We start from the raw sequence: 121,896 nt of genomic DNA, 5'->3' as shown, positions 1-121,896 counted from the left end.
GTGCGCGCGCACGCAAGTGTACGTACGCGCAAAGCATTCATTGTGCAAGTGTGTGTTGGGAAATTTGACTTGTATTGAGATAGTTACCGTTTTTATTTTATACCATAGTGCTACATTGCATTGTCCAGCAATGTTGGGGTAACTCATTACAAAAGTAACATATTACATGTAATATATTACATTTAGCAGTAACTCAGTAATATAACTTATTACCAATGGAATTTCAGTAATATTATACCAGTTACTTTGTCAAGTAACAAGTTACAAGACAGCTTGCTGCAAGGGAGCTGGAAGTGGGGTGCTGAGGGTGCTGCAGCACCCCCTACCTAAAAGTACTTCCAGCGCCACTGGTGCTGCAGCACCCCCTACCTAAAAGTACTTCCAGCGCCACTGTTGCCTCCCCAATCTTTATGGCACTGTCTACATTGACAGTTGGTAGGGTGATCTTGATGTTCATGATGCTTTCCCCTGGATGTTCATTGGGATCCAATGGATGGAGGCAGGTTTCCAGTTTCTGACAAAGTCTTTGGCATGTCCTTAACCCATGGCTTTAGCCTCCTCCTTGTGATAGAGATGAACCTATCTGTCTTATCCTCTTCCATCTCCTTCATGTCTGACTCAATCTTGCAGCATATATGGTGGCTCAGGGCCCAGATCTTCAGTGCCTATGGCTTCACGGTAATCCAATTATCCCTCCATCACTGTGGCCGTACCTCATGAAAGTGGACTCTGTGAACTGGTTGCTCCACAGGCCATTCCATATTCCAGTAATGTGTCGCATCACATGCTGCCCCTGGAGAAAATTGCTTTGTGGAGGAAGCTTCTCCATGGAATGAAGATAGTAGAGGCCATACCTGACATGGTTGACATGGCCAGCTGCAAAGTAGTAGGTAAGCATCTTCTGGAATATGGTCAGATGGAGAAGCCAGTCACCCTCACGTTCAGCCCAGATGTATGACATCATCAGCATCATTGGTTTCACCAAGACCTAAACCCAAAGTCTGGCTGTTCTGGTCTGACTCGCAATCTGATCCAAGGCTCTCATCAGGTCATCTGCTTTCTGGAAATTTCTTACCGGAACTCCAGAGAGCCCACTATCAGCCATCAGTGAACATATAGCCCCAACAAAACTCTGGTTTAATGATAACCATGATAAAATTCCTTACGATAACCGTACCGTTTAACATTTTCATTATCATTAAAACCGTGGTACCGTGATACCGTGATTACAGTGCTTTGAAAAACATGGTAAATACTGTCCATCATCAACCAAAGTTGGCAACCGTCTCCCAGGTGCAAACATGCAGCCTTGGAGAAATGATTTCAGTGAGTGTATCAATCCTTTTTGGATCGGAGTTTTCAATATAAAATGTTGTAAAATGATTTCAGTGAGTCTCTCAGTACTTTTTGAACATTTTCAGCATTTCTTTGCGAATACAGTGATAATACAATAATCGTGATAATTTTGGTCACGGTAATCGTGATGTGAAATTTTCATACCGTTACATCTCTACCCCCAAGACGTTATATAGACATCCTATAAGTGATGTGTGTCTGTTTGAGGCGAGATGTGAGGCGAGATGTCTGTGAGGTGAGATGCAGTGTCCCAGCCATTTTGACTGGGGTGGCCCAAGTGCACAGACTCAAGCAAGGGTAGCACTGATTGTGGCATTTAGGAAGGATGTAGAAAGTACAAAAAAAGTACAAGGAATTGAGAGTAGAGACAGAAAGTGTTATAGCTCAAAGCCGGTGAAACATGCACACACGCGCGCGCAGTCACGCTCACGCACATGCACACACACACACACACACACACACACACACACACACACACACACACAGTGCCAGAGAGAGGGGTGTGGGGGAGAAGGGTCTGACTTGTGCAAACATGCACCGCTTCAACACCCGGGAGTGATTTATCAGACTAAAAGTCCTCTGCTTATTTCATGTTTTTATTGGGGGTTGGGGGGCACATGGTGGGTTAATCAAATGGGCTACATTATACATGACACCCTTGCTCCTTTATGAATAAACATTGGAGAAAGCAAATTTGATGCATTTGATGAGTATTTTGCATGAAATCTCATAAATCCAGATTTTTATGTGATTTTGGCACTTAAATCATTCACCGCCAATGACGTCTTTGACGTGTTATCAGAAATAGCCCTCCCCGCCAATGACGTGTTTTTGTTTTTATTGATGCAGCGCCTGCAGCAAACACTTGCCCAGCCTGTGACACAGACACAGGTCCCTGCCTTCAAAGGGTAGCCGACAGCACGCGATCAAACACATACCGCAGCTGTTGTTTTGAAATTGAGCAAGAGGAAAAGTAGAAAACGGGTAACGCTTCCTTGTGCAGACAGGAGAAACGCCATTGAAACGCCCTCGGCGCGCTGCACGAGCTGGAGTCGCCTTCCTCTGTGCCAGCCAGGAGAAAACGGGAGAAAGTAATCAAGAGATGTGTTTGATCATCGGAGGAATGAGGAAATGATCGATCAGTTTGCGAGGGCGGTGAGGACGTGTTGAATAGCCGAGGGGAAAACGGGAACGATCAAAGCAGAGAGGATATGACAGGGAGACATGGACGAGGACGGGTGTACCAGAACAAATCAAAATAAACACAGGAACAGCTAGGCAGCAGCGGGCAGAAGGCAGTCACAGCAGCCCGCTGTCCTTCTCAAGAGCTCTTCAGTTGGTTCATGAAATCGCTGGGCTGCGTGCCCTCCAGTGTTGCTCCTGGCCAATCCCAGCGCCACAGGGCGTGGTTATTGCTTATCCTATGTGGGGTTAGAAATCTAAAAGGGGGATCGTGTGTGTGTGTGTGTGTGTGTGTGTGTGTGTGTGTCTGTCTGTCTGTCTGTCTGTCTGTCTGTCTGTCTGTCTGTCTGTCGGTCTGTCTGTCTGTCTGTCTGTCTGTCTGCACACTCACACCGAGTAAACTGTATTGTTGAATGTAAAAAAAAAAGCACTTCATGTGTATATATATATATATATATATATTTTTTTTTTGTCATTTGTGTCCTAACGAATAATATTTACATGTCTGATGTCAATACAGTTCAAAATAAAAGAATTGAGAGTGAGTTATGCCTGAGATTGTGCCCTTTTACAAAAATTGCCTTTTCTCCTGTTTATTTTCTCTGGGAGACCTTCTGGGGGAAAACAGGGTGTATATAAATGGCTATAAGTAGAGTACAGAACATGCTAAAAGCTCACTTTTTTTCCCCTGGTGAACCCAGAGACGTACATCTTCATTTTGAGGTATTGCAAATCACTCTGGTGCTAATAGATAATTTACTGTGGGTCTTGAAAGATGACCAACAATTATGAAAATCTTTGGCCTGTGCTAAATATTGGCAGTCCTAAACTGGCCCTGAATGAGTTAAGGGGTTAATATCTAAAAATGCTCAAGGGTGCTCACCGGGCACCCTCCTGTATTTTGAATAGGTACCCATAAACTACAAGAATCAGCAGAGAAAAAAACTTTATCAGACGAAACAAGGTTCATCAAAAAAACAGCCTTTGGCTCCCGGACTAATAAACAGATATGGGAAAAGTACACACATTCTTTATTTTAGTAAAAGTACAGTTACTTGTACAAAATAAGTATTTCTACCGGCTGTTTCTGCGCAAAGCTAATAGAATCTCATTACAACAGTTCAAGAAGCATTGCTCTGCAAGGTCAAGCTGCATGGTTGATTTCAAGATTTATATCAGTGATACCCAACTCGCGGCCCGCGGGCGCCCCCTGTGAGGCCCGCGATGGAATTGCAAAAAAAATGTTCATGTCATTCTGGCCAATACTCCACTTCTATTATAACATTTCAGTCTGGAATATGGAATATCTTTCAATAATCTATGATTTAGCTGCTAAAATGTCAAATACCGCCGTCTGCTCGCTACCCAGGCACTTATGTATGTACTTAACCTAACTAACTTAACCTAACAAACTATCCGGTGTGCACAACATTGTCAGACTAAACTCCGGCTGACACCCCAAAAACCTACAATCCGCTACAGAAAAATGTATATTGTTTGTTTATTAACTGGCCCCTGGCCTTCTATCATTTCACGAATGTGGCCCCCGGGCAAAGCAAGTTGAGTATCCCTGCTGTATATTGTGCAGCCTTACACTGCCTTCGTGTGGGTATAAGTGGTATAGCTTCGTATTCTTGCCTGTTGTAGCCATGCTGCCTCGCTCGTCTGGGTGTCCACTCTCAAAACTCTCTGACTGACTGGGGCTCAAACCCACAACCTCATAACTTTCATGCAGCTGCCAAACTCCATGAGCCACTAAGTCTTACAAGGTCAAGTCATTTTTGTCAGAGCTTTTCAGTCTTCACTTGGGAAGTTCTTCAAAGTCCAAGCTTTCACTGAGGCTCAAACCCAAAACCTCCAAATTGTGGTGTGGCATCAACTTTAACTCAAATCAACTCTCAATAACTGTCAAACTAAATGGACGACTGCAAAACTGTGTATGTATGATCATGTGAAAAATAAATCTGCAAAAGAGAAGCAGTGTTAAAGGAGTAGTAGGCTACTCAGTTGAAACCCTGTTTGTACTTCCGCTAAACACTTTGTAGTCCCCTCTTTCAAACTTTGCCATCTTTTACCACTCTAAAATGTGCATAAAATGTCTCCAAACATTTCACACAAAACTCAAACAATTACACTATGGGTCCAAAAGTCCAATGTTTACATCAATGTCTTCTATTATTGTCCTCACTGTGTATGTCTAACCAGGCATGATACAACCATCACTTTCTAAAATATTATATTGTCATTGAGGAAATTATAGGAGATAATTGGCTAGAAAAACATTTGGATTATGCTGCACAAGCTGTTTGGAGAAATGTCATAGCCATTTCATGCTTTTTTGGAGCTATACAGACTGAAATGAGTGAATTTCCATTTAGGGACAAACCATTTAGCTGCATAGGTTACAGTTGTCTGGTTGATGGATGGAAGCAGGGTAGGGTGGTGAGGCTGTTCTTCAACCACAAGACCTGAATTATGGCCTCGCTGAAGTGTCCTTGAGCAGAGCACTAAATCCCTACCAGCTCCAGGATGCTGTTCTGCAGATGACCCTGACTTGACCTCCCTGTGCAGTGGTGGCAACCTGGATCAATAAAGTGTCCCATACATAACTGTAGTGAATCTCATAAAACATAATCTGAAATAGATTTTTTTTGTATCTTATCTGTCTTATGTTTATTATTATTATTGTGCATTGCCTCAAGCTGAATTTACCGCATGGACAATAAAAAGATCTGAACTGAATATAATCCCACCCTCAGACCCTGACCCATATGGCATATTATGTAATCCTGTTAGGTGGGGACTGGAACAGTCTTGATACAATTTAAGTACCCAGGCCCGAATCTATAGCCTCATAACAATATCATTATCTGCATTAGTCTTTGGTGGAAAAATCACTCTCTCCCTCTGTGTTCTTCAACATCAAATTAAGTAAAAATGGAGAGTCACAATAACTTTTCAATAAATGATACAGAGCTAGCATGGCACTTATTTTATTCAAATCAAATTCATAAATCATTCTGATAATACCTAGACATCACGTAACATTTGCATTATATTAGATTAATCTCCACATGTTGATTAATAAAATGGGCAAGTTGTATTTCCAGCGTTCAGTAGCTGGAAGGTGTTCTTAGAAATCATTTAACAATCACATAAAAGATCAAAGGTCTTACATCTGCAGTTCATGCCAAGCACATTGGCCTGTACAGAAAATATACTTTTAATGCAATGAATCCTCTTTTAGTACCTGGTACTAGCCTGACGAAAACAAAATGCAAGACAAATATTAAGGAGTGCATACAATATAATCAACACATCCATGGTTTCTGAGCCACAATGAAGCTGAAGCATAGTGAGTTATCTTGGTTCTATATTGTTCAGTCTCTGCAGTAACTGCTCCACAGCCTGGTTTCCACTACAGAACTAGACGGTGTTAGCCAGGGTTTAAATATTACTGTACATTTCAATCAGGGAGGAACTCCTTCTGTTTGCAGGCCACAGTGGCACCTTAACTTCAGCTATGGTTTTAATAGAATACGACCTCAAAATGGGAAAGTGGCTGGTAGAGTAGACAAATGTACTAGCCAAAGAGCTAGCAGCATTTAGTGTTTAATCTAGAGTCTTTGTAACAATTTGTGTTGTTTTTCAAATGAATGAATGAATAGTTCTTTCAGTCTCACATTACAAACATGTGGTATTGGCCCTGGCTCCAGCAGGCTCGGGAAGGTCAAATTCATTATTGTTGCAGTCCAACAAATGAAATGAGCAATTACAATCTATTGGCAGTAGCTTGGTTAACCCATATGAAAACAAAACACACAAACATGACCATAGGTTCCCATGTACTTTGGAGATATTTACGAGGGGGAACCAGAACCATGGCACTTCAGTGAATAAAACAAAATAATTGATACAGAAGGCCCTGCTTTGCTAAGAGAGAACCTCACAGCTACAGGCAGCTGGTCAGACTTGCTCTGCCACAAGTCAAAGAAGAGGAGTCATAAGACTCTGTTAGCGTTAAAACACTGCTTGTTTTTTTAGGTGGAATTGTAAAACTTAAAGCTTTACTTTCAACATTTGCATATTTATAAGGACAAAGACGTGCTAAATATGCTAAATATCCATGGAAGAGAACAGCGCGAGTATGCTTAAATGGCTAGACCTTGCCTTTTCTGCCTACTCACTGCTATACAAATAGCCATGCCGTACCATGGTATAAAATCATTTTTCGCGTGAATAAGAGTGGAACAGCGGTGGTACTGACTTTGACCGTAAAAAGTTGCAAATAAATAATGTTCCATTTCTGAGGGGGAAATACATAGTGACATAGCACAACACAACCCAAGGCACGCAACTTTTCCCTTTGTTTACAGAGCAGTGCAAAGGCAGAAACTCAAGATCTATGATAGTATCTACCTAAGGCTTGGTCAGAGAGCATGTACTTGCAGTGTGGGCCACTGCGGCCCATGGAGAGGTTGAGATTGAGATGGGGGGAGGGTCCTGTATCAACTGGCACGACTTAGAAAACACAGCAACTTAGTGTAGGAACCGGATGCTCATTTTCTGTTCCACATCCACCTTCTCCAAGACCTAAGAAAACAAGAAAAACAGTCAATTTAGCTACCAATAATAACTGCATTCTGTTATGTTATGGTCCTGTACTACGCAATGGGTAGAGCATGACAATTTCACCTACAGGGTAAAGGGTTTTCTATGGAGCCCGGCAGCAGCTGTCCAGGAAAGATTTTTTCTTTTTTAACAAAGTATTAAGTCATGTGCACGAGACATAAAATGTGCAATTGAGTAGAAAATGCCTTGATAACGAAATCTGAGTTTTTTCATTTTTACTAAAGTTAAATTTTAAATCAACAATATATGAGTCATTATGTTTATTCCACAAAATATCAGGCCAATTTAACTAAATAAATCAATTCAATCCAGTTAATTAAACCAAAGGGAGTGAAATCAGTATGAAAATTGCTGACAGATGCAAACTGAGCACATGCTTTACAAAATGTGTGCATTTATATTAACGTGGGCAAGACGTTCATTTGTTCACACAAAATTATCAAAGTGTCAACACATATTAACAAAACAAGTGAATGTTATGCATCTTGTGCACTCGTGTTAATAATTAAACAAGGACATGCAATCTATTTTGTGCGTATGCAATACCATGTTATATAATATTAATACCATGTTGTACCCTTGATTTAAAAATCTAAATGTATTTGTTTTTCTTATTCTGCCTCTTCCCAGCTCTGAAGTTCAGGGCCTCTGGTGCTAAAAATAAATACACTCATGGTTCTGGTTATTGTTAAGCCTTCAAAGTACAAACATTCATCAAAAGGCATACCTTTTTGTCGTTAATTAGTTTCACCAGCATAATAAGGCAGCCATATTTCTGTTTAGTATTAAGAGACAGGACTGCTTTGAACATGTTTGTTAACAGATGCTGATGCTACATACCTTGATGAATTCATGAAAAGAAATGGAGTTGTCTCCATTCTGGTCGGCCTCTTGGATGGTCCTGTCAGCAATACTGCCGAGCTGCTCATCTGAAATGTTGACACCAACCATCATCCTCAACACCTGTAAAGAAAGGACACAGAGTTCCTTTGGGCACCAATGAAAAACACTTCCTATCCGAGATGAAATAACATCAAAAGATGCTCCATGAAGTAGACCTACACAAAATAGTGCAGTGTTTTGAAAACAATGCTAATACTACATGTACTTAAGTACGACACAAGATAATTTGTAGTTATTGCAGTTAAATTGCAAGTAAACACGAGACACACTGGACTGTAGGAGTTACACAATAGTATCAATACACTGAACACATATTTAGTGAAAAAAATAAGCATACAAACATGACTAAGGTGTGAACATTCAGGTCATGCAGCACATGAAGCAGGCAAGGCAGAACTGTTTTGCACAAAACAAGAGATCCGTCTGAGTCATTTAACCCCGAGCTTACAGCAATTGCAGGTGACAATGTCACCGAAAGCAAGGTGGCTTCACAGGGGGACAAATAAGATGGAAAGAGCACACAGGAAGACAAAATACAGGATATTAGACTGTCTGGGAGAAATCACCAGGTGATTAAGGTGAGATATTGCATCATTATCAGCAGAAGGGTAAAGTCTTCTCCTCTCTCTGGGAGTACTTAGAGGGAGGCAGTAGTATACACTACACAATGGTATCTGACTGGAGCATGGAACAAAAAGCAAATATTTCAAGTGGCAACAATGCTAGCTCACTTTCTTCCATGACCACAAGGAAAAGGCGTGTGGGGATTGTGTTATTCATCCCCTTTATTTCCTTATTGTGTCACAGTTGTTGTCACAAAATGTATCGTGCAGGGTTGCCACACATTTTCACGACTTCTCCATGACTTTTCAAGGATCTATAATGGAATTTCCATGTAGGCTATGTGAGGCGGTGACTGAATCAATAGCAGAAATGATTACTACACTGGACAAATAGGACACACCTCTTTATGTAAGCCGCTTTGCATAGAGCCCCCTGCAGTTGGGACTTGGGAATCGAACTCGGAACCTCCGGCATGGGAGGAGGCGGCTCTAGCAAGAAGGCTAAAACCTGCTGTTATGTTACTTTTTTCTTTTCTTTATTTAGCACAAAAGGGTAAAGAAGATTTCCATAAAATACACAACAACATGAAATGTATGTGCTAGGAAGACCAGGGAAACCCCAAGGGGCTTATAAAATGTCTCCCTGAAAAACTATTAGTAAATGATACAATATGGTGTTACGAAACCCAAAAAAAGAAGAAAAGAAAAAAGTTAAAAACAAGAAACAGGCAAAAAAACAAGCAAAAACAAAACAGAAAGCAATATAAACAATTCAATAGGCAAAGTAGCCTATACAGTTAAAAGGGGGAGGGGGAGAAGGAAAAAAGTATAATGAATTAATGAGAGAAAGGGGGAAAGGAAACATTTTAAAAAGATTATACATGATTAGGCACATTGATTGAGAAATAAATACTGTTTAACAGCTTTTTTAAACAGGGTGGGTGTGAAATCAAAAAAGTTGGGGGGTAGTTGATTGAAAACTTTAGCTCCTCTGAACTGAAGACTAAATTGAAATATGGATGTTCGAGAACAAGGCAATGAAAGTTGTCTCTTACATCTTGTATTATAACTATGATTTTCCTCGTTTCTTCTGAAGAAGTTATTGAATGTAGGGGGAAGCAAATGATGAGTTGCATTAAAAACAAACTGTGCTGTGTGGAGGAAGTTTACTTGATATATGCTAAGTATTGATAATTCATTAAAGAGGGGTTGCGAATGAGCTAAGTAAGTTGCATGTGAAATGATTCAAACACAGCGTTTTTGAAGAAGGTAAATACAATTCAGCTTGGTAGGATGGGTGCTGGCCCAAATAATATTACAATAATTAATATAAGGATAAATCATAGAATAATACAACATCTGAGTAGTTTTTTTGTCCAAACAATAGCTAATTTTACTTAAAATACCAGTATTTTTGGCAATTTTGGATGGAACTTCTTTAATATGAGGTTTCCAGCATAGCTTGTCATCAATCAACATGCCTAAAAATCTAGAAGATGAAGTTGGTGACATTATGTGGAAGGTTATCCATGGATGATTACTGTAACAATTAATTGCATTACAAACCACAAATCCCATGATTTTTCAAAACTTTCAAGGATTTTAATAAGTCCATGCCTTTTCCAGGCCTGGAAAATGAGCTTTTGAATCTCCATGAGTTTTCCAGGTTTTCCATGACCGCAGCGTCCTAACTCACGACACTCACGCGCAGAGCAAACCTCTCACCTGTAGCAGCTCATCACGAGAGATTTTGTCATCTCTGTCCAGGTCATACAGCTGGAAGGCAACTGAGAAGATCAAAAGAAACAGGTCTTCAGGCTAATGAGAGACATACTGTACGTTCATTTGACAAACAGCTCTGGATGTGCATGAGAGGTCCGGACACACCCATCATGTGACTAAAGCTCCAGACTCACAGTGCAGCTTGTTGCTCATGTGACTCACTAAAGGCTCATTTATGGTTACTCCGGCGAGCCAGGCGCAGGGAAGGAGCGAGGGGCGCGCGCCAAATATGATGTCATTGCGCTGGGAGCGCCTCCACAACCGCATAGCACGTACGTGAAAATATTTCTAACAGCGCGTACCTCCGCAGTTCCCGGGGCGCATTGCGCTTTGCAGGGAGAGAAATGAAAGGAAGAAGTACGTACACTGAGCCGTGTTTTGACCACATTTCCTTACCCATGCGGTAAAACTTTGATTTGTAACTGTTCGCTTTTAGTCATTTCAACAAGTAAATGTGTTGTGTTGAGAGAGATTAAGCAGCACAGAGTAGGCTACCAGGGCTGAGAATTGAAACGCCTATTCAGTAAAAACAAGTTTGGTGATTCTATTCATGTGCTGATATACGGTCGTTTGAGAGTGAAACCAACCTCAGTACTGCACATAATGGCGTTTCATTGTGACTTTTCATGGGCGGTTCTCACTATTATCACTGTACAATGTAACATGATGATCACTTGGCTGCCGCTCTGACTATGAAAGCAACGCTCCCAGTGCAGCCGCGGAGTGCGTGCGCGATCTGCAGAGGTCTGCCTTGTGGAGCCTCGCTCGACTATAACGAGACGGTAAAGCTCCAGACTCACAGAGCAGCTTGTTGGTCATGTGACTAAAGCTCCAGACTCACAGAGCAGCTTGTTGGTCATGTGAGTAAAGCTCCAGACTCGCAGAGCAGCTTGTTGGTCATGTGACTAAAGCTCCAGACTCACAGAGCAGCTTGTTGGTCATGTGAGTAAAGCTCCAGACTCACAGAGCAGCTTGTTGGTCATGTGACTAAAGCTCCAGACTCACAGAGCAGCTTGTTGGTCATGTGACTAAAGCTCCAGACTCACAGAGCAGCTTGTTGGTCATGTGACTAAAGCTCCAGACTCACAGAGCAGCTTGTTGGTCCTGCTGTTGAGCGGCTCGCTGGCGGTGGGGTCCTTGTTCTTCTCATTGTCCTCAATTGGTCTGAAGTGGGCCAAGGTCCGCATGAATCCCCTGAAGTTCACCTGGTCCTCCCTGACCAATAACAGACATGCAATTTAGGACATTTTACAATGGATTTTTTTTTTTACAAAAAAATGTGTTCCATTTTTTGGTTAAGGGATTCGAAACAATCCATCACTGGGTCTTTATCTTAATTAATGAGTCATAAACTTGTCTTGAACTCTGACAAGAATAAATGTATGTTGTTCTCAAGGTCTCCTGAGACGGATCCCTGAGTAGGTATTCATACTCTCAAAGGTGAACAAATTGAAATTGTTAATATTAGTAGAAAGACCATTGTGCAATCTCTAATGTCTGTTTTTGATTATGGTGATGTACTATGCATGCATGCTTCACCTTCCACGCTGAAGTCTCTTGATGCAGTATTTCACAGTGCTCTGCCGTTTATTACTGGCGGTGGGTTTCACACTCATTGTATTTTATATGAAAAAGTGGGTTGGCCTTCTCTTACCGTTTGTAGAGCTCAACATTGTATTTTATTTATTTATAAGGCCTTGTGGGGCAAGCTTCCATTGTACTTGTCTTGGCTTTTAAGTTTCAGAGCTACAGGATATGAGACACACTCGCAGACACATTAGATTGGTCATTCCATGTATGAATACTGAGTCAGGAAAGAGCGCTTTCATCTTTGATGCTCCTGATAGATGGAACAAGCTTCAGGACTCTCTTAAACTGGACCGACTGGTCTCCATAGAGATGTTCAGGGTGCTACTTGAGGATGTATTGCATATGAACTGCACTTTGCGTAGCCCTTTTATTTGTCTGCATCTGTGTTTTTTATGCGGTTTTTTTATTATTTATTTTTGTACTGCAATTTGTAATTGTATTACTGTATGCTGTAATCAGGGCGTCCTTGAAAAACAGAGCTTGCTCTCAATGGTCCTCGCTGGATAAATAAATGTTAAAAAAAGAAAGAAATCTGGCTCAAATTCCTCTAACTCTTTTACTATACATTACACACTGGCTAACAATGAACCCAAATGAGTTGTAATCTAATAGCGTTGAGCAGAGTTTGCATTCTTTGCCTGCAGTAAGGAGTTACCCTGACCCTCGGGCTTTGTTCTCAAGCTGTTCCAAACCACACAAGCCAAAAACCAAAGCAGGCAGAGAAGAGCACATGAAACCATGAAAAGCCATGGCTAAAGTGAAGACGCCTACACATCTGACTTTTTGGGATTATAATGATACCCTGGAAAGGAAACTTCAGGTTTAAAAGAAGTGGTCACGCTTTATCTAAGCTCCAAGTTTGACAAAACAACCATCTTGCCAAAAAACAACCTATACAGGCAAAACTTGCTGTGCTCAAAACGCTGGTTTGATTTTTCTTCAGCAGTGTTGGCAGAGAAAGACCAAGGTTCTGAGGGCTGAACAACCATCACTAAAGAATCACCACTAAAAAGCACGGTGGCATGGTTTGGCTTTGTGGTGATTGTGACTCAAGTCTATAATGTATAGTCTTGTGAAAAACAAGATCACCGCTGAGAGCAGACCAACAACAGCAACGACTCACCCCTCGGGAAAGAAGGCATTGATGATTCTGTCTCCCAGAGGATTGATGGCCAACTCTGGGATCCTCTGGAAATCTTCTCGGCTGCAGGAATGAAGAGACACGATGGAGGAGATATATATTTTAGGGAATAAATGGCAAAAAAATATCTGTGGAGTTGGTTCCAACCTTGACCTTGACACCAAATTATCACAGATCTTAGATAAGTTGACAGATAACTGATTATCACCAGCTATGAAGTACATGCCCTTTTTCAGGGATGCAAAGTCATGTGGAGAGTGAAAACTGTGACAGACCAGGGCAGACAGAAAACCACTCAGAAATACTCCTATTTTCCTGCTTTTTGTACTAAAAATGGTTTAGGCTGGTAAAATAGTTAGTGACCAGTGAATTCTGTAATCCAACAAATTTAGGCCTAAGTACATGTTACCAAGATAAAATACAGTGTAAGAGTGTATATTTTAGGGCTGGGTGATATGAACAACAAATCATATCTCTTGGTATTTTTATGCTGAATGGCGATACACAAAATATATCTCAGTATTTATTTTCTATGAAGTGGGCTAAATGTTTAGTTCATGTTTAGTTCAATTAAAGTTGGTACTTGGTACTTTCACAAAATATTTACACAAGTTTTTTTTTTAATAAATAATCATCGGTATCAGGATATAATGACTAAGTGGGTAAAGTTAAAGAACAGCTAGAACAGTCTGGTAAATTGGGGGGGGGGATCTTTACTGTAATGCACCCTTTAAAACCACACCTTTAAGACAACACTTATGGTATGCCAAATCATATTACGATATCAAATATTGAAGACGATATCGAGTCTTATATCACAATATCAATATATTGCCCAGCCCTAGTATGTTTGCGTCTTTATTGACTGTCAGAGCCACCAATGGGACAGGGTGTCTGCTAGATGAGATATATTTCAAACTTGACTGTTGTGGCAACTGATGAATGATTAAAAAAAAGTCACCTTGGACTCAAAGGAGACAGCGGGCAACTGCATACCATAACTTAGTGCAGGACAAGGGGATCCAACCACTTGTTATGTGTAAACATAAAGTCTTTGAGTACAAAACTACAAACTATTGTTTTCCCTCTTAGTAAAGGACTATGCAGAAGCAGTCAAATTGAATACTTTATAAACTCTGCATCAAGCTTCTTGGCAACATTCAATGATTAGCCATTTTGTCACCTGTTGCTCATTCTGTCTAGATTATGCATAGAGCTAGAGGTTAATCACAAACTTAAGAAATGTCAAACTGAGGTCTCAAATGAATACTCACAACTGGCTGTGCTGTGATAATATGAAAGATAAAAGACTTGACACGCAAGTTGTCAACTTCTATGAAGCCTAATGTAAGACGTGCACCACCTTAATATCTCTCATCAATTACAATTCACAAAGCTGTGTCAGACCATCAATTTTGATTGTTGCCTTGACAATAAAAAATTAGTCCTGGTCTAGAACTTTTACTTTTAGAGTTTTAATTTCACCGGCCACAAAGGCAGGGGTTTTCCTACATTCAGACCCTTTTGCAATAGTTCCAGGTTGGTGACCTGCCAAAGAGGCTGGGAAAGCAGGTAATCTAGTCAGCCTCAGAATAAATTGACCAGCATTTGGCTAGTGCTAATTGTGTTCATTTCCCATCAGTGTTTACGTTATGGTTTACCTGAGGGTGCCATTTTCACCTTTATCCAGACTGGTGAAGCGACTGTAGAGGCGAGTTATCTGACTGTGGGAAACTGCAGGGGGACACGGAGACACAGACCAAAGAGATGTAACCAGCTGACCACAAAACAGGGTTTTTAGAGCATCAGGCAAAAAAAAAAAAAGCTTTTCACCTAAATATGGGGGGGGCATCATTACATTAACAATGGCCTACACATAACGTTGTGGCATCCAAAACTGTCAAGTATCATACTAATAAACTTTTTCATATAGAGGCTGTAAGTATGCAGTGTTTGTGGATACCAGAGTGACAAGTAAGCCATACAAAGCTATGTGGTTAATGCTATTATCCCGAATTATGCTTATTAGTTCATCTGAGGATGTAGACTAGACTAGACTAGAGGAAGGTGAGGATTAAAGCAACTGGCTAGCTACATAGAGAATGGTAACGTATTTAACAGTGAGTGTTTGTTTGTGTCCCCCTCCCCTCCTGCCCAGGAAACAGTCCGAGCTCAACTTACAGCCAGTCTCCTTCTTGATTTCTTCAATCTCCTCTTCTCTGAGTAACGTGGACGCTCGGGATCCCATGATGAAATGCTACAATACAAGTAACGTTACAGAGCAGCCAGCTGTCTGTCGCAACCTAGCTGTACAAGATCTGACACAGAGCACCTCCGACCGAGGCGACACAGCTAACGACAAGTTAGCAAACAAGCTAGCCAGCTAAACTGCTAACGTTACGATTGTTGTGGTTTTTGTCGTAAATGAGCTGGCAATTAGTCCGAAGGCCGAGATAGTTCAATCCAATCCAGCCGTTCCCTGTCTTCTCCGTGAATGGTGCACTGGTGTACTCCGTTTGTTACGAAAGCTTTTCAAAGGTCTGTCGTGTTATCATGCCAGCTGCTAGCTGTCTTCCTGCATTGTGAAGTGGGCGGGGTTTAACGATGACGCGCGTGCACTGCTCTGCCTACAATACTAATTGGATATGATTGCACAAGAGACTGTCTCCGATGATTGGCCGAGTATGCCACAGAGACCCCTAGCAGAGGGAGGGGGGGGGTCTACCCTCTGTGTGTGTGTGTGTGTGTGTGTGTGCGCGCGCGCGCGGGCGCGGGCGCGGGTGGGTGGGGTGGGGGCGTGAAATTCGATTCTGTTTCAAAATTGATTTTCTGCTTCAAATTTCTTTTTTCTTTTTTTTACTGTTTTTCATTCTTCAATTTCGATTTTTGACCATTTTCCAAGTCTCAATTAGAAAGGAAAAATTAATTGTACTTTAGCCCGATTCTGAAAGAAGTTGTGAACTTTGCATAAAAAAGGCTTGTATTTTTTAATATGAACAATAAAGAAAAAAAGAGAGACTCTCTCCTAGCTAGCTCGTCTTGGCTGCGTTTTGGTTTGGTCAAGCTAGCTAGACCTACACGGCTCTGGCTAGACCTAGCCAGAACCAGACCGGAAGTACTGCCATTTTGCCTTCAGCGTAAAAGCATGTCAGTTTTTATTCACAAAACACCACAACGCTGGCGTAGCCTGTGGGCGTGTCGACAAAGCTTTTAGTTTGAAAGTTCGATAGTTGGCTGGCCGTTCTAAAAAAATTATTCTGGCAGGCTTGACACTGGTGCAACTATTATGGTTGCACATTTTGTTGCGTTTTATTTATCTTAAAGGAGGCTTCGATCCTTGTGCTTTACTAATATAGTGACTATATGCCTTATTAGTCGGGATAGGTAACATGATAGACGTGTTTATGCTTTCATAGTAGGCTTTCAGCAACATTTGTCGTCAGGCCTGTTCGGGGTATTATCATCACTGTACCAAGTGTCTATACAGAAATGTCACTGGAGGACTATGAAAGGCATTTCGCCTCGCTAAACTCGGATTTGGGCAGTGAGTCTGTGGCCAGTGGGCGATCAGCGTCGACGGGCACATTTAGTGGCGAAGAGGAAAAGCTGCACTACATTCCTATCCGGATCCTCGGGAGGGGGGCGTTTGGTGAAGCAACTCTGTACAGAAGGACAGAGGTAGGTTTCAAGAGTTCATCAGCACAATTCTCTGTAACACGAGAGAAGTTCATATGTGTATCATACGCTATGCATAATAACGTATATGGCCTTATAAGGTTTGTTCATGTTTGTTAAAAAGTAATAGCCTGGCCCTGAAATAACTAAAACGTGACAGTAAAGCAACGCCCCCCCCCCCGATCATGAACACACACAGGCTGTGTGTGTTACCATCCGTTTTGTGTCATGTCCAAAGAGCAAGTTATACAGTGTAACTTCACTTGGAACAAGCACTATGCATTTAATACATTTTCACAGTGAACACCTTTGTTATTACTGCAGTGCAGGGAGTACAGGTTTTATGTACAACCTTTTTTCGACATGATGGGGCCTTGCAATTGCCTTGCAACAACAATTGTGGTCATCCAGTGATCACAAAATTGGAAATATCTTGATAATAGTGCTTCACCAAGTTCCCCTCCTGCTACATCGTGATTTAATGCCTCTGGCTAACTAAAGTGCCTCACTGTTCCTCAGTTTCCATACCCTTGTGAGAAATTCTTGAGTGAGAGCGAGATAAATGACATTCCCATGCCTTGCTTTCGTCTCTACTGTGAAAGAAGAGTTTACATATTGCAGCGAAGAGGTTCACAAACCCTTCCAGGTCAAGGCTCTCCCCAGATGCATGCACTTTCAACTGCACACCCCTTTTCTAGTGCCCCCCCCCCCCCAACCCCTCAAAATTTTCTCCCCAATTGTACTTGGCCAATTCCCAATTCCCTCTGCTGTCTTGCTCATTGCTCCATCCCCTCTGCCGATCTGGGGAGAGTTGTACACTAGCACATCCTCCGATACATGTGCAGTCACCAGCCACTTCTTTTCACCTGACAGTGAGGAGTTTCACTGGCAGGATGTAGCACGTGGAAGGCTCATGCTATACCCCCCAGTTCCCCTCTCCCAAACAGGCGCTCGCCCACACTCCCATTGATGAAGGTTTTGTTCCCGGGACCCTCCTATCTCAAGAGATTTCTATTGTCTGTCCTGGAGAGGCTCTATTTCAGGGGTGTCAGACTCATATTAGGTAGAGGGCCGGATTTGTTCAACTGAGACCTCATGGGGGCCGGATTTCTTTTTTTACTAAAATCAATTCGACTCATTTACCCATTTACTTCACAAAATAAATACTACTCTTTCCATTTCTCTTGAAACTGCCTGCATTCCGTGTCAACCTTTCTCTTTTTCGACAGCATCTTGTTGATTCCTTTGTTTTTTGGTAGATAGCCAATGCGCGATTCAATTCCAGCGTGGCATCATGGCGGCTTTGTTTACACCTGATGACCTACTGACATACTTCCTTGTAGTGCAGGTTAATTAACTTATGAATGAACTCTTAGCTTGCTTATTAGCCACACGTAGTTCATGATAATGGGGTGCGAATTTAATAATAATAATAATAAAAAAAAATATATATATATATTCCAAAACATCTCGCGGGCCGGATGAAACCTGCCCGCGGGCCGTATCTCTGACATCCCTGCTCTATTTGGAAGAATACTCCTTGTACTTTTTGTACTAGCTTCTAGTGAAGTATGCCTCTTGTTTTGCTAGGGTCCCTGAACCCCACTGCTGTAGTATTATTCCTGAGTGACATAACCCCCTCTGGCGTTCCCAGGACAACTCCCTGGTGGTATGGAAGGAGGTGGACTTAAACTGTCTGTCAGAGAAGGAGCGCCGAGATGTCATGAACGAGATAAGCATCCTGTCCATCCTGGAGCACAACAACATCATAGCCTACTTCAATCACTTCATGGATAAAAACACTCTGCTTATTGAGTTGGAATATTGCAATGGTAAGGAAATACAGTTTGATTGAGATGAGTTTGAATATTGTTGATCAGTGCCTAAATATTACATGGCTGTTATTACAGGGGGAAACCTGTATGATAAAATCAACCAACAGAAGAAGAAACTTTTCAGTGAAAAGGTATGAAACATCACAGGCAATTATTACATACACAAATCATGATACTCCAATATACTATATCCTTTTAATATGTTTTTTCTCAGACGGTCATATGGTACCTGTATCAAATTGCCTCAGCAGTCACCCACATTCACAAGGCTGGGGTTCTTCATAGGTAAGTTTCCTCTCTATTTTGTCACATTACATCTCCCTTTAAGATGTAATTGAATAATATGATAGAAATGAATGTAATGAGCATTGAGCAATGATCAGGTTCTCGGTGCTGGAGCCATTTTTCAGTGACATTGATATTTCTTGCAGAGATATCAAAACGCTGAATATTTTCCTGACTAAGACCGACCTCATCAAGTTGGGTGATTACGGCCTTGCAAAGAAACTCGACTCCCAGTTTGAAATGGCTGAGACTGTAAGTTGTTTCAACATGAAAGTTTTTCCACCATTTCCTGCAACATGTAGTCAACCCGGCATAACTGTAGTCCAGAGTCCACAGAGGCTACAGGCACAGGAGCCCAGAGTGATGAAAGCACACATCACAAATGTCAGCAGTGACAGTGCACAGCTAATTGCCTGCTGCGACCTTGGCCGGTGCTATTCCTGTCTGATGAGTATCCAAATGGGAGAGTTGGGTACACAATACATGAAGTTGTGGGTGTTTGCTAACTGGGAATTGACTTACTTTTTTCTTTTTCTTTTTTTACATTATTTGGATTCATTTTTAGATATTACAACCAAAAAGACAAAAAACAATCCCAAAGACCCAGCAATACACACACACACACACACACACACACACACACACACACACACACACACACACACACACACACACACACACACACACACACACACACACACACACACACACAATCACTCACACATACATCTGGGCGGGGTCCGGAGGCACATAAAAAACAAAAATTAACAGGAACCATCTATATATGAATACAATCAGGTGAGTCCAGAAATTTCAAAAGGGGACCCCAAGATTCTTCCCATTTATGTTGACCTTTTAAATGAAAGAATCTCAGTTTCTCCATATGAATGACTGAAACCAGCTCATGCAGCCAGTTTCTAAAGCACGGCGGAGTTGGTGTCTTCCATTATTTAAGAATAAGCTTTTTAGCTACATTAGTACCATGGTGATGCCCATCAACAGAGCTGTCAAAATATGCGAGGGGATGATTAAAGAGTCCTCCAAGCATCCAAAAAGAGCCAAGTCCCTGTCTGGACAAAGAGTCCTTTGGTAGTCCCTGTCTGGACAAAGAGTCCTTTGGTAGTCCCTGTCTGGACAAAGAGTCCTTTGGTAGACCCCAGAAAAAAAAGAAAAAATACTTGACCAAAATGAATGAATTCGTGGACAGTCCCAAACTAGTGCAACAGTGTACCATCATCTAATTTGCGCTCTTCCTCAGCTGGCCTCCTGACCGTCTCCACCTCCCGCCTCAGTATCATGAGTGCTAGGGCCTTCAGCTGCACCGCATCCAGACTCTGGAACTCCCTGCACCCACACATCCGACACCATCAGTCTGACACCATAACCACATTCAAATCCCACCTCAAAACCCACCTGTTCAAACTGGCCTACTCACTTTAATCATATACAGCACTCAATTTATGTTGTCTGCCCGCCTTGTATCTCCTGTCTTTTCTTTTATCTACGCCCGTCTTATTTGATCTATGCTGGTGTTTGCCATGCTTGTTTTTTATCTGAGTATGATCTTTTACAATGTTATGTCTCTTTTATGCATTGTACAAAATTGATTATGATGATGATGATGATGATGATGATTATTATCAGCTTGTCTTTTTGTACTCTTTTTTTTTTTTTTTTTATCCAGTGTGTGGGGACCCCGTATTACATGTCGCCTGAACTGTGCCAGGGAGTGAAGTACAACTTCAAATCAGACATCTGGGCCATGGGATGTGTCATTTTTGAAGTCTTAACTCTCACCAGAACATTTGATGCAACGGTAGGTTTGCATCAACAACACAGCTTGTTTCAGTTATTTGATTTCATCAGTATGCTGATATGTTTTACAGAATGTATTAACTGTGCTGTTTGTGTCCAACCAGAACCCTCTGAACCTGTGTGTGAAAATAGTCCAAGGCAACTGGACTATGGAAGTGGACTCAAATGTATATTCTTCTCCATTGATCAAGCTGGTGTACGAGTGTCTACATCAAGTGAGTGGATCAAGAGTGTCCTGTTTCAGATTGCTGTGAAACAAATGGTTTGATGTCAGTTATTACATACTGTGATCTATTTGTGTCCCAGGATCCTGCACAGAGGCCCACAGCTGACCAGATTCTGGACCAGCCAATCATCTCCTGCTGCAGACAGTGAGTCGGTTGAGAGATAAATAGTGTTACGTGATTTCTTGAGTGGAAGATGTTGTGTGGATTCTGTAATGAAATAGATGAAATAGAGATACAGGTCATCTTTAAACTGCATTAACATGTGTCTCATTGTGTCCAGACTCCACATATCTTTTAGCTGGATTACATTTACACCTGGTGTTAAAATTAGTCTCATGCATTGGGATCAGATTTCTCTTTCCCCGTCCGTCCGTCCGTCCCGTCCCTGTACATGTCCTAAGCAAGTGCTAAGAAACAGGCATTTTTCAGAACAGTCATGGACAATATCTGTATCATACGTAACGTGACAGTGGAGCATAGGGCTGCTAGTTGACTTTATTTACTTCTGTTACAAGAAATAATAGTTGACTTCCATTTATGTAGTTCCTATATGTAGATTGAACACCCACTGCATTTACACTCATTTGTTAATGTGGTCAGATGTGAATCTGAGCTCTCCCAGAGGTGGTTTGAGTTATTGAATGTCAATGTATCTTCGGACTTCTACAAACGGAGACTGTCATGTCATGTGTAAAACCTCGTTTGGACAATCAGTTTTCTCTGTTAAAGGAGCAAAACTATGGAACAGTCTACCTACTGAGCTTAAAACTCAACACGATTTTTATGTTTTTAACAGGGGTATTAACTCTAACCTGACGCTGCCAGATGGACGGTTTAGCTTCACATTACGTTTCACTAAACCAGGATTACGTTGAGAGAATTTTTTGATCTCGCGAGGTTATCCATCTTGCAAGCAAGGTTATATTAACTCATGGTTAAAAGAGAAACAACTGTGTTCTCACACATAATACCCTTGTAGACCTCTGGTGGTACTCTGTGTATTATGTCTGTATTGTGTGTACATCGTGCATACTGCATTGTATGTATGTACATCCTTGAATATTTGTATGTATAGCTTTGCTCATGTGGTTTTATATTTGATTATGTTTCTTTTTGGGTATGTCCTCTGGGGTGTATTTTAGTGACTTTCTGTAGTGACTTTCTAGTCAATATATTTGTATGTATAGCTTTACTCTCGTGGTTTTTTATATTTGATTTTGCTTCTTTTTGGGTATGTCCTTTTGGGTTGTGTTTTGGTGTAGGAGTCGCCTGTGGACAGGTGTTGAAAATTAGCGTTCCGCTATATACACTTAACACTGTGTATCTGGTTACTGTGCATACATGTATGTTTCATCTCCAATGCTCTGTGATGTCCATATCAAATAAACTTAACCTAACCTAACCTAACCTTAAGTGCATTTACACCTGGATTTATGAGTTTTTGCACTATCCGATCGCAGTCCAATCATCCAGGAAGCATCTTAATGCCAGGTGTAGAGGGGGCTGGTATAAAATGTCATATCTTATGCCCGAGTGCAAGGGCAAGTCTGTGCTAGTTTCTGGCACTCAAAATCTCCCTTTTTTCTTTTAATGACCACTGGCCACTGGGTCAGAACATCAAAGGACTTGTTTCAGTGACCCAGTCGTAATTAAAAGAGAATTTTTTTTTTTGATTTTGAGTGCTAGAAACTAGCAAAGCTTTGCCCTTGCACTTGCACAGTCATGCCCTTGTTCACAACCGTTTGCTCTTTCAGGGAGCTTGAAGACCGAGTTGTCTTGCTAAACTCAGCAATGAAGAAACCAAAGTAAGTTGTTGCCAATTATTTCGTAGTTCTACTAGGACTAGGAGCCTGTTGATTTTGTCCCTTGAGGATGATTCTGATGCGTTGTCCTATCTGTGCTTTAGGCTGAGTACCCCGACAGAGAGCCGTGCTGCCGTGGTGACAACACGCTCCAGGGAGGCGTACTTCTGGGGCGGGGGAAAGTTCACCCCCCAGAAACTGGACACTTTTAAAGGGGGCACCGGTGCCCAACATGTGTGTGCAGGGGAGAATCACTTTGCAGTGGTGACAGTAGAAAAAGAGCTGTATACTTGGGCTGTGAGTATTAATCCACTGTAAGACAGATGCACTTGATTGTAGTGTATATTCTACCAAAGCCAGAGACTCTGGAGGTCCACACTGTGAGCTTTCTCCCCTCTCTTATCAGAATGTCCAAGGTGGGGCCAAGATGGTGGGCCAGCTGGGCCACGGAGACCAGTCCTCGTACCGGCAGCCAAAGAAGGTGGAGGAGCTCCAGGGGAAGGCCATCCGACAGGTGGCATGTGGGGCCGACTTCACGGCTTGTGTCACCGGTGAGTGAGAAAATGTGCAAACGGCTTCTCAACTGCAAAGACAGGAATTTGAGATCAATCTAGTCAAAAAGCCATGCTATTGAATGAGCATGCTGCTGCTTTTTCAGACGAGGACCAGATGTACATGTTTGGGTCGGACTACTATGGCTGCGTCGGAGTGGAGGGTAGGCTGGGCATGGAGGTCCTGAAGCCGGTGCTCCTGGAGTTTTTCGAGGAGCGGCTCGTCTGTCAGGTTTCCTGTGGAGACAACCACGTTGTGGTGCTGACTCAGAGCGGGGACATCTACTCATGGGGCTGCGGAGAGCATGGTACATAGCATGAATGCTGGGAACTGTATGTTGTGTTTAGCTGATTTCATTAGGCCTCTGCCAAGCTCTGTTTCTGCTGTTCCAAATTTAGCCAGCAGGTGGAGACAGCATCCTTTTCAAGAATCACTCAGTTAAAGGAACACTTACAAAATCAGTAGCATATCCAAAAACTGTAAACAGTTTTGCAAGCATTCATTTAGTTTGACAGTTATTGAGAGTTGATTTGAGTTAAGTTGTGGAGCAGTGATGTCATTCATGCACAAATTACATCACTGGTCCACAACTTAACTCAAATCAACTCTCAGTAACAGTCAAACTAAATGAATGGGATATGCTACTGATGTGGTAATGATACAAAGCTGATTAAAAATCGGCAAAGTGGCCCTTTAAGAGTCGTTGCTCTTCAGCTTTTTTTCTTTGATTGATCTCTGATTTCCTGATGCAGGGCGTCTCGGCCTGGAATGTGAGGATGACTTTTCTTCTCCCATGCAAGTAAGACTGTGTTCTTTGTACTGGCATATCCATCACTAAGCCCTAAGTTCACTAAGCCATTTTAAGCAAGCTCATGGAGAAAATATTCATATGTTCAGCTAATACTTTGCAATGTCCTGTCTGTTTGCGGTTTTTCCAGGTGGAGATCCCCAAAGGAGCCACAATCTCCTCTGTATCATGCGGGAGCGACGGAACCTTCTTTTTGACTGAAATGGGGAAGGTCCTGGCATGTGGAAACAATGAATTCAACAGGCTGGGTCTGAACCAGTTGATCTCTGGCCTCAAGAACCACCCAGGAGAGGTTAGTCTGATATACTGGAAGTGCTTAAAACCCAGAAATAGAGATCCTTGAAGACACGGCTGTGTTTGAAAGTGTTCTTCTTTCCTCCACATCAGAGCTACCAGGGGATCCCATACACCACCACACTCACCCTGGTGAAGCAGCTAGCCCGGTTCAAGATCCAGGTTGTAGCTCCAGGGAAGACCCATACAGCTGCTATTGATGGTACTGCAAAAAAAGAGCCTGACGTTTGACATGTGAATTGAAATTGCCACTATTTTGACAAATCATCATTCCCTATGATCTGTGACGTTTTAGAACGCGGCCGCCTGATCACCTTCGGCTGTAACAAATATGGGCAGCTGGGTGTGAAGGACTTCAAGAAACACCAGGGTGTCCAAGTCCTCGTGGGACCGTTTGGGGGGAAGGAAGTGACCAAAGTGTCTTGTGGAGATGGCTTCACCATTGCAGCCACTGAGGGTAAAAACCCATACAGGCTCTGGTGCACCTGTGGAAATGTTCAAAGCAGATATAGCTGGGGAGCTATCAGCCCGCACACTCACCGGATAAAAAAAAGTTTTAGGTGCAAGGCACAAGAGTTTCTATAGAGCAGTAGAGAAGGAGCCAGCACTCAAAGATGTCCTTTTGAGGGTTTTTATTCCTGTTTCAAAGTACAACGTACGCGTTTCAGCGTTGCAACGCTGACGAAGGCTACGTGCTGAAACGCGTACGTTGTACTTTGAAACAGGAATAAAAACCCTCAAAAGGACATCTTTGAGTGCTGGCTCCTTCTCTACTGCACCTGTGGAAATGACATACAGGTCTTTCTGGATATGTGACCAAGATTGTGGGAGTTAAGGTAGCTGTCATAAGCATTTGCATTAGATATTATTTCCCCAAGAAGAAGACTGCCTAGGCTGTTTTGGCCCTGAGGATGTACTAGCCTTGTTCGAAACCATTCCCTATTGCAGAAAATAGTGGACTATGTACGGTAGTATGTTTGCTAGTGTCCGAATTCTCAACACTATAAAACACCCACAATACACTGAAATTGCTAGTGAACAATGAATAATGTACCCTACATTTTCCCCCATATACCATAATGCAATGCAGTCGTTTATACCAGTGGTTCTCAAACTTTTTTCGGCTTCAGTACCCCATTCCCCTGATTTCTGAATCCAAGTACAGGACCCCCTTTACCCAACTACAACATTTTGCCTAGAAAACGGCAAGAGAAAACTATAGCATATGATGCAATGAATGAATGATAACCCACCTTTTGAAGCATATAACATTACAAAATAAGAAATTGAGTGAAAGAGTTGCAATAAGTGCCTCCTGAGCAGATCTACTTTAATGTTTCATTTATTTTCATGATTTATTCTTATATTTTTCCATTTTCTCCTTTCTCTCAAGTACCCCCTGTAGTACCTCCATGTACCCCTAGAGGTATGCGTACCCCAGTTTGCGAACCACTGGTTTATACCGAAGGAGAAGAAGAGTGAGCTAGTGTCTGAAACTCGTTTGATCGTTTCCCATATAGTTCACTATATGATAAACACTACATGGGGAATAGTGAGTGAGTGAATCAGTGAACCATTCTGAACACGGCTATTGTCTTCTGATCAGTGGAACCTACTTCTGTTTCATCCTTGCAGACAATCAGATCTTTGCATGGGGAAATGCAGGAAATGGGCGACTTGGAATGCCTCCTGATAAGGGATTTGGCTCTGAGGTTTGCCCTGCCTTACCAAGGCCCATCTTCGGCTCTCTGCACCATGTGCCAGACCTCTCTTGCCGTGCGTGGCACACCATTCTCATAATGGGTTAGTAATCACCAGATGCTTAACTATAATGCTCACAGCAGCCAGGAGACTGTTAATTAATTAATTTTCCTTGTATTTATTTTCTTCCTTCACAGAGAAAGTCCTCAACTCCAAGACCATTCGCTCTAACAGCAGTGGACTCTCAATCGGTAGTGGTAATAACTGTTCTCTGGTCACTGATTTGTGTATCCCGGCATTTTCTTTACTTGATGAGCAAGATACTAGTTCATATTTGGTGTATGTGTGTCTGTGTGTATCTATAGGACTGGGTCAGGAGGCATCTACAGCCACAGTGGATCTCGAGATGGAGCCAGGTGTAGCGACGGAGGTTCGTGACAGAGGTCTAGGTGGCACAGTGGAGGCTGATACTGAGGGGCGCCTCATGGAGACACCCATGATGTCAGTGGCAAACCAGACTGGGGACAGCTCCTGCCCTCTCTGGCTTCGAAAGGTTTGTTATCCTGAAAGCACTAAGAAATCAGGAAAGCCTGGTTCAGATAATGATGATGTAACATCTTGCTATCTTTGATGATTTTCCCCAACCAGGAGCTCCAGGATGCAGAGTTCATCCCCATGCCGCTGGACTCCCAGACCTCCACACCTGACTGCCTTGCTTCTTACTCTGAGAGCGTCACTCTGCCTTATGAGGAGCTGCAGGAACTGAAGGCTGCGGCTGCAGCGGTTACCACCGAGAAAGGCCTCTCGGTAATATCCCATCTGTTCACACTGTTCTTGACAATATCACTTGTGTTCTCACCTTTGTCCTAAAGGATTTTGTGATTTGCGTTGATATAGTGGTCACGAAAAAATGAGTTTGTTTAGAGTTAACTCTAGTCTAAACCTTAGCTGATAGACACTTCACACAAAAAATAAATATTTAAAGAATTGTACTTTATGTTTTAACATTTTAAAATTATTATATTATATTTTCCTGTTTGGCATTTAAGTTACATCTGGCTGATACACATATACTGGTAACACTTTACAATAAGGGTCACTAAATTAACTAATAAGCATGAACTAACCCTGAGCTAATGTTTATTTACTCTAACCCTAAACTATAAAACAAAAGCATACATTAGTACCTAATTAACATGAACATCATTATTAAATGAATACTAGACACATAAGTTAACTGTTACTTAAGGGTTAGTTAATGGTCACTATTGTGTTACCCATATACACATATTGATGGTGTGTTTACACTCCACTACTCCACAGACTAAACGAATGGGCTGTGATAAAGTCAACGGCTTGGAGGAGGCTGACGTCTGTAAGAAACGAGAATCAGCTGCATGTTGCAAAGCAAGTAGCGAGATCACACAGGTATCAAACCTACATACTCTGCACTGCATCATGAACCAATGAGTACACCCCGTTATCACAGGATCTGACTTAACAGCTTAACGTTACACCTTATTTTGCAGCTGCGAGAGATGGTCGCTCGTCAAGAGGGTAAGATCCAGATGCTGGAGAAGCAGGTGAGATGTTTTTCTCAGAGGCCACCTCAGTGATTTTTTGATCCATGTGAGTGAATGACAGTTGAACGTGTGTTCTTGCTATATATAGTGAATATATAGTGAATGACAGTTGAACGTGTGTTCTTGCTATATATAGGTCAGTGACCAGCTGAAAGAGAACGAGAGGCTCTGGGCCGCAATTAACCGTCTATCGGCAAGAGAAGCCGAATGTGAAAAGAACGGAAACCACCATTCTGATCGTATGCTTGGGGATGGAGGAGGAAGAGGAGGCGGAGTCACAAACCATGGGGGCAGATCTGCAGGAGCTAGTCCATGAGCTTCAACCTGCAGGCGCCCTGATTACGGGAGAAGGGATAAAACTCTTCGCACATATCAAATTAAACAAGCCGGTTTGAGGGCAGTGCTGGCAGTCAGTGCAGGACAAAGTCCACATGTGCAGAGATATTAGAGTTGAGACACAGTGGAGTTCAGTAATCGACAATTACTTACAATTACATCAAGGCAGCCTCATGCCAACTCATGGTGTGTTAACGTCATACATGCTTGATATAGCGCTGCATGATCATTGAATATGTAAGATAATACCTTGCACTCTCATATGCACACATCGCTTCACCTGGGTGCAGTGATCAAGCTTTAGTTTTCCACAGACTGAAATGTTGGCTGGATTCAACATGAAGCATCTGACCTTGACACCTGCAAGGGACAATCTGATCATAGTGTTACTCTGCAATGTGAATATTAAGTCAATGGTTTGGTGGTGTTTTCGCCATCTCAGTGATGTCTGCACTGAGTTTCTAGTCCTATGCCGCAGATGTTTTGTTACCATTTCTCACATAACAGGTTCATACCAGCTCATGATGGTAGCTAGGAAACCTTTTACTAATCCATCCTAATTCATCTTTAATAGTTATTCCAAATAAAGATGGGCAGCGGGTGTAATGTCCAGATTGCTCATGACTCATGTCAATGGCATCTTCCAATGTGAAAATATTACTTTTTAGATAAATTTATTCAGAAATATTTCCAATTAATTTGATATTCTAAAAGGGGGAAATGCCAAATACAGTATAGCCTCTCAAACATTTTTGTATTTATCATAGATAGTGCCTTACCAAAAACATTTTAGTTTTCCCATGCAAATCTTTACTTTTTAAATTTGCATGTCGTATTGCCATATTTACAAAAGGCATTTGTGTGAAACACGGAACTACTGATTCATTTTTAACACCTAGGTTACTTATTGTTGTTGCCTTAATTGATTCTTGAATTTCTATTGGTGTACCAAATATAGGTAAACTTCTTTGTGACATGTATGAACACTTGAATAATTTTCTTAGAATGTAGAAAGCAGTAAGACATATACAAGCCTACATTGCAGCAATACTGTTAGTATTTTCATAATGCATTTTTAACCATTTTATGTCTTTGGTACTTCTTGTTTCTGAAATTTGTTTTGCTCTATTTTGCATAATTTGTGAAAGGAAAAGTCTATTTGCATTGTGTGTATTTGTTTACTATTGGTCTGCTTTGTTGTTTCTTGAGTGTAATCACAATAACCAAAAATGTGCTTTATTTGTTTATGGATAACATAAGCTGTTGTCTCTTGGTCAGTGAGATGTCAAATCATTATAACACTGGCAACATTTTAATTCAGTGCAATGCAGTGTAGAAGACAGTCAAAGTGCCTTAGCAATGGAAACCAAAAATAGTGCAAATTATGACAATGTTTTAATGTAGTTGGATGTTTTTATACAGTTTGATGTCAACATTTAAAAAATATGCCTTATATTGTTTACCAAATATTGATGAGATGTCAGTGGTCTAAATGCTCAGTCATTCACAGACACTGTTATTTCTTGCTTTGTGTAAAATAAATAAATAAAACCAACAGCTGTCTTTTGCTATGTGTGCAACATAATTTTTTTTACTAGAAGCTGCACATAAAGACACATAAATGATAAGTGCAATAATTCAGTTTGCTTCTACGATGCTGTTGTACCTGTAAATGGCCAAATGATCTGTTGAAGAAAGAAAAAACATTCACAGAGATCAGAATATGAGGCAGAAAAGAGAATAAGAACAAAATGCTGATAAGCAATGAAATCAAACATATTTTTAACTGGCCTAAAAGACTCATGGTTTATTGACGGTAGCGAGGTGGTGGAGGGCGACTCTTGATGTTCTGGCACTTGGGGATGTGTCGTTCTGCTGGCCCGGGACCGAACCGCCTGGAACAGTGAGGGCACGTCACGTAGTCAGGGTCCGGGGCGGATGGCTGGGGTTGGGTGCCACCTGGGACACGACCCTGATGCATGGTCCTAATGAACACCTCGTGGTTCCTCCTCCAGTTGTTCTTTTTCTGAAAAAGAAGCAGTCCACCACAAAGAAAAACCTCAGATACACCAACAGCCTATGTAAGAGGAAACCCCAAATCTGTGTAAAGCCTGACGTCTAATGTTCACACAACTGAAATTGCCGTCTGCTATTGGCTGATCTTTGTTGCCAGATGATGCCACCTCCTATAAAGTGGGGTCCATGACCGAATGTACAGTATGATCATTTTGGTCATGGGTTTCATACACTTGGGTTTTATTACACTGTAATAAAACATCTAAAAGCAAAAATCGTATCAAATGGAGGACCCTGGGTCTAATTTGTGTCAGTTTAGGGGTCCTCGACGTGAAAACGTTTGAGAACCACTGAGTACAACAGGTGATGACATCACCTGGCACCAAAGATCAGCCAATAGCAGATGGTAATTTCAGTAGCAGGATTTTGACCAATATTAGATGTCAAGCTTTACATAGATTTGGACGTTTAGTTACTCTTGATTAATTCCTCAGTTGAAAGATTTGAGAATGATAGAGAAAACGACAGGCCTACTTCTGGAGTGCGGCTTCTGTCATGGGTCTTCAAGAACTCCTCGTTGGACGTTCCCTTGGTCCTGTGATTGTAGGAGTTGAAGACTTTGCGGTGGGACTGTTGTGCCTTCTCACAGATTTGGAGGTGCGTCTCTAATCTTTTCGCTCCAAACTTTCTGCCACAGATCTCGCATGGGAGGAGCTGGAGTTGGGTGTCTGTGCTCTCTCTGGGGCCAAGTCCCCCCCCCTGCTGCAGTCTGCTGGCCTGAGGTGGACTAGAAACCGCCGGAAGTGAAGGTTCCCGGGATGCTCTCCTTCCCTTGCCGCTGTGGGTTTCTGTTGCCAGTCTAGGAGCAGGTTTCTGTCGACTCTTTTGAGGCAGTCCTCCATCCCTTTCATCTGCATTTGAGCCATATCTCTCCTTAGATGTTTCGTCCATATACTTCTTTTCCCCAGTGCCATTTTGTCTTCTTTCTTTTACTGTCTCTGTTGCTTTCTCTCCATTCCCCCCTTCTCTTCTAGTCTGTACTTTCTCTTTCACATTCTGCTTTCCTCTGTTCAGCTCTCCATTTCCCCCACTTTCATGAGCAGTGACCTCCTCAAATCCTTTATGTCTGTCTCTCTTCGACTGAGGCTTCTGCATGGTTTCAATTTCCCTTCCGTCCCATCTGCCCTGCTCTTCTTCATGCATACTCCTCATTCTGTCCTTGTCCCACTGATCATGCTTCTTCCTCTGTTGTTTAATGTCCTCCTCCTGTCTTTTGTCAGCCGGAGACATCCTGGACTCTCTCCGCTCCTGCTCTGCTCGTCTTCTGCCCTGCTTCTCCTTCTCTCTCTCCTCACTCGTTTGCTCATCATCACCTGCAGCAGTACTCTCCATCTGAATTTTGTGTCTTACCATTTTCTCAATCCTCTGTAGTTTATCCACTATTAGGAGCTCCTTCACATGAATTGCTTTGGCCATCTGCCGTTGTGCACTGGGCAGTCTAGGTGAGTCGCTCCTTGGCTGCTGGGAACCAGTGGCCTCTCTGATGTCATTTGACAGATGCTCTTGGGACACTATAGGAACTTCCATGAGCTTCTTATTGCCATTTTTCCAATTGACCACTGGAAGACCACTTGGGTGTGATGAGGATTTTTCAGATTCATGTGGATCACGGGGGTCTTGTCTCCTGAAGGTGACAGTTCTTCTGTAGTGCACAGGCTTGAGTGGAAATGCCCGGTCAACTCCATCTGTCCTCCTAACAGGTAAGACACCGCCTTGCAAGGAAGCAAGCAAGAAAGCAAAAGAAAGTGAATGAGATTATGGGTTTAATCTGCAGTACTAGGCTATATGCATGAATTCATTCAAACTTTATTCCAGAGTCAGTGGGTCCAGATAAAAGACAGGACATAACATACAATGAATTACATACAAAGGATCGATCATGGTTTAAAATATATATTCATGTCTTACAAAGAGACAACTGTACCAATATCTCCACAGCTGGTAGTATTGGTAATGTGTAGTAGATTTCATTTACAGAGTCGGCAGATAGCCTACATTATACATGAGATTTCTTAAAACCGCTTGGAAAGTAGGCTATTGACTCCTACAGCCACATACATGTTTACTACACCATCTAGGTCTTTAAATTCTCAATGGCATCATTAAACTACTTCTAGAGTGCTTTTTTGTAGTTTGACCACAAGTGTGCAGTATATAGTGCTGTACAATATGCTTTGAACAGAGACATCTTCACACCATCTGTCACACATACGTTTACTAAACTTGCGTGAAAAATTGTTTGCAAAATAATGTTAACTTAGCTACTAGCTAGCTATTAGTATTAGATATACCGTCACTAGGCTACTTACCAGCACTGCCTCTGGGATTGAAAGACATTCGTTCAAGATTCTACTTTATCGTTTCAAAACTTTTAACACTGAGGTGGATGTTTGTCTGACTTAAAAATAACGGCGAATTATTATTAAACTCTGATGTTGTTTTCTCTTATTCCCTGTATGTTCTGATGGCCACACTTGTTGACATTCGTTGCTTAGAAACAAGGCGTTTGAAGACGCTCTCTGATTGGTCGATATACCTCACTTCCGGCGGCAAATTCCCGACAAACCCCGTGAGATGAGAGCCGAGCTGGATGAGCGCTTAACGGCTTCCTAAAATTACAGAGGTGAGCTGAAGTTTGGCGACCCATTATCATTTCGTGCAGTGTAATGATCACTACTGAGGCGTATATATGATGACGTCACGTCCGCCAATTGGGGATGCCTGCTTTTATGCCGTTCTTCGTGTGGTTAAGTATCTGTATACTGCCAACAGTGCTACCAATTGAACTGTGCTGCAACGCCGATCCTTCAATAAAACTACAGCTGAAGAAGTGAGTTTATGTCTGATGCTCATCCTTTCTTCTCTAACTACACCGGAGACATTCTCCAAGATCACTACAATATGAAACCATACCTTTCGTGAGCCTGCAAAGCTTTAGGAAAGACATGAATTCTGGTACCATACCATTTGTTTACCATAGCTTGTTAGCTAGCTAGCTGTATGGTGCTAGGGCGATCCACGCTCACTATGCTGTGCGATGCATGTGGGTGTTGTTAACTAAACTACTAAACAACATCGACCTGACTGTCTATTTTTCTAGGTTCACTATGTCCAGTGAAGACCTACTTTCAGTGGATTATGAAGTGTTTGGCAGGGTGCAAGGTGTATTTTTTCGAAAATACACTCAGGTGAGTTTGAAAGCTATAGTTGAGTTGACAAAGTATGTAAACTTTCCTTGTACACATAATTATCCTTATGAGCACCATCCATTCCCTAAACCCTAACGCTCTAACCCTAAATGCTTGGACCATCTGTGAAAAAATTTACTACCAATAGCTTTCTTCACCAATGTGTTCTTATAGGTGTCTAGAATCACCTCTCAATTAGTGCAAACTCAAATCATCGTGGAAAATGATTGTGATTATACACTGTGCTTTACATAACAATAACCAATATACCAATATCATATGGTCAGGGAGACATTTTTACTCAAAAATAATGTTTGGAATGGATTCAGCACCCCTGAAAACCCCTAGTTAGACACCCCACAAGTTCATTTTAGACTTTTAATTTTTATCATATTTTTCACCCAAGCCCTCGGGGCACCTTAACTTTGATTGGCTCTCCAGGATTTTCCACGAGGATTTGGGTTTGCACTAATTGAGAGGTGATTCTAGACACCTATAAGAACACATTGGTGAAGAAAGCTATTGGTAGTAAATTTTTTCACAGATGGTCCAAGCATTTTGCTAAAATTCTCTAACTAATGGCCGAAGTAGGCTATAACGTATAACGTTAAAATTAAATCCATACACAGAACTTTTAAACTGTTTATGAAATACTGGTGCCTCTAAATGACCTACAGTGTACATGGGCAAATGTGACACTCGGCTAGGAGAATGGATATCACTTTGTTGTTACTCAAACTCACATGCATGCACTGCGCGGGGGATGGGAGTTGCGCTACAGGGAGAAGGGAAGCCTCTACCCCGGCGGCCTCTCACCAGGCAAGACCGTGGCTTCACTAAACCCCCGCCTCCGGCCTAGCGGAGCCAAGCCAAGCGGCTTCCCGAGGAGCAGACTTTTTCTCTCTCAAAACAATTGAAAACCACCGTCATGTTAAGACTGAGCAAGGAGATCGATTTTATTTCACCAGAGCCGAAGGCAGCAACACAAAAGACTGATGGAAATAACATTAACAGAAGAGAAGGTAACCCCACTAAACTGGTATCCAGCATTGACGGTCAGTACAGTAAACACAATTCTGCCTGACCAATCAGTCGTCTGCAGTGTTTTCACGTCACGGTATGGTACCGGGTTCACAGCGCTGGAACCTCAACAAAGCAGGGACCAAAACTAGCATGACTCAACCCCGACTCAACCCGGGCTGTCCACGTTTTTGATCGGTGGAATGAGACAAAAAAGCAAGACAAGCTGGGCGGGGCCGCGCTGATACCAGCGGTGGAAATGGGCCATAAGAGGGGTACCAGGTTTCAGAGCAAGTTAAATATATGGTAAACTATTTTCGTTACCCGTGACTAGAGAGAATTTTGCACAGTTGCCATCAAATGTAATGCACAGTTACAGACAGTAGATTTGATCATTTGTTTGATGGTCGCTGAGATAACCCTACGTGAATGAAAACGTGTTCTTAAAATGTACATGTAATTCTTTACACTAAAGTAAACAGGAACATTTGGAGTTGTTTTTTATAGGTTATTGATTTTCTTTGTCTGGCCCACTTAAGACCAAATTGGGTCGCATGCTCCACTTCACAAAAATGACCTCACTCCGAAGGTTTAAAATTCGAATTGGTTCTCACAAAGATAGAAGTACAGGAGAACACTCACAATATCGGAAATCATATCGGTATCAGCCAATGATGTTAGCTGCTTTTAAATATATTCGTATCGTTCTCATGTTAATATCGGTATCTGACAAAATGTTCATATTGAGGAAACTGCAGTAAATCTATGATTTATGGGCATTTCCAAATGTATTGGAAATAAAGAAAGACATTACTTTTTCAAATTCGTAGTATTTTTCAGTATGTACATTTGATTATCATAGAAACTTGTTTTTTATACAGATTATATCAACATCTGTAAATATCAGTTATCGGCCATAACAGAAATGTTAATATCGGTATCGGCCAAAATCTTTATGTCGGTGCATCCCTAGAAGACACACACAAACGGCTCATATTGTTGGTTGTGCTGGGAAATTGGGAATTCTGCATGCAGCTGTCCAAATCAGAAAGGGAGAGTCAAAAAGTCATTCATTGGCTAATGGCTATATGGTTTTAGCAGTGGTCATACATTTGGCTAGTGGTCACTGAGTGGTATTCTTTATACACAAAAGACATCAATGATAATAATAACAAAATGTTTAATCAATCAGTGGGTACCAACTACTAACCAATCAATGAACAACCAATACATAAGTAATTACTTAACATGATAAATGCTATGAATTCCTACCACATTGGTCAAACCATATTCTGTACAGCCTTAATCTCACCCCAGTCATGCAGATGCCTCCATAAGCATCTCTGTTCACGTGTGCTTTGTTTTCCAGGCAGAGGGGAAAAAGCTTGGCTTGGTTGGCTGGGTCCAAAACACACAAGCAGGAACTGTTCAAGGGCAGCTACAAGGCCCAAGCAACAAGGTGAAAGAAATGCAACAATGGCTGAAGTCCACTGGAAGCCCCAAGTCACAGATAATCAAAGCGGAGTTCAAGAATGAGAAGAAAGTGGAAAGCCTAGATCACTCAACATTTAAAATAGTTCGCTCATAGATTAGTGTAATATTAACTTTGAAGTAGATTACGGTATTTATTTATTTATTTATTTATTAGTGGTTGGAATGCATGTATGTTATGTTTACTTAAAACCCACAAAATATGGAATTACACATTGAATAAATGCTAAATTCCTATAGCGGGCTTCATCTTGTTTGAATTGATTTTTGTGTGTGTAAAATAATAGCGTAATAGATATATTTGACAAGTTTCATTCCACAATGAGGTGTGTGTGTGTGTGTGTGTGTGTGTGTGAGAGAGACTAGAAGACAGCTGTGCTGTCTTCATGGTCTAGTGGTCTCAACACATCCCCTGTAACAATAGCAGGAAGTGAACCCTTGCGGTTCACAGAAGGGTTGGCAGCTTATGGAAATTGTAGCTGCAATAAAGTTGTGACTACTGTAGCCTGCTATGGAATTATGGGGGGGGGGGGGGGCAACGACGACGAGGAATTCAAATTTGGGAATTGCTCAGAGGCTTCTTTCTATCTCACAATTAAATACTCAAAACAAGCAATTGCAATAACTGACCAAACCTAACCTCTTGATTAATAATAATCATAATCATCATAATAATAATAAATATAGACACAAGCGGCAATTGAGGGGTCCAGGCACAATATGGTTATTTGTCCAAACATGATCTATTTAAGGTATTAATCGAGTCCACTGTTGGAAATAGAGGGAGCACAAAAAAGTAGGGCAAAGTCATAAGACTGTCCAGTCTGCTGTAGCCTATTTAGTGCACTCCATTAATCAATTGCATCGACTTGGACATGGTCCTAAAGACCATGTGTACAAAGTTTAATTAAAAATATATTCAGTCAATTATGAGATTTTTTGCATTTATAGCACCCGCCAATGATGGAACTCCAAATGCTTGTCTTTGGGTTGAATTAAGGTCTGGCCACACCCCAATCAGTGATGCGAATCAAAGGGATTTTGCCCTTGACAGATAATGTCAAACACCTGCTTTGAGTTTTCTGCACTGTGATTTAAGGTTGATGTACTTTTCATGAAACTTCAAAATGGTCACAATTAATCAGGGACTTGAACTCACAACCTTGTGATCCAAAGACCCAAGCTTACCACTCAGCCAACTTCATCTGTCAATGGGGGAAACAAAACAAACTAATAGGAGGAATAAGGGATAGGTCACTCACAGTCGCTAGTCTAGTCCAACCCATATTTAAAGCCTCAGAAATAATATTTTATAGCTATACTAGTTTGCCACATTAATTCAGTGGAGCCTCAATACAAATCCACTTAGGCCAATTTAACAAGTGGTGTTCGATGTTCGATCAGGTCCTACATTTGTAGTTTCCAATTAACATTTTATGCTTTCCTTGGTATCGTATCATATCATATACAGTCCATCATGGCTAAGTCAGACAAAATTAAATATTTTGAAACTACAGAACATTTGCTGTAAGTCCTTCGCGCCAGCAGAGGGCACTCTTGGCTGCAAGCGACAAACTCTTCATCTCTTGATGACTCGTTGACTGTAAACAAAGTTAGCCTCACTCAAAGAGCATGGAAGGAAAGAGACGAAACTCCGGCCATTTTTGGAAACAGAATGCGCCTCGCAGTGGTCAGCTGCGGTAGCGCGGGCCCCTATAATCAGCCTCTCTAAACAGTAACTCAACGGGAGAACACTCTAAATTTCGTGGATTCACATCTTTTCTGGGCGTACTGTAAATCTTGATTGAAGTGGTGTAGTGCAGGGATGTAAAACAACAACCATATTGTGGAAACTAAGCAAAATTTTTCTTTTTTTTCTTTTAGTTTTTTCAAGATAAATAGTAAATGCAAAGGACCCGAGGTTAAAACCACGGCAACACACTTCTGACGGAGTGGACGACAGCCGCATTAGCTATTTATCTTGAAAAAACTAAACAAAGAAAACGAAACATTTTGCTTAGTTTCCACAATATGGTTGTTGTTTTACATCCCTGCACTACACCACTTCAGTCAAGATTTGCAGTACGCCCAGAAAAGATGTGAATCCACGAAATTTAGAGTGTTCTCCCGTTGAGTTACTGTTTAGAGAGGCTGATTATAGGGGCCCACGCTACCGCAGCTGACCACTGCGAGCCTGTGCGAGGTTCTTTTGGCGCTGTCACGCTTCCAAAAATAAAAAATGGCGGAGGCTGCTGGGCGCTGATGTTGCAATGGGGCAATATGGAGCTTTCAGTTCTTTCCATAAAAGTTCTTTGCCTCACTGTTAGCCTCAAAGGAGAAAGCAAACATGCATGTTTTTGTGTTGATTTTTTAAGTGCTCAGCCTAAACGGTAAACGTTTTTATTTAATATTTGTCAAGCACTACATTACTACCTAAGATGTGTCGTTTGCGCTTTCTGTCGGTTAAATGGTTCTTTAGAACTCTTGTTGAAGCTAAGCTAGCAACTGCCAAGCTAACCACCAGGCTCTAGCCTACCAGGCTCAGCCAGCAGCCACCAGGTTGTAGTCAGTCAGCACCCGTCAGCACAGGGACACGGCTGACAGCACGTTAGTAATTAACGTTAGTAATTAAATCTAGTGGTCACTATGATTAAGTGTCTGTCTAAAGATGTTCAGGGAAAGCTTCGCTCTGGAATTGCCCTCTCCTCACTTCAGCAGTGTGTGGAGGAGCTCATGCTCAACAGCATCGATGCTGGGGCGACATGTGTGGGCGTGAGGATGGACATGGAGGCGTTCAAAGTTCAGATAATCGACAACGGTTCAGGGATGATCGTCGAGGACATGGAGTGTGTTGGAAACAGATACTACACCAGCAAATGCAGCACTGTTGAAGACCTAGAGGATCTCAGGTTTTATGGATTCAGAGGGGAGGCGGTGGCCAGTATAGTGTCTCTTGCTACACTTGTGGAAATATCATCCCGGGCCAAATCATCTGGGAAAACGCACGTCAAAATCTTTAAGGATGGCAAGGGCTTGGATGTCTTTGAAGCTGAGACTGCTCGCCCCTCTGCCGGGACAACTGTTGTCATTTGTAACTTCTTCCACAACATGCCAGTCAGGAGGAAGAGGATGGATGCTGTCCTGGAAGGTGAGAGGATCAGACAGAGAGTGGAGGCTATTTCCCTGATGCATCCCTCTGTCTCTTTCACACTCAAGAATGACTGCACAGGGGATATGATGGTGCAGCTGCCTAAAGTGAGAAACACCTACCACAGGTTTGTTCAGATACACGGCTTAGGGCGAGCACAGAAACTGCGGGAAATCAGACACACTCATGGGCAGTTTGAAGTGAGCGGCTACATAGGCAGAGAGGGCCATTACAACAACAGCTTACAATTCTTATTTGTGAACGAGAGACTCCTCCTGAAAACACGGGTACACAAGCTGCTGAATCTTCTCCTACGCAAACTGAGCAGTTCAAATCAGAAGAGCGACAGCCCCGATGGGCAGGCTGCTGTCAGGAGTCCAAAACACAAACGAGGCCAAGAGCTCCATGGAATGTACATCATCAATATCAAATGCTCATACTCAGAATATGACGTTTGTCTTGAGCCCGCCAAAACTCTGATCGAGTTCAAAGACTGGGATGGCATTTTGCTCTGCATAGAAGAGGCAGTTAAAATATTCCTGAGCAGAGAGAACTTGGAGGTTGAGCTCTCCCAAGATGATTTGGAATATGCACGTCCAAAACTGTTTAACACAGCAGGCATGGACCGAGAAGGGAACGACCAAGGCATCCAAGCAACTGTAGGCAATCACATACTAGAATGCAGTATTGGAAGGACACTGGCGTCTGAATCTGTTCATCGTAAGCGTAAGGAGGACAGCGTACTTGAAAACAGTGTCGGTCAGATGTCTGTTCAGACTGAGTGCAAAGAAGGCAAGGAGGAACGATTTGGGGAGAATAGGATCTCTGCAAATGAGTCTGAAAACAAACAAAACCATAAGTGCACAAACACAGAATGTAAAAGTGAGTCACAGTGTGATTTGGTCACATTACCGGATTTATCTGGGAAGCACATGCATAAAGAAGAGGAACCAACTTGCAGTGGGACTGGGGAAGACTCTCAGAGTATCACATGTATTCCAAGTTCAGTCACGCTGTTTGAAAGCGAACAACTGAAACTGATGAAAGAAGGAGAGATGAGATTAAATAATATTGCCTCAAGCAGCAATGTGACTGCACCGCACAGCATTACACAGGAAATTCAGGCTGTTTCAAACTGTATCAAGCAAATGCTACCTAACTTCCAGAGTACAAGTGGACATGGACAAACTTTACTAGGTAACAGGAAGATCAGTCTGTCCGAACCATACGTTCATGAAAGCCTGCCGCCTCAGGACGTGCCCCAGATCAATACAACATTATTTTGCCAGGTTTTAGCACGGAAATGTGGAGAAAGCTCCTGTGTAACGAAACGCAAAATCTCACTCATAGAGGGTTCAGGACATGACAAACCTAGTCAGAGAATAGGCAAGGACCTTACCTCTGTTGTCCCCTCAAAGATTCCCAAGTTCAAATCCTGTCAAAAGTTATCTTTATGGAAGGAGGTTGGATCTCTGGACAAGTTTAGACGAATATATGGGAAATCTGATGAAGTGAAATCACCCTCTGCCGAGACTACTGGCAGTCATTTACCTCAGACAGACAGCTTTGTTATGAATCCTCAGAGTTTTCCAGTTTGTCAGGAAGAAGAGCTAGAGCCTGATGTTACAGAGACACAAGAAATGCAGAGCGGCTTCCAAATCCCACCAACCCTCTCCGCGTTCACCAAGCTGAAGCCAGCCTCAGTTCAGAGTAGAGGCAGAGGAACATCTTTGGCAGCTAAACTCTGTCATTTAAAACAACACAGGGCAGATGTTACTACTACTACTAGCGCTACTTCACTGGACAATCTCTGCCTCGAGAGTGCTAATGACAACACCCAAGACGACGACAACAATGAACCTGTCTGTGACACTGAGCTGAATCCTGAGCCTATCCCAAGTGTCAATACAAGTCCTGAGCTGACTGTGGGGGAAGAGGCCACAGCACCGGGCGACTGGCTTCATCACTACGACACCTCTGTGGGAAAGATTGTTTATGTCAACAGAGAGACCGGGCTCAGCCGATATGAGGACCCACCTATGGAGGAAACACAAGCACAGTGCACATCAGATGTCACCAACATGGCAGTCAGCGTCATCTCTAAAACAGGTGAGTAAGGTCTAGTTTGTCTGTGGATAATGCATATGGATCAAGTGTTGGTGCTTCATGTTCAAGGAGGTCCTTGTTCCCATTCCTTGAACTGTAGGGATGGAATACAGGTGCTACCCATTTCAGATGGATGTAGTGTTGCCCTTCCTTCCCAAATCCAAGGCAGAAAGAGTGATCAGCTCAGGGCCTGATGACAGAGGTACCTTTTACCAGACATATTAGATCAGATTGTCAGCTAGACCATTAGGGTTTAACACTTACAATGTTCAACGTGCATACAGTTAACTGGGCCTGTTTGTATTCACATGCAATCTGTTTTGTCTTCATAGATGATGGTGTTGAGGCCTCCAGCTCACTGTCCTCATTGTACTCAAAATGGAATAACCCAGTGTTTGTCCGACCTCCTATGGTAGCAAAAATGTTGTTCCCTTGATATGCTCTTGTGAAGTTTTGGTAACAACATTGTAATCACATAGTGATTTAATTCTCCTACTTGGTTTATCTCATCTTGTGTGTAATATATTATTTTGAATGACAAGTTACTGCTGTTTTGATCATGTAAAAGTGTAATGATGATGTTGTTTACTTCCAGGTTGGTGTGGACATATCAAGTGGGCAAGCTGATGGACTGGCTGTGAAAATCCACAACATCCTGTTTCCTTACCGTTTCTCTAAAGCCATGATTCACTCAATGAAGGCAAATGTCTCTTGTTTTGAAGTCTCTTTCTCTGTGAGGACTGTGACTAAACATTTAAACAATTTTGCCTTTATATGTTTTAAACTAAAGTACATTGCTGTGGTTTGATTACCTACAGGTTATTCATCAAGTGGATAATAAGTTCCTTGCATGTCTTATCAATACAGAAGACCAAGACCCTGCAACAAACACTGAAACCAAAGGTATGGGGATGAAATTCTGGCTCTCAATTTCAGATGGTTTACAGACACCTTGTTTATTTTATGTTTGTATATTTTATATTGAAACTTCAGGAAATCTTTTGGTGCTAGTGGACCAACATGCAGCGCATGAGAGAGTTCGACTCGAAAATCTAGTTGCAGGTAAAAAATAAAATAATATATAGAGATTGTTAAATGAATAATCCTGTCTTTGGGAGACTGATATGACACTACTGTCCTCACTGTATCTGCTGTTTTATGCCACAGACTCCTATGAGGATGACCCAGATGCACCAGGGGAGAGACGTCTGTCTTCATCAACCATTTTGCCACCGTTACAGATTAGTGTAACAGAAGAGGAGCTGAGGCTGCTTGGGTCTGTGTTTTACTAAACACGAGTATCTACAATAGCTTGAATTATAGGGGAATTAATGCAAATACTTTTGAAAATACATACATGTTCATTATATGGCTAAGTACAATTCAACACATTAACAACCCCATCCCAAAGCTACAAACTGAATAATTAATCTGTGATATGATTTATCCTTCAAATCCTATCATATCCTACCCTATCAAACCCATGATAAAAATACATTTTAATACTGTTTAGGGCCAGAAGTCTAATTATTAGTCCACAATGAATCTATCAGCGTTCACTTTGTCCGCTTGTTTACCTACATGTCACAAATCCAACATGAAGCATCCTTTTATCTTCATAATGTTAGTTAAGTTGTTATGTCAATGTAGTGATTGAGCTGATAGCACCAAATCAACATTGTTCTCTGCATGCTTCAGTCAGGATAGCAGTGATGCTGAGTTAACTATTTACCATACATGGTTAGCTCTTCTATAACATTTCACATGCATACGCAATAGCATGATCACATACAGATGGAAAAATACTTAAGCTGTAAGCCCATGTGGGCTGGGCATACTGAAGTATCCATGACACAATAATAAAAAACAAACTCAAACTCAACTTATAGTTGTACTGTACACTCCCCTCAGAAACGCACACAGATGCACGCACGCACGCACACACACAACCCACCATTGCTATGTGTGCACCTGCCTTTTACACTCATTAGCATGTCATTTAAATGTCGGTCGACTTGCTCCTCGATGCCTCCTGACACTCTTTGATTCTGTTTGTTTTCATGACTATGGTGCGTTTTTACAGCCAGGAAAGTCTTTTCCATTCCTGGCTTCAATCGACACACTCGACAGTAGACGTGTTCCAGACCATACCAACCACATTATTACAATGGCCACATAACCCGGACAAGGATCCAGAGCAGTGTTGCTGACAGATTGTGAACTCTTCCTCTTGCAGGTCTTGTCAGCCTCATCTGCGAAGTCTGGGCCTGGAAGTGGAGCTGTCGCAGGCAGGAGATCCACAGCTGCTTGTGGGCAAGGTGCCGATGTGTTTCATAGAGAAGGAGAGCAATGAGCTTAGGCGGGGGAGGCCATCTGTCATCAAGGCTATAGTGGAGGTAAAATATGTGAAACGGTCAGTACTAAGACCATCCGTTACTCAGTCAGGATTTTACAAGTCTATATCCCCTCATATTTACCATTTTCCTCTCTCTCAGGAGTATCTTCGAGAGCAGATTGAGGTAAGCTTGACCGACTTCTTTCTACCCACTTACATTTGGGATGAAATTATCTCATTCAAAATCAGGTGATAGATATTCTTTGTATTTCTTTCTCTCAGTTACTCCGCTCAACTGGCAGGGTGAGAGGAACCCTGCCTCTCACTGTGCTGAACGTGCTCGCCTCCCTGGCATGCCATGGTATGGTTCAGTTTATTTTATTTCTTGTGCAGCGATTATTCAATGAAGCGCAGAGTTACAGACTTGAGTCTTCATACTAGTCACGCGTCTGCATTTGTGTTCAACAGGTGCTATCAAATTCAATGACAGTCTCAGCAGAGATGAGTGCTGCAGCTTGGTAGCATCCCTGTCTTCCTGCCAGCTGCCCTTCCAGTGCGCCCATGGCCGTCCATCCATCGCCCCCCTGGTAGACATCCTCCACTTGGACAAAGACCAAGAGGTACTAAGTTTGCATCAAATGCAATATTCAGCACAAGTTTAAATTCCAACAAATAGAAGATGGGTTTTTACATTTGCGATTTCTCAAGAAACAACCGTAAGAATATTCTCTCTGGTGGTGACTAAGCATTCTTTATTCCTGCAGGAATTACTGAAACCCAACCTCCAAAAGCTGAGAAGAATGTATAAAGCATGGGAACTATTTGGAAATGGATAAGTGTATGTGTGTATTTTAATTTATTATCTTATCGACCATGATGGATTGTAACTTAAAACGATTTCACTCATTAAATGAGACAAATTGTTAAATACACAAAGAAAAACAGTCTTGCACCTGATAAGGAGTCCTTTGTTTTATATTGCAATTGAAAATTCATTGGAAGACTTAGAATATATACAAAATAACATCTTGTCATTTTACATCTGTAAAATCACATACAGTGTAGTGTAGCTTAGATGTGACTAAGAGTACAAAATGATAAGTCTGTCAGAACCTAACATCAATAATATTTCAGTTTTGTTTATTGTCTAAAAAATAAAAGAGGAACTACTGAAATAAATTAACAATGCTAAAAGGTGACGGATGATCAGAAAAACAGACAAAGGCACATCAAAGAGTGTCCATGTACAGTAAATGTTCCCGAACTCCCAGTCCACTTGGCGATCAAGTGGAATCCCTCAGGTTGTGTTTGGTAGATTGTGTCACTCGATCAACTTCTTTGCCTTGAAGAATCGTCGTAAGTAGAGGACCTGCCATGTTGCCAGTGCGATCAGGCAGCCCATGGAGAAGATGCTGAAGTAGAGCACGCGTGTGTTGGTGGATTCTGGATGGTAGGGCATAAATAACAGTGTCAAACCTAGAGATGAAAAGGGATGCCATTTTCTAATGACTAGTGGCGGCTGTAGCTCAGGAGGTAGAGCGGGTCGTCCACTAATCACTTTGGATAAAAGAGGTCGGTGGTTCAATTCCCAGCTCCTCCAGTCTGCATGTGGAAGTGTCCTTGGGCAAGACACTGAACCCTAAATTGCTCCCGTTGGTGTGCCAGCACCCTGCGTGGTAACCTGCCGCCATCGGTGTGTGAATGGGTGAATGTACCTACTGACTGTAAAGCGCTTTGGATAAAAGCGCTATATAAATGCAGGCCATTTACTAGTGACCAAAATGATTATGATTATCAGTATTATCGCGCTATTGTTAAAATGTGCTGAAAATGTTCAAAAAGTACTGATCAATATGTTTGCACAAACATTCAAATAATAACTTATTCAGATTTGGTAAAAATTTGGTAAATAGCCGCGGCTATATGCGCCGCGGCTGGTGAGCATGCCGGCACAGCTGCCATGCAGCTCCTCGAAAATGTGACTTGATGCATCTGACGCGAACAGCGCAAGTATAATATAATGTAGATGGGGAGATAACAGGAGAGAGAGTGAAAGGTATGACCAAGTATATGCAATACATTCTCTCCTTGGGCTAACTTTTAGTCATTGAAATCCTAGTGAAATCACACAATCTACTGATTTTGCTGGGGACTCCCCTGCGACCCGCTCGTCAAGCTGACATTTTGAGTATACAGGTCTATCTGCCGCCAGCAAAGGCTCCAAGTCGAAGCTATCGCACAAGCATGTTTTCCCGCTTAAGTGTATCACTCTTCTTTATCCGTTTACCATTTGTGTCCCGCATCTCCTCCTCTCGCTTCTTCATGTAGGCAAAGTCAGTGACGATGGACTCTGACAGGTCCTCCAGACGTCTGAGCTCCACCTCAAGGGGCTTCAGCTTCTCCACTTTTGCAATCTGACAACAAAGAGATCACAAGGGGAAGAGCGTGACGAACACTTTTTCCACTGTGGTAGAATCACCTCCCATGCATTTATTTATTGGTAACACCTTGGAAAAGGCTCTTAATTTTGATTTTCAGATTAATTAGACCAGAGATACAGCAATCATTTTCTAAAGATCATTGTTTATAATACTCCTCACCTCTTCGTAGTTCTTTGCTTCTACACCATGCTTCATATCCAGATTGATCAGTTGGTCTGGGACCCTCCCAGTGCCTAGTAATAAGCATGCATCACATTATGGTGTGTGATCATGTGACAGAAGGTTATTAGGCTTACACCTTACTTTGCCTCAACCACTCCTATCCTGCATCTTTAGTATCCACACATCACTAATAGGTTCTGGAATAAACCCATATATATACTGTAGCCTACATGTAGGCTAATATTTATGCACAGAACTATACTGCCATTCGAGTTATAATACTCATTCTGACATCATTAGAAGTTCATTGTGAAAAGGTGTGATACAAAACTTACCTAGGGGAGATTTACTTTCGAAGCAAACCTCAAACATGTCATAATCTTCTGTTGTGAAGGCAAACTTCCCCTTTGAGGCATCGTCCTTGGAGTACAGCATGTGGCCAGAGGAATCTATGATCTGGGAAAGGAGTCAACAGTAAGGTATTAATAACAGTATCAATCATCACTCAGTGGTTCCCAACGGGGGGGGTTCAGGCCCCAATAGGGGTCATATTGAAAGGGTCCTGTGAATGTATTTGTCTTTATATATATATATATATATATATAGCCTATATATAAATGTGTGTGCAAATAAAGTAAAACATACATTTATACATTTGAAAGGGGCTAGGGGATCCTCTGCGAAATTAACGATTCTATTCACCAGTTTATTTCATTAACTAAAATACAACGGGAGAATGTATAAGGATGACATGATCATAGGTGCCACACTCTTCACTATTACAAAATAGCCACAATGGCCGGGGCGGTATGTTTTTTGTTGTTGTTGTTTTTTAAGGGGGTGTCTTGACATTAAAATTATACTGGAAGCTGGGGGGGAAACATTTAAACACATGCCTAGTCTTAACAAGTGTGCCATATGTTAGAGCTGTGTCGGCGGTGTGCAGGGCGACGTGTTACCTTCAGATTGGTTTTTGTGTTGGGCTGCTCGCTAACTTCGTACAGTCCCGTGACCAGCACATCTGTGTGGATTTCCTCCCGGAGACATTTCCGAAAGTTAACCGGCAGGTAGAAGGTGACGGAGAACACCAGGTCGAACAGAAGAGGGACGAGCAGCAATACTCCAAGTCTAGACATGCTATCAATCAATAACGCTGTGGGAAGATGATGATGATGACGACCACAGACACAGACGCTGTCAGTCCTACTTCCGCGTTACGTAGTTCGTCACTCGAGGTGCTCCGCCCACATCACCGCCTCCAAGTGAACGTCTCAAACGCGCCTATACAATTAAGTTATTTCATTGAGGCTCAGAAATCAAATACAAATGCGTTCCCACCAAACCAGCTCTGTTAGGACCATCGCTCTGTACTGCCGGACTGTGAGGCTATCTTTTTTTAGATAATCGTGCAAAATGCGACGCACGCGACCCTGCTGTATAGCTTAAAACGTTATTAAACGAGACTCGAGGGAAAAGATATATATAGGCTGTTTGTGCAACAGAGACGCTTCTTGCACCAGAGATACTTTAAGATCCTGTGTGTATTGGTAAACACGCTCACGCGTGACACGTACGTGTCTTGTCTTGCACCACAAAGCAGGTTATTTGTGAATGGAAGTGATAGCAGCTGTCTGGCCCTCATGTGGTGACAATTGGGTATGAGCAAATCTAAGAAAAATGGCTGATAGTGGCTCCTCACTCAGTCACACATTAAAGGTATATGGTATATACTGTAAGATATATCAAAAATGTATTTCATCCCAAAATGTAGGCATGTAGGCTATGGTTATTCTCAGTATGACACCCACCCTCCCTCCGGATGGTACGGTCTTGGTTCATTCATAAAATTCTAGCGGAGTATAAAAGGAGGGGCTTGCATTCTAGTCATCCAGTTACCAGGTATTTACCTGGAGGAAGACCCGAACACTTCTGCTCAACATAAGGCGACACTCATATTTGTCATTGAGCTGGAATCTTTTTGTTTTTGTTATTTTTTCCCCGTGATGTATTTGAACAATCTGACGCCGGACATGGATGCAGTGCCTGCTACCTGCCGGACAGAGTCTCCTGTCGGGACACACTGCCAGAATAAGACGCAAGAGGAGGCGAGCTCTCCAACCTCCTCAGAGAGCAATGCAAAGGTAATGTCTTGTTTTTGGTCATTATATTTTATGTAGTCTGGTGTATGCAGGATGTCTAATTCACATGTAGATGAAATGGCCTATTGCTGTCTTCAATAGCTGAACACGATATTTTCTCACTGTGTGGGTGGTGGAGGGAGAGAGAGGGAGTGAGGGGGCGGGCGGGCGAACTGATAAATAACATTTTAATTAACTGGTCGGATAAATGTTTTATTCACTGACAGCTTTGATGGATGGCTGGCTCGGGGACAAACGCGGGGGGTAAATATGAAGAAAACATCACAGTCGTCTAGGCTCGTGTGTTGTTATGATTCCGACGTCCTGGGACATAATGTGAGCGTGTCGATGCAGCGGTTCATTGAGAAAAATAAATCCATTCAGGAGACTCCACAGCATCTCTGCGTCAGTGTTGACGTCAGAAACAATGATAAAGTCAAATATTGATCTGGAGAAGGCTATTTTTGGGATGAGTATATTTCACGAAAATATAACACATAGGCTATCCCCCTCTGTTCTGGACACTATGGAATTATGGTTTATAGGCTGTGTCTTTGTCATTATCTAGGCTATTTGAAACCACTTGCATAGAAATTGATTCATGAAGAAATTACCAGTAGTGTAGTTCTGATTGTCCTTTATTTTTTTTATTTTTTTTCAGGAGCTCTGCCAAGACATGGATGTACAAGCTGCTCCATTTGTTCCAACAGTCACTGCAATTTCCTTTACCCCAGATTTCCAGTGGATGGTCCAGCCTACGATCATTACATCTGTCTCCCCGTCTCTGGGTAGCAAGCAAGCCAATGAACCGCAGAGCTCTCAACAGGCAACACCCAAAGCGGGCGGGAATAAGGGAAAAAATGCTGCCAGGAAGGGGAAAACAGAGCAGGTAGGTTAGCTCAGTTGGAGTCTACCTATTATTGGTCAGAAAAGGTTACAGTGATTTGCATAAGCCAATCTGAATTCCTTGTGCAGCAGCAGTATTGTGCATGCTCCTCTAGAGCTGTGTGCTGGCTGTGTGCCTTCCTTAGGCAGTCAATTTATATTCAGGTCACAGCAAGTCTGCAACAATGGTCTATTTTTAGACGCATTGCAGAGAAACATGCTTTTGCCACTCTTCATAGGATGAATTGGCAACGGATGCAGCAGATTAGGAGATGAAATGGCCAGATTCCTCAAGGCAATAACTGAATATTTGTTGTTAAACATCCCAGCTCTCTCCAGAGGAGGAAGAGAAGAAGAGGATCCGGAGAGAGAGGAATAAAATGGCTGCAGCAAAGTGTCGCAACAGACGGAGGGAACTCACCGACACGCTGCAAGCTGTAAGTAAACAATAAAGCATTGATGCAGCTGTCCTGTACATCTACTACTGTATGTATGTTTCCATGTGGATGATGTTGGATGTTGATCTGTTTGAAGGAGACAGACCAGCTGGAGGAGGAAAAGGCAGCCTTGCAGACTGAAATAGCAAATCTTCTCAAAGAGAAAGAGAGGCTTGAATTTATCCTTGCTACACATAAACCAGTGTGCCAAACATCAGAGGAGCTGGACTCTATCTTCCAGGAGTCCACTGGCTCTCCGGAGCTTCCGCCCAGTCCAGATGAGGACAAGCTCCCAGAAGATGGCACCCAGGAAGCCCCTTCGCTGCAGGACATGGACATCCCTAGCGACCCGTCCACAGCCATCTCTGGGAACTCCAACATCTTGCTGTGTGCCAGCGCTGAAATCAACATCTGCGACCTTGAGCCTTCTTTGGACATTAAGGAGGGGCTACTGGACAATATGCTGCCCAGTTTGGACGAGAAAATCCCCATGGAGACGGCTCGCTCCGTCCCAGACATAGATCTCAGCAGTTCCCTGGGGGTATCGGACTGGGAGACCTTGTACAAGTCGGTGTCCGGTGACCTGGAGTCTCTCAGCACCCCGGTGGTGACCTCCACCCCCACCTGCAGCAGCTACCTGTCTGTCTTCACATTTGCGTGTCCCGAGCTGGACTCTCTCACAGAGGGACTGGACAGCTATAAAGGTGGAGGGGGCAAGGCTGAGTCTGTTGACATCCTCAACTCCCCGACTCTCCTCGCCTTATAATGTAGGCAAGGCAAGTTTATTTATAGCACATTTCATACACAGAGGCAATTCAAAGTGCTTAAAAATGGATACAAAGAAAAGAGCAGAGAGAGAGAGACATGTTACAAGGTAAAATATAAGATCCAAAAGGTCACAGTGCAAAATTATTAGCATATTTTTTAACTTTGGGAGGGAATTAATATGCATAATTATATCTTCTTGTCTAAATGCACTTTTCCCCAATACTGGCTGCTATTGATCAACTTATGCCTATCAGACCTGTACAGCGGGAAGCTGTTGGTCAAATCTCAGATCCCCCCCCCTCTTTTTTAGCAGGTTGCTGACTTTGAAATAATATGAACAATCTATGCCACAGTATTCAACAAATACCTTCATGAAATGTCTTGTGACTAGCAAAAGTATAGAGATACATCCAGACACACAGCCTACAGAATGATGTAGCTAAAAGCATGGCTTTTTAATTTGACAGAGGGGACTGGAGCAAGTTCTGCTTTTAAAACGCATGCTGAGGAAAATTCCAACTAAATTTTCAGAGCTCATATATATAGCCTATATATATATTTGATCCGTTACTAGTTCTAAGATGTTATTGTGGAATTTAGTGTTAAAGTATGGTTTTGTGCTTTGATGTCAATAGTATATTGATTGCTGTGAATGTTGTATTTAAGTATTTATCCATGTTAAGTACTTGCATACCTCTACGTCATCAACTGTGGCCATCAAATGTGACCTCATTGTTAAAATGTTTAGAGTTTTCCATGAAAACATCCAGTGCTATATCTATCAAGATGTAATGTATGATTTATTTTTTTACCTTTCAGATTTTGACTTATTTGTTAAATTTTAAAACAAGTAAATGAGCACCGATTGCTTATTTATGCTGCTGAATAATCACAATAAATCTTCATTCAGAGTGATGATTGCTGCTAGTGTTTGCAGTCTGTGTCCACAAAAGATTTTACACATGCTAAAGCAGTGGTTCTCAGAGTAGGGTCCGGGGACCCCCAGGGGTCCTTGAGGCGGTTCCAGGGGGCCCCCAGCAAAAAGGGGATCATTCGTTTCACTGTAATTCCATCCATAAGTATTTTGGTCATGGGTTTCATATACTTTCTGTAATAAAACATCTAAAAGCAAAAATCTTATCAGATGGGGGACCCGCTGGGACAAAATCTTTCTGAATGGTGATCTGTGGTCTATCCTACTTTGTGTCAGTTTAGGGGTCCTTGACATGAAAAAGTTTGAGAACCACTAAAGAGTATAGTTTTAAAGTAGCAGTTGGTGGCCTATGTTTTTTGAAAGTGTGTGTGTGTGTGTGTGTGTGTGTGTGTGTGTGTGTGTGTGTGTGTGTGTGTGTGTGTGTGTGTGTGTGTGTGTGTGTGTGTGCGCGCGTGTGTGTGTGTGTGTGTGTTTGGTGAGGGGACCAGTTCCTTATAGCCCCCCTCGCCCCCCCAATAAATTATAATGATCATGTTTATGACATTCCTATAAAGGGACTTACATCGTGCATGTTTTATTTTTATTTATTTATTTTACCTCCTAAACATATAATATTTGTGCACTTCGGGGTATCCTTGTCAAGCTATCCTGTCTGTAGTGTGAAGCAGTGCAGCCTCTATGCCTCGGTCTGGTTTCTTTTTCTATGGGAGGAGCGGGGCGACTTCCCCACTTCTGCCCCCCCACTTTATGTACTTTTTTACATCCCTGCTTACGTTTGGCTGGCATAGCCTAATTTCCGCATTCCCAAATCCTCCCAGATTGGGATCACATTTAAAAAACGGGCTGATGCAACGATTTCCACTTTTTAAAATCTACTCTCGACCTTCGGCTGACCAGAAGAAAGGACATTTGTTGCACCTGGGATCAAAGTCAGGTCCGTACAACACTTCAAAAGTCGAGATGTGGAGAAAATAGAGCTTCTGTTGGCGCGCATATATAGATCATAACGAGTGTGGCGTGCGTGCAGGCTGCAGCTGGGTCTACTTGTCGTGATGTTTTGTGGCATACTGCATTTCACTGCATTCCTGTATTTTTGCGTGGTTTTTGGTGTTCAAAGTAGACATGGCATCTCCTTGGCCATGCTGTGTAGAAGACCATCGTTGTCTTTTGTTTGCATGCTCTTATGTGCAATCACGCCTTGCACAATTCAGTACAGAATGTTCTATACTTGTCATTGCCACATGGCATTGAATTGTTTCTGAAAACACCGTAAATCTACAGACTGTGAAATCCGCCTAAACGAAAGGCTGTAGCACATTTCTGACTGCAGCTCTCTCACTCTCATGGAAAGGCAACGTTACGTAAGATAAATGCCGCACTGAAGAAAAACTTCCGCTTTGAAATTGACCCGTGACTTGAGTGTATTGCGTTACAGCGGACCTAACTTTGCACCCATGCTACAGCTAAATTTACTTAAAATGCGCAAAAAACGTCAAACAACTGTAAATGCATTGGATAGTCCATAGAAAAGGTTTGCCTGCTTCTCCTGCAGCTAGAAGAAGCCCAAACTGCAGAAGTAACTTTTTTTTTACATTAACTGTAAATGCATATTACGTAGACCCTGGTATAAAAGTGTCCAGAGTTACCCCCCCCCCCCTCAGAAGTTAGCATTAAGGCATAAGCTGTAATGCCTGTTTTGATCAAAGCTACATTGTAATTATATAGGCTACTAAATCATATCCAGCAAAACAAATCCAGATGGAGTTGCTTATGGACAGATAGAATCGTATCACACGATGGTCTGTGGGCTGCAAACGTTTGGGAACCCCTGTCTAAAGCTGGTCTCCTATTTTACTTATAGGCTATGTTATTACTTGAAATTGTATATTACAAATGCTAAATAAGTTGTAAAAGGGTTTCTAGTTGACTTGTGAATTTTACACTACTGGCCAATGTTGAGGCTTCTGCACAAAGGAACTGTGGTTTGCGGTCATCATGTGCCAGCAGCAACATGGCTTGGAGAGTTCCATGTTTTTTTACCTTTACTTCAATGGGGAAGTGTAAAATATGAAAGTTATTAACATGTGAGATAAGCCTACTACTAATGTAGTCTGCAAGTTCAATTCCTCAGCATAACTGTTTAATGCATGCACACATGCCCCAAGACCTATACATAATTCTGATTCCCATAAAATATACACTAGTCTGCAAGTTCTTTTTTACAGTAAAAAAAACCCAGTCAGAGCCAGTTGCTTAGATATTGTATGCCGTGATATTGCAGGATATTGTCTATTCATTCTTGTAGTGTGGGTTTTTGAGAGAAGATGACCTGTCTTGTCTGGAGCTTGGAGATCTGCTGAGCGGTTGTAGTAATTTCCTGTTGTCTTTAGCCACGTCTGTTCACACACCTTTCTCCTTGTGTCTGGACTTAGCTGGGTGGGTATTATTTGCATTCAGTATTTCACGAATAAGGTATTTGTCAATAGAATTAGATTGGCAATAGCATGCAAAACCCGTGGAGCTCAAAATCTGTTCAACAAAACATTCTAACTGAACAATGTCATCTCTGTCATTTGGCTACACCAAAGAAAATGGCAAATGGGTTATTACATTTGGGATGGGGCTCAGCCACATTATGCTCTATTTTGGCAGCCGCATTCCACTCCCCTGACATGAAGGCTCATATGCAGGAAAACAGGCAATGGGTATTTCTTGGCAATGGCAATGGCCTGCTTTAGCTCTCCTTGGAATAAAGGAGAATTTGTCTGAGTCTGCTTTTGTACAGTGTTGTCTCTCTTTTGGTCTCTTTGGGGATTAAAAAGGTAAGCCCTTGCCAAAGGGTGGTAAACGGGGGTATATCCATTCCAGAAAAAGAAGCAAAATGATAAAATAGCCTAATGGGAGACAGCCTCCGTCTCCTGCTCCTACAACAAGTCAGCAATTCATTGGAGTATGGCGAGTCTGACTGCCAGGGAGACTTGGTGTACCTTGGGGAATGCCTACCTCAGCAGAGTGAAGTTGAAGTAGAACACTTGTATTAGTCCCTAGTACTACCTGCTAAAGTATGTCTCATGCTGGCTGAGTACCTAGTACCTGCTAAAGTATGTCTCATGTTGGCTGAGTACCTAGTACCTGTTAAAGTATGTCTCATGTATGGCTGAATACCTAGTACCTGCTAAAGTATGTCTTGTGTTGGCTAAGTACCTAGTACCTGCTAAAGTATGTCTCATGCTGGCTGAGTACCTACCTAGTACCTGCTAAAGTATTTCTCATGCTGGCTGAGTACCTACCTAGTACCTGCTAAAGTATGTCTCATGCTGGCTGAGTACCTAGTACCTGCTAAAGTATGTCTCATGCTGGCTGAGTACCTAGTACCTGCTAAAGTATGTCTCATGTTGGCTGAGTACCTAGTACCTGCTAAAGTATGTCTCATGCTGGCTGAGTACCTAGTACCTGCTAAAGTATGTCTCATGCTGGCTGAGTTCCTAGTACCTGCTAAAGTATGTCTCATGCTGGCTGAGTACCTAGTACCTGCTAAAGTATGTCTCATGCTGGCTGAGTACCTAGTACCTGCTAAAGTATGTCTCATGCTGGCTGAGTACCTAGTACCTGCTAAAGTATGTCTCATGCTGGCTGAGTACCTAGTACCTGCTAAAGTATGTCTCATGCTGGCTGAGTACCTAGTACCTGCTAAAGTATGTATCATGCTGGCTGAGTACCTAGTACCTGCTAAAGTATGTATCATGCTGGCTGAGTACCTAGTACCTGCTAAAGTATGTCTCATGCTGGCTGAGTACCTAGTACCTGCTAAAGTATGTCTCATGCTGGCTGAGTTCCTAGTACCTGCTAAAGTATGTCTCATGCTGGCTGAGTACCTAGTACCTGCTAAAGTATGTCTCATGCTGGCTGAGTACCTAGTACCTGCTAAAGTATGTCTCATGCTGGCTGAGTACCTAGTACCTGCTAAAGTATGTATCATGCTGGCTGAGTACCTAGTACCTGCTAAAGTATGTATCATGCTGGCTGAGTACCTAGTACCTGCTAAAGTATGTCTCATGCTGGCTGAGTACCTAGTACCTGCTAAAGTATGTCTCATGCTGGCTGAGTTCCTAGTACCTGCTAAAATATGTCTCATGCTGGCTGAGTACCTAGTACCTGCTAAAGTATGTCTCATGCTGGCTGAGTACCTAGTACCTGCTAAAGTATGTATCATGCTGGCTGAGTACCTAGTACCTGCTAAAGTATGTCTCATGCTGGCTGAGTACCTAGTACCTGCTAAAGTATGTATCATGCTGGCTGAGTACCTAGTACCTGCTAAAGTATGTCTCATGCTGGCTGAGTACCTAGTACCTGCTAAAGTATGTATCATGCTGGCTGAGTACCTAGTACCTGCTAAAGTATGTATCATGCTGGCTGAGTACCTAGTACCTGCTAAAGTATGTATCATGCTGGCTGAGTACCTAGTACCTGCTAAAGTATGTATCATGCTGGCTGAGTACCTAGTACCTGCTAAAGTATGTCTCATGCTGGCTGAGTACCTAGTACCTGCTAAAGTATGTCTCATGCTGAGTATGTACTCTGGCTGAGTACTGTAGCAGAGTACAACCAATCAAATTTTTCTTCCAATCTCTCCCCTCTGCCTCTTAGCTGTGGTCACGGCCGAGGCTGACGCGATGCCAGGACAAATCCCAGATCCCTCTGTGACAGCAGGCTCCCTGCCCAGCCTGGGCCCGCTGGCCGGGATCTCTGCCACCACGCTGACCGACCAGCTGAAGTTTGGCGACCTGCGGGAGCTCGGGACCATGCTCTCACCTCTGCACTTCTTGGACAACCTGGGCAAGAGGCCACTAGCCATCAAAACTGAGGTATCTGGAGTGATTCCTTTTAGCAGTTGTGATGATGGTAACTAATGCTTGCAAGATTAAGTCTCCCTCACTTTAACTCACGTCACTGTACAGTACATTCTGATTTTTACTCAGCTTACATGTTCTTTCCTGATCATTATTTTACAAATGGACTTTGTAACATTTGTTTATTCAATGTGTATATGGGATACAGCCATAGATACAGTCGGTCTGTGTGGGAACGCCCACAAAATGTTACTACGGCTGGCGCATGAGTGGGGTAAAACCCCCCATATATCTCAATGGGCTGACTCACCAAAGGACGGTGCTGCGGCTCTACACTACAGGATTGGGGATTTTAGAGCGGGTACATAGACATCTGTTCAGGTGTGCGTGCGTTTACTGTGGTGGTTGAATCCCCGATCCTGTCTGCCTCGGCTGGGCTAGCAGCTAAATGCTAACTATACTGAATGGGGAGAACGGGGATTTACCCCACCCTGACCACGCCCCCAGCCAGCTACCCCAGCGTCTATGATGAGACATTGACTGTATCTATGGTGGAAATGAACAGGTGTAACCATGCAAATACAATATTTCAGATTTGGAGTCAAAGGGGCGTACTTGCGTAATAGTAGATTTTACAGGAGAGCCAAAACAAATTATGATCAAACTTGGTTCAGCTGCCATTATACTAAGCACAATATTTTAACTTTTTGTGTTATCAGATTGAGCATTACTATCAAAAAACTATCGCTACAGTTTAAGTGTGTGTGTGTGTGTGTGTGTGTGTGTGTGTGTGTGTGTGTGTGTGTGTGTGTGTGTGTGTATATATATATATAGTGTTAGAAGATCACACACAAAAACCAAGGTAAAGTACAAAAATAGTTTACTTTGTTGATTAAAATAGCATTACAGCATCTTCTTTTCTTTTGTGACAGTGAGAATCGTCATTTATCATAAATTACCATACACAAACGGACAATACAAATACCTTAACCTTAACAGAGACCAAACAAAACCCAAATTAAACATGTGGGTTGACATCTGAGCAGTTACACGGATGAGACTGGAGCCCCTGTCGTCTCCACTCTGCTGCCAACCTCTCTGTCTTCCGCATTTGTAGATGAGCATTGAGCAGTGGCTTGATCTCCAATCAGCCACAATCACTCGATGAACCAATCCAAGCCTACTGCTGACCCTAGGAATGAGAGCATGTTACCAAAGAGTCAAACATGTCAAGATAAGGAACCCCAATGTGGAAGTGCCATGGCAAAACATCACCACGCAAACCAAACAGGAAAAATTATCCACACTGCCCAACAGAATACCAAAGTACCAAACGAATATTACCACAATACCCTTACAAATATACTAACTAAACGACGTCAGGCGTAACATATGGCAAAAGAGCGAAATGCACCTTTTTGGCGCAAACATTGTCTCAATACATGCAGAATATTGGCTTATGAAAGTAAACAATTGTAATACACATTAATTTTAATAGAAATCTAGAAATACCATTTCAATCAACACTGAAATATAAAACAAGATTAGAATGAATATCTTTATCTTGAAGTAATGCTCAGCAACTTTCACCGAGGCCTCTAAAAGTGTAGGCTACATGGAACATATATATATCAAATTGATTGTTTTTCCTATTAAAAACTTGTAATAAACCTTTTTAATAAACCTCTGTAGACATAAGAAGCTACTATTGATTAGAAACTGCAATTTTTATTTATTTTTATGCAAATTGGTCGAATATGATACTAAGAGATTGAGCTGCTTAAAGTGAAAGTGCCTTTGTTGTTACAGTTTAGTATATTATCCTAACCAACAAGTCCACCTAGTGGACATACAGAGAATTGTGACTGTAGTCAAATACACAGTAGATCCATCACACCTCATGGGCCATTGTACTGGAAGCTGGGGATTTCACGGTTCAAAGGTCAGCAACACCCCATGTAACGTTGCCCGCTCTCTGATTTTCTCACTAAACCTCACCAACCCTGATCTAAAAAATCCAAGATTGCAGCTCTGCCCTTCAACAGTAGCTAAAATTGAAGTAAATACTGTTTATTAGTGCTTCTGTCTCATTGAATCAGTTGTACACACAGTACTGTCTAAATTCTATCTGTGGAAATGTTGCTACAGTGTTTGTATAGAGACACTGCGGAGCGCGTCACAGTTCGAAAGCCACGCCCACCGTTGGGGAAACCTGGATCGCTAGTTCAAAGGCAAAAGCGGCCGTTGGGAGGAAATCTGAACACATATAGACAGCCTGGCAAGGTTTTTCCTGTTTTCAAGCAGACAACTCTGTCAAAGAATTATTTCACCATGCTGCCTCTGTGGCCTGACGTGAAATACTTCGACATTTTCCAGTAACATTATTAATTTAATCACCAGTCCAGGTAAGATAATATTTTGATATTAATTTCACTCCATATTTAAACATCTGAAATGCAGACTGCTTTTCATTCAGACTATAGAGTGACTGACGTGACTGACATTGCTGTTATAGTGGATTGTGGATTGATGCTAAATTAACTATCATGTTAGATTATCCTGGGTAAGCCCAGCCTCCATGTGACCTCCATGTACTATCAGTCATGTAGACTGTAGTCTGTAGTACTTGCGTTACAGACATAGTATGTGACATCACATTGAAGGCTGGGTTCACTCAGGCTAATGTTGGATAGCTAATCAGTGAGATTTCACATTAATTTTGCACCCTGTAGCCTACTGGCAGTCAATACAGAGCAAAATATCCTGAGACTCATCACACATGAATGCAACTCATCTGTGTTATAGAGAGGAACTGGCTCAGTCCTCTCTCCTTGCAGCCTAGATCCACATTTTTCTTCTCAACGGCTTCCTTGTTTTGCTCAGGAGTACAAAAAACTTTAATTTGTTTTTGTTTTTTACCTTTGTTGTCTGTGCAGCCCACCACACAACCGCTTTAGCCATGTTTAATTAAATGAAAATGATGCTCGTGTATGGAGGTGAATGGAGAGCTTTCCCCAATGATGGGTGTGCGCGAAATAACGCGAAATGCGTTCTTATCAACTGTTATCATTGCTAACAATGGCTAGCCTGGCTAGAGCTATCTTCGGGTGGTTTCCAGACTGTTTAAATGGAATGTCGACAACTCGGGTGTGACGTCACTCAACTGCAATATTCTTAGTTCCCAATGCAAATGGAATGGACCATAGCAAATAGTCAAAGGCTTTGTCCTGAACTGTTATTTAGAGAGACGAGGAGGAAGAGAGGAGGAAACGAAGGCGAGAGAAAAACAAAGTGGCTGCAGCAAGATGTCGAAACAAAAAAAAGGAGCGGACGGATTATCTGCAGATGGTGAGACATTTACTCCTACTTCACTTTCCCACATATTTTCCATGCATTCCATAATGGGACACCCCTGCTTAACCTGTCTCCTTGTCCCCTCTGTGGAGTCTTTCTCCCTGAATTACTCTCCTCTTTCCTCCACCCTCTCTCAGGAGTCTTAACCTGGCTCCTTGTCCCCTCTGTGGAGTCTTTGTCCCTGAATTACTCTCCTCTTTCCTCCACCCTCTCTCAGGAGTCTTAACCTGGCTCCTTGTCCCCTCTGTTGAGTCTTCCTCTAGATCGTCCCTGCATCGTCTCCAGTTAGTACAAAATGCTGCCGCTTGGCTAATAACTGGGAAAAGAAAGCGGAAGCACGTAACTCCTGTGTTGGCCTCCCTCCATTGGCTTCCTGTCCATTTCAGGATTGATTTTAAGATTTAGTTGTTTTTGTTTTTGTTAAGATTTTGTATAAGGCTTTAAATGGGCTGGCGCCTTCCTATCCTGCTGATCTCCTGTACCATCATACTCCAGCCAGAGTTCTGAGGTCAACTAGCCAGGTGCTCTTGGATGTTCCGAGATCCAGGCTCAAAAACAGATGCGACTGAGCCTTTGCGGTGGCTGCCCCCAAACTTTGGAAGAGCCTACCTATCATAAGGACTATGCAGACCCCTGAAATGTTTAAGTCACTGCTGTTCTCATTTACCCTGATGCTGCCAGATGGGGGCGGTATTGTTTTCACAATACACACCTATCTGGCAGCGTCAGGTTAGTTCTCATTAGCTTTCAATTCGGGGTTGAGCTTGTCACCCTTGAACTTACTTTTATTGTGCCTATTATGTGTATTGTTCTTTTTATTCCTATTTTTACCAACTATATATGTCTCTTTGATAATTGTGATTGGCAGTTCAGCACTTTGGTCAACCGTGGTTGTGTAAATGTGCTATATAAATAAACTTTGACTTGACTTGACTTCCTTCCTTAATTACTCCCCTCTTTCCTCCACCCTCTCTCAGGAGTCGGAGCGACTAGAGATGATGAACTGTGACCTCAAAGCCCAGATTGAGGAGCTGAAGCACGAACGGCAGCAGCTTATCCTCATGCTGAACCGCCATCGGCCCACATGTATCGTCCGGACAGACAGTGTCCAAACCCCGGAGAGCGAGGTCTGCCCCCTGCTGGAGCAGCTGGAGGCAGAGTGAAGGGGCGCTGGCTTAGCCCAAGATTCCTTTACAGCCCAGGAGAAGCAGCACTTAGCTCTGAAGAGAACATGCGGTAACACTTTATAATAGCGTTCAGTCCTAAGTCTTGTATCAGCCTTTAGTTAACGATCAACTAATCATTTACAGAACATTAATATACATTTGTAGATTATTAAAAATAATAAGTGACATGTTAATATATATGACATGTGTTGTAAGTCATCTATAAACTTTTAGTAAATTAATTGTTCTTCACCTGCTATAAATGATGTGTAAATCATTTAGAAGCCTTTCTGCATCCCCTAATATAAAGTGTAAACAATTCATCACACTTAAATGTGTTACATACAAGGGGGTAGCACCGTTTGTGAAAATTGAAGCCGATAGACCAGACCTGCACATCCAAAGCGTCAAGGCCGCGCCCCTTTTTGGGGGATAGAAAGAATGAATAGTGTTGTTGTGATGGTATTTTGCCGTGTTTTTAGCTAGCATACACAAAATACCAATTCATTAATTTCGGGTTCAAGTGTTTTTTTGGTTTGATAAACATGTCTACTAATTATTTTGCGACCTTGCCCGAACCTGAACGGTCGAGATATATTAATAAATTAAGGTTGACTGGTCTGTCGTCATGTCCGTTCAGCCTGAGTCAAAGAGGATTTCCGCATTCCCCCAAAAAGGGGCGCGGTGCAGTTCTGGTCTATGCAGAAGTGCCTTCAATCTGCATTCTTTCGAATGGCCTGCAGGGGGTGACCCATTGGTTTGTGGACTTCTGTTTTGAAATTACAATTACAAAAAAAAAATACAATTACAAAGTTTGGCATTTTGGCCGTTGCCATCTTGGTTCTCGCGCGAGACGGTGCGAGACCAGGGGTTTATCTTTCAAATGGCCTACAGGGGGTGACTCCACTGGTTGCAAAAAGAAGTCTGGTTGTATGGAAGTCAATGGGGAAATTACCCCCCAACTTCTCACTTGATTTATGGCCTCAGTAAACACTTTCCTAATGTGTTTATGGTCTCAATCGCTAGTTTCAGACTATCTTGTAGTTACAGACTATACATTCAGGTGGTGTCTGTCTTGTCATAGACGTGTGGTTAATGGGTCAGCATGGGGGAAATCCTCCCGTTCTCCTTATTCAGCATAGTTAGCATTTAGCTGCTAGCCCAGCCCAGGCAGACAGGATCTGGGATTCAAGCCCCACAGTAAACGCACATCTGAACAGACGCCTATGTACCTGCTCTTGAATCCCCAATCCTGTAGTGTAGAGCCGCAGCACCTTCCGCTGGTGCGTCAGCCTACTGACACAACGATGCCGGAAGAAACATTTTGTGGGTGTTCCCACACAGACAGACTGTAGCTATGCTTTGGGGCATGATTGACAGGTTGCCTGTCCATTGATCACGCAGCTTGCCGATCACGGTCCAATAGCAGGTGGCACTGCGGCTGTGTGGGAAACCCCTGGTCTAGCACAGTCTCGCGTGAGCTGCGTGAGATGACAACAGCCAAAGTGACAAAACAGAAGTCCACAAACCAATGATCGCCCTGTGCAAGCCATTCGAAAGAAGACAGTTTGAAGACACTTCCGCATTGGTTTAATTCCCCCACACACACAAACAAAGCTACCTCCTTGTATTTAACACATTTATGTGCGATGAATTGTTTACATTTTAGGTTAGGGCAGGGGTTTTCAAAGTCTGAGACTGTGGGCCTCCCCCCAGACAAAGCTTGGAAAAAGGCACCCCCCACTCCTGGATGCCTATGTGATCATGATTATGTTATTTGATCCCACAGATAGTGAGACACTCAACAATTGGGTCAAGATAGCCCTAATATCGCTGTTTGACATACATCAGACTACACCAAATACATTAATAAAAAGGTCTGTCTGAAGGCATTTATTAGTTTCTGACTCTGGGAAAGTGGGAAAAACAGTCAAATTCCACAAAACTACTGTATCTGAACTATCCCTTTAACCTAATGACACACATTTTGGCTATTCTATGTGATCCCCTTTTGATAAATAAGGTAATAACTAATGTAATATTGTAGCCTGGGTAAACCCAGCCTCCACGTGACCTGTATCTATGTGCTATCAGTCACTTGTGACTGATAGCACTTGACAGTCACTTGTGACTGATAGCACATAGATAGAGGTCACGTGGAGGCTGGGTTTACCCAGGCTAGTAATATTGTATCACTTCATTCACTGACTCCCCCTGAAACTGCTTGGAGCCCCCCTGGGGAGGCCCGCCTCCCACTTTGAAAACCCCTGCATTAGGGGATGCAGAAAGCCCTGTAAATTATTTACATATAATTTTATAACAGGTGAGGAACACTTCATTTACTAAAAGTTTATAGATGACTTACAACACATTTGTGATATGTTAATATATTACTTATTAATCATCTACAAATGTATATTAATGTTTTGTAAATGATTAGTTCATCATTAACTAAAGGCTTACAAATGACTTACGACTGAACGTTATAATAAAGTGTTACCGAACCAGCCGAACACTCCTGCCTTAAGCCGCAGAGCATTAAACCACAAAGTGGATCCAATGTGATTGGACACTGTATTGGCAGTTGAAATTTAATATTTTTTTCCTGTCTTTTGCTGTTCAATGTAGTTGTCATTCAGGACCACATAACTCCAGCCACTGTCAATATAGAGTAGGTCAAGTACAAAATAAATCCACCCTGGAACATTTAAACAAACATTTAAGGCCCTGTGTCCACAGACAGCTTTTTAGTTTTTTTTTGTTGGCAGAGCGCTTTTGATATCAAAAATATGAATGCCCAGACTCAGAACATTTAAAAACGTGCACAGACACAAAGTGCACGGTGCTGACTCTGACAGGTAGTAGCTAACGTTAGCTAGCTAGCGTACAAGGTAAATATCAAGCTAACATCAACCTAACAAGATAATACAATTCATTCTCACCCAGACAGAGCCTCTCCCCTGCCATGTTTGTTGATCTTTTTTGTCTCGCCTCTTCCTCGATTTTGCTTTGATCGGTTGAAAAAAGTGACATAGTTGAGCAGTGCTCTTGAATGTTGAACTGTTTTCTACTTGAGGCGCCCAGAGCGCTCTGCCCAAAAACACTAGCCACCATGAGCGCTGAAACACCAGGCATGGTGCTGGGAAGAGGGGCGCTCTGTCTTTACCATAGATAATGAATTGCAGAAAGGCACTGGCAGCTCAAAAAAAGCTTTCTGTGGACATGGCACCTAACACAGTAAAAAAAAAAAAAATCACAATCAAAAAGCAAGAGCTTCTGTCTACACTCACTGTTTTGCACCGACTGAATCATACTGGAAGAAGTCCATCATAGAAGAGGAAGAGATGCCAGTTTCTCCACTGACAGTAGCCTCAATAGACCACAATGCATTGCAGCCACAAGACCGCAGAACTTGAATGGAAATATGGTTCAGGTTCTGTGGACAAAACCTTTTGTTTTGAGTAAGGAGCAAGGTGGATCATAAACAGGCAAACAAACTAGATGGGCATCTAGGTGTATTTATCACACCCCTATTCTGACTGGGAAACAGGAAAATACTACCAAGTAGAAGAGCTCAGTTGAGGGAAAGTGGGTAGGCCAACGCCAAAAATTTCAATGCTTCATCACAAAATAACTCCTGGAATGCACCGAGCATCACAGACTGATGACATACAACAGTCAGGGTGGATTATTTCCTTACTTTTCAAACACGGTCAATGGAAAAACGGAAATTCCCAATTTTTCAAAGCCAATTACTCAGGCCCATAGGCACAGTCAGAACTTGTATTATACCCGTAGTTATTAGTTATTTTATCTGTTGTATTACATATTTGGTGGCACAGCGGTTGATCCGTTTTCTATGTTTTCCCTGTTTTGGCGCAGGCGTCAGTATGCACATATATGGACTGTTTACATTGTAGTTGTTATACTATTGTTACTTCCAGTTACTTTTTTATACTTTTGTATATTATGTCATATAAGCATATAAGCTATCACAAAATCACATTTTGTATTTCTGCAAGAAATAAATGTGTAGTTTCTTTTCTACCTGAAGTCTTTTTAGCCTTGCAACAAAAATGAAACCTGACAGTTATATAATGCATCAGAAATTATTTCATGGCATTGATGTCTGGATAATATTGCCATCTGGTGGCCAACAGCACCACATGCTGACTTATCACATGGTGTCCTGGTCCCCAGTGGTGGTTCTCTACCTTTGCTGTATTCTTATGTATTTTCTTTGCTATAATCCATAATTATTTGCTTCTACAACAATCACATTCCCCACAAGATTGCATTTCCATATGTTGGGGTCCAGGTATGACCAGTCCTTCAGAGGTTCAGAGATTTGATCCCATAGACACCCAAGAATTGAGCTCAGCTTGACTTGTTGCTGTTTGACATACTTCAGAGTACAACAAATGCTTAGTTTCTGACTGGGGAAAACAGTCAAATTCCCCCAAACTACTGTATCTATGAACTATCTACCAAATCGCACACATTTAGGCTATTTGGTCTCCTTTTGATAACATGTATAACAACATAACAACAATGTAATGTTTGGAGCACCCCCTGGGGAGGCCAGCCCTCCACTTTGAAAACCTCTGATAGGCTGTTTAATATAGAAAAAAATATATACTGTATAGGAATTTATGTTAACCTCATGTCCCATAAGAACAGTCGACTCATTTATTCACAAAGGTGGCGGGAGTAAAAGTGAGATTAGCTGTGTTCAAGGCAGTCATTGTTACCACAGGAGGTATTTAACTAGCAGATTAACGTGGCTGACCTGGCATAAAACCAAACAAAACCTTTTGTGCATGGCAGAGAATATCCTTTAATAAATTGTACGAGGATACACTTTTCACGGCAGGCTATATATCAAGGACACTAATTTGGTCCACATTAGAGCCAGAGAACCCCATTTGATGACATTTTGTCTCTGGGACCCAAATCTGATCATATTTTATTGTTAGATATGATTTAGGTAGCTGAGTCGAGAGATAACAGTGAAAGTATGATCAAGACTCATTCTCCTACATTATCTAATGGTGTCAACTTCTTGTAAATTAAATAATGATGTTTAATGACTCAACAACAATTTGCAGGGGAACCCCCTCAAGGACCCCTGGTGGTCCCCAGACCCCAGGTTCAGGAAATCTTGAATGCAATGGGGGTCATTGGTCTAGCAGTGGTTAAATGGGGGTCGTTGGTCTGCAGTGGTTAAATGGGGGTCGTTGGTCTGCAGTGGTTAAATGGGGGTCGTTGGTCTGCAGTGGTTAAATGGGGGTCGTTGGTCTGCAGTGGTTAAATGGGGGTCGTTGGTCTAGCAGTGGTTAAATGGGGGTCGTTGGTCTGCAGTGGTTAAATGGGGGTCGTTGGTCTGCAGTGGTTAAATGGGGGTCGTTGGTCTGCAGTGGTTAAATGGGGGTCGTTGGTCTGCAGTGGTTAAATGGGGGTCGTTGGTCTAGCAGTGGTTAAATGGGGGTCGTTGGTCTGCAGTGGTTAAATGGGGGTCGTTGGTCTGCAGTGGTTAAATGGGGGTCGTTGGTCTAGCAGTGGTTAAATGGGGGTCGTTGGTCTGCAGTGGTTAAATGGGGGTCGTTGGTCTGCAGTGGTTAAATGGGGGTCGTTGGTCTAGCAGTGGTTAAATGGGGGTCGTTGGTCTGCAGTGGTTAAATGGGGGTCGTTGGTCTGCAGTGGTTAAATGGGGGTCGTTGGTCTGCAGTGGTTAAATGGGGGTCGTTGGTCTGCAGTGGTTAAATGGGGGTCGTTGGTCTGCAGTGGTTAAATGGGGGTCGTTGGTCTAGCAGTGATTAAATGGGGGTCGTTGGTCTGCAGTGGTTAAATGGGGGTCATTGGTCTGCAGTGGTTAAATGGGGGTCATTGGTCTGCAGTGGTTAAATGGGGGTCATTGGTCTAGCAGTGGTTAAATGGGGGTCATTGGTCTGCAGTGGTTAAATGGGGGTCATTGGTCTGCAGTGGTTAAATGGGGGTCATTGGTCTGCAGTGGTTAAATGGGGGTCATTGGTCTAGCAGTGGTTAAATGGGGGTCATTGGTCTGCAGTGGTTAAATGGGGGTCGTTGGTCTGCAGTGGTTAAATGGGGGTCATTGGTCTGCAGTGGTTAAATGGGGGTCATTGGTCTAGCAGTGGTTAAATGGGGGTCATTGGTCTGCAGTGGTTAAATGGGGGTCGTTGGTCTGCAGTGGTTAAATGGGGGTCGTTGGTCTGCAGTGGTTAAATGGGGGTCATTGGTCTAGCAGTGGTTAAATGGGGGTCATTGGTCTAGCAGTGGTTAAATGGGGGTCATTGGTCTGCAGTGGTTAAATGGGGGTCGTTGGTCTGCAGTGGTTAAATGGGGGTCATTGGTCTGCAGTGGTTAAATGGGGGTCATTGGTCTAGCAGTGGTTAAATGGGGGTCATTGGTCTAGCAGTGGTTAAATGGGGGTCATTGGTCTGCAGTGGTTAAATGGGGGTCATTGGTCTGCAGTGGTTAAATGGGGGTCGTTGGTCTAGCAGTGGTTAAATGGGGGTCGTTGGTCTGCAGTGGTTAAATGGGGGTCATTGGTCTGCAGTGGTTAAATGGGGGTCGTTGGTCTAGCAGTGGTTCAATGGGGGTCATTGGTCTAGCAGTGGTTAAATGGGGGTCGTTGGTCTAGCAGTGGTTAAATGGGGGCCATTGGTCTGCAGTGGTTAAATGGGGGTCATTGGTCTAGCAGTGGTTAAATGGGGGTCATTGGTCTGCAGTGGTTAAATGGGGGTCGTTGGTCTAGCAGTGGTTAAATGGGGGTCATTGGTCTGCAGTGGTTAAATGGGGGTCATTGGTCTGCAGTGGTTAAATGGGGGTCGTTGGTCTGCAGTGGTTAAATGGGGGTCATTGGTCTAGCAGTGGTTAAATGGGGGTCGTTGGTCTAGCAGTGGTTAAATGGGGGTCATTGGTCTGCAGTGGTTAAATGGGGGTCATTGGTCTGCAGTGGTTAAATGGGGGTCGTTGGTCTGCAGTGGTTAAATGGGGGTCATTGGTCTAGCAGTGGTTAAATGGGGGTCATTGGTCTAGCAGTGGTTAAATGGGGGTCGTTGGTCTAGCAGTGGTTAAATGGGGGTCATTGGTCTAGCAGTGGTTAAATGGGGGTCGTTGGTCTGCAGTGGTTCCCAAACGTTTTCACCTCAAGGACCCCTAAACTGACACAAATTAGACTATGGATGGACCCCCATTTGATAAGATTTTGTCCCAGTGTAGAAAAGGCCATCTCATACCGACTGATATGAGACCGTGCACATTGGAACACACAAGCTGATGTCATGGACTGGACCACCGTCATCGGTGTGAGGTCATCGATGATGTCACTGCAACTGTGAGGTCATCGATGATGTCACTGCGACTGTGAGGTCATTGATGAGGTCATAAGTGCAGTTAGTTGTGATGTCACCGGTGATGTCATACATGCCAAGACAAAAATAAGCAATGTTTAGTCTGTTCTGTGTTGCTGTGTTGTTCGACTGCTATAGCCTACTTGATCGGCTGCTTGAAAGACATAAATTGTTCCCCTTTTTGCTGGGGACCCACTGGAAGCCCCTCAAGGACCCCTGGGGGTCCCGGATCACACGTTGAGGAACCACTACTTAGGCTACCAGCTAGCTGCCTTTCTTATCAGTGGTCCAAGTTCCAGTTGGGTGGAGTGAGTTGGGACACCCGCGCAGTGTCTACAGAGCCCAATAAAGACGCTTCTCACTTCTCAGACATGAATGAACTGTGGAGCTCGGTCAGAATGAGGTCGTCAAATTTGGGGAATTGAGTCGGTTGCCGTGGTTGTGGCAATGTTCTTTAACTTTGTTTTGAGTTTTGAATAAAGTGTCAGCGAGAGTGAGAGTCCACACTGACAGCGTCAAGTGACCGACTGGGAAGGTAAATAAACGGATTTTTTTTTTAATTTGTAGACTATTGGCCTGAGCATTTATCTGGTTTTTAATTGGATAAGCACTGTGCGTGGTGGAAGACTATCTACATAAAGGTGATCATCTTAATTGAAACTGGTGAAAATGGGAGATAATGCGGACTTTGACGACAGGGACACAAACGATGTGAAGGAGAACGGTTTGGATTTTGGAGCGCCATCTCCAGATATCACGGAGCAAATTGAATGCACCAACATCCCAAACACGGACAGCGGCTCCCCGGTGCCCACCACGCGTTTATACAGGAGGCGCTGGGTGGTCGTCTTTCTGTTCAGCTCCTACTCGCTGTGCAACGCTTTCCAGTGGATCCAGTACGGCATCATCAGCAACATCTTTATGAAATTCTACAATGTGGACTCCTTCGCCATAAACTGGCTGTCTATGGTCTACATGCTGACCTACATCCCCTTCATCTTCCCAGTCACATGGCTCCTGGATAAGAAGGGGCTGCGGCTCATAGCGATTGTGGCCACCGCTGTCAATTGCTTGGGGACATGGGTGAAGGTGGCCAGCGTCAGATCCAGCCTGTTCTGGGTGACCATGCTGGGACAGGTGGCGTGTTCCCTCGCACAGGTCTTCATCCTCGGGATTCCCTCCCGCCTGGCGTCGGTCTGGTTCGACTCGGATGAAGTCTCCACCGCCTGCTCCATTGGAGTTTTTGGGAATCAGGTGAATTGCTGTTCTTTTATCCATAAAGGAAAATCACTATATTCTGTTTGACAGATTTTGTCAGAAGAACCTCTCTCCCTCTCTCTCCCTCTCTCTCTCTCTCTCTCTCTCTCTCTCTCTCTCTCTCTCTCTCTCTCTCTCTCTCTCTCTCTCTCTCTCTCTCTCTCACACACACACACACACACACACACACACACACACACACACACACACACACACAGTAAAGGTGATGTGAATGAAACCTGAGAAACAGAAACGTATGTCATTGTGCTGGACTACTTTGGGAAGCCTTTGGATCTTCATTAACCTGTGTTTTTTTAGGTATAGGTCTACTTATTAACAGATATGCTTCACAAGAGATACTTTTAACGTTAATATCGTAACTCTACAACTTAGTTGCAAACAGTGTGTGTTTGTGTGTGATGAGAGGATTAGTAGCGGTTGACCAGTGTGTGTGTGTGTGTGTGTGTCTGTCTGTGTGTGTGTGTGTGTGTGTCTGTCTGTCTGTCTGTCTGTCTGTCTGTGTGTGTGTGTGTGTGTGTGTGTGTGTGTGTGTGTGTGTGTGTGTGCGCGCGTGTGTGTTTGTGTGTGCGCACACGTGTGTGCGTGCCTCTCAGCTCTGGTTTAGGGGTGAGGAGGAGTCTGTCTCTGTCCTGCATTGAAACAGAACATGCTCTTAGATCTTGTTCTGTCATTTCAGTAGCCTACATGTTGTGGGGGTGGAACTAAAGCCTGGCACCTGGACATGCAGTTCAGAACTATTTCACCTGCCGTCTGCCTGCCTGGTATTGTCTTCACCGTGTGTGTGTGTGTGTGTGTGTGTGTGTGTGTGTGTGTGTGTGTGTGTGTGTGTGTGTGTGTGTGTGTGTGTGTGTGTGTGTGTGTGTGTGTGTGTGTGTGTGTCATCATGGCAAAATGTGGTGCTGGAGACACCTATGTAGGGAACTCCTTCAGAAGCCGTTTTAGTACTTTGCCAGGGTGTCTGTCACTGTGGACAGATTTTATTATGCAATTTTATTATGCGAGTAATTTTATAGGCGAAAACAAGTATTTCACATGCGACCATATCAAGTCGAGATGGTTTTATAGGCCTGTCCCCTGTGGTTAAGCCTTTTATTGCACTATCTTCATGGAAGTAAGGCGAATGCTCTGCCAAACATGCAATCTCAGTTATTCAACTACTAGACTATACTAAAATTCACGTGTTTTTATTGGAAACAAAACAAGAATGAGTACATGCCCCCAACCCCCCCCCCCCCCCCCCCCCCCCGCTTCACTCCCTCCATTCATGCCTGATATTTGTTTAATTGGAGCAGAGGTGGTGTAGCTGGAGGCAGGGGACAGCAGGGGCAGTGCAGCTGCTAGGAAGAAACAACACACACAGAATGAAAACAAAACTTGCTGTTTACTATGCCTATATTTGCTTGGCAATTCATTATGAACCTACTGCATCTCCACCTATGAATTCACAAGTAATATTTTCAGTCAGTATATCTGATGAAAAAGAGCTATAGTAATGCTAATGATTGATTATTTATTTACGTTAATATGCACTCAGGTGCCCAACCCCCATGGGTTTACAAGACACAACAATAAAACAGAACAATAAACAACACAACAATGATACATTTAGAATACAAGTCGTAAGACAGCAATGGGCCGGACAGCAATATAAAAAGCAATACATCAGTTTCTAAATAGAAGGTTCTGTCTTTGCTCCATGCTTGACAGATACAATTTGCAATGAGGAAGATGAAAAACATAGCTCAAGTTTCTCATAGTCATCCAGCTCAAAAAAGTCAACGTAGATACAGGACATTTTGCTAAAGAGTACATCCCTTGCGTCATCATACGCAGTGCAGCAAAACAAGAAATGAACCTCATTTTCAATTTTGTGTAGCTCACAAAGTAAGCATAGTCTTTCTTCTTCTTAAATCTACCGGTTTCTAGTGCTAAGGGGAGGGTTCACGATCGTAGCTGAGCACACAGAGATCTTTTTCATCTGTTCAAATCAAATTTCACATAGGGTTCAACACAGTAGCTGTCCTTTATGAGCCGATTCTTAGTTTTGGTTTATGCCACAGGTCCACAGCCCATTTACTGTATCTTTATACAAAATAAACATGTTACTCATAGATTCTCGGATGTCACAAAGTAAATAGTTATGAAAGATAAATGATAAATCGTTTGATTCAACAAGGGATTTCACTTCATTAGCCCAGGGGTGATCATGGGCGATGTCCCAATTAAATATCTTTTTAGTGAGTCTCTGATCAGACATTCTCACCAATCTATTCCAGAGCCGCAGTATTTGACATTTGTGTCTGATGTGTGGGGGTTCCCAACCCATATCACCACTGATGGCCAGGACTGGAGTGAGTTTATGAACTCCTAGAAAATAGCGGCTGGCTCTTTGGTGCACAGTGTTACAGCTTGGATGATCACGGAAGCCCCAAACACCAGAAGCATAATCCGACACAGGACAGACGCATGAGTTATACAGTTCTGTGTAGGTATCAAAACCCAGCTTACCACAATGCTTAACTTTGTTCAGTACTGAGCCCAATGCTCTGCCTGCTGATTGAGCTAGGACATTAAATGACTTAAAGGACATTATGCTTGTCCGGCGTCAAGCCCAAATATTTATAGTGATCCATATATGATAGTACAACTGAACCAAAATTAAAAACAAAAGAGCTCCTCACCCTTGAAGTGGATCTAAAATGTACTATTTGTGTTTTGTCTTGATTTATCAAGTCTCCATTTCCGGCACCAATCCGCAACAATGTTCAACATGATCTGTAGGTCATTTTTGTGCTCAGCAAGTAAGATTATGTCATCTGCGTACAATAATATGCCCACAGTTTGGTCATCAACTTTGATTCCCTTGCTGGATGCCTTAATCTGAAGTGCTAAGTCGTTGACAAAAATGGAAAATAAAGTTGGGGACATGACGTCTCCTTGTTTTGTTGGGGGAACCTAAGCTAAAAGAGCTTTTGAAGAATACATATTAATAATCACAGCCAAAACTATAGAATATCCAATAAGAATATTATGTTATCATGGTAGGCTACCAAATGCCAGAAAGATCACTATACTGTCTGTTGTGTAGACATAAACTGTTGTTGTTGTAGTAGTAGTAGTAGTACTACTACATGGGATAGTATCAAATAAGCCTAACTAGTCCATACCCGCCGGGGATGTGCATGCCACATCCGTGCAGACTTCTAGGGATGTGTGCACCAAAACAGCTTAAATTTGGGGAAATGAAATTATTAGTTGCTGGGGAGATAAATGACAGACAGACAGACAGACAGACATCACCTTATGTTCCAACGCAGGGGTCAGCCAATTACTTCCTATTGTGTAACACTTCCTGTGACAGTACATTACTTATATTGTGTTCATTGTGTTAACTGTGGCCAACACTGCTGAGGGGTGCAGACCCCTAACAGCCACTGGGTCTGACCAGGTAAAACAGACTGCGTTTTGAACAGGAAGTCGTAACACAACTGGGGCGGGGCTACATAAGGTGAATAGTAGGATAGGATAGTAGGAATGACCTCTACTGTATTAAAATTGGCTAAGTGGTGTCTGTGGTGGTGTCAGTCACGATTGTGATGTCATCAGTCATGTCACTTGAGCAATTGTGATGTCATCAGTGATGTCATCAGTGATCAGCAATTGCTGTGATGTCATCATCAGTGATGTCAATCGAGCGTATGAGCTAGGTGGGTGGGCGGTATCTGTCTGTCTGTCAGTCAGTCACGATTTTTGGAGCCCTTCGAGCGGGCAATTTCCATAACTGCGGCCATGGCACCTCATCTCCAGAGTCTCCACCCTAGGAATCGAGCACGCTAGTCTCTTAGTTAAAATTGGCTAATTGGTGTCTGTGGTGGTGTCAGTGGGTTCTGGCCGGTGTCAGTCACGATTTGTGACGGAAGTGATGTCAGCAACTGTGATGTCATCAGTGATGTCACTCGAGTAACTGTGATTGCCCAATTGTGATGTCACTCAGGCAGTTGTGATGTCATCAGTGTAGCCTGGGTAAACCCAGCCCCCACGTGACCTGCTCTCAGAGTTCTCAGTCACTATGACCACCTGAGTCACCTTGTGACTGTAAGCAGGGTAAGCCTGAGAGCAGGTCACTGGGGGCTGGGTTTACCCAGGCTATCATCAGTGATGTCACTCCAGCAACTGTGATGTAGTATGAGCCAATGGCGCACAGTTGCATGATGGTGCCTGGGTGGGCGCTGTCTGTCTGTCTGTCATGATTTTGGGAGATTTCCATAACAGCAGCATTGGCGCATCATCTCCAGAGTCTCTCCACCCTAGGAATCCCTAAAAGTAAGAAGGTGAGGAGGGAGAGCAACACTGAATGGTTTTAAAGCCACAATATAGATGTTTAGATGGTCCTTTTTCACAACAGCCGCTTTGTGTCTCAAAGGCAGGGTAAACATAGGTGCAACCAAAACATTAATGAGGGCCCCAGCACTGGAAGACTTAAATGTATTGGAAGTTGGAAACCCACATTAATGTTTTGGTTGAACCTGTGTTTACCATGCCTTTGAGACACAAAATGGCTGCTGTGAAAAAAGGCCTATTGGTAGGTTATAACCTGCCAGTGTGGCATTGCCCAAGGCAGATGATTTAATGTAATGTGTTCGGACATGAGTAAATGCAATGGCAAAAACCAGAGCCATGTATATGTAAGAGTCGCGACATCTCCACTCCAATGGACCAGTTTTTTACTCTCAAGAGTTCCAGGAAGTAAAGTTCTGGATTAAGCAGCACTGTCGAGTTGCAGCAAGTTGTACTTTGTGTACTGCAGTTTGTGTTGTACTTTGAAAGTTTTTTTTTTTTAGAATCAAATTGTACATTATCAGCTTTATTTTAGCATTCAAAAGTAGCGCAAGACGCCTTCCTGGCTGTTCATTGGCTAATGAGTCACGCATTTTGGTCCTCCGCTGACGGCACTCTCACTCTAAAGTGCTCTGGCAAAAACACTTGGCTCTACTTTGAACATCAGGATGCTGTCACACTGTGTTTGAGCATAGAGGGGTATCCTCCCCACAGCATGTGTGCACACACTATTGACCTTGTTTTGTAGTCATACAACATGCATTCTTGGCCCTCAGTCTAGACTCTAGGCGGTCACAAGTTACACACTAAAATACACAAACAATATTGCTCTCAGCTGTGTGTGAGGTAAACTGTGCCTAGAACAGTGAGACCAACTTTGATTAAACCCAACTGTTGAAGCAGCTACACTATAGTACACTCGCAGTCAGAGTTTCTAAAAGGTGACAACACTGTTGCAAAGAAATGATTAAAGTACAATGAATGAATCATTTATGTTTTCCACACAGGATCAGAATGTGTTGCTAGCTGCAATCTTCCTCTCTTGTCAGGACTCAGGAGTCACAAGACTCAGAAACATGCTAATAAGAAATGCTGCCTAATAGGTACAGTATAACCTGGAAAACAGCTTCAAATGACTGTGTTAGTAACAGTAGAGTCAGATGACTGTGTTAGTAACAGTAGAGTCAGATGACTGTGTTAGTAACAGTAGAGTCAGAAAATGTTCAATAGCCATATGCATTGGGGATCACCATTTATTTTTCATTACTGATTCTAAGTAATGAAAAATAAATGGTTAAAACTCGCTCGCCCTCCACCCTGATACTTTAGATAAGTGGGATGATGCTGATCTCGCACCTATCTAAGTATCAGGGTGGGGGGTGAGTGAGTTGGGGGGGGGGTTTCCCTTTAATTATAGGAGGTTTAACCGGATAAACTACATGTTTAAAGCTACCGTATATATTCTTTTTTGATGGGCTGAGAAGTTCAGCCGTTTAATTTACATGCATGTGGAGCAATGACAATGCATGCTTAACGTTAATTTGGTGTAGATTTGTGCCTATATTCTAATATTTTTGTATGTCTTTAGTTGTGTTCAGAACTTGTCAACTAACATTTGTATTTGCTGTGGAAATGGGTCAAAATGCATTTAGTCACCATCAAAACCTATCAGCATACAAGCTTGCCTTGCATTATTTGCTGTATGTTTATTTGTTGTATGTTTGCTAATAATTAAAACAAACATTTGAGCTTAAACATTATCTCTTGCCGTTGGCCATTTATCAGACTTTACCACTTCCCTTTTTTTTTTACTAGTTCCATTTTCTGATGAACTTGCAGTCTTTGTTAAGAGTCATGCTCAGTGGACTTTTGTTCTTTGTGGTCAAGACATCAGTGTGTGAGTAAGAGAGAGAGAGAGCGAGAGCGAGAGAGCTTGTGTGTGTGTGTGTGTGTGTGTGTGTGTGTGTGTGTGTGTGTGTGTGTGTGTGTGTGTGTGTGTGTGTGTGTGTGCGTGCGTGTGTGTGTGCGTGTCACATGCCCAGATTTACCAGTAAAATCAACATATTCTGATAGACTGTCCTAAAGGAAGTTGAGGCAGAGAGCCTGCTATCAGGTGCTGGTTGTTGCTATAACCTGAGCTGGAAGGAGGAGTTTGAATGGAGAAGAAAAGGGTCACATGACTGAGGAGCCGAGTGGTGAATACCGGAACAGGCAGGCGAGCCCTGACACAGTGAGTCAAACACAGACACAGAGTCAAACAGGCATGTAAGTTTTGGTTCCAACACCGCTCGTTATATTTCAACTGCAACTCAAATGTATGACTACCAAACTCAAGATTTGTGATCTGTGTTTGTTGAGGAAATAGCACCTGACGGGGTGGGAGGGGTGAGCCAGGTAAATAGGTGCGGTCGTTCCAGATCTCTTGGAGAAATATTTGCTTTTCCCTCCAGCTACAATGTTACAAAAGGCAGATGGGAAAGACGAGTGGATGGACAGGGACAGCCTGGGAGAACAGACCCAGCATCTGCTTCAGGGGGACAGCAGATCGGAGGAGATGACGGACGACCCGGACGCGCCCCAGCCGATGGAGACCAAGGTGTACAAGCGGCGCTGGGTCATGCTCTTCCTCTTCGCCGCCCTCTCCATGAGCAACGCCTTCATGTGGCTGCAGTACAGCATCATCAGTGACATCTTCACGCGCTTCTACGGCGTCCAGTCCTTCTGGATCGACTGGCTCTCCATGATCTACTTCCTCACCTACATCCCTCTCATCCTGCCTGTCACCTGGCTGCTCGACAACCGAGGCCTTAGGGAGATACTTGTGGTGGGTTCTGCCTTCAACTGCATCGGGGCCTGGGTGAAGACAGGCACAGCCGCCCCCAACATGTTTGCCATGACCTTCTTCGGCCAGTTTGTGTGCTCAGTGGGTACAGTTTATGTTCTGGGCATCCCTTCCAGACTTGCGTCCCTGTGGTTTGGGCACCAAGAGGTCTCCACCGCCTGCTCCATTGGCGTTCTGGGAAACCAGGTGCGTCTCTCTTCACCTACTGAGCTTTTAAGCTTTATTTTGCCAGGGTGTGTTTATATTCAGTTCATACTGTACACTTCTCCTGTGTAACGGCAATTGTGTGTGTATTATTAGGTCCAATCGGTAGATACATTTTGTATTATGTCGCCATCTGCTATCTTGAATGTGTAACTGCTGTAAGAGTCTCTGCTCGTGATAACGCTGAGTCCGACCCTGTCATAGTAAGCGCTTCCTCTTGAGTCAGCAGGTTCCGGGAAGTGAATCCCTCTCTCTGGCCGGTGGCTGGTGGCCTCTTCAGTCTCCAGCAGAGAGAGAGATCTAAAGCACTTTCTGAACATGTAGTGAACTCCTGAAGGTATCCAGACATCACTCGGATGGGCTGTATGTATAGACAGACATAGACACAGTGCTGTGTAGTTTCAGAGCTATGCTCTGCAGAGGTTTACATTTTTAGTTTCCTTCCTGTGTCACATCAGAACAGCAGTAACAATTACTAACGACTAATTTGCGAACATGCTTTGGGGCTTATTCATTTAATTAATTCCTATATTAGGGTAGCTTTGGTTTTGGTTTCGATAGGAAATGTTACGCAGGTAATCTACTGGATAGAAAACCGCATGTCTGAAGCAATGTGATGACAGTGAGCTAAATATGGATAATCCTCTTGGTCCTTGTCCATGTCAGCAAAGTGAAGCCTGTAGTCAGACACTCATACTTGGGTTTGATTTTCACACAAGCACCACATTATACAGAACTTTCAAGGTAACACTTTACAATAAATTACACAAAATCTAGAGTAGTTACTAGGGAACTAATGAGGAACAAATGTAACTACAGAACTGACCATTAACTACTAGTTAGTTCCTCATTTGTTCCTCATTAGTTCCCTAGTAACTAATCTAAGTTTTGTGTACCTTATTGTACCGTAAAGTGTTACCATTTCAACAAAACTCGAGTGAAGGTAGAGGCCCAGATAGGATTGAGTGTAGATCTCACTCCTATGATAAGGGCGGCCGGTTCCACTCCACCACGGCACACAGTTGTTCAGTGCGGTGACACACGAAGCGGCAGGCACACAAAATGTGCGCACAATATTTCTAGTCTAACTAAAAGCTTGATATAGGCTTTTAAATAATTGTTCAAAGTGATTTCTTTATGTTTGTGTGTGTGGTTTGTTCTTCCCAGCTTGGGGATGGCTGGTGACCTCCACCACTCGAACCGTCTGCTTCTGAACAAGCTCCCACGGGTTGGGTAAATTAACTGTACAATGAGATTACATTGACAATGCTGTAACCATGTTAGTCAGGTTGCTGGGAGGGTGTGTGCTTGTTGTTAACTTCACTCATAAGAATTGGTTGCACTGCAAATAGTTGATAAAGTATTATATCACCACCTGCAAGCTGAGGAAACAGAAAACGTCGGCATGTTTCACTTCAGATGTGCTCCTAACATGTAGCTGCAGGAGTCAAATAGTCAACAGACAATGTAGAGGCCCGCCGCTGGCTCCATGTTACACAGCCAAGCTTTGTTCAAACCCACAGAACTTTATTTGAAATTCTAGTCAAGATCCCAAGGTTTCCAGTTTCAGGCTCACCTGGTAGAGCGTGTACCACTAAGGCTTAGACTTTCATGTCAGGCTCACCTGGTAGAGCGTGTACCACTAAGGCTTAGACTTTCATGTCAGGCTCACCTGGTAGAGTGTGTACCACTAAGGCTTAGACTTTTATGTCAGGCTCACCTGGTAGAGTGTGTACCACTAAGGCTTAGACTTTCATGTCAGGCTCACCTGGTAGAGCATGTACCACTAAGGCTTAGACTTTCATGTCAGGCTCACCTGGTAGAGCGTGTACCACTAAGGCTTAGACTTTCATGTCAGGCTCACCTGGTAGAGCGTGTACCACTAAGGCTTAGACTTTCATGTCAGGCTCACCTGGTAGAGCGTGTACCACTAAGGCTTAGACTTTCATGTCAGGCTCACCTGGTAGAGCATGTACCACTAAGGCTTAGACTTTCATGTGGCCCACCTGGGTTCCAATCCTGCTCGTGGTCTTTTGCCAAATGTCATCCTTTCTCTCTCTCTCTCCTCACCTGTCCTGTCTGCCAACTGTCCTATCCAATAAAGACACACACACACACACACACACACACACACACACACACACACACACACACACACACACACACACACACACACACACACACACACACACACACACACACACACACCCCAAAAAATATATATATATATCTCAAGGTGAATCTCTGCTGGATGATAATGTGTATAAAACTGTGTACAAAATACCTATTTAAAAAAATCATTTTGATGTCATGGTGCAGCCATACAAAATGGCATCTTGGGTTTGAATATTTCACTCACTAACTGATGCTACTTAGGGGGGGTTTAAGGGGAAAGTAGCCTGGTAAACCAGCCGGTCACGTGAACTCACATTTCATTTGAGTTGACGTGACTGGCTGGTTTAGCAGGCTACGTTAAAAGGGCTTTGATGCAATCGGGAGTCACTTCAGAGGGCAATAATCTGCCTCTCAAATTATGTTTAGCCCTTAATTTGTCTTGACAGCTGTTAACTGCCAAACAAACCCATGAAAATGAATATGTGGCTACAGCACATGTACAGGCATAGCAAAGCTCCTTTAATGTAAGACATGAATGAATTGTGTGCCCTCCATGCAGCCTGTCAGTCATACAAATGATTTTCATATCCCCTTGGATGCTCAGAAATAGTCCACAAACAGGACGAAGTAGTGGATTTGCATGAGGGCATGTGATGTTTGAAGATCAAATAGAATAGACTAACCATTGCGTGCCTAAAGTAATTTCCATGAATGTTGATGTGGTAGAGAAGCCAATCTGGTTTTGTAGCAGGAATAAAATAGCCTGTGTAAACCCAGCCTCCACGTAACATCTATGTACTATCAGTCACCAAGAGTCTGGTGACACGTTCGTCCTCCTGGAGGAACGTGTCACCTTTACGCTAGAGTGGAGGGACTTCAGTTGATGTCGCCTCTGGAATGTTGTTGATGCCCGAGGAAGCTGAGGAAGTGGGCACTTCTCACATGTAGCATCCCTCTGAGATCCATCATACTTGCTGGACAGTATGGAGTGGGGGGGGGGGGGGGGGGGGGTGGTTAAGCAATCTGGGCACCCGGAGTCTATCAGTCTGACGACTAATAATTGGACGTCTGCGCCAAGACTTCCGCTTCTGACATTGTTTACAGCCCGACGGTGTCTCATTATGCAGTTATCTGTTTATAGAGATTAGCCAAAATGTAATCTGGACCTGAAACACCTACAAAAAGTATCAATCGATCAACTACAACTCCATTCTTGCGTCAATCAGACTGTAAACAATGACCATGGCGCACGGAAGCGGAAGTCTTGGCGTGGACATCCACTCTACACTGGAAACCCAGAACCCGTCTGTCCCTTCGTCGTCAGAATGATCGACTGTGGGAGCCTAAGTGGTCTGAAAAGAGGCACAGACAATTGGATCTGCAGGCACAGTTCTGGACTACACTACCATCTACAAGAAATATGACACTTTGCTATACAATTACAACTGAACACACTCTTTTATATTTTTAGATTTTGCAGTATGCAGTCATTTCAGTATTTAATCAAGCATGCATTGCTGGCGTGTTTGTAGCTGGTATACGGCCAGCAGTCTAATGCAAATGCTGTTCACGTTTGGAAGATTTTGTTGTGTCAGTGTGTATTCAGGCAAAGCAAGCTATCAAAATAATGATGTATTCCATCTGTCTGAAGTGGTATTCAATAAGCATCAAACTTTTCTTTTGTGATCCCTTCCTGCAAGCTTGTCCCATTTATATAATGGCGCTTTCCCCCTTTAGATTATGTTGTTTTTACCTGCAAGTGTGTGTGTGTGTGTGTGTGTGTGTGTGTGTGTGTGTGTGTGTGTGTGTGTTCGTGCATGTGCGTGCGTGTGTGTGTGTGTGTGTGTGTGTGTGTGTGTGTGTGTGTGTGTGTAACTATGCACACATGCACGCACAGACATCAGATGGTGGCACAGAGTGATACTTTGTCCTTTTCACCCACAGCTGGGTATCGCCATCGGGTTCCTGGTGCCACCGATCCTTGTGCCTAATGTGGAGGATAAGGACGAGCTTGCTCACCATATCAGCACGATGTTCTACATCACGGCTGGAGTGGCCACCGTGATCTTCGTCCTCGTGGTCGTGGGTAAGGCTTTGAGGGAAGATGACTGTTCCCACCAAAAGGTGTATAGCCTATAGCAGTGCTTCCCAAATGGTGTGCCTAGGCACACTGGTGTGCCTTAGGACAAGTCCAGGTGTGCCTTGGGATTTTGCATTATTGCAATTGCAAATATAGCCTAAAACTATAGAAAAAGTGGGTGTGTTGCTCCTTTGATGTAGTAATTTTGCAAAGTTTCAAATTAATTCCTAGAGTAATATATTTTGTCAAATTGTATTTTACATTAGTAAATAAAAAAACATTTAGAGTGATAAGAGTAATAGAGGCTATTTTGCACCGATAGACTTAAGCTATATACTGTAGGTGTGCCTTGGGCACAAAAAGTTTGGAAACCACTGGCCTACAGTGATGATCAAGACATGACATGGCTCTGTACTCACAGACAGTAGTCCGTTGCATTTCTCTGTGTCGACAGTCTTTACCTTTTTCGTGGTTGGCATTGTAATGCTATTTTTAGATGAGAACACTGCTTTTTGCGTTGGACCAGTTCTCTCTCTGGCACAGCTCCTGTTCTGGTCGTTAAAGCGCCTCGGGCATCGCTGGTGAAAACTCAACAGCACTGTGACGAGCAGCTGCGGTAATTGCTATAATTGTCCACCTTTCGACGAGATGTGTTCGGACGTGATGTGAAATACAAGCAGGAAGTCATGGAAGTGCGTTATGAAATGATCATCCTCCCACTTAGCCTCAACGTGAGACAGTGGTTAGCACTGTTGCCTCAAAGCAAGAAAATCCTGGGTTCTAACCCCGGTCCATCCCAGGCACTGCGGCTGCCCACTGCTCCCAGTTGTAGGAAGGTTCCAGGGTGTCCAAACCTTTTTGAATGGGGGCCCGATTAGATCATGTGAAAATGCCGGGGGGGCAGGTGCTCACATCATATGGGTTATAAATAAAATAAAATAAAAAATCACATACAAATGTACTCTTTAAAGATTTTGTTTACCATCTGAAAGCATTACTTCTGTTTGTGCTGTTCCTACTTGGTGCTTGAACAAACTGTATGATAGTGCTGTCATGATTAGGTGAAGGGAAAACATTTACCAATACTGTCTGGAGGGCTACATTATAGTATATTTTGAGAGACAAGCCGAGAGCCACTTAAAATCAGTCCGCGGGCCGCAATTGGCCCCAGGGCCGGACTTGACATGCCTGCTATAGAGGATGGGTCAAATGCAAAGTATGAATTTTACCCACGCGGACAATAAAGGATAACATAACTTAACTTAACTTAACTTAACTGAAAAGCGCTGTATAAATGCAGTCCATTTACCATTTAACCTTGCGAGGCAGCTTAATTCGCATTTGATGAGCTCATGAGATCACGATCACGATACGGTTCACACGACAAAAACAAAACATCTGGCAGCGCCAGGTTAGTACCTGCATGGGATACTTTAACATTCGCTTATTGGGGAAGCTTATAGACTATTATGTGACTATAGTCACATGCATTCCCTACCAATATGGAGCTTTACAATACACACAGGTCATTGGCTGTGTGTGTAATTGTATTGTAATCACCTGTTAATTGATTACAATCACCTGTTATTTTCCTACCAAGATGGCCATGTGGTGATGTAACTTAATACTATCTATGGACCCATTTCACAGCAACCGTTTTGAGGTGGTAAAAGCAGGAAGTAAAGCAGCTGTAACTAATACCATTAATTATGCTTCCATTCTGTTTAGGTGTTCCAGTGCCAGGTGCCCTCATTAATGCTAATGATTACAACTGCATTACTTACTACTTTACCACCTCAAATGGTTGCTGTGAAATGAGCCTATTCACCTTATGCAGCCCCACCCACCTGACCCATTGTATCACGACTTCCTGTTCAAAACGGTGGCTGTTTTACCTGCTCAAACTAGTCTGACTCACCTGGTCAAACGCCTAATTTGACTCACATTATGAGTCAGTCAGACTAGGATTATGAGTCACAGGAAGTGTAACTACAATCGGAACTTCCGATGGTATTTACACTTCCGAATCCTGTTAGTCTCTCAAGCCAGATGGTCTCTTGCCACGTGTGGAGTACTCTGGAGCCATTTCCACCACTTCTGGACCTGGGGGCATAAACCAAGGAGATGGAAACAGTCTACCGGAAACGTGTGCCAAAAAAATCATGAGAATGTCTGTTTCCTCGATTAATTTTCAGTTGCAAAGCTTCTGTATTGGCTTAAAAGATGTGATATTGTGAACTTCTTCGAAAAACTTTGTTTGGAATGTCCATCTTTTGTTTTGTTGTTTTGTTTTTAATCCTGTTTCCGGTGCCTGTTTCTGGTCTAGGCCGGAAACAGCCGAGAGGTGTAATTCAAGGATAATGGAAACCAAGCTCTTCTCCTCGGGAAGAGCCTGGTGATGCGAAGTTACGTGTGGAGCATTTTCGCTGGGCAGGGAGGACTACGTCCGATGATCATAAACCAAATAATCCTCCTAAATTGTCCGGTATTTTCATTTCATGAACTGAGTAATTCAATTACAATTACACTACTGACACCAACGTAAAAGTTATAATAATAATTTATTAATTACAACGAAGGGGAAATAACTAGACAACACAAACTAGCCTACATAAACCAAAGGAACAGAGCAAAAGGTGCATCGGTGAAGAGGGAGAGAGAATGAATGGTCTGAAGGTCTTCTTAAGCCCAAGGAGTACACTGCCCCCAGATGCACCCAATCAGCCTAACGATGACCCCACCCACCAGGCTTCTGCAAGACGAGCCAGAAGAGTGGGAGGGCCGTCACACTACTGTATAAACACATTGTGCGTTTATTGCCTACTTATTACACTATTACCTGCAGTAGCTGCAAATTGTAAGATTAATGGTTTATTATGTCAGTCATAAACTGTTACATTTTAACAGGCCCACAGCATTTGGCAATAGTTATATGATTTATGTTGCAAACACACATTGCAGTTGAAATGTTGAAAACGTTTTGCTGTCTCGGATTGTGTCTCTATCTACTTTACTATCAGTGCAGATTATTTTTCATTCAAAAACTGAAGAAGACACTTTGAAAAAGTTCTGAAAGCACAGCATGTGCTTAGGCAAGAAAATAGAATCAATTGATTTTGCAGAATATGATACATACTAATACAATTAATACACAGTTGCCAGTTCATTTGTACAGACGATGGATTCTGTCTCTGTTAAATTGATAAGGAATAGATTTACTCTGTGGTTTCCGTCGTGTTGCTGAGCTGTAATTTATGATAAGCACAAATCATGGATTGGTTCCTTATCAAATCTGAAACGTGGGACAGGTGACGTGTGCCAATCTGATGTGGTAATGACTCAGTGTATTAAGGCTAAATACTTAATCTGATGTGGTAATGACTCAGTGTATTAAGGCTAAATACTTAATATGATGTGGTAATGACTCAGTGTATTAAGGCCAAGTACTTGATCTGATGTGGTAATGAGTGTATTAAGGCTAAGTACTTAATCTGATGTGGTAATGACTCAGTGTATTAAGGCTAAGTACTTGATCTGATGTGGTAATGACTCAGTGTATTAAGGCTAAAGTATTAAGGCCAAGTACTTAATCTGATGTGGTAATGACTCAGTGTATTAAGGCTAAGTACTTAATCTGATGTGGTAATGACTCAGTGTATTAAGGCTAAGTACTTAATCTGATGTGGTAATGACTCAGTGTATTAAGGCTAATTACTTCAGTCATATCAAGATCATACACTGTATCCATACAAATGGTAAAACTATATATATACAGTGCACTCCTCTTATACTTTGGGACGGGTCAAATTGATCACTATAAGCGGATGATCATTATAACTGTTTTTTTCCCTTTTCTTTATTTCTCATGCAGATTACCATCTAATTGACATTTGCATAATATTTTTTTTGGCTTGGTTCGAGCCTTAAAACTCGTTATATTTGGATTTATCGAAATGACTATGGAGAAAATGGACGCAGAACTTACTTCTTTTGAGCTCTATAACCGTTTCTCCCCAATGGACCCTTTTCACGGGGGCCATTTTGTGTCAAACGGCAGAATAAACACAGGTGCAAGCAAAACACTAATGAGGGTTTCCAAATTCCAATCATGGAAGTTTGAAACCCTCATTAGTGTTTTGCTTGCACCTGTGTTTATCCTGCATTTCCGACACAAAATGGCCCCCATGAGAATTAAGGGTCTATTGTAGGGCAAATGGCTCTGAGGCTGCTTATCCTCTGGGTGATTTATCTTATCTCACCAGTCTTCGGGGGAATGCCCCAGTCACACACACACACAAGCACACAGAAACGCACGCCCGCGCAAACACCTGTTTCACTTCCTCTGTTATGATGGTGGATGGTGGAGACCACAAACTCAAAGCTTTCACTATCATGCCATTTGTTTTGTGCCATTCTTCTTTCTCAGATTAGGAAATTCCCACACTCTAAAGGCATGCACAGCCACAGGAATAGGCTACTCTGAAGTGTGTCACTTGAACATTCCAGTTGTTGGGGCGTCCGGGTAGTGTAGCGGTAGAAGATTCCCTGCCTAGTGCCTACCAACGCGAGGGGCGCAGGTTCGCATCCTCGTGTTACCTCCAGCTTGGTCGGGCATCCATACCACTGAGCAGGCACGATTGGCTGGTGTGGTGTCTGCGGCAGGAAAGGAGGGAAGCCGGATTGAGGGTATTTGTCCTGGTCGCTGCACTAGCGCCTCCTCTGGTTGGTCGGGGGGCCTGTTCGGTGCAGAAGGGAACTGGTGGGAATAGCGTCATCCTCCCACGTGCTATGTCCTACCTGTGAAGCTCCTGCTGTCAGGTAAAAAGAAGCGGCTGGCTACTGCGCATGTGTCGGCTCTCCCCAGATCTGCAGAGGGTGGTGCAGCGACCAGGGCAGCAGGGGGAAAAATTGGCCAAGTACAATTGAGGAGAAAATGGGGGGAAATGGGAAAAACTCTTCCTATCCATTTTCTCTGGCTCAATCAATGGTAGTTTATTCCCCAGTTTAATGCATTACAAACTTTAAAAAAAAGAAAGAAAAGATTTTGCTAACAACCGGTTGTTATACATTACTTTCACTTAAAAAATCCACAGAATGGACCAGAATTAATCTCAACAAACATGGAAATGCATAACAGAGGAAGTGAAAATAGTCAATGTTGTGTCGTTAAAAGTATTTACCACCATTTATTTTCACATTAGACTGAAAGGAGGCGGGATCCAGAATCCCTTATTTGGGCCGAATAATGATGTCATGAGAGGACCATTGCTATATTGCACACAGATTTTTTTGAGAGTTTGACTGAACGGTCTTCGTGTGTGTGTGTGTGTGTGTGTGTGTGTGTGTGTGTGTGTGTGTGTGTGTGTGTGTGCGAGTGTGCGAGTGTGTGTGTGTGTGTGTGTGTGTGTGTGTGTGTGTGTGTGTGTACGTGCATGTGTGTGCCTGCTTGCTCATTCCCCAGTGTTCCAGGACAGACCGGAGCTCCCTCCCACCCAGGCGCAGGCCCAGGCCAGGAGCATCTCCCCGGACCAGTACTCCTACACCGCCTCCATCCTGAGGCTGCTGTGCAACAAGCCCTTTATGCTGCTGGTGATCAGCTATGGTGGGTCTCCTCCCGCTAACCTCCATCTTAATGAGTGCATCTATCACCCTCTATTACACCCGGTATGGAGGAGGGGGGCCTTGGGGTATAAAGGCATATCCTGTGGTTTGTCAAGTCAAATGAGAAGAGGAAGGCGGAAGGAATGTACAACTCTAGCCATTTAGTTATTGATTCTCTGCTGCCTTTCAACTGTGGCTAAATCTCTCATCCCTCAGCTGATTCACTTACAGACCAATGCTCCCTGTATAAAGTTAGCAGTCTTAATACCCTGCACTGTTTATTGACCTTTTTCACTGCAGCCATTTTGTCTCTAAAAGGCAGGGTAAACATAGGTGCAACCGTGCAACCAAAACATTAATGAGGGGTTCCAACTTCCAATACATTTAGGTGTTCCAATGCTGCGGCCATCGTTAATGTATTGGTTGCACCTGTGTTTACTCTGCCTTTTAGACACAAAATGACTGCTGTGAAAAAGCCCATAATCATATTTTTAGCATTGCAAGAATTTGCAATACAAATACCATTGCTTCAGAGAGGTAAAGTCATGTAAAATAAATATTTCGAAGCTAACAGTTGATCTCAGTAAGATTTGTCTGCTGATGCACGGCTGGCGCGCGAGACTAGATGGTGGGGTAAACACCCCCATATATCTCAATGGGCTGACTCACCAAAGGTGCTGCGGCTCTACACTACAGGATTGGGGATTCAAAAGCAGGTACATAGACGTCTGTTCAGATGTTATGTTCACTGCAGGGGTTGAATCCCTGATCCTGTCTGCCTTGGCTGGGTTAGCAGCTAAATGCTAACTCTGCTGCTTTGGAAGAACGGGAGGATTTACCCCACGCTGATCCATTGAACACGAGACACTGATTGTATCTATGGAGATAAAAATGTAGTCACAATTACATCATCATGACATGTGGTTCACCCCACGCTGCAACATCATTGTAACGTGGATGTTGTTGCAATATACAGGTGAAAGGTAACACGTGCATATCTGTAGCTGGAGATATTTGTTGATATTTACAATCTTATCAGTTTATCAGAGGATATGTCATCAGTATGACTCATCCAACATATGTGTAGCATTGAGCTAAAGGTCCTTTCAGAACCAATCGGTTTTTGCACTGATTGTATGAAGGCTCAAAGGTCACCATTTAATGATGATCATGTTAATGATTGACAATTGACATTTTAAAGATCAGACATTAAAATTCTGTCTGTCAATGTGTAGCCTCAAGTTGTATATAATTTATAATATATATATAACCTTTATTTAACTAGGAAGTCACATTGAGCTTAAAACCTCTTTTACAAGTGAGACCTAGCCAAGATAGGGTCAGATAGCATGTCAGGGCATTTAAGGCACTTTGTGTCCTAACTGTCACACCCCAGCGAGCTAAACACCCTAAAAACAGCAGCGTTTTTAGACGGAGCATCAGGTCCCATTCCCTACAGCAGAGGTTTTCAATGTGGGAGGTGGGCCTCCACAGGGGGGCTCCAGACAGTTTCAGGGGAGGCTCAGTGAATGAAAGTGAAATAAATATTACATTAGTTATCAAAAGGAGATCTCATAGAATAGCCTAAGTGTGTGACTTGATTAAAAAGAAAGTTCAGAGATACAGTGGAATCTGCTTTTAGTCTGAAGTACGTCAAACAGCAATATCAGGCTATCTTGGCCCAATTGTTGAGTGTCTATGGGATCAAGTAACATGATCATGATCAAATAGGCATCCAAGAATTGAGCAAAAACACTTCTGAGAATAGATCTCTTTGTTCTCTGCAGGGTTGAATGTTGGCTGCTTCTATGCTGTTTCCACACTGTTGAACCAAATGATAATTCAGCACTACCCTGTAAGTCCTTGTTTACATGCTAAGGCAGTAGCCTTATTTCCTTTTTGATGTCTTGCTTTCTTTCATGCTTTCTGTCTTGCTGTCTTTCCTCCCTTGTCCAAAGAAATGCTCACATGCGCAGTGTCAACACAGCCAACATGTAGACTGTATTTTGTCTGGGATATAAAGTGTTATGGCCCTATAGTGCTCCCAGGATAAGATACGATTTTGCAGGGTGCAAAATGTCACGGCCGGTCCAGTCATTAAAACCTAAAATCGCTATGTTTTCTGCCTTAGGGTGAAGAGGTGAATGCTGGGAGAATTGGTCTGACCATTGTCGTTGCTGGCATGGTGGGGTCGCTCATATGTGGCGTCTGGCTGGATAAGACCAAAACCTACAAGTAAGATGAGCTGCTCTGTTTCATCAAAACTGAACATGCTTTTTGTTCCTAATGTTGACATGCCATCAGGAAGCAGAGCTGTCAAAGCAAGCAGCCCAGGTTTCTGTTGTTGAGCCACACTCTCCCATTGTCTCATGTGGGAGAGAGTGAAGGGACCACAGGCAGTCAAAACATCAAGTCCTTTTCAGTTTGTTGTTTTTCTCTCGCTATCGTGGCCTCATGAACTTCAGCTGAATCTACGACAGCAGAAAAGTCAGTGTGACCTCCGAGAGGAAGCGCTCAGGCACATTTACCAGTCGTCGAGCTCAGCGATCCCTTGTATTTGCCACAGTCTTAGCCTTGTATTTGCCACAGTCTAGCCTTGCACTGAAGGAAGCGCTCCTCACATGGATGACTTTTCAATCGCCCATTCACAGGGAGGCATCTAAGCGAGTTAAAGCTCTTGATGGAAGTGGGCACCAGTGAGATTCCAGCGCAACTGAGTTCTGTGTCTGACGTCCCGCTCCGCTTATCGGAGCCGACAGGCTTATACTGGTCCCCCCAGGTCCCAGCTCAGGCCTTATACTGCTGGAACATGGAAACCAATAATAATAATAATAATAATAATAATAATAATAATAATAATAATAATAATAATAATAATAATAATAATAATAATAATAATAATAATAATAATAATAATAATAATAATAATAATAGGTGCATGGCACAAAGTCATCCTATCTAAAAAAATATATCTCCTGTTTTCCCTATTTGTTTATTGCAGTCATTCAAGGATACTTTTATTTTGGTAAAGCAAACTTAACTCTTTTTCACAAAGAAACATTTTGTGGCGTGAGGTTGAGGAAAGATTGAGCAGTTACCTCAACAGAAGATGTGTGGTAAACCCACCTTCAGTTATCTGGCAAACAGACTATTATGATTAGGAAAGCTCTCGTCAAATTCTTACCATGCCATCAGGATACAGAGCTGTCAAAGCAACCAGCCCAGATTCCGGTTGTTGACCCACACACACCCATTGTCCCATGTGGGAGAGAGTGAAGGGCCTATGTTATATTAACAAAAACATTTGGGAGCGATATTTCATGCGTGGTTGTACAAGGGACAGCTTCAGCAGAGTAAGCCTGTTTGTGTAGAACGTGCCTGGGTTATGACAAGAGGTCTTCACTGTTCCAATCCTGGAAGATTGTTTTTCCTCTCTGAGGGGATGGGGGCTGTTGATAGTCGAGCTCCAGCCTTAAGTGATATTTGGGGTTACTGTTAAAGTTGTGAGTTTCATAAACTTTAGCTTAGAAAGTTTTTCAGATATTGAATGAGGAATATTAGGTAGCAGTTTTGTTCCCAAAGTGGATAAATGTCTTTTGGGAATGTATCCATTCAGTATAATATGTTTTCTCTGTTATGGTCAACTTTGGCATGCATGTCGGAAACTTAAGCCTCGTCATGGGATTTAGCTTCTTAAATGAAGAGATTATATTACATTTCTAAGATGATTAGGAGTTTTAATAGCCTCTCAGTATTTACCCAAGGGTGGGTGGGTGCTCTGTGTGAATGCACTGGGTAAATATAGCGATTGACTGGATGGTAGTCGTTAGGGGTGGGACAAAATATCGATAGATCGTGATACTTCCTCTTGCGATACATTATCAATACACTGGCATCTGTATCGCGATACCATATTGTGACGCCATATCATGACATTTTATCCTGAAATGTGTATTGTTTTGCATTCTTTTTGGCATGAATTCTTTCTGTAAACATAATTTACACAGATTGAAAAGATTTTAGTGAGGCATTATTTTATATCCTTCCTTTAAACATTTAACTTCACACGTGGAGTCGTGGACAAGTGTCAGTCAGTATGTGTTAAAGAGGCAACATGCAGTCTGCACTTTGTTGTACAATGGTTCATGTCAATTCTATGAATAAATACATAATTCCTGCTGTTTGCCTTTTTATGGGTCTTTTTTCTTCTTCAGTTACACAAATATCGCAATGTATCCCAGATGAAATTTCTTGCAATGTATAGATTATTGCAGAATCGCTGTATCGTGATGCCATCGTTATCGAAAGCAAAGTATTGCGATAGTATCGTATCGTGAGTTACTCTGTGATTCCCAACCCTAGTAGTCATGTAACTACTATAACTCTAATGACTGATTTCCCTTTACCTCTCTCCTCAGACAGACGACCCTGGTGGTCTATTCACTCTCTTTGGTTGGGATGCTGGTCTACGCCTTCACCCTCAACCTCGGCCATTTGTGGGTGGTATTTGTCACATCTGGAGTCCTAGGGTATGTCCAAATGAAACCTGGCCAACATGCAGGTCATAAACCTCATAGCCGAATGCAGTCATTTGAATCACCCTAAACCCCCTGTATGTTTGCTTTCTGGAGGAAAAAATATGCTTCAGGAAGAGTGGTGGCTATTTTTCTACATATTGAGTCACTAACAGGGTTCCCATGGGCCTTGAAAATCCTTGAAAGTTTGTGGGTTTGAAAGTGTGTGGGTTTAAAAGTGTGTGTGGGTTTATTTCACCAGGATTTCTTGACTTGACAAAATGACTTGACAAAATTGACTTGAATCCATAATGGACTCTATGATGTCTAACTTTGATCAGTGTCATATCTGCAAAACATATACATTTTGAGTCCTTGAATTTAACCAAAAAATACCTTGAAAAACCTTGAATTTGGTGTAACATTAAAGGTCCCAATTCGTGCAGCTGTAACCTCTTAAAAACGTGTGTCTCTGGTCCATAAAACATGATTCTGGATTAATTTGTCGAAAATATAGCAACCCCGTTTGTTGTGACGGAGTTCTCACTTCCTCATCTCGTCGCTTCCCAAGAGCTTGTGACCACTCATTACAGGGAGGGCTGACAGCAGTATATATGCATTTACAAGTAAAAACAGCTTTTGCACGGAATGGGACCTTTAAGTTGTTATTCCATGTTGCTAAAACAGACACCTTTGGTGGGTAGAGATCGACTCCTTTATAAGCGGTGTCTAAAGATAAGGTTTAGTTCTGTGATTGATTGATTGTTCATTCGTTAGATCTAGATTGACTCACTCTCTAAACTCAGTTGAGATAATGTTTGTGATGGTTATAAAGAAATGTAATAGTTGTGACTAATTTTAACCCTGAGGTTTTGATGAACCACATCTTCACATTTGGTTTCTACAAGTTTTTTTTTGTTATTGTTTCTGTGATTTTCTCCCATCTGGCATGAGTGCTGCTTTGTCAAAGCAAAATTAAGACTCCTACGTCTCCCCAGTCCACATGCTTTATCCCTATAACTATTTCTATTTATAGTAAGCTGATTAAGCCAATAAGTGGTTTCCATAGCAATTCCTTTCTCTGATTTTCTCACTTACCCTCCTCTTTAAAGAGGTGATGTCTGTGTTCATATTCCTTGGAGAGGATGAAATAAGTTGATGTAAAGAAATGATTCTAAACTATACTTTTGAAATGTAAGGCTTCTATTTGATCTGTCTAAAGGTTCTTCATGACAGGATACCTGCCTCTTGGCTTTGAGTTTGCTGTAGAGCTCACCTATCCAGAGTCAGAGGGAACCTCATCCGGGCTGCTCAACTGTTCAGCTCAGGTCAGTGAGCTGTTGCAAAGTCAGTGAGATAAGCTGCATGGTCACGTTGTCTACGATCACTTTGGAGGCTTTTCTTGAATATATAAGGCAGAATGTAAAATAAAGATCATATGTTTAGCATGGGACAGTAAACATTTCACAAATCTCGTTCCAGATCTTTGGAATCATTTTCACCATCAGTCAAGGGAAGATCATTGATGCATGGGGCACTTTAGCGGGGAACATCTTCCTCTCTATCTTCCTCCTCATAGGAACTGTAATGACAGGTACAGCCAATGTTTCCTCTCATCCTCCTATAACAATGTTAACAAGACAGCAGAAGTCCTCAGACAGTGAACACTGGACTCATGTCAGCCCATGTGTTTGTTGCCAGTCACACAGTAAACCTCACTTACTTACCATGTGCTGTAGTTTAAATGTGGGTCCTGTAACCAGAGCATGGCTGTTTAATCAACATGTTTAATCAATGTGTAATCCCATAGTGACATGTGCGGAGCTGTTCACATCTTTCACAGAATGAGGATGCCCCCTAGTGGCTGAATGAAGAAACCATATTTTGTTATTAAAGTCACAATGAAATGAAATTGTTACATATTTCTCCATACCATACCACAACATACACCTAGTTAACAATACGTACCAACAACAAAAAATGTACTTGTATTTTTATGTCAAAATCCCATGCTTTTACTTCCTGAAAGGAATGGTTACTTCATGGCGTACTACAGTAGTAGGTGAACATACAATTCCCAACCAACAATACCATTCCAGGCTTTGAACAATCCTCCCTTTCTGCTTCATAACTCATAAATATAACTCACAACTTTTAAAGTGACACGAGTGGCAACACGCTACAGTGGTGAATTGTTGGGTTTTCACTCCTGAAAACCCTGCTGCCTTTTCCTAAGACACCATGGTTGCCTCCCGGAGGCTGGAAGTTAATATTCATTTTGAAGAATCTGGAAGTTGTGACAGCTCAATATTCATAATAGTCACTCCATGTTTGTTGCATTATGTACTGCGCCCACATCCTCTTTCACCCATAAACACGTTGAATTACAGAAGCAATAATCGAAATGGTTTTGAAAATAAAGTATATATTAAAAAAAAAACTTGACTTTAAACCAACATACTGTAGTATATATTATCTCCATCTCAATGTTAACAGAAAGGCTACACATGCCTTAAATTCAACTAATCATCACATTCATATCTTTCCTCCTTCCCCATCTTTATCACAGCATTCATCAAGTCTGACCTCCGGCGGCAGAAGGCCAATGTTCAGGCTGAGATGCAGGTGGCGAAAGTAAGTGCATCTGTGTGTGCTCGGTGAAGAGAGGTGGGATCTGAGAGTATAATAAGTGTATCTGTGTGTGCTCCGTGAAGAGAGGTGGGATCTGAGAGTAAGTGCATCTGTGTGTGCTCGGTGAAGAGAGAGGTGGGATCTGAGAGTAAGTGCATCTGTGTGTGCTTGGTGAAGAGAGGTGGGATCTGCATGTCCCATGGGAAGGGAATGTGTTGGTTGCTGGCCTGGCATAGGGCTATGGGCACTCTGCGCAGGCTCTTCTGGCTGCTCCTCTGCAGTCCGCACACTGCTATGCACTTCTGCTGCTCAATGCAGGGTCACACTGCTGCGCTGGTGGAAACTTTCCTTCAGAATCCAATACACCCCTCACCCTCAAACTCTGAGGCGCGCAAACTGAAGGGGACCACGTAGGGTCTTAATGACAAATTCCCCCAGAAAATAAATGAGAGACTGTACTGTACTCTAGCACAGGCAGAAGAGAAAACAGGCTTCCCGTGTAGTGGATAAACTGTACACTAACTAGCTTTTCTAAGCATAATAATAATAATATAATAATGTCTGGCACTGACTGTGTGTAAAATAGCACTCACCCTCTAGTGCATTTTTAGACTCCTGTCCTCAACAACACATATTCTATTCACATTCTGGACATGCACAAACTGTCAGTCTGACAGTTTGACAGACTAATTTCTCATCTTTTTTCTTTTCTTTTTAAGGGATACTAAATGTAAAAGGGGAAACAGACACAAAAATGGGGTGTATCACAGGGACTGTGGCAGATGCTACAATGTCATTATTAAACGTATCTAAATAAATTATAATGTAATCCCTCAAGTTTATTATTTGGAACATAAGCCCCTTATGTTCCATTGCATCACCAGCAAAACAGCAGCAGCAAAATTCTTAATCATCTCACATAGAAGTTAGTGTATGTCTATTGCAAGAAAGTCATCTTACAGCATCAGAATACCTCAAACTGAAAACTAAATGGGCGAATCATATTTTCCTCGCATCATATCATTCCAAAAAAGAGGGACTTTTAAAAAGCATTCCATATCAGCACAAAACCACCACAAACGACCCAGAAAGACATTATGTTATTATTAATGGAATTATTATTGGAAAGGTTAAAATAACAGTAGCCAATATCTTTGGACCTAATGATGACAACCTTTTTTCCACACTGTAGTTTCATGCTTAATTGAATTTTTAAGATTCAATCCTATAATAAGAATGAATTATTATAATAGGCGGTGACTTTAACACAGTCCTTGATCTAAATGTGGATTGGTCAAATACAGGAAACAATTACAGATTGTGGCACTCAGTTGACACCATCAAACAGTATGGAAGATCTAAGGTCTTAGTGATTGTTGGCGATCATTACAACCCTCATGACCGAGAGTTTTCATATTACACATCTTCTCATAGAAGTTTTCTCTAATTGATTTTTTTAACTGGTTATTCTTGTTTTTCAACAATGTTTTTAATTTAAATTTTCAACAAACATCAGCAAACAAATATGTGTCCCTCCATACACAATCACAGACATTTTACAAGTAACTAGTTATTCTATATTGTAAAATAAAAAATAAAATCGGAAAACCAAATCCGGAAGTACATAATGGACCTATCAGTTTCAGTTAAACCAACCCAAACCCCTCTGGCAGGTGGCGGTTCAACACTTCACTCTTGACTCTTAAAATCCAACAATTTCTTTTGTAGAGAGTGGACATCCTTTATTGAATCGATCCATGCTTAGGGATGTATTATCTCTGTGACCTTTTTCACAGCAGCCATTTTGTGTCTAAAAGACAGGGTAAACACAGGTGCAAGCAAAACATGAATGAGGGTTTCCAACTTTCAATCAATTTAGGTGTTCCAGTGCTGGGGCCCTCATTAATGTTTTGGTGGCACCTGTGTATACCCTGCCTTCTAAACCCAAAATGGCTGCTGTGAAAGAGCTAGCACCATACATCTGGTTATGTAATTGGATTTGGGAGGTAATTGACTATAGTAATAAGCCATCAATGGTTTGTCCATTAAAAAGGAGAAAGGAAAAAGAAGAAGAAAAACGTTTGTCCATAAACGGCCTACAGGGGGTTTAGTTCTGTTGATAGATTTCTTATAGTCTTTGGTCTGTTATGTTGGATACGCCCCGGCCCTCACTATGTAGATTCATGTTGCGTGGCTCAGGACTATATGTGTTGCCTGCCCCCTCTATCTGCCTTCTCTGTTGTGTCTGTCTGACTGCCGTCAGTCTGAGGAAATCCTCATCCTTTGTTTCCTCAGTTAAACAAATCTCGTCATTTGGCCATCATACCAAAATATAAGATCCTCGTAAGCGACCCTAGATCAGGGCCACATTAGAACATGGTTATGTAATTTTCTGAGAGTGATTCCCTCAATATTTTCCATTTCAGGAACTTTCCCATGGGGAGATTCCCTCAAATCCTCAGCCAAATTGTAAAGCAGACAGACTGGTCTCTGAGGGAGCTGTTTGTGATGCCAATTGAAGAATAAAACTGAAATGAAGACTATTACGCCATGATCCAATTCCCTGTTCACAATGGAAGAACTGACACAGTTCTCTGAAAGGGAGCTATTTATTTTAACAGAGCTTATATGGGCCGGTTCTGGCCGCACAAGGCCAAACATTTCCTAGAATGTCTCCTAGACAAGGCAGCATGAAGGTCACCCCACTGTCTCAGGAATGGCACCTATCCTAATTCTGAACATCTATAATCACACATGGTCACATGATAAAAGCAGTATATAATATGTAGGTCTGGGTAGGTAGTAAGGTATAGTGGGCAGCTAGCAGGTAGTAGGCAACAGTGGCATGTGCACGGAGTGGTGATGGTTGAGGGGGTCAGATTGGTGGTGGTATGGGTGGAGCAGGTGATGGAGCATGAGGTGGCCTCAGGGCCTCTCACCCAAGATATTGTTGCAGGCTGCAGACTCCCTGTCTTCTATGGAGGACTACGGGGTCACAGAGTCCAGCGCCACCTGGCAGCGGTTGTCTTGACACTAAACCACAACCTCACTAAAACCAAAACACACAGCTGCCAAGGTAGGGGCACCCACTCTCTGAAGTTCCAACACAAACAAAATGCCATAATGAAACCATAAAGGACAGAATTACCATGTGATATTTAACACCACTGAAATGTCCAAAAATTGTTACAAACTACAACGTATTTTCATTTTTCAAAAAAGGGCCATGTGTGATGGGTAAATTAATTCTCCACAAAAACATTTTGGAATTACCATACAGTGTGAATGATGCCGTGGGTTATTATTACTCCTGGATTGCAGTACATTCCATTCAAGCTCACAATCAGGTCTTAAATAAAATAATACACCTGCTGTTACTCTGCAGTAAAAAGAAGAAGCAATAACAAGGATTTAGACGCCATGGGAGATTAGCCCACAAACCTGGTATTAGGTTCATAAAACTTTAGCGTCAGCTGTTTACGACTATTGTCTAAATCAAATCCATATCGAGATATAAAAAAGAAGGAAAAGAAAACTGTTTTTTTTCTTCATTAATTGATCACCTCTCTTAAAGACCTGACAACAATAATTAGTCCAGATTAATATCTTTAGAGGGGGGGTACTGTGGTGCAGTGGTAAGCGCTGTCGCCTCACAGCTCGAAGGTCCTGGGTTCGATTCCCACCTGGGACACTGTGAACGCTGAAAGAATGCGTGCCCGTCCGCATGTCCTCGAGTGCCCACCGCCCGGGTGGGGTCGTCAAAAGGGCCTTTCTGTGTGGAGTTTGCATGTTCTCCCCGTGCCTCCCGGGGGTTTCCTTCATATAGGAACCCCCTTCACCAAAACATGCAATATCCTGGTTGCTAATGTGGTTCCTCCTCTGGTCGTTAAGGGCGCCTGTTCGGAGGGAGGGGAACTGGTTGGAATAGCGTGAACCTCCCACGTGCTATGTCCTACCGGTGAAGCTTCCCCTGTCAGGTGAAAAGAAGCAGCTGGCTAACTGCCCATGTCTCGGAGGAAACATGGAGCCAGTTTCGGCTCTCCCCAGATCGGCAGAGGGTGGAGTAGCAACCAGGATAAATAAATTAAATTAGCACTAAAGGGGGATAAAAATGGGATAAAAAATCAGGAGAAAAAAAAAATATATATATATATATATATATATATATCTTTAGAGGCATTAATCTCAAATTAGAGTATGTTAACTAACATTAGCATGATGATGATTTTGATGAGTGCACCACAAAATGCATGGATTATATTGTGTGGGATCTTGCCTGTAAAAGTGATTATTGATTTGATATAAGCAATATGCTAATGAATGTACAGAATTTGTTTTGGTGAATGATAATGCTCTATGGCCTGTTTATTTTGACACGAAAGCCAGTTCTGACTGATTTGTTGTACAATGTGATTGTAATGATGTTCTTTATTCCTCCTTTACAGGACATGACAGCTGATCTAGAAGGAGGCGACCCTCCACCTGTAACCCCGAAGGAGGTCAAGTTATAAGGAGGGAGGTCTGGCTGGATCTCTGTGAGGAGGCACACATTCCTTTACCTCCTATTAACATCAAATACTGACTGAATACACAGATAAAATACAGAACATAAGTGCATACATCCACATGCAAGTCACACACACACACATAAACACAGAGTGAAAAGTACACTGCTGCCCCCTGTAGCAATGTTAGGAGTTAGCAGCACATGAAACTAGAATGAACAGCATATTGGCCTTGGTGAGGCGGAGCAACACACTGATGATGTACTGTATGGACTCCATGAAATTCACAGTAGCCCAAGTGCAACTTACCACTTGGAATCTCAATGGTTTTCACCTCCCTAAAAGTGGAGACTCCAGAAACTGAGTCAGTTGGAGACGGCTCAATGAACTTTCATATTTTACACCTCTCGCATTTTAAATTTGTTGTCACCTACAGTAGTGACTGAGTAGTGCCAATGCAATGCAAATACGAACATTACTACAATTTTAATGTTTTTTAAGTTTCCCCTCCAATTAATGTTAATGAATCCATATTGATGCATTCTGTGATGAGCAATATTTAAACTGTGTTCCCTCATATCTGACCAATATTGTGCGTAACTGAACTCAATCTTTACATTGTTGAAGGTATTCATGAAAATGTTCTATTTTTAGAATGTGCATGTTAAATCAGACTATACGGGCTCTGTGATTTGTCTTCCTGTAATGGCAGTTTGGTTCCCATCAGGTCAGCTGCCATTCAGGATCACAAGGAGAGGTTCTCCTTCTGAGTGCTGCTGATAACGATGAATACTCTTGATGCTGTGCATCAGAGTAAATCTGAGACCATCTTGTCCTTGAAGTGAAGAAACTCAACACTCTCACAACACAAGTCACATACAGGGAGAGTTTCTCCTGGTGATAAAACCATGGAGTAACATGCAAGAGACTTTAGAAAGCAAAGAAGAGTTAGCACAAAACATGGTGGAAAGACAAGGCGAGCAGATCTATGGCACTTTTCAATTTGCACAAGGAAACTTTTTTTTTGGTCTATGTATGATCCTCATAACTTGTATATTTGTTACTGAGAAAGATGGTTCATGCTGTGCTTCACCAGTGGTGGTGCAGTGTGTCGTCTGCATCTTGATGTGTTGTGGATAGTTGTCCCATGTTTTTCATGTTTAATGATTATGTAATCATGTAAAGTGCTGGTTACCCCTCCAGTCGTATTTTTTGTATGACATTTTATATACATCATGAATAATTGGTGATATAATTTTAACTGCTGGTGATACTCTGTAATGAAGAGCATAGTTTTATATAGCCATTAAATCTCTTTGGCAAATCTGAGCTCATGTAAAAAAAATCTAAGTGCCAGTCTGGTGAAATAAAAGAACTCTGAGAAAATGGAAATATCTGCTGGTTACTTTCTGTAATCATTTTAACGGAGCATCAGCACACAATTGTTGAAAACATATCTGAATATTGGATTTTAAGTTTGATAGTAAAAATGCACTTTATTGACTCAGACACAGACACACATTTATCAGCCTGATTCAGCACTGACTATTCATTGCCTCTTATCATTTTAGAAAGTCTTAACCACAGATCCAATCTTAGAATTCTGTTTGGTCTGTTGCATTGAATAGTTGGGGAATGAACTATAAACCAGCACACATTAGTCATAGTGTAATGTGACTGTACAACATTATAAAGTGATGAATATTCTGCCCAATTCAATTTTATAATTGCATGATCAACTGTAAAACAGCAGTTTAAAACATTAAATATACAGTAAGATATCCCTGTCGATGTGCATCATCTATAGAAAGTGTAATTCACAGTATGACAGGGATTTAGTCCTGGATCTCAAGGCAGGAAGCAGAAAACTAGGATGAGTCCACAAGTGTGTGGTTGCTGCTCAGACTCAGTTTCTCTTCTTCTGTCGCGCACCGACTTCCTCTTGAAGCTCTGGAAAACACTGGAACCCAATCAGCATTCCCATGATAGAGAAGCCTAGAGAAACACAAGAAGAATTATTCACAGTAATGTAAGGACATTTAACATCCAATAGTTTTCAGAAAATATCACATTACCAGCGTAGCTGCAGGTTTAAGACTTTCAAAGAGTGTTTTAATTCTACTTGAAAGTGAATTTAAGACAAAATTGAAATAACCGCATCGTGGTTGTATGCCTCCGCCAACAAGTCAAGTTCCAGTCTACATCCATGTCTGTCTAGACCACGTGTCAAACTCGAGGCCCGGGGGCCAAATCCGGGCCGACACCTCATTTTATCTGGCCTGCAAGAGCTAGCAAAGAATACAATTTGTGCAATACAATTTTCTAATTCTAGTTAGTTCTAATAGTTGTAGGCTACTAGTTGTCTGAATGCAACTGTAGAATAAGCTTACAAGTTGTTATTTGTCCTATAATTCTGCTTTCAGAGCAAGTTCTTAATTATTAATTTATTACTAAAAAACATAAGGGCAACCATAATGCTGATGTAGCCCGGGATGAAATTGAGTTTGACACCCCATACCTTGAAGCCCACGGTGCAGTGGTGTGGCAATTAGGCAATGTTTGGGGGTACACCAGGGCTAATCGTTTTCAACATGGAAAATGGTCATACCCCTAAACCACCCACATCCCCCTAGCCATTACCCCAACCCACCCCTCGAATCCTGACTCTTCAAGACCTTCCTCTCCCTAGCTATGGCCCCTTTTCCCTAGCCCTGCCCCGCCTCCTTCCCTGATGGAACGGATGGACATGCGGTCGCAGTGACCTTGAACTTTGACCACCAAAAGCAAATCAGTTCATCCTTGAGTCCAAGTGGATGTTTGAGCCAAATTTGAAGAAATTCCCTCACGGCATCCCTGAGATATCGCATTAACGAGCATGGAACGGACGGTCATGAGGTCACAGTGACCTTGAACTTTGACCACCAAAATCTAATCAGTTCATACTTGAGTCAAAATGGACGCTTGAGCCAAATTTGAAGAACTTCTGTCAAGGCATTGCTGAGATATTGCATTAATGAGCATGAAACAGGCAGTCATGAGGTCACAGTGACCTTGAACTTTGACCACCAAAATCTAATCAGTTCATTGTTGAGTCCAAGTGGATGTTTGAGCCAAATTTGAAGAAATTCCCTCAAGGCGTACCTGGAATATCGCATTAACGAGAATGAAATGGGCGGTCATGAGGTCACAGTGACAGATAGACACCGTCCACCTACCTAGGCACCATCATGCAACTGTACGGCATCGGCTCATACTATATCACAGTTGCTCGAGTGACATGACTGATGACATCACAACAATTCCTCGGGTGACATCACAATTGCTCAAGTGACATCACTGATGACATCACAATCATGACAGACACACACCGCCGCCACAGACACCGCCACCCACTTAGCCAATTTTAACTAAAGAAGATTCCATCAAGGCCTTCCTGAGATATTGCGTTAACGAGCAATCGGATGGACGTATGTATGGACGGAAGCACGGATGGACGTACAACCCAAAAACAAGTGTTAATTTCGTTGACGAAAAATGTTCGGCAGCGTCCTATTTTCACTGATGAAAACGAGACAAAATAAAAATAAAAACAAAGTTGTGATGACAAAATCTATGAGGAAATTTACACTTTCATCAACGAATAAAAACTAGACGAAAATGTTAGGGAGAGACGAATTGGGAAGAGATCCAATCAGAAGAGAAGAAGTTAAACAGTTAAATGTGTGTCTGTTTTGCATGTTCAAACCTTAATACCATTCCATAATTAATAGATCTTTCCAATGAGTTTGGAAATTCTAGAGAAACATTTAAGGCACGTGCAAACAGTTGCGCAAGCGCTATTAGGGGATAGCGCCTGACGGAAGATAGAGCCCTATGACTAAAAGTAAAATAAAAATTTGCTGTCAAAATTAACACTGCTGAACATAATACCTCCAGCCACGGCTAACGCCGGCCTATTTCTGACTTAAGGTAGGTAGTAAGATGATGAATCTATAAATATGCAGTATAATAAGAAGAATTTAATTGCTAAAGGACATGAAGTCCAGTTGTGTGAAGCAGATACAATGAAAAACATTTTTGCATATTACATTACTAACACTGCACTCATATAAAAGTGGACATGTAGCCAAAAGAAACTAGTGAAAAAACAAGACGTAATAAGTGTTTTTAGGACATTTTAATACTCGTTAAGGCCTTAACTTGAGCTATTCTAAGACATTTTAAGGATCCGTGGATATACGATAGATTAGAAAATATGCCCACCACCCCTCAGTCTAGTCGAGACCATTTACTTTGAACATTTATTTTTTTACAGTCGATGGTCCAGACTCTAGTTGTACTCACTTGCCACGATGAGAGGCGCCATAACACCAATAGTCAGAGGTGCAGTTTTGTAGATGAAGGCCTCAGATAGGAAGTGTCCCAGGGCGAGCACGAATGTCCACAAGGTGATGTGGTACAGCCTGCAGGGGCCAGCATGACAGTGTAAGAATATCTATAGGCAGCCTGCAGAAACTTAAGCAAATTGCATGAGCTGACGAGCTGTCTTACGTTCTGTTCTGGATGTCAATGGCACAGGCGCAGCGTATAATCGATGACAGTAGTGTCCAAATTCCAAATGTTCGAGCTTGGAGGCCATTTACTGAGTGAGGACATGGATGCAAATTGCCAAGTCAAATATAATCTTATGTCTAACTAAAAGTACTGCTGAAGTAAAATAACCCAAATAAATGGCAAACTAGCAATCTATCATATATTTAGCTGTAGGCTACATAGGTATTAGCAGGGAGGGATGTAGTGGAGTGCAAAGCTGTCTAAATTCATTTACTCGCCATTTCAGTATGATCATATCTAAAATAATGTTTTAAAAGTATACATATAGTTTAAAGGTGATGGAAAGTAGTCATTTATGGGGGAAAGGAGAATGTTGCTGTCTGAAAATAACCTTGGTTATTGTTTACATCAGTGCAGTGGCTGTTTGCTTCATGGTTACAGTTCACTTTCCTATGTACTTCCCACGACATCAGTGGCTGCCTGGTCATTAGGTTTCATTCAGATGCTCACCAAACTCTGGGGTCCCTGTGTAGAGTTTCTCTGACAGGAAGCTGTGATCTCTGAAACTCTGCAGGGTGTTTCCCATCGCGATGACTGACACCATCACCAACCAGCTCCGCAAAACGTTAAGAAAGCGACTCATCTTGACTGTGAGATGCACCTGTCGAAAAGAAGAAAGCGACCTGTGGCTGTAGTGCTACAATCCAAAAGCTGATTGTTTTAGACAGAATGACAGACAAGTTTGCTGCCTGCCTATGCTGGCCCCCTGACTGACAAACACACAGGTAACGTGACTGTATGTTAGCTAGCAAGTGTGACATACGACAATAACTAACGTTTCATAGCAGGCTAATGTTACTGTAACGTAACCTGGCTTCTGCTGGCAACAGTTCGCACTTGGGTAACACAGTTACTTACAAAATAACATGGATGGTGGTGGTGGTGGTGGTGTGTATTTACCTGATGAAGTGTATCACACTACAGTGATCATGATCATGTTCCTAGTGGGTGGGACCCATACAACAGTATTGTGCTGGTGGATCTGTCAATCTTGGACATCATTGGAGTCAACCAATAAGAGAGCCCACAGATGGTTCCATGGAGTCGCCCCTTCTTTCGTCACCATTCACCAACCAATCGCCATCAACCATTCGATCAAAGACTGCATGTGCAGTGAGAGATGTAACTTCTGCCTATAGACCAAACATTCGTTTTCGATTCCTGTCAATGTTTTCGATTCTATAAATCCCTTTAGTTAGGACCACTGAGGACTAGACTTCTGCTTTTTGTCTAAATGAGCGAGCCTCACAATCTGCCCAAGCCAGAATGTGATGTATACATGTATAAAATGTTTGATATCAAACACCAGCACATTAAAAAAGGAATCGGGATACACTATTTGGATTTTAATTCATTAATTTAATCGTTTTCATTTTTATCTCCAACAAAAGATAATTCCCCGTCCCCAAGAATGAACGCAATTGCCAATTGCACTCTTTTCGTTGTGAATTGTGAACTATTTCAGTTTGAGATCTTTGGTTCGATTGTGTACGCGTAGTGCGCATGCTCTCTGCTCTGTTGTTGCTACTCAATTGTTGTAGTTACCAGGAAGATTATCGTTAGCTGGCCCCTGCTATACCAGCACTACCAGCAAGCTTTGGGTCTCAAAATGTTTATGTTGGCGTGTTTAGGTATGCTATTACAGATACATTAACTTTATCGATCTCAAACTAGGCCGACTTCACGCAGCTAGTTACCCAAATTTACTACAATTTACTAACTTGGCTAACGTCAGTTGACGTTACGTAGCTAATTAGCTAACGACGCCTGTTGAGGCTACCTGGCTGCCTGGGCTGTTGTAGAAAGATAATGCAATAAATAAACAAAGACAATGCAAATAAATCCAGCTAACGTTAATTGTGAATTTAGATGAATAGGACCACATTACATTTGCGGCAATATTAACGTTACCTTCTTTTTTGGCAAGCCTCAGTTATTATGAAGTTGTTACTGTTGTGATCCTGTGCTATTCATTTTGAATGAATTATTGTCACTAATCAGCTTTAGCTATTTAGCTGAGCTATTCACTGACTATGACTGATATTCTTGCAGCTGACTAGAGGCTGGAGATACCATGGTAGCTAAGCCAAGATACTTCCTAGGAAGATTTCACCGGGCAGCTCTTCCCCTTTCACTGAAATGCCAGCTGTGATCCGGGATAAAGAGGATTCAGAGTCCTCATCAGAGGACGAGCAGGAGTAAGTACAAGTGCTGATTAAAGTTTGCAAAAGGTCAGATCATCATCGTTCTCTGATTCCTCTCACAGAATAGTGGCCTCAGTCAGTGGTCCACTCCACTCCAGTCAGCTCCAAAAATGAGCTGTCGGAGAGCTTAGAAGGACTATAGCTACATGATCCCAATGCCCGGAATTTAAAAAGTATGAGAAATAATGGAGCTTGTCTGCACCCTTTGAACCCGGGTCCAGATGGATGGTGTCATTTCATCTTCTAAGGGAGGAGTCTGCACTAGCATAAATAAAACCACTGACCCCTAAACCTTCTAGTAAAACAGGGGAAATCCCAAAGCTGAAGTCATTTTATCTTTCTGTTCTGTTGTCATGTTTACGTTTCCCTTATGCTCATGAGATAATGCCTCGTAAAATACAAATGTCACCTCATGGTCTGGTGATTAGCTTTCCAATGACATGTCTGTGCAAACTTCTCTCTTAGAACAAACTGATGATACTGATTAATGTGTTCCTTGCACCTTTTTTACTGTAGTACTTTTTTCTTAATTACTTTAGATCAGGGGTGCCCAACGTTTTTACACTTCAGATCTACTTTTACATTGTCAACAGCACAATATGTACCTGTCAACCCCCCCCCCCCTAACAGTCAACCTGATAATAGACTTTGTTTGTAAACACACCAAAATATAATTACAACTAAATCATAAACTCATATTCCATACTTAAGTATGGGTAGACATGACCATAAATGAAATGTTTATATTTTCAATTATAAGCATTAATCAGTGAGCATAGTATTTGTTAAATTGTCCATTTGCAATATATGCATGGACTAACTGGTTGAATGCAAGACACTGACACTACAAAGTTATACTCATTATCCAAAAATGATTTGGGATCTACCAGAAAGCACCGTGAGATACTGGTTGGTGACCACTGCTTTAGATATAGTTTCATTTCTTTTAGCTTGTAAACCTCTGTGTGGGCATCTTTTTTGACAATGTGCCTCCCTCCCTTGATATATAAAATTGTACTTAAATGGTACAAATAATGTGGAACTGTGACATGAGGGCAGTTAGAAACTATGGATACATGAGCATTGTCTGAATTTAGCAGGTCTCCTTCAGTATCAGCTAGGCTCTTAATCCACTGATTCTCCTGGCAGACCTTGCAAGGTGTGTCTCTAAAAAGACAATTCCTTAATGTGGCACTAGGTTGAGCAAATTCATTTATCTTATTCTGCTGCAAGTCCCTTGTCAGTGCTGTAATGTCATCTGTGTAAGACTACAGAGGATGTCCAGACCACATCTTAAATATTGATGCCAAATGCATTTACAGTCGACAAAATGAAGAATTTGGCTGGCTCTCATTTTGCATAATGAATTAAACACGCTGAAAGAAGTTGGAAACCAAACAGGAGAGAACAACATCATTGTTGCATCAGTTGGCCTTTGTTATCCTGTCCGCTGCCAACTACTTGTAATTCCCACTTAAGCTATATTTAGTTATACCTTACTGAGAATCTAATGTAATTGGGTGGTGATCCGCACGGCGCACAATTGCTCAACTGCGCATGTGCGAAGGGCGTGCCAGTTGAGCGGGCAAGGCTGCGCAGGGGCTGAGCTGCGGGCGAGGCTGCGCAGGGGTTGAGCTGCGGGTGAGGTTGCGCAGCGGCTGAGCTGCGGGTGAGGTTGCACAGCAGCTGAGCTGCGGGCGAGGTTGCACAGCAGCTGAGCTGCCTCTGCGCGTGCACGGCCGGGCGAGCACACGTAGCGTGCAAGCTGCAACTGCAGTACAACCAAAAAACCTTGCTTTGCTACCCACACAGCTACAGTAGACTTGTACATTGCGGAAAAGAAAAGAAGTGTTGTAGACTAGACCTTGTCCCATTTCAATCCATTACTAACCCACCATCACCTGAGATCAAGTGATCAAAATACCTTGTTTAATGGTGCGCGGCCAAGATATCACAGTGTAAAAGATAGCTGCCATATTGTCTGACATATCGGATACTTGAGCCAGGAGCAGCAATTGTTTACATGCCTCCCTGCCTCACCCCTCGTTATCAAGAATGGTCATGCCTGATTGAGTTCTACTCCATCAACATGCTAGCTTATCTTTTTTTTAGCCCCTGATAGGCAGGCTGTGTCTGGTACTATCAGATATTCTTAGTGCAGTGTTACCAGGGTGTGTGTTAGTGCAGTGCCTGGGTCTGTTATTGCCTCGCGCCTCCTGAAACGGTGTGTGGTTCTCTCTCAATCTGCTCGACTGGAGTAAACACCATGTCAGGATGCATTCCCCCAGTGTTAGGTAAGATAGCCATATAGGCTCGCTAGCATCATCCAGGAATTGAAACGAAAGATCATCATGGGCAGTGAAAACTACTTTGTATGTAGGTTATTCTTCTCTATACATGACATTTATTTCTCCAGATTATTTGAATTTGGTCTGTTTTGGTAGAAACTCGATGTGTGTCTTCTGCTTTTCTGTCACCCAGAGAACATTATTGTATTGCCTGGAGTGGCCTTAGTAGGAAGATCCCAGTTCTGGTGTTTTGCCCTGAAGCTGTCATTTCTAAAGATGGGAATATCCGCTCTGTTGGAGGTATGTTACAGTTTGTCAGAACTACAGAATTACTATGGAAAAAGTAATGATGCTAATTGACTTAACCTCTATAGACTGCAATCAGTTGGATACTATGTTTTGTTGTTGTGAATATATGAAATGAAAATGCCATGTTTTTCCTTTGCTACAGAGCGATACCACATGGCCTTCAAGATTGTGCGCACAGAGAGCCGCCTGGTACGAGGAATACTGACCAATCACGGCTTCCATGAGGTAAAGTTCTCCACTACATCATGCAAATTATAAATGGTAGCTTTTGACGTAAATATGTTGTCTTAAGATTAGTCTGAATCATCCAATATGTTGCATTCCTCTTCAGCAGCTCATGCTATTTATGCTTCTCTCTGCTGTGTAGCATAAGGGATAGTAGGCCTGTTATTTTTGCCCTGACTGATACTGCCTATGTCAAAGCCTGGGAATGCACCCATGGGAGAAAAAAAAACGAATTGGCACTCAAGAGCATTAATCCTGTTTCACAAGCAGTTATAATTAATTAATTAATTTATTATAATTAATTCCCCTTTTATTTAATTTCAATGCTTCTTGACTCCCACTAACCCGTCATCAAAGGCAGGCTACCACTGCATCACCAGAGCCAAAGTTTAATACGCCTTTATTACAACCATCTGGCTTTCTCCAAGATGGTGAATGGCAATGCGAATCGTGCCTCCTCACCAATTGTTAGAATAAAACCAAACCAAACAGATAAAGTAATATGACGGTGATGAAAGTAGCTGGCAGGTTGGCCTTCCTTTTGAGATGATTTCAAGAGAGCTAGGCCGTATTTCAGCAGGTTAGTGTCAGAGTGTCTGATCTGCTTCTTAGATTCATTGTAACCGAGCTGTCATATGTGATGGACATCAGAATTTAATACTGGTGACTGGAAACTGTACAGAGCTCATACGGTATGACTAGCAATGGCTATACATAGTTTTGAGCTTACATAATCTTTTTTGGTTTTTGAATGATCCCCTGGCATAAGCCATGGCTTCTGCGTGCAGTGAATCTAAATGATCTGATCTAGCCTGAGGATTTGATCTAGCCCAATGTTTCTCAAACTTTTTCAGACCAAGGACCACTTAACCAATAAAAAAAAACTCGGGGACCACCTAACTCCCAAAACATCCCCAAAAACAATAGGCCTACTACTTCAACTGTAAATGACAAATTACATGCTAATTAAATGACAAATAGCATTAAGGCTGTACATTTAATCAAATTTCTGGCTTCCCACAATTATGAAAACAAGATATAAAGATATAAAAAATATATACAATTTATTTTAGTCCATTTACCTTCCTTTTTTTTTTACATTTATTTCTCCTTTTCAGTTCAAATATATTCAAAGTTCAAAGAAAGTTTTTTCAATTTCAATAAATGCACAATGTTGCCAAAGTCAAATAGGCTATCTGTTGCCCTCTTACAGTTGCATTCAGTGATGTTTTTGTGTTCAAATAAGTGTTAAATGGCGCTATATTCTGACAGCAATCACTGAAATAGAGTGTTTGGTCAGTAACTTGGAACTCCCAACCCCCCGCTGTAGCCTACTCTGTGTCTCTCCTGTATTCCTGCATGCAGAGTGGACCTATCTCCGCAAGCATAACTCGTAGAGACTCGGGGGTGGTGGCGTTGGATTCGGGGTGAAAAAATACATAATAGTCCTTAAAAAGCATCGCGATCTGACCTTCCCTTTCCCAGAAAACGGAACATTTCTCTGATTGGATAGTGGGAGGTAAAAAAAATGGGAAAAAGATAAATCTACTCGCAGACCACTAAGGGGCGCCCACGGACCACCAGTGGTCCACCGACCACTGTTTGAGAAACACTGATCTAGCCTGAGGATTCACAGTGAATCTAAATGATCTGATCTAGCCTGAGGATTCTCATAAACTCAAATGTCTGCTTTTCAGGTCCACCCAAATAGTAATGACTTTAACCTTATGTGGACGGGGTCTCACCTCAAGCCTTACCTACTACGCAGCCTTCAAGACTTCCAGAAGGTCAACCACTTCCCCAGGTATAATGATCTACTCAATTGTATGAGTTGAGGCGGAGAGAGTGTCCTGCCACTGTTTCCAATCTTAAAAATCACACTTCTGAGTCATTCTAAGCCCTTCAGTTCAGGCAATGTGTTTGTTGGCTAACACTACAAAGTACATTTAGTTTGGACTGGTGCCTCTATGAAACATGACATGAATCATATTGTCAGGCAGGGGGTGTCTTATTATCACTGTGTTTGTATGAATTATTTTGTTTTCTCTCAGCATCAAAGCTGTGGAGCGCTGAAGCGTTTTAAACTGAAAAGTTCGGTGGCTTTGTTCATTTCCAGGTCGTACGAATTGACGCGCAAAGACCGCCTGTACAAAAACATCCAGCGAATGCAGCAGGCTCATGGCTTCAAGAACTTCCACATTGTTCCTCAGACTTTTGTGCTTCCCTCAGAGTACCAGGATTTCTGCAGTAAGACCGTCCCCACCACCCGATCCTGTTTGACTACGCTCAGTTTATGATATGTTTACTATCATTACTCATTCTAAATATATACATAATAAACCACCGCAGCGCAAATCTCCATCTGTCTTAACCCACGACCTCTGAATCTCTTCCACTCTCTCCTGCCTTAATCTTAGGTTGTTTTTCCAAGGACAAGGGGCCTTGGATTATCAAACCAGTAGCGTCTTCAAGAGGACGAGGCATCTACCTGGTCAGCAGTGTAAGTGATACTGTTACAGACATCTATCTGGTCAGCACTGCAGTGTAAGTGATACTGTCACAGACACTTCTAACAGATAATCTACCTGGTCAGCAGTTTAAGTTATACTGTTACAGACACTTCTAACAGAGCATCTACCTGGTCAGCAGTGTAAGTGATACTGTCCCAGACACTTCTAACATCTACCTGGTCAGCAGTGTAAGTGATACTGTTACAGACACTTCTAACATCTACCTGGTCAGCAGTGTAAGTGATACTGTTACAGACACTTCTAACATCTACCTGGTCAGCAGTGTAAGTGATACTGTCCCAGACACTTCTAACATCTACCTGGTCAGCAGTTTAAGTGATACTGTTACAGACACTTCTAACATCTACCTGGTCAGCAGTTTAAGTGATACTGTTACAGACACTTCTAACATCTACCTGGTCAGCAGTGTAAGTGATACTGTTACAGACACTTCTAACATCTACCTGGTCAGCAGTGTAAGTGATACTGTCCCAGACACTTCTAACATCTACCTGGTCAGCAGTGTAAGTGATACTGTTACAGACACTTCTAACATCTACCTGGTCAGCAGTGTGAGTGATACTGTTACAGACACTTCTAACATCTACCTGGTCAGCAGTGTAAGTGATACTGTTACAGACACTTCTAACATCTACCTGGTCAGCAGTGTAAGTGATACTGTTACAGACACTTCTAACATCTACCTGGTCAGCAGTGTAAGTGATACTGTCCCAGACACTTCTAACATCTACCTGGTCAGCAGTTTAAGTGATACTGTCCCAGACACTTCTAACATCTACCTGGTCAGCAGTGTAAGTTATACTGTTACAGACACTTCTAACAGAGCATCTACCTGGTCAGCAGTTTAAGTTATACTGTTACAGACACTTCTAACAGAGCATCTACCTGGTCAGCAGTGTAAGTGATACTGTTACAGACACTTCTAACATCTACCTGGTCAGCAGTGTAAGTGATACTGTTACAGACACTTCTAACATCTACCTGGTCAGCAGTGTAAGTGATACTGTTACAGACACTTCTAACATCTACCTGGTCAGCAGTGTAAGTGATACTGTCCCAGACACTTCTAACATCTACCTGGTCAGCAGTTTAAGTGATACTGTTACAGACACTTCTAACATCTACCTGGTCAGCAGTGTAAGTTATACTGTTACAGACACTTCTAACAGAGCATCTACCTGGTCAGCAGTTTAAGTTATACTGTTACAGACACTTCTAACAGAGCATCTACCTGGTCAGCAGTGTAAGTGATACTGTTACAGACACTTCTAACATCTACCTGGTCAGCAGTGTAAGTGATACTGTTACAGACACTTCTAACATCTACCTGGTCAGCAGTGTAAGTGATACTGTTACAGACACTTCTAACATCTACCTGGTCAGCAGTGTAAGTGATACTGTCCCAGACACTTCTAACATCTACCTGGTCAGCAGTTTAAGTGATACTGTTACAGACACTTCTAACATCTACCTGGTCAGCAGTGTAAGTTATACTGTTACAGACACTTCTAACAGAGCATCTACCTGGTCAGCAGTTTAAGTTATACTGTTACAGACACTTCTAACAGAGCATCTACCTGGTCAGCAGTGTAAGTGATACTGTTACAGACACTTCTAACATCTACCTGGTCAGCAGTGTAAGTGATACTGTTACAGACACTTCTAACATCTACCTGGTCAGCAGTGTAAGTTATACTGTTACAGACACTTCTAACATCTACCTGGTCAGCAGTGTAAGTGATACTGTTACAGACACTTCTAACATCTACCTGGTCAGCAGTTTAAGTGATACTGTCCCAGACACTTCTAACATCTACCTGGTCAGCAGTTTAAGTGATACTGTCCCAGACACTTCTAACAGAGCAACATTGGTGGAAGTTAACTGTAAGCATGCTGACCTTAAGCAATGCCGTGTGAACTGAAACAGTCGGTTGGCCAGATGTTATTTGTGTGTGGGGGGGTGTAGTGATAGTAGAGCTGTCTTTGATATACATAACCAGTGTTTGAGACATTAATAAGCATTGTGGAGTAAATCACACACTTCCAAGGCCCTGGCTTTTGGAACGGCTCCACAAGGTTCTCTCTCTTGGACAACGTATACACGATTTTTCTTCTAAGGCATTTTTATGAAACAGTGGAAAGAATGTCAGGGTGATATTTGGAGAAAAGAAAGAAATACGTTCTTTTTTTTGGTCTGGGTTTTCTCTGAACTGTAGCCAGCTCTGAGGTTAGTCCCCCCCCCACACACACACACACACCCACACCCATCTGCTCTCGGCTTCACCACCTGCAACACATTTCAACCTCATAAATGACCCATCTTTCTCCCACCACCGTATTGTATTTTCATAGACTGGATTGACCTGCTGTGACCAATGCCATAGTATGTCACACATTGTAAATCAATTAACAGAAAATCGCTGTATTACTGGACTTCTTGAAACCTGTTGAGATGGATTGCTATGATTCAGTAAAACCTGCATCTCCTCCTTTGTGGGAGGTGATGATTGATGTTATATTTTATGTTTCTAATTGTTATCTACAGCCAAGCCAGATTTCAATGGATGAAAACATCTTGGTGTCTCGCTACATTAATAATCCTCTACTGATAGATGGTGAGTTATTCTCTCCAGCTTTACTGTTAGACACAGTGTTGCCCTTTTAGTCATTACTTCAGTGATAATTATTTTGGCAGATTTGAACAAAAAGATCAATCGGACTTGCCTTAACTTTTGATTTTGTTTCCAGACTTCAAGTTAGATGTGCGATTGTACGTGTTGGTGACATCATATGACCCCCTCCTTATCTATGTTTATGAGGAGGGCCTGGCGAGGTGAGCTGTGTGCTGGATCTTGGTGTCGTTTTCAAAACTGTTTATTTATACTCTTTGGGATCCCACTTAGCTGATGCTACAGTAACCACCGGTGTTCTTGGAGTCCAAAAAAAACATTACAGCAAATGTGATATAAAGACAGATAGACAGCAGAAACTAAAAGGCACTCAGCAGAGTGCAAACCTCTGCCAACACTGAGCAAGTCTCCCACTTACAATGCTGCAGCTTCCATAATGGTTTGTGTGTTTGTTTATAATTTGTCATCCGTGTTAGATTTTCTGACAAAACAGATCCATATTTCCCACCTTCCCACCAGCACTTGAATGGATCACCACAAAATCTAATCAACTGGTCCTTGGGCCACGGGCTACAATCTGTCCACGAAATGTAAACATTTGTTTGTAATGTTTTTAGATATCTTGCTAACAAACAGACAGACAAACAAACAGGGTGAAAAGATAATCTTGTTCCAACTTTGTTGACTGAGGTAAAGATTTAAAAAAAAATACACATCAACATCACAACATGATAGCGTTTCAGGGAATTTCGTATGCCAAATGTCATAAATGTGGTGTACAGTTGCTTAACTTAAGCAAACTTAACACGCAAGAAAAGAGATCAGTGAAATCTGTTTAAGGCCAATGTTTTAGACTTAGACATGGGAGCTGCAGGATTCATTAGATCAGTCATCCAGTCAAATGATTGGCTGTGTGGATGCAGTTTTAGTCTTTCTGTTAATAGCTGAGGAAATTCCCTCTGTAATTGCTACAGTAATTATAACTAACTAGGATCTGTATCTGTAGGCACTTACAATAATGCAATAATGTGTCCATGGTCAGATATAGACCGTGATGAGATCCTTCATGCACTGGGTGAGACATCATCACTGCTGCTCACGATGCAGTGACCAGTAGAGGGCAGTCTCAACTTTCCAGACATACTATAGTGTGCTGCCGCTGGTGGTTTTAAAACAAAGCTCTCTATTGTCTCAGTAGAATGATGTGCTAATCAAATGTTGTTGGTTATGACATTGCGCAAAGATTGTGATTGCTGTGTAACTGCACTGTATTGAATGGACTTGCGCTCTTTAGAGCCAGTATCATTTATTAATTCAAGATTAAGGCTAATTTATTCAGTCAAGATTTCGGCTGTCAGGCAGAGTTAGAGCAGGATAGGGCAAATGATGGATAGAGGACTCTGGCTCACTGCTGCGGGCTGACAGAGGTGCGTGCTAGAAGCACAGTGCCACTGCCCTCTCGTTTGCTGGGCTTGATTATGAACTGTGAGCAATAAATCTTGGCCAAATTCTGAGTGCCGCTTTTATCTCTTGACATTCCAATGGGCTTTGATGGTATTCAGGTACACACTGTGTGCCAAGGAATTCTCATTATTGCACATGTGGCGTCCATTCTTCTCAAATGTTGCCAGAGACTAATCTCTCCTCAAAGTGCCTCATTACTCAGTCAAGCGTCAGCCTTGTGAATGTGGTCATTATTGCAGAAATGTAACACATTTGCTGTGATGAGTGGCATTTTTGTTTCTTGTACAAATAAGCACTGCGTGTCCACAGGTTTGCCACAGTCAAGTATGACCGGACTTCAAAGAACATCAAGAACCAGTTCATGCATCTCACTAACTACAGCGTGAACAAAAAGAGCAGTGACTATGTCAGGTAACTTGAATCAATGATGAATGTATATCGGGTTTATACTATGTCAATAATAAGCTTACTGTATTCTGAATATGCTGCACTGAAGGTGAGACAGTTAATAGGTAGCCAGAGTGAGTCATCCATTTGCTTTCTTGGAAATTTGAGTTGGCATTTCTGCCTTTTCAGTTGTGATGACCCTGAAGTGGAGGATTATGGGAACAAATGGAGTATGAGTGCAATGCTGAGGTATTTGAAGCAGGAGGGGAAAGACACCACATGTGAGTCAGACCTCCATTCTCTTTGCCACTCTCATCCTTTTCACCTTTTCCTCACTCTTCTCCACTCTCATCCTTTTCACCTTTTCCTCACTCTTCTCCACTCTCATCCTTTTCACCTTTTCCTCACTCTTCGCCAGGGGCGGACTGGGATCATAATTCAGGCCGGGCATTAGATGCCAAGCAGGCCAGGCCGATACGGGCCGACACGCGTGCCGGCGTCCAAAGGGCGGGGCCGAAAAATTTGGGCCGTTTGAAGCTCAATTTGGGCCGTTTGAAGCCAGATTTGGGCCGTTTGAAGCCCAATTTGGGTCGTTTAAAGCCAGATTTGGGCCGTTTGAAGCCCGATTTGGGCCGTTTGAAGCCCAATTTGGGCCAAGTCCAATTTTACAATGAGATGCACCCACTTTAGCCCTGAATAAAGTAATAAAAACACTAGTAAACCAGTAGGCGGCGCCTGGCCTGCTGTTCAGTGAGTGGCCTGGCCTGGCCAAATTTTTTCTTTTTTTCTTTCTTTTTTTGCAGGCCAGGCCACCGGGCATTTGCCCGACGTGCCCGATTATGCAGTCTGCCCCTGCTCTTCGCCACTCTCATCCTTTTCACCTTTTCCTCACTCTTCGCCACTCTCATCCTTTTCCTCACTCTTCTCCATTCTCATCCTTTTCACCTTTAACTCACTCTTCTAGGTTTGAATATCCACGCAAAGATGATGCACATAACATTTACTCAGTTTGTAGCCTCTGTAACCTCTCAACTCTTAATCTGTGCAGAATATCTATCCATCAAAATGTTAGAATTCAAGCAGAGTAAATCAGCAACATTTAGGATGTCTGATAACCTCCCTCCACCCATTAGCCCCACTCACCCTGTCTTTGTCTCCATGTTTTGTGTTCCAGTGCTGATGAGCCAGGTGGAGGACCTCATCATCAAAGCACTGCTGAGTGCAGAACTACAGATTGCCACCGCCTGCAAGATGTTTGTCCCCCACAAGACCAACTGCTTTGGTACCACCTCTATGTTCTTCATTAAATGTTCTCCAACCATATGTAAACTGAACTAGTATGCTGTTCTTACTCCCATATCTTTGCAGAATATAATAAGCTTTGCTTGTATCTGCTAAAGTTGCAAAGCCTTTTACACGTATAGCATAAGTCTGTTTGAATTTGGAAATCAGGTCAAGCTTCACAGATACAATGGCACTGATCTAAACTGAGGGCATCATTAACAAACCGACATGGCTTTGCTTTTTGACTGGGAAAACCCAATCAACGCAACAGCTAAAGGTACAAAATAATTAGCTTACTTGCCACACTCATTGCGCTACTGACACCCCTCCTCCTCCTGGGGTGCCCTTACATTCTGGATGAATTGAGGATTGGAAGACTTTCCTAGGACTGAACAGACTTTATTTGAACTGCGGGGAAATTCTCTCCATGCTTACGCCGCAGAGAGATAGACCCAGTCTCACACACACACACACACACACACACACACACACACACACACACACACACACACACACACACACACACACACACACACACACACACACACACACACACACACACACACACACACACACACACACACACACACACACACACACACCCTCCCACACACTCCCACACCCCTCAGATTTCCTTTCAGTTTCAGATTCATTGTCTCGCAGTTCCTCTCTACACTATTTCTGCTCTGAGCTGGACTGTGGTGGTTGTAGACAACCATTCCTTAGTGCGGAGCCTTCCTGCCTGTTGACTGAAGCAGGAATTTGCTTCCTCTTCTCTGTCGCCATTCAGGTCTGTCTGATTTCGGCTGACTGTTTTCTTGGCCGCTCCTGCTGAGCAGCGGGCTCGTGTGAACTCCATGTTAGTGTTGCACTAATTGCCTGCGCTCTTTCTCCGTCTCTCTCTGTCTCTGGCAGTCTCTCTGAGATTTGGGGTTTGAACGCAAGCATGTCGGCCAAGCCTCCCTCAGTGTCTCTTTTTCACCCTATTCTTCTTTCCTCTGTGTTCTCTTGGTTTGCTGTTCTGTTCTCGCTGTCCTGCTCACTCTCTCTTCCACCTCTCAGCTGTTAGGAAAATAAAGGCCCGTGCACTTTTGACATGCCTCTGTAGACATAATAGCGCTCTGATTGCTGGTTGTGTGGGCTGTATCGGCGCATAGATTCACACTATCTGACCATCGCCTGCATGAAGATGCTATCTGCTCCCTGAGCATCACTCCTAGGTTGAAGAGCCACACAGGCCCAGGGTGTGAATGTTGACTGGACAGGTATTTGTGGGATATGGTGGTTTGGCTAGCCTTAATCTGGCCCTCATACACACCTGATGGACAGGAATAAGCAACCACATGACACATTGCTTTGGAGCGAGAGTGAAAAAAGGAAAGAAAGAAAAAACAGGTTTTCCTCTTATTCTCATTCATTCTCTCTCATTCTGCTTGCACAGTTAAGCTTATATTTGGGATCAGCGATTTATTATCTTCTTATCCCAATCACACACAAACAATCACAAACAAACTATTCCAAATACAACCATGGAAAGAGATTGTACACAGGCTGTAAAAGCAGTAGGTGGAATAATGTGTTTATTGGCATCTATAAATGGGATATGGCCTCTACAGCACCGAAGCGTGCAAAATTTGTGTGTGTGTGTGTGTGTGTGTGTGTGTGTGTGTGTGCACGCGCGCGTACGTGCGTGTGTGTGTGTGTAATGCTATAGCTGTATAGACACTATAGTTTCTGATAAATAGCAGAAAATGAATGCATAAGCACGTGGATTTGTCAGATTTGACAGATTGTCAAATTCAGTACTTTCATCACACCACTACAACAATATCATTGTGTGGTGGAACACAGGCAATTAGGTCCTACACCTTGTAGTTCGATACAAAAATCACTGTGGTCTGCTGTGAACATGCCCATTACCTTACCTCAGCAATATCAGTTTACTGTTGAACGTCATGTCATTTTGTTGTCTTCGGATGGCCCCAAGCGAGTTAATTACAGCATTCAGAGTCTGTCTATAGGATTAAGTTTCCAAAGACAGACATTGACGGTTCCAGAGGACCACCCTCATCCCCGCTCTGTTGACGTGCCTCTCTCAAGGTGGGCCTGTTGCATGCTAACTGCCTGTGTGTGTGTGTGTGTGTGTGTGTGTGTGTGTGTGTGTGTGTGTGTGTGTGTGTGTGTGTGTGTGTGCTGTGCTGTGCGTGCGTGCGTGCGTGCGTGCATGTGTGCTGTGCGTGCGTGTATGTATGTATTATACACACACACACACAGACATGTAGGAGCTAGTGTATAACAGGCAGGTCTGTTTGTGCTTCAGGGAGTCCGGTTAAATAATATCCACCCGTGTTTCTCCCAGCTGCTGTCAGCCTCCTCTCCCTTCCTCTGCACCACTTATCCTTGCTCTCCCCACCCCTCCCTCCACAACCTACTGTACAAAAATAAACAGCTAAAGCAAAACAGCAGAATGCTGTGTTGTACTGTATGGCAATAAATAACTGCCTACGGGCTAGTGAATATCCCCATAACAGCAGCCATTGTTCCCAGTTTTTACCATTGACGTTTTTACACACAGTCTCTGGCTTGTCTGGACGGGAGCCATGCAAGAGCGTAAAGCATGTTATAATCTTAATTTGCAGCAATTTCTTCCCTGGCATTTTAGTGTCTATTAATGGCTTTAATACAATGTTTATTGTTTTCAAATGGGATTTCTGCCCTTTGCTCAAATTACCCTGCCTATCTAAACGGGCATACAGTCACAAAATCTTTTTATAGCTCTGTAATGTCTGATGTGGGAAGGAATAAAAACAACAGATTTAAGTTTTTCACTGGTAAGAAGTGTGTGTAAGTGTGTATGTGTGTGTGTGTGTGTGTGTGTGTGTGTGTGTGTGTGTGTGTGTGTGTGTGTGTGCGCGCGCGCGCGCATGTGTGTGTGTGTGTGTGTCTGTGTGTGCGTGTGTGTGCGTGCGTGGATGTGTGTGTGTGTGTGTGTCTGTGGAGAGAGAATGCCACCCATGCAGCTCCTCACCGCTGCCTTGTGATTAATGGAGAGAGTTTTTAGCGAGGGATACTGATTACGAGATGTTTTGACTAAGATCTGATTAGCCAAGCCAAAGGCCTATTTTATTACACACTAAACATTCCACTTACTGGTCCTGGGTTCCAGTGAAGGTCCCTTCCTGAGTGCTGAGTGTGGTTGGAGTGAACCACTCTCCCTGTTTTACATTTGTTAGAGGGCCCCACACTTTACTGCAGCATGAATAGGGGTGCCCCGATGATGACAGCATGGTTGCAACTACATTCAAAGTCTTTCTAAGAATGATACATGGATTTGGGCCTTTCTATCAGAATGAAGCAGTACAGTGTTAACTGATGAAATGTGTTGTCTTCAGGGTGTTTTTTGTGGTTCCGGCCCCAAGCTGCTCTGCTCTCTCTTAACAGCAGAGAAACAGTTCAACAACAATCATTTATCTCAGAGTGATGCAAGAGTAATCCAATTGTCCTGACCTCGCCTACGGTGGAGGAACACACACATGAAGGAGATGCTTGTTGCTGTTTGTTGTTGTGGGCCAAGCAGCTGCATGGACAGGGTGGAGGAGAGATCATTGTTTTTGGGCGGTTGTCCCTTGTGGTGGAGGTTTCCAGCAGCGCCCATCCAATATTAAAGCAGTCTGCATCATCCCTCCTCTCTCCTCTCTCTGTCATGTTTCTTTTCTGTCCCTCCCTCTTTAATGGGTGTGATGTGGACGCACGCTGCCTCTCCTCTCCCCTTCTGCCATGCTTGTTGTGGGCTCGCTGCGGGCTCGTTTAACAGCGCTGGCCCCGGCAGCGGTCGAGCCTCAGAACAAACGGCAGGCTCATGGGGCAGGAACGGCGTCTGCCCCTAATTGGAGGAAAATGCACGGCACATGGAGTCTGCGTGTCGGGGCCGGAGTGGTGCACCACTCCACTCCACTCCACTCCACTCCACTCCACTCCCTCCCTCCTCTGTTCCCCCTGTTGTTGTGGTGCCACTGATGAGGCACTGCAGGCTCAAACCAACTTATTCCAGTTCCCAGAGACGAATACATAATGTTTTATGACACACACTCTCTGTCTCTCTCTGTGTCTGTGACTCCTGCTCTTTCTGTGTGTGTGTGTGTGTGTGTGTGTGTGTGTGTGTGTGTGTGTGTTTTTTATATAAAAGTGGAGAGAAAGGGATCAGCCTGTAAATGGAAAAGAAAATCCTTGCATTCTGCTTAGCAACTACTGTTTAGCTCTGGGTGTTCAATCCATCCTCAGAAGTTAAAGATGGCCCTGGCAGCTTAAAACCTCTTGCAGTGCAACGTAACACGGGCGTTACGTTTCTGATTTTTTGCTGTTCATCTGTCATTAACGTGATGGTGGTTAACTCTGAACAATGCTGTTCATGCTACATACCAAATTACTCGGCTGAATCTTGCGCATCGAACCATTTCTTCCTTTTTCAGATCAGATCAACACAGCAGAAGTTATAGCCGTCTTTATACAAAGACAAAGACAACATTTCAGATTATTTGGCTTTTTCAAATGGCTTTTTGGAAATCCGCCTAGGTATCTCCCTACAAAAACCACTGCCAAATACTCATGTTTTGGTATTTTTTCATCTTCTTTGAGTTGGGATGTGGTAAGGCCTAGTGGCTATGTCTCCATTGGGTTTCTAGCCATAAATACAACAACCACAGGTAACTGTTTACACTCTAAAAGTGTTTTTTATTCTAGGCGAGAATCAACCACTGTGTTTGAGCTGGTGTTACTCAGGGTCAGTAATACATAGAGTCATTCTGACACTTGGAACATAAACTTCAAAGTCTTACCTTTCAGAAAAGATCAGGCAGTTGTCTGTACCCCTAGCGGTTCAGCCACAGTAAGCATTATAGTTTGGGTATGTCGTTTTCACCATTTTCTTCAGAAATAGGTGGCTTTAGAAGAGGTTTGTTGCAGTCCTTGGCTCAGGGACGTATGACAAACTTTATTCAGCTCCATCATGCATATACAGTTAGTAGTTATATGAACCACTTTGAACCCTACCTGTATATCACATGACTTACTGCAGACCCATGCAACATAGCCATGCATTAGGCTAACCTAAATCCAATTGGGACACCTGGTTGGGATTGATCATAGACTATTCTCTTATGTAGCTCCGCCCACTTGACCCATTGTGTCATGTCTTCCTGTTCAAAACGCCGGCTGTTTTACCTGCTCAAACTAGTCGGACCTGTTATTGGTCTGTGATCGACAAGCTGCGCAATCACTGGACAGGCGACCTGCCAATCATGTCCAAAACATAGTCTTTTCTATCCTATCCCCTGTACACATGTCATGAAACGTGAAGTTAGCTATATAAACCAAAATTATTCTTTTTGAACCAGGTTTTAAACGTGTTATTTATGCTGTAAATTTAGGGCATTTTAACATGGGGTGAATGGGGACTGACTCACTTTTGCAGCCAGCCTCAAGTGGCCATTCGAGAATCTGCAGTTTTTTAGTACTTCTGCCTCAATGCGACCAAGAAAGCCTGCCCCCTCGGGATTTATCCAGATTTTAAGAAGAGCAAAAATGTATGAGTGTTTTGAGGAAATGGTGACAATCTTAATTCAAGGGCCAAGTGGTAGAGGGCAGGCCTGAGACTTTGGAGAGCTCAGTCTGTGCTGATGGCTCACAGAGGATTAGCTAAAGCATGGAACTAGGCCAGAGCTGGCTAACTATCTTCTTCTGATAGTCTTTGTTGGACACATTTTAACAAGCAGCTTCACTTGTTGTGGGCCAACAGGCTGCACAGCTAAAGTGGAGACAAATCATGGATTGTGAGACCGTTAATCTAATGAGGTTTTTAACTGTATACCACGAGTAATGTACAGCCTAATAAATGCAACTTGTTCTGTTCCACTAGAATT

At 42.6% G+C, this 121,896-nt stretch overlaps 10 protein-coding genes across 13 annotated transcripts in view; 7 read left to right on the top strand and 3 right to left on the bottom strand.

Annotated features, from left to right (window-relative positions):
- Window positions 1-5,523: 5,523 nt before the first annotated feature.
- On the bottom strand, window positions 5,524-15,721 carry LOC310773464 (calcineurin B homologous protein 1). The gene is made up of 7 exons (XM_083633349.1): window positions 15,331-15,721; window positions 14,811-14,883; window positions 13,132-13,212; window positions 11,506-11,633; window positions 10,362-10,423; window positions 8,011-8,133; window positions 5,524-7,131 (listed from the first exon to the last, which is right to left on the bottom strand). The coding sequence occupies exons 1-7, from the start codon at window positions 15,395-15,397 to the stop codon at window positions 7,078-7,080; spliced, it is 588 nt and encodes a 195-aa protein (XP_083489475.1). The 5' UTR covers window positions 15,398-15,721; the 3' UTR covers window positions 5,524-7,077.
- A 704-nt stretch (window positions 15,722-16,425) lies between these two features.
- Window positions 16,426-29,599, top strand: nek9 (NIMA related kinase 9). 2 transcript variants are annotated; one of them, XM_083632794.1, is made up of 23 exons: window positions 16,426-16,827; window positions 18,479-18,656; window positions 18,735-18,790; window positions 18,874-18,944; window positions 19,091-19,196; window positions 20,629-20,760; window positions 20,864-20,974; window positions 21,066-21,130; window positions 22,741-22,791; window positions 22,893-23,085; window positions 23,195-23,339; window positions 23,447-23,647; window positions 24,093-24,139; window positions 24,279-24,440; window positions 24,536-24,644; window positions 24,738-24,899; window positions 26,078-26,245; window positions 26,341-26,394; window positions 26,509-26,696; window positions 26,792-26,950; window positions 27,467-27,571; window positions 27,673-27,726; window positions 27,863-29,599. In XM_083632794.1, exons 1-23 carry the CDS (start codon window positions 16,639-16,641, stop codon window positions 28,040-28,042), a joined length of 2,886 nt encoding a protein of 961 aa, XP_083488920.1. In that variant the 5' UTR covers window positions 16,426-16,638; the 3' UTR covers window positions 28,043-29,599. The 2 variants fall into 2 exon arrangements, with proteins under 2 accessions (XP_083488920.1, XP_083488919.1); XM_083632793.1 differs by having other exon boundaries at window positions 26,341-26,400.
- Window positions 29,600-32,785: 3,186 nt separating this feature from the next.
- acyp1 (acylphosphatase 1, erythrocyte (common) type) lies at window positions 32,786-36,028 on the top strand. The gene is made up of 3 exons (XM_083632795.1): window positions 32,786-32,968; window positions 33,239-33,326; window positions 35,716-36,028. The coding sequence occupies exons 1-3, from the start codon at window positions 32,856-32,858 to the stop codon at window positions 35,932-35,934; spliced, it is 420 nt and encodes a 139-aa protein (XP_083488921.1). The 5' UTR covers window positions 32,786-32,855; the 3' UTR covers window positions 35,935-36,028.
- Window positions 36,029-38,483: 2,455 nt separating this feature from the next.
- On the top strand, window positions 38,484-44,301 carry mlh3 (mutL homolog 3 (E. coli); the record flags this gene model as incomplete). Its single annotated transcript, XM_083634360.1, has 12 exons — window positions 38,484-41,094; window positions 41,192-41,293; window positions 41,424-41,503; window positions 41,687-41,791; window positions 41,910-41,994; window positions 42,085-42,153; window positions 42,259-42,367; window positions 43,328-43,487; window positions 43,587-43,610; window positions 43,709-43,787; window positions 43,895-44,046; window positions 44,191-44,301. The coding sequence occupies 12 exons, from the start codon at window positions 38,484-38,486 to the stop codon at window positions 44,260-44,262; spliced, it is 3,648 nt and encodes a 1,215-aa protein (XP_083490486.1). The 3' UTR covers window positions 44,263-44,301.
- Window positions 44,302-44,378: 77 nt separating this feature from the next.
- On the bottom strand, window positions 44,379-47,223 carry LOC310774312 (transmembrane emp24 domain-containing protein 10-like). The gene is made up of 5 exons (XM_083634361.1): window positions 46,989-47,223; window positions 46,365-46,485; window positions 46,027-46,100; window positions 45,714-45,840; window positions 44,379-44,869 (listed from the first exon to the last, which is right to left on the bottom strand). Exons 1-5 carry the CDS (start codon window positions 47,163-47,165, stop codon window positions 44,748-44,750), a joined length of 621 nt encoding a protein of 206 aa, XP_083490487.1. The 5' UTR covers window positions 47,166-47,223; the 3' UTR covers window positions 44,379-44,747.
- Window positions 47,224-48,032: 809 nt separating this feature from the next.
- fosaa (v-fos FBJ murine osteosarcoma viral oncogene homolog Aa) lies at window positions 48,033-50,255 on the top strand (the record flags this gene model as incomplete). The annotated part of the gene is made up of 4 exons (XM_083633710.1): window positions 48,033-48,170; window positions 48,829-49,056; window positions 49,382-49,489; window positions 49,587-50,255. The coding sequence occupies 4 exons, from the start codon at window positions 48,033-48,035 to the stop codon at window positions 50,253-50,255; spliced, it is 1,143 nt and encodes a 380-aa protein (XP_083489836.1).
- Window positions 50,256-52,004: 1,749 nt separating this feature from the next.
- LOC310773525 (jun dimerization protein 2-like) lies at window positions 52,005-61,452 on the top strand. 2 transcript variants are annotated; one of them, XM_083633420.1, is made up of 4 exons: window positions 52,005-52,125; window positions 55,839-56,056; window positions 59,285-59,389; window positions 60,373-61,452. In XM_083633420.1, exons 1-4 carry the CDS (start codon window positions 52,038-52,040, stop codon window positions 60,556-60,558), a joined length of 597 nt encoding a protein of 198 aa, XP_083489546.1. In that variant the 5' UTR covers window positions 52,005-52,037; the 3' UTR covers window positions 60,559-61,452. The 2 variants fall into 2 exon arrangements, with proteins under 2 accessions (XP_083489546.1, XP_083489547.1); XM_083633421.1 differs by lacking the exon at window positions 59,285-59,389 and having other exon boundaries at window positions 52,030-52,125.
- A 14,608-nt stretch (window positions 61,453-76,060) lies between these two features.
- On the top strand, window positions 76,061-99,366 carry flvcr2a (FLVCR choline and putative heme transporter 2a). 2 transcript variants are annotated; one of them, XM_083633858.1, is made up of 11 exons: window positions 76,061-76,578; window positions 80,656-80,797; window positions 86,253-86,393; window positions 88,180-88,247; window positions 88,524-88,627; window positions 90,811-90,921; window positions 92,129-92,234; window positions 92,389-92,500; window positions 93,476-93,540; window positions 96,494-96,613; window positions 97,983-98,037. In XM_083633858.1, the coding sequence occupies exons 1-10, from the start codon at window positions 76,105-76,107 to the stop codon at window positions 96,566-96,568; spliced, it is 1,398 nt and encodes a 465-aa protein (XP_083489984.1). In that variant the 5' UTR covers window positions 76,061-76,104; the 3' UTR covers window positions 96,569-96,613; window positions 97,983-98,037. The 2 variants fall into 2 exon arrangements, with proteins under 2 accessions (XP_083489984.1, XP_083489985.1); XM_083633859.1 differs by lacking the exon at window positions 96,494-96,613 and having other exon boundaries at window positions 97,983-99,366.
- Window positions 99,367-99,576: 210 nt separating this feature from the next.
- erg28 (ergosterol biosynthesis 28 homolog) lies at window positions 99,577-103,607 on the bottom strand. The gene is made up of 5 exons (XM_083633577.1): window positions 103,557-103,607; window positions 103,107-103,257; window positions 102,594-102,684; window positions 102,387-102,505; window positions 99,577-100,037 (listed from the first exon to the last, which is right to left on the bottom strand). The coding sequence occupies exons 2-5, from the start codon at window positions 103,237-103,239 to the stop codon at window positions 99,949-99,951; spliced, it is 432 nt and encodes a 143-aa protein (XP_083489703.1). The 5' UTR covers window positions 103,240-103,257; window positions 103,557-103,607; the 3' UTR covers window positions 99,577-99,948.
- Window positions 103,608-104,795: 1,188 nt separating this feature from the next.
- Window positions 104,796-121,896, top strand: part of ttll5 (tubulin tyrosine ligase-like family, member 5) — a gene marked incomplete at its 5' end in the record, with an annotated part of 80,457 nt that continues 63,356 nt past the window's right edge. The window contains 11 exons of the mRNA XM_083633998.1: window positions 104,796-104,854; window positions 107,342-107,448; window positions 107,600-107,682; window positions 109,380-109,486; window positions 109,799-109,929; window positions 110,100-110,182; window positions 112,759-112,828; window positions 112,962-113,046; window positions 114,617-114,718; window positions 114,884-114,975; window positions 115,869-115,976. Of these exons, the coding sequence (XP_083490124.1) occupies window positions 104,796-104,854; window positions 107,342-107,448; window positions 107,600-107,682; window positions 109,380-109,486; window positions 109,799-109,929; window positions 110,100-110,182; window positions 112,759-112,828; window positions 112,962-113,046; window positions 114,617-114,718; window positions 114,884-114,975; window positions 115,869-115,976 (1,027 nt within the window). The remainder of the gene's footprint in view (window positions 104,855-107,341; window positions 107,449-107,599; window positions 107,683-109,379; window positions 109,487-109,798; window positions 109,930-110,099; window positions 110,183-112,758; window positions 112,829-112,961; window positions 113,047-114,616; window positions 114,719-114,883; window positions 114,976-115,868; window positions 115,977-121,896) is intronic.

The sequence above is a fragment of the Poromitra crassiceps genome (genome assembly GCF_964638095.1).
Source record: "Poromitra crassiceps genome assembly, chromosome: 3".
Classification (NCBI taxonomy): domain Eukaryota; kingdom Metazoa; phylum Chordata; class Actinopteri; order Beryciformes; family Melamphaidae; genus Poromitra; species Poromitra crassiceps.
This window is presented reverse-complemented; position numbering and strand designations above follow the sequence as displayed.

Excerpts from the sequence above, each read along its gene's own strand:
- acyp1 (XM_083632795.1), top strand. The coding sequence starts at position 32,856 with ATGCCTGCTTTTATGCCGTTCTTCGTGTGGTTAAGTATCTGTATACTG. Across the intron at positions 32,969-33,238 it reads ATAAAACTACAGCTGAAGAA|GTTCACTATGTCCAGTGAAG; the intron begins GTGAGTTTATGT and ends CTATTTTTCTAG. Across the intron at positions 33,327-35,715 it reads TTTTTCGAAAATACACTCAG|GCAGAGGGGAAAAAGCTTGG; the intron begins GTGAGTTTGAAA and ends TTTGTTTTCCAG.
- LOC310773525 (XM_083633420.1), top strand. The coding sequence starts at position 52,038 with ATGCAACGATTTCCACTTTTTAAAATCTACTCTCGACCTTCGGCTGAC. Across the intron at positions 52,126-55,838 it reads GCACCTGGGATCAAAGTCAG|CTGTGGTCACGGCCGAGGCT; the intron begins GTCCGTACAACA and ends TCTGCCTCTTAG. Across the intron at positions 56,057-59,284 it reads CACTAGCCATCAAAACTGAG|AGAGACGAGGAGGAAGAGAG; the intron begins GTATCTGGAGTG and ends ACTGTTATTTAG.
- nek9 (XM_083632793.1), top strand. The coding sequence starts at position 16,639 with ATGTCACTGGAGGACTATGAAAGGCATTTCGCCTCGCTAAACTCGGAT. Across the intron at positions 16,828-18,478 it reads CTCTGTACAGAAGGACAGAG|GACAACTCCCTGGTGGTATG; the intron begins GTAGGTTTCAAG and ends TGGCGTTCCCAG. Across the intron at positions 27,727-27,862 it reads TCCAGATGCTGGAGAAGCAG|GTCAGTGACCAGCTGAAAGA; the intron begins GTGAGATGTTTT and ends TGCTATATATAG.
- erg28 (XM_083633577.1), bottom strand. The coding sequence starts at position 103,239 with ATGAGTCGCTTTCTTAACGTTTTGCGGAGCTGGTTGGTGATGGTGTCA. Across the intron at positions 102,685-103,106 it reads CACAGGGACCCCAGAGTTTG|TAAATGGCCTCCAAGCTCGA; the intron begins GTGAGCATCTGA and ends GTCCTCACTCAG. Across the intron at positions 100,038-102,386 it reads GGCGCCTCTCATCGTGGCAA|GCTTCTCTATCATGGGAATG; the intron begins GTGAGTACAACT and ends GTGTTTCTCTAG.
- LOC310774312 (XM_083634361.1), bottom strand. The coding sequence starts at position 47,165 with ATGTCTAGACTTGGAGTATTGCTGCTCGTCCCTCTTCTGTTCGACCTG. Across the intron at positions 45,841-46,026 it reads AAGCAAAGAACTACGAAGAG|ATTGCAAAAGTGGAGAAGCT; the intron begins GTGAGGAGTATT and ends CTTTGTTGTCAG. Across the intron at positions 44,870-45,713 it reads GGAGATGCGGGACACAAATG|AATCCACCAACACACGCGTG; the intron begins GTAAACGGATAA and ends CCTACCATCCAG.
- LOC310773464 (XM_083633349.1), bottom strand. The coding sequence starts at position 15,397 with ATGGGATCCCGAGCGTCCACGTTACTCAGAGAAGAGGAGATTGAAGAA. Across the intron at positions 11,634-13,131 it reads AATGCCTTCTTTCCCGAGGG|GGAGGACCAGGTGAACTTCA; the intron begins GTGAGTCGTTGC and ends GTTATTGGTCAG. Across the intron at positions 8,134-10,361 it reads CTCGTGATGAGCTGCTACAG|GTGTTGAGGATGATGGTTGG; the intron begins GTGAGAGGTTTG and ends CTTTCTTTACAG.
- flvcr2a (XM_083633858.1), top strand. The coding sequence starts at position 76,105 with ATGACGGACGACCCGGACGCGCCCCAGCCGATGGAGACCAAGGTGTAC. Across the intron at positions 80,798-86,252 it reads CTTCGTCCTCGTGGTCGTGG|TGTTCCAGGACAGACCGGAG; the intron begins GTAAGGCTTTGA and ends CTCATTCCCCAG. Across the intron at positions 93,541-96,493 it reads CTGAGATGCAGGTGGCGAAA|GCTGCAGACTCCCTGTCTTC; the intron begins GTAAGTGCATCT and ends ATATTGTTGCAG.